The 144,179-nt window shown below is 34.3% G+C and overlaps 4 protein-coding genes across 6 annotated transcripts in view; 2 read left to right on the top strand and 2 right to left on the bottom strand.

Moving 5' to 3' along the window:
- The window catches only part of AK3 (adenylate kinase 3), a 26,458-nt gene extending 5,129 nt beyond the window's left edge, over positions 1 to 21,329 (top strand). Inside the window, exons 2-5 of one of the 2 annotated variants that reach the window (XM_074282844.1) lie at positions 9,153 to 9,272; positions 13,362 to 13,534; positions 16,952 to 17,070; positions 19,967 to 21,329. In XM_074282844.1, the coding sequence (XP_074138945.1) occupies positions 9,153 to 9,272; positions 13,362 to 13,534; positions 16,952 to 17,070; positions 19,967 to 20,087 (533 nt within the window). In that variant the 3' untranslated portion in view covers positions 20,088 to 21,329. Of the gene's footprint in view, positions 1 to 9,152; positions 9,273 to 13,361; positions 13,535 to 16,951; positions 17,071 to 19,446; positions 19,523 to 19,966 lie in introns of those variants that run through there. The other variant, XM_074282845.1, reaches the window with a different exon arrangement.
- Positions 21,330 to 28,567: 7,238 nt separating this feature from the next.
- CDC37L1 (cell division cycle 37 like 1, HSP90 cochaperone) lies at positions 28,568 to 60,226 on the bottom strand. Its single transcript, XM_074282843.1, has 7 exons — positions 59,898 to 60,226; positions 55,760 to 56,041; positions 51,304 to 51,397; positions 36,042 to 36,157; positions 34,553 to 34,675; positions 29,859 to 30,023; positions 28,568 to 28,870 (listed from the first exon to the last, which is right to left on the bottom strand). Exons 1-7 carry the CDS (start codon positions 60,027 to 60,029, stop codon positions 28,769 to 28,771), a joined length of 1,014 nt encoding a protein of 337 aa, XP_074138944.1. The 5' UTR covers positions 60,030 to 60,226; the 3' UTR covers positions 28,568 to 28,768.
- A 9,782-nt stretch (positions 60,227 to 70,008) lies between these two features.
- On the top strand, positions 70,009 to 143,886 carry SPATA6L (spermatogenesis associated 6 like). 2 transcript variants are annotated; one of them, XM_074282841.1, is made up of 13 exons: positions 70,009 to 70,228; positions 76,959 to 77,096; positions 80,073 to 80,121; positions 86,196 to 86,237; positions 102,496 to 102,620; positions 110,528 to 110,599; positions 112,326 to 112,592; positions 119,351 to 119,456; positions 124,176 to 124,210; positions 130,918 to 131,105; positions 134,285 to 134,330; positions 137,299 to 137,416; positions 143,658 to 143,886. In XM_074282841.1, the coding sequence occupies exons 1-12, from the start codon at positions 70,190 to 70,192 to the stop codon at positions 137,395 to 137,397; spliced, it is 1,206 nt and encodes a 401-aa protein (XP_074138942.1). In that variant the 5' UTR covers positions 70,009 to 70,189; the 3' UTR covers positions 137,398 to 137,416; positions 143,658 to 143,886. The 2 variants fall into 2 exon arrangements, with proteins under 2 accessions (XP_074138942.1, XP_074138941.1); XM_074282840.1 differs by having other exon boundaries at positions 134,285 to 134,378.
- Positions 72,584 to 74,714, bottom strand: PLPP6 (phospholipid phosphatase 6). The gene has a single exon (XM_074282842.1). The coding sequence runs from the start codon at positions 74,624 to 74,626 to the stop codon at positions 73,688 to 73,690; it is 939 nt and encodes a 312-aa protein (XP_074138943.1). The 5' UTR covers positions 74,627 to 74,714; the 3' UTR covers positions 72,584 to 73,687.
- Positions 143,887 to 144,179: the final 293 nt, after the last annotated feature.

The following is a 144,179-nucleotide window of genomic DNA, read 5'->3' as shown; positions in this document are numbered from 1 at the left end:
AGGTAGTCATATTTCTTATAGCAACTCTAGTATCTATCATTCTGACGTCAAATTTAGCTGTTAGAGTTCTAAATTTGTCTTTTCACCTTTTTTATCTTTTTTTTTTTTTTTTTTTTTTTGAGGCTGGGGTTAAGTGACTTGCCCAGGGTCACACAGCTAGAAAGTGTTAAGTGTCTGAGACCAGATTTGAACTCGGGTCCTACTGAATTCAGGGTGGGTGCTCTATCCACTTTGCCACCTAGCTGCCCCTTGATGAGTAATCAAATTTCCACATTTCAAACTGGAGGTCCTTTTAGGCATTTCAAACAATACATCCAAAACAAAACTCATCATCATCCTTCTCTGCCAAGAAATCACTCTTCTAAACTTTCCTTTATCTGTCAAGGGCATCATCATCCTTCTGGTCACCTAAGATCACAAGCTTGGAGCTTTCCTCAATTTCCCTCATACTCCCTATCCAACTGGTTCTCAAGTCTGTAACTATAGTTCTGATCATATCATTAAATGCCAGTGATTTCTTATTGACTCATAGACCCAGTGTTTGGGTCTAGGACACTTTAGGGGTGTTTTAGGGGCCAACAGATATCTGTTTGGTTTATAAAGTCCTTCATAACCTGACTCCATTCTACCTTTCTAGCTTTACCCCCTTTCTTTCCATAGCCAGAAATGAGGTGAATGATAGACTAGGCCTGTATTATTATTATCATTACCATTGTTATTAATATTTATTATAATTGGGAGGGGAAACTAATTATTTTAAAGGAAGATTCCTTCCCTAAGTAGATGTAACTTTTGTATTAAATGTTTTTTTAAAAAATCATTTTTTATTTGAATATTGACTTAATATTGTTCTTTAAACTTTCCCCCCTCTTCTAACTCTGCAAAAAGTTTTCTCCTGTGTCCCACTCCAAAATAACAGTAGCTCTTATCAAAATTATTCTTATATTTATTAGTATTCCTGAGCAAATAAACCATCCTAAGATAACCACCATGTACCAGTTTCACTGTATATCGTCTTAAAATTAATTATGGGAACCAATCCATCGTTGGTTTCTACTTAGACAATGGGCACCTAACTTCCTGAGACCACTAAGTTTGAGAGACCAAATATAGTATGGAAATATTTATCAGTTCATGCAAGTACTACCTGGCTAATTAATACTTATAAATTTTCAAGAATGCGTGAAAGTCAAGGGACCTTGATAAAGACTTCAAAAGTGAATCTTTTTCACTATTTAAGCAGGAGAATTCCAGCCTCAGGCTATATTGCTTCTGAAAATATGCTTTGAGTGTCAGACTAACATACATACTTATATCAGCTTGGAGGAGACTGATACAGGGTCATTAGAAAACTTCCAGGCACAGAGGAGGATGTCTTTGTTCTAGAAGTACCCAGAGGATCTGAAAGCAGCATTCATACTTTAAATATTCATTATTCATCTGAGATTTAGCTGCTTATAATTCATTTCTGAAATCACCTTTCTCCTTTAATAAATCTCATTAGAATTTATGTTAACTGTGTCTTGGGTTTTGGTTTTACCTCTTAGTGCTGTGAGGTAATGTATATCAAAGAACTATTTTTTAAGTGTCCCAATTCTTTTTTTTTTTTTTTTTAATTTTCAATAGTATTTTATTTCCCAAATACATGTAGTTTTCAACATTCATTTCATTTCTGTAAGATTTTGAGTTCTAAATTTTTGTACATCCCTCCCTTATTTTTCCCCTCCTCAAATCAGCAAGTAATCTGATATAGGTTAAATATGTGCAATTCTTTTAAACATATTTCCATATTTATCATGTTGTACAAGAAAAATCAGACCAAAGAGCTAGATGTTGCGGTGGATAGGGCACTGATGCTGAAGTCTGGAAGACCTGAGTCCAAATTTAGCCTCAGACACTTAATATTTCCTATCTGTGTGATCCTGGACAAGTCACTTAATCCCAATTGCCTCAGCAAAAAAAGAAAAAAAAATCAGACCAAAAAGGAAAAAAACAAAAAACATGAGAAAGAAACTAAAAGTGAAAATATGCTTTGATACAGATTTAGTCTCCATAGTTCTCTCTCTAGATACAGATAGCATTTTCTATCACAAATCTATTGGAATTGCCTTGAATCACTGCATTGTAGAGAAGAACCAAGTCTATCATGCTGATCATCATTATTACCGTGTACAGTGCTCTTTTGATTCCTCTCTCTTCTCTCAGCATCAGTTCATATAAGTCTTTCCAGGCTTTTCTTAAACCAGTCTGCTCACCATTCCTTACAGAGCAATAATATTTCATTACATTCATATACCATAACTTATTCAGTCATTTCCCAGTTGATGGGCATCTATTTAATTTTTAGTTCCTTGCCACTACAAAAAGGGCTGTTACAAACATTTTTGCACATAGGGATCCTTTCTGCTCTTTTATAATCTCTTTGGGAGGTAGACCCAGTAAAGACTCTGTTGGATCAAAGGACATGCAAAGTTTGATAACCCTCAAATGCTCTCCAGAATGGTTGGGTTATTTCATAATTTCACTGGCAGTGCATTGGTGTCCCTGTTTTCCAAAATCCTTCCAAAACATACCACTATCTTTTCCTGGCATTTTAAGCCAATCTGAGAGGTGTGAAGTGGTACCTCAAAGTTGTCTTAATTTGCATTTCTCTAATCAATAATGATTTAGAGCATTTTTTCATATGACTAGAAATGGCTTTAATTTCTTCATCTGAAAATTATCTATTAATATCCTTTAACAATTTGTCAATTATATTACAAATTTGGTACAATTCTCTATATATTTTAGAAATGAGATCTTTATCAGAAACTCTGGAAAATTTCCCCCACCCCCCAGCTTTCCACTTTTCTTTTAATCTTGGCTATTTGGTTTTGTTTGTGCAAAACATTTTTAATTTAATGTACTCGAAATTATCCATTTTGCATTTCTTAGTTTTTTTTTGAAGTCATACAAATTATTTTTTTAAATAATAGTTTTTTTATTTTTCAAAATACATGCAAAGATAGTTTTCTGTATTCACCCTTGCAAAACCTTGTGTTCCAAAATTTTGTCTCTTTTCTCCCTTCTTTCCTCCTCCCCTAGACAGCAAGTAATCCAATATAAATTAAACATGTGCAATTCTTCTAAATATTTTCACTTTTATTATGCTGCACAAGAAAAATCAGATCAAAAAGGAGAAAAAAAAAAGAGAAAAAAACAATCAAGCAAACATCTAGTTTTCCTTTGGCCATAAATTCTTTCCTTCACATAAGATAGATAGAATATCCCTTGTTCTCTTAATCTGCAAAGAACTATTTATATCTTTGTTCAGTCATGTCCAACTCATTGTGATTCAGTGGACCATACTGTCCATGGGATTTTCTTTGAAAAGATATCAGAGTGGTTTACTATTACATTCTCCACTGGATTAAAGCAAACAGGTTAAATAACTTGTCTAGGGTAACAGAATTAGTAATTCAGAATCCTGCCTTGAATGCAAGTCTTTCTAACTCCAGACCCACTGCTCTTTCCACTGAGCCATTTAGTTATCTCTGTAGAGAATATTAGCTACTCAATATGGTGGTGGTAGTGGTTGTTGTAGTAAGGAATGGTTGTTCACTTGTGTCTAACTCTTTGTGGCCCTGTGGACCATAGCATGCCAATACTGGCTGTATTTTCTTGGCAAAATAATGAAGTGTTTTGCCATTTTCTTCTCCATTGGATTAAGACAAATAGAGCTTAAGTGACACAGCTAATAAGTTTTGAGACTGAATTTGTATGCAGATCTTCCTGATTCCAAACCCAACATTCTATCTGCTGAGCCACCTTGCTGGCTCTGGAAAGTTGGTAACAGAACCTAATCACTTCAAAGACCCTTGGAATTAGTCCCAAAGACTTGGAATACTTTAGAAATTCCCTTTCCCACATGCTGTGCTGAAGCCAAATTGACCTTTTTTCTTTCTCTCGTATAATATTCTATCTCCCATCTCTGTGCCTTTGTATTTAGCCATGTCCCCTTGCTTCTTCGAACCTCTAGCTTCTTACAAAGTTCAGCTTATGCAGGGCCATCTTCATGAAGCCTTTCCCATGGTTCCCCTAGCTTCTACTGTCTTCTCCTTCCTTTTGATTTATTTTAGTATGTAATTATCTGTACACAGATTGTATTCCAATAGCATATAAGCTCCTTGAGGGTAGGAAATGTTTGATTCTTGTCTTTTCATACTCAGTATTAAGTACATGGTAAGTGCCCCTTTTTTTGTGGTTGTATCTTATTATTTTTTTTATTATAGCTTTTTATTTACAAGATATATGCATGGGTAATTTTTCAGCAATGACAATTGCAAAATCTTTTATTCCAACTTTTCCCCTCCTTCCCCCCCTCCCTTTCCCCCAGATGACAGGTTGACCAATACATGTTAAATATGTTAAAGTATAAGTTAAATACAATATATGTATACATGTCCAACAGTTATTTTGCTGTATAAAAAGAATCGGACTTTGAAATAGTGTACAATTAGCCTGTGAAGGAAATAAAAAATGCAGGTGGACAAAAAATGGAGAGATTGGGAATTCTAACTAGTGGTTCATACTCATTTCCCAGAGTTCTTTCTCTGGGTGTAGGTGGTCCAATTCATTATTGCTCTATTGGAACTGATTTGATTCATCTCATTGTTGAAGAGGGCCAAGTCCATCAGAATTCATCATCATATAGTATTGTTATTGAAGTATATAATGATCTCCTGGTCCTGCTCATTTCAGTCAGCATCAGTTCATGTAAGTCTCTCCAAGCCTTTCTGAAATCATCCTGCTGGTCATTTCTTACAGAACAATAATATTCCAAAATATGAACTCAGTATGAGATAGTGGAATGAATGGTGCTGCTCTTGAATTCAGGAGAAATGAGTTCCAATTCCAGTGAGAATTAGAGTAAGAAGGCTGAAGTTTGAGCCAAGCTTGCGATACAATTTTTGTGATTTTTGTCTCTCTCAGCCTCTGTTTCTTTATTTGTAAAATGAGTATAATAATTCCTGAGTTTTTGATCTTACAAGGGTTTTGAGGAAAGTCTTTTGAAAACCTTAAAAGATAATAAAAATATGAGCTGTTCTAAATGTGAAATTTCTCATAATTGTTTTCAAAATTGGATGTGTGTCTTCTCTTCCTCTCCTAATTCCACAATGTGTATGTTGACTACTGTTTGACATTCCTCTCTGTTTTGCTTATGATTATAATTGTGAAACAAACAAACAACTTCTTATGACTAGTTAAACTTCAATAACAAAATAACAGGTTTGAAAAGCTCTTTAAAAATATTATCTCATTTATCCTGATAAGAACCAAAGGAAGTAGTTACTATTAGCCTCATTTTGCATATGACAAAACTGAAACATAGATTAAGTGCCCAGTTACAAATTCTGATATCTGAATCAAGATTTGAACTCAAGATTTCCCAACTCTTGGTCTAACAGTCCAACCACTTTGCCACCAATCTTCATGATTTTTCCCCCTGAGGCAATTGGGGTTAAGTGGCTTGCCCAGGGTCACACAGCTAGGAAGTATTAAGTGTCTGAGACCAGATTTGAACTCAGGTCCTTCTAACTTTAGGGCTGGTACTCTATCCACTGCACCAACTAGCTGCCCCTAATCTTCATGATTTAAAAAATAAATTTAGTCAAGGTTTATTTGTTAACCTGTAGGTTATCCCCTCACCATAAACTACTCATAAGTTAAAGAAAAAAGGAAAATAACATGTATATATTTCTGTTTCCACCTTCCTTTTCTCTTCCCCCAACTTTATTCTAAAACTATTTCAGATTATAAGTACCAAGTTTCTATATATAGAATTGTTAATCTCAAATTCAAAAGGCTTTGAATTCAAGTTAAAAAATTTATTTTAATTACATGTTTAAGCCCCACTTGAAGAAGCTGTAATTTGATCATTGTGGGCACTTCTTCCACCAATGCCAATTCCAATCTCACTCTGACTTGGTAAAATGTCTTCAAGAGTTGTGGTTGAAAAAGTCTTTATGCTGTAATGAACTTAGTGATATCCCTCCCTATGCTTAGCTACTCAGACACTAGGGACAGTGCTTGGTGTACAGTAAGCATTTAATAATGCTTGTTCATTGTTAGACCAGTTTTTGTTCTTATTTGATAATGAATCTATTAATGGACACATGCTTATAACCTTTCTAGCTTGTTAGGACCTTTTAGAGCTTGAGTGGTGCTGACAAAGCTTTTGAGACTCCAGGGAAGAGAGTTTTCCAGGAGAGGACTCATTTCTATACTTAATCAGGGCTTGGATTCAGTCAAGAAGACCTCTCCCAAGTATAGGATCACAATTTTTTTTTTTTTTGCACCTTCTGCCTCATTCTACCCCAAAACCCCATCACCTTACTCTGGAATCCTTGGGAAAACCTTTTGAATAAAACTAGGGATAGCTAATGTTTAGAGTCTCCCCTAAAAAGCATGAACAAGATTCCTTCTAGAAAAGGTACTCAATGTATGAAGTAGATATTGGGTATGAGGCAGCTATTTATTTCCTTCCACAAAAGATATGCTTAAAAAAGTATACATAATAAATACTTAAGACATAAAACAGTAACCCATCGCACTTATTATGATCTCTCAGGAGAAGACTTTGCAGAGAACTGCTGAACAGATTTTTTTTTTTTTTTTAATCTCTCTCCTGTGCTGTCCACACAACATATAAAAGTCCAGATCCTCTGACAAATCAGTGAATGACATGGGCTTTCTTAATCTTATTAGTTGCAGTGTCTTTCTCTAGGGCAGCTAGGTGGTACAATGGAGTCTGGTCTGGAATCAGGAAGATTTATTTTTTCTGAGTTCAAATCTGCCTCAAAACACTAGCTGTGTGACCCTGGTCAAATCGCTCAACTATGTTTATCTCACATTTCCTCATTTATAAGATGAGCTGGAGAAGTAAACAGCAAATTATTTTTGCCAAGGAAACACTAATTGGGGTCTTAAAATCAAATATAACTTAAACAACCAAACCAAAAAAAAAATAATGGATGTATGCTGAATTTAATTATTGTTGGGAATTGGCAAGGTGAGAGACAGAAGGGGAAAGAAAAGAAGTATGGTCAGAGAGCTGAAAAGTAATCAACCACAAAAATTATTACTAGAAATCTGAACAGTAGCTGGTTGAGTAATAGATAGATTGCTGAATTTGGAGTCATGAAGATGAATTTAAATCTGACTTCAAGATATTTACTATATGTTTGGCCTTGGGCAAGTCATTTAATTTCTGCCTCAGTTTCCCCCTCTGTAAAATGATGAAATTATTGCTTACCTCCTATGATTCTCTTGAGGATAAAATGAGATAATATTTGTAAAATACTTTACAAATCTTAAAGCCATTTAGCTATTATTAGAATAACGCAGATCGCTATATGTATGAAACAAATATAATCAAATTTTAAGGAACTACTGTTCATTGAATAATTGATTTGAAGATTTGTGATCCTTCCTCTATTAAGATTATATATTTTTAAAAAGAATTTTTAGAAGAGTTTTAAGCAAGTTAGCTCCAAACTTTTTAACTCCTTAAAGTTTACAAACTACTATTCAAATGATGGATAGATTGTCTCAGGCAATCAGAGCTTTCCATATTTGTGAATGTGAAGGAAAAGTATAGAAATGAAATTTGGCATGTATTTTTGTTTTTGCTGGATTGTTTACTCAAAGTGTCTCTGAATTAACCCCTTGAAGCTCTAGCTAAAAAGATTCCAGAGAGGTCTCTTTAAACTCATTTTAGGAATTCATCAAAGATCATAGTATTTGGCTGGATGAAAACTTATTGACTTTTGGATACTAGCTCATTTATGCTTTTTTGCTTTTATCAGTTCTCTTCCCACTGACACAGATCATAATTCTGTGCCTTAAGTTTTGTAAATTCCTAGGACCATGTCATGAGAAAAATTCTGAGACAAAGTTCCAAGCATGATCCATTTCTTAGTAAGATTATCAATTTTTTTTTTTAATGAATAAATGGGGGGTAATAGCTTCTCTCAATGACCAAATACCTTGAGTGAGGACTTAAAAAAATATCAAGCAACATAGATGTTTCTTCTTCTGATTGCTATTAATGACATAGTCAGATGTGAGATTATGTCATTTGGATCTCCCCTTCTGAAATCCCACTTAACTACAGCCAAAACATATAATCACAAAACAAAGGTCCCCAGCTATGGGATTAATCTGCAGGCAATGGAAGTTGCTGTTTAAATGAATGTTTAAATTGAGTTTAAATGGATGAAAACTTGACTTTGTATGTTAACCAGATTTCTTTGGAAGTAGGTGATGTATGGGGCCACAAAAGTGGAGTTGATTAAAAAACAAAAACTTGACCTATAGGTAAATTGTGGGTTTGGGGTAAAGTTTACAAGGGGAAAGGAAACACTAAAGAGAATATCAAATCTAGTTTAAGTCTTAGCAAAATAGATTTTAAATCAGTTTTCAGTTTTTCAACTAACAAAGAAATCTTCATCTGGTGTCCAATCTTTATTCTGGTAATACTCCTTTCTTAACTTATCTGGATGACTGACCCATATAGTCTGTTATCCAGTTTTTCTTTGAGATTTCTAGCTTGATAGGACCTTGCTCAGATTTTATAATCTTTAAGGATACCTTCATACTATGTTGAAATTTTGGAAGAAAATGTTAGTGGAGGAAGGGATGATGGCTACTTATTCAATTTGAAATATACTATGCAAAGTTGCTTTTAGTACTTTATGGCTACAAAGTACTTTATCTTATTTCATACATGTAACAATCCTGTGAAGTAGGTAGTAGAAATGTCATTGGCAGTTTTGCAGATAAAGAAACTAAAGCTCAGGCAGATTATGTACTTTGCTTAAGGAATCTCAATAGGAGGATGTGAACTCTGGTTTTCTGATTTCAAATCAAGTGCTCTTTCTACTTTTCCATGATTACCTTGAATTAGAGGACTAGAATATTTTTGTACACATATTAAGTAATAGGAATGGCCACTTAGAAATGAGATTAGGATTTGATTTATTCCATTAAACTGAATTTTTTGTGGAGACTTAGATCCTTTGCCTACCAACTCAAGCCACTTCTGGTTTTGGAGGGCATCAAAGCAAGCTTTGATTAATTTTAATTGACTTTCTGGTTTGTTTCTTCTGCAGAGATTGGTGTGCTTGCCAAGACCTTCATTGATCAGGGGAAACTCATACCAGATGATGTCATGACCCGGCTGGCCCTTCATGAACTGAAAAATCTAGCCCAATATAGCTGGTTGTTGGATGGTAAGTGAACTCAGTGAATTTCAAAGGTGATGGCCAATATCAAGACTTAAAAGAATTAACATTTCTGAGCAGGCTGTTTTTGAGTAGGCTATTTTAGTTTCAATTTTTTTTCCCCTTTTTTCCTTTTTGGGAGATACAGATGAGTTGGGAGGAAGGAGGAAAGGCCAAGAAGAAGCAAATTTGTTTATTTAGAATGGTCCCTACTGATCAGTAGGCATTCTCATAAGATCATAGAATGTTAGAGCTAGAAGGAATATTAAGATTTGTTCTAATCCAAAACTTTTATTTTAGAAATAAGATGAAGGCCCAGAGAAATAAAGGGACTTGCTCAAAATTATAGAATGAATTGGTCCTTGGTTCTTTGCTGCTCTACCTATGGATTCACTCAACATTTAGGTACTTGGAATTTGAAGAGCACTGTGGTAGGCCCTAAGGGATACAGTACCTAGACAAAACATAGTTCGTGCCTTCATGTAACAGAACAAAGCATAAACACAGATGGCTATAACATATAATATTGTATGACGAGTGAATTAGAGATATTAAAAAATGTGTTGTATAGCATAATGAGTACTAGGCAAGATCTAAATAAATAAAAAGGAGATCAAAATGACTTAAAGTAAAAATGGAAGAAGATAAAACTGCCCAAGCAAAGTGGTGTCAATGGAGGAGAACAGTAATTCATAAAAGAAAATATCCAAGAAGAGATCTAGCAATAAAACTCAAGTCTTCAGATGCCTTTAGGCAGATGCACAATGTATAGGTAATAAGCAAAGTAAACTGGAGATCTTATCACAAGGAGCTGAATTTAATTTCATCTACATCACTGAGATATGATGAAATGGAATGTAGTCATATTCCAGTCACTTTATTCAAAAGGAATTTTTAAAAATGTTGTATTAGAATATGATATGTAATGGTATACTACTATATTAATATTATATTTTATACACATACACACACATATATACATATATCTTAAGAAGATAAACTTATGTGATGAAATCTATGATGAGGATCATTAAGGGAATAAGACAAGGTATTATGAAATCCAGCCATATATTTTGCATTAGAAATATATTGTATTGATGGATCATAAGATTTTTCAGTGAAAGATAATTCCAGAAGTCATCTAGTCAATCCGCTCCATTTTATAAGTAAAGAAAAGTAAGGCCTAGAAAATTTAGCCTGTCTGTCTGCCTCTCTCTCAAAAACATATAAATAGAGCCTGGTTTCAAACTGACACACATTCTGCCAAAAGCAGAGCAATGTATTAATTCTTCAAATGCCTCAAGAAAATTATTTCATTTGTCAAAAGTCAGAAGATCATAATGTATTATTCAAAGTCACAGCAATCACATAAATGACTTCTACTGAGGAAGAAAAAAAGGAGCTGGGCAAAGGGGTCTGTGTGGGCACATAGGAGACTCCTTAACAACTTTGATTTAAAAACCAAAATAAATATATAAAAATAGAAGAAAGAGTTTTTTCTGAAGATGAATCTAAGAAAGCAGTATACACCCCAAGTCTTCAGTATTTATCTCTTCCTGTTCCTCACTCTAGAACTTTTAGTTTAATCCTTATCCATAAATCCCTATAACTCTTCATTGTTGCACCCAATCTCATCTGATCCTCAGCCTATTAGATCCCTTGTCCTGGGACATGAAAGCCAGTACCTTGGAAAAGAAGGAAGCTTTGTCTCTCTATCAAAAAAGCAGTTGGAGAAAGGAAGCTGTAGAAAAGAATAGGAATGTAGAGATCTGCTCCCAGCATTTCAGATGGAACACTGAATGAATTTCCTGTGGATATTGTATGTGGTGGTTAAGTTCCATAGCATTATTGCACATACTTCCTGTTTCCTATAACTGTGAGAAAAATGCTTTCTAAATTCCAAAGTTGCAAAAATGGGATTTATTGGCACAGGGTTGTACCAGAGTAATAGGAAAAAAAGGCTGAAATCAGAATCAGACAGGTTCAAAATCTTGCTTGATACTAGATGTAAGATCCTGGGCAAGCCAGTTATTTGATCAACGAAAATTGATTAAGCCCTAATACTGTGCCAGATATTGTGCTAAGCCTTCAAACACAATCTTTGCCTTCATGGAGTACATGTTCTTTCTTTCTTTCTTTCTTTCTTTCTTTCTTTCTTTCTTTCTTTCTTTCTTTCTTTCTTTCTTTCTTTCTTTCTTTCTTTCTTTCTTTCTTTCTTTCTTTCTTTCTTTCTTTCTTTCTTTCTTTTTTATTTATTTTTAAAAATTTTATAATTATAATTTTTTTGACAGTATATATGCATGAGTAATTTTTTTTTAAATAACATTATCCCTTGTATTCATTTTTCCAAATTATCCCCTCCCGCCCTCTACTCCCTCCCTTAGATGACAGGCAAGCCCATACATTTTACATGTGTTTCAATATAACCTAGATACAATATATGTGTGTAAATCCCATTTTCTTTTTGCACGTTAAGTATTAGATTCCGAAGGTATAAGTAACCTGGGTAGATAGACAGTAGTGCTAACAATTTACATTCACTTCCCAGTGTATGGAGTACATATTCTAATGGTATAGACATGCAACCCCTTTCTCCCCCATATTTACAAGATATACATGGACTATAATAGGGTGAACTAAATTTCAGTTTCTTCACCTATAAAATAGATATCTTAACTTTAGTATTTGTCTTATAGGGTTGTTGTGAAGATCAAATGGGATAAAAAAGTATGTAAAGTGCTTTGTAAATCTTGAAGGATTGTGTTAATTCCAGTTACTATTATTTTTGTATTTATATAAAAATAAGTTTTAATGGGCTGGCCTAAGGCCCACTCTGTCAGTCTAAGCTTATTGTCTAAACTTTGTCCACTCATGACTTTTCACCTGAGAAATTTTTATAGAACCCAGGTATGTAGTTATATAAAACAAATATTTACTGATAATAAGAAATTTATTTTAAAATAATTAATAAATAAAATAATTTTATCACTTATTAAAGATGAAAGAAAATGTGCATACTAATTAGATGAACTTCTTTTTACATAAAGAATTAAATCTTCAGGTATATTTGATGCCTTTTATTGCTGCCAAAATTTTTGGGGTCCCTACATTTGCAACCCACAGTTTAAGAAGCTTTAGTCTAGAATACTTTTCATTGAAACTTGAAACATGAATTTTCTCAATGAATGTTTCTCATTGAAACATGAATTTTTGTACTATAATCCATTGGAAAGTTGATTGTCCACAGTATTATAATTTTCTTAATATTAGGTAGATCTCATTTCATTCAGACTCATGGGAAGAAAAGATGTTAGAAGAATATAATTTTTTTTTTTTTTATGGTGGAAAAAGGGCTGCCCTTCTAGTTAGAAAATTCCAAATCCTGCATTTGATAAACTTCATACTTATTAGTTACATGAATTTGAGCAGTTTAATCTCATTTTCCTTCTTATACAGTTTCTATACTAAACCATCCCAGTGATCAATGAGGTTCAAAGTCAGATTGCCTTTGTAGCTGATAATTAAACTGATAATTAAAAGTTGAGGGAGTATATTGAGAAAGTACATTATAATTTTTCAATGCCATTGATCAGGATAATAATAAGTAAACATTTATTATGGTTTTATAAGGCTATACTTATAGAGATAGAAGTGACTTTAGAGGCAATCTGGTGGTCTGCTGGCCCTTCCTCCATTTTAAAGATGAGGGAAGAGCAGCTAGAGGATGAAGTAGATGGGTCACTGAACCTAAAATCAGGAGGATGTGAGTTCAAGTCTGCCCTCAGACACTTATTAGCTGTGTGACCTTACACAAATCATTTAGCCCAGATTGCCCTACCTTCCCCCAAAAAAGGAAAAGAAAAGAAAGAAAGAAAAAGGTGAGGGAAATGAATCTTAGACTTAAATCTTAGTTAAATATGTAACTTATTTAACATCACACAACTACAAAGTTTATGAGGCAGGATTATGGGTCTTAGAAAAATCATCCAAGTATCTGTGACTATCTTAATTGGATTTCAGTTAGAAGGATACTTTTTGGGTGTGATAAATCCAATAATTATTTTTTTTCTCTTCTTTATTTAAATTTTAAAAATAAAGGTTTCCCTAGGACTGTCCCACAAGCTGAAGCTCTAGACAAAGTCTACCAGATAGATACAGTGATTGATCTGAATGTACCCTTTGAAACTATTAAGCAACGGCTCACCTCTCGCTGGATTCATCCAAGTTCTGGCCGAGTTTACAACACTGAATTCAACCCTCCTCGAAAAATTGTGAGTACTTGTCTGTGGTAAAACTCATCTCTGTCTATATAATATTTAATATTTCTGTTTTAAAGACATGTAACCTTCTATTGTCTTTCCTCACACCTATCAGAATGTATTTGATCTCCCGGTTTAGAAGTATTGGGTCTGGTTAGCATTTAGATGAAAGACTTCTAGGACTACTCAGTAAGAGATTTCTTTTTATAATTTTATTTTAATGATGCTTATAATTTTTATTTTTCATAATAGCTTTTTTATTTTTCAAATTACATGCAAAGATAGCTTTCAACATTCACCATTGCAAAACCTTATGTTCCAAATTTTTCTCTCCCTCCCTAATTCTCTCCTGCCCTAGACAGAAAATAATCCTGTACAGGTTAAACATGTTCAATTATTCCAAACCTATTTCTACACTTATCATGCTGCAGAAGAAAAATCAGATCAAAAGGGGAAAAAATGAGAAAAAAAAAAAAAGCAAGCAAACAACAAAGGTGAAAATTTTATGTTGTGATCCACAGTCCCTATCCATAGTCTTCTCTTTTTTTTTTTAGTATAATTTTTAAAAAATATTTATTTATTTATTTATTTATTGACAGTACATATGCATGGTTAATTTTTTTTACTTTATCCCTTGCACTCCCTTCTGTGCCAAATTTTCCTCTCCTTCCCTTCACCCTCTCCCCTAGATGGCAGGCATTCTTATACATGTTAAATATGTTATAGTATGTCCTAGATATAATATATGTGTGCAGAACCAAATTTTTGTTGTTGTTGTTGTTGTTGTTGTTGTACAGGAAGAATTGGATTCAGAAGGTAAAAATAATCTGGGAAGAAAAACAAAAATGCAAACAGTTTACACTCATTTTCCAGTGTTCCTTCTCTAGGTGTAGCTGATTCTGTCCATCATAGTCCTCTCTTTGGATGCAGATAGTTCTCTTCATCATAAGTTATGGAATTATGCCTATCATTTTTAAAGCCATAAATATTTCCCAATATTTCCTACCCTTCCTCCCCAATATAGAATCCTCCCTTGTCATAAAGAAAAACATTTCATCAAAATCAATCTATACAGTGAATAGTTTGTTAGTGTATATGGCATTCAGGACCTACAGTCTGCCATCACCCTACCCAGAGGCAAGTATATTTTATCACCTGTCCTTTGGAACCATTATTGACCTTTAATCTGAGCTCACTTGCTTTGATTGTTTTCATTTACATAATTTCACTCACTATGCCTTTTAAGTCTCTGGTACTTAGTGCTACTTGACCCTATTTTCCCTGGTTTCTTCCCTGGGGCCCACTCTCTGCAAGAAGCCTTTCCCTCTCAGACTGATCTCCTCTCTCTATATATATCCTGTATGTTCCTACTTATTTATTTATTATTTATCTATATTTACTGTATATCGTGTAAATATATTTATTTTATATTATATAATAAAATATATAAGTGTTATATATTTATTATACTTTTGTTTATTGTATTTATTATTTAAATTTATTTCTTATTACTTACACTTATATGTAATGTAAATATATCTTTAGTAAGTTCCTTGGGAACAGGGAATCTTTTTACTTTTCTTTGTACTTCTGGCACTTAGCATAATATCTGGCACATAAGTAGTAAATAAATGCTTGTTGACTGATATTAAGTACTTTAAGAACCAACCGTCTGGGAAAATAGTCAGAAGGAAGAGTTTCTAAGAGCCTGAAATCATAAGATTTCAGTTTTGCTATATAAAGAGATCAACTGATCTATCTATCTATCTATCTATCTATCTATCTATCTAGAATATGTATCTCACATTGCACAAAAGGGCTTACCCACACAGACTGGTTAGAAGACTATAAGACTGCAAAGTGGGATGAAAAGAGTGTAGAACTAGTCTTGTCTCAGTTCCAGCAGGAACTTGCTTTATGGTACTGGATAAGTCAAATTCTCTAAGATCCAGACTTAGGAAAAAACCAATGCAAAGGCCCAGAAGGAGGGAGATATGGCATAGCATGTGTGAGGAAGCAAGTATATTAGGGTAGTAGGAATAGAGCATATAGAGTGGTGAGGAGTCTGCAAAGGGTTAAAGAGGCCAGATTATAAAGAGGTTTAAATGCTAAACAGACCATTTTGTAATTTATCCTGAAGGTAATTGATCCTGAAGGTAATAAGGAGCCACAGGAGTTCTTTGAATGGGATTGGAGATGGATATGGTCAAATCTGTGCTTTAGAAAAATCACATTGGAAACTGAATGAAGGATGGCATAGACTGGGGAGGAAACTTAAGGAAAATAATACAATTATTTGGCTTTATATGGCCCTGAACTGGGATAGTCACTGGATGAATATAAAAAAGAATAACTGTTTTACCTATGTCTATACTTCCAGAAGTTCTCTCTGGGGGCTTAGGAGTTGAATGAATGGTGATTGTATAGTGTTAACAGTGAAAGAGAGAAGTAATATGCTCAGATTCTGGAAGGCAATATTCTGAGACATAACTGAAAGTGCCTCAACATGATATTGAAATGTATAGATTAATTACTTATAGAGTAATGTCCTTTTCAGGATTCACTTTTGCAGTGCCAACAGCAAAAGAGACAGCCCGAGTGGTCACTGAATTCCTTATCCAAGCATTTGCAATTATGGGTATGCCACAAGAAATAAAAACAGATAATGGACCTGCATATAGTTCTAAACATTTTGTGCACTTCTGTGTGCAGTATAAGATATTACACATTACTGGAATACCTTTTAATGCGCAAGGTCAGGTAATAGTAGAGAGAAGAAACAGAGACATTAAGACACTCCTCCAAAAACAAAAGAAAGGGGGAGCCACAGGTAGCCCTAGGGAACTTCTAAATTTAGTTCTCTATACCATTAATTTTCTAATTTTTGACAAAGATGCATTGGCTCTGAGACAAAAAACAATTTTCTGCAATTCTCAAATTCTTGAGAGCATTATGTTATAGTTACATTGGGCTTCCTAATGCTCCAATTCTCTCTTGTTGGTCTTCATTTATTGTTGTGGTTTTAAAGATGTAAATAGCTTCTTATTTTTTTTTCCAATTATGTGTAAAAATAGATTTCAGCATTCATTTTTGTAAGATTTTGAATTCCAAATACTTTCTCCTTTCCTCCTTTATCTCCCTAAGATAGCAAGCAATCTGATACAGGTTATACATATACAATCACTTTTAAACATATTTCCATATTTGTTATGTTGTAAAAGAAAAATCAGAACAAAAGGGAAAAATCATGAGGAAGAAAAAACAAAACAAACAAAAAAAATGAGTATGTATGCCTTGATCCTCATTCAGTCACCATAGTTCTACTTCTGGATGTAGATGGCATTTTCCAGCCTATTGGAATTGTCTTGGATCATGGTTATCTTTTTAAAAAGGCTACAGATTGTTTTCTTTATGTGACTTTTCTTTTAGGGCATTGATGATATTACTGGAGAGCCTCTTATACAGCGTGAAGATGATAAACCAGAAACTGTTACCAAGAGACTAAAGGCTTATGAAGCCCAAACAAAACTTGTCCTGGAGTATTACCGGTAAGTTCTTTTATCTGTCCTTTTTTTCTTTTCTTTTCTTTTCTTTTCTTTTCTTTTTTTTTTTTTTTTTTTTAATTCATGGATGTTCACAATGGGCACATGTATTGAGTTTTCATCTATGAAAAAGTTGGCCCAGAAAACACAAAATATCATTACCATCATTTGGCTCTTGGATTAAAAAAAAATTTAAAGAGAAAACTCCAGTAAACAACTTATTTTTGAATATAGATGCATTTGATGTTCTGAAAATTCACAAAATTTCACAACATTTTGAGAGACTAGAAAATTCTAGAACTTTTCCATCTAATCTCTGTGTTCAGCTTTTGTTTACTTCTTGTAGCATACAGACTTATTTTTAACATTACTTCTCAGTATAATACTGAGAACCAACCTCAGGGACTTTCTATATCCTTTAGATTCTCCTCCATTTTTTTTTTTAAATGGCCTTTAAAGGGGCTAATTAGGCATTTTTATTTTTAAGTTTTATGGATGCCTTTTGTCTGTTCAAAACAACATTGAAACAAATTCTACAAATAACACTAATATTCTAACCTTTTCCTGCTCTACCTTTTGCATTGAATCTTTTCTTCCATGGAAGCAAAGCAAAATTGAGAGCTAAACAAATGGATACATAAGTGCTATATTATACCATAGACAATATCATGTATTTGTAATATCCTTCCTCTTCAGTAAAAGGAAGAAAATGTGCTAGAGGCTATTGAGAGCCAGTCTGGGAGTGGCATAGTCTGTTCTCCAGTCCTCGGAATCAAAACTGTCACATTGAATACTTACTCTCTCTCTCTCTCTCTCTCTCTCTCTCTCTCTCTCTCTCTCTCTCTCTCTCTCCTCTCTCTCTTCTCTGTCTCTCTCTCTCTCTCTCTCTCTCTCTCTCTCTCTCTCTCTCTCTCTCTCTCTATATATATATATATATATATATATATATATTTGGTTCTTCTCTACTCTGTATCAATTCATACAAGTTTTCTCATGTTTCTCTGACTTTGATATTAAATATCCTGCAATAGTACCATTATATTCTTATATCACAATTTATTCAGCCATTCCCTGGTTGATTTATGTCCCCTTTTTTCTAATTCTTTGCTAACACAAAAGGACTACTAGGAAAAATCTGGTATATATAAGTTTTTCCTTTTGACTTTGGTACCCTTGAAGTATGAAGTCTTTACTTCCTGAGCTTTTTGGAAAACAAATTCTACGAAGTAGAAGTAGGAAAGGAATGGATTCTAAGGATAGAGACAATCAGTACAAAGACACGGAGAAAGGTGTCTTATGTGACAAGAAGGCCAATTTGACTGTACTGTAGAGCAGTGGTATTAAATCTAATAAAAATAGATTCCCACAGTTACAGATTGACATAGAAAACCACAAGTTAACATTACCTAAGTTACATTGTATTTTTATTTTGTTAAATATTTGCCAATTCCATTTGAATCTGGGGACTCAGGGGTTTTTCAGGAGTGATGTAACTGCTTTTTGAGTTTGACACTTTTGCCAGAGTGCACGAAGTGGGGCAAAGTTTAATAAGGCTGGAGGGAGTAGATTGATTTCAGTTTGTGAGGGACTATAAAAACTAAACAAAATTGTTGTTAGATTCAACAAGGAACTAGTGGAGTTTGAGTATGGATGTTACATAAAGCCTATACTTTATGAAAAATCACTTCGAAATTCTGGCTTTCTGGAAAGCAATTTAGATATATGGAATTGTACATACCTTTTGACCCAACATAGCCACTTTTTTAATCTCAAGAAGATTAAAGAGAAGGGGGGGAAAACTTTATACAAAAATGTATATAATTATGCAAAAATATTTATAAAAGTACTTTTTGTGGTGACAAAGAACTGGAGAGAAAGTAGATGATGGATGCCCTTTGCTGGAAAATGCCAGACTTAATTTCTGGTATGTGAATTTAGGGCAGCTAGGGGGTGCAATGGATAGAATACGAGGCTAGAATACTAGGCCTGAAGTCAGGAAGACTCATTTTCCTAGGTTCAAATCTGACTTCAGATACTTATTAATTGTGTGATCCTGGGAAAGTCACTTAATTTCTGTTTGCTTCAGTTTCCTCATCTATAAAATAAGCTGGAGAAGGAAATGGCAAATAACTGCCAGTATCTACAAAAAAACAAAACAAAACAAAATCCAAGGTTTCTTCACATGGTGTCAGACACAACTGCAGAGGTGGTACAGTGGATGGAATGTGAGACTTGGAGTCCAGAAGTGCCGAGTTAAATCCAGACTCAGACACTTATTTTCTGGACAAATCACTTTATTTAAGAAGATATCACAAATGCAGAAGATTGCTTGTGCTGTCAGATGTGGTTGATAAATCCATTTGTTTTGCTCTTTGTTACAAGGAAAGAAAAGATTCAATGCAAGAGGAAAATGCAAAATTCAATGGAAGCAGGAAAAGGTTAGAATGTTAGAATTATCTGTACAATTTGTTACAATGTTATCTTTAACAAATTGCTACAATGTTATTTTTAATAGCCAAAGGCATACATAAAACTTTTTAAACTTTTCTCATCTATGAAATGAGGATGATAATAGCAGCTACTTCAGAGAATTATTTTGAGAATCAAATGAAATAGTATTTGTAACATGCTTTGCAAAACTGAAAATCTGGTTGTGAATACTGGTTGCTATTATATTACCATAAAGGAGGAATTAGGCATATATTGTAAAATGAAATTAATATGTTGATTGACTTTGCTTAACTATAGTAATTTATTCTAAGGGAAAGTTCTATTTGGAAGTGATGGGTATACTTAAAAAATAAAGTATTTAGTTAAAAAAAATAAACTGTCATAAAATCAAATTAGAATAGTTGAGCAGGAAAAATCAAAACTGCTTATTTATTATCTTTTTTCTTTTTAGGAAAAAAGGTGTGTTGGAAACTTTCTCCGGAACAGAAACCAACATAATCTGGCCTCAAGTATATGCTTTCCTCCAAACAAAACTGCCAGATATAAGTCAGAAAGAAGCAATGACTCCCTGAAACGTAACAGTTCACTATGGCAGTAGCAGAAAACTGGTTTGCTTTGCCAAGGAGCTTCTCTGAATAATAGGATTTTGATATGTATGAATTCTGCTAAGATCATGATCTACTCTCATTTTTCTGATTTTTCTGGAAACTAAGTGATGTGTCAGTCATGAAGACTTTAGTTTCTTAAATCTTTATTGTAGTGACCTGGTTCTCAACTCCTGGTGGTTTGTGTAATTTTTTTAAAAAATCCTATTTATCTAATCATATTTCATTTTGCAAAATGGCAAAGCCAAAAGTATGACTGGTTGTTTTTAAAACAATATGTCCTTTTCAGTAAGTAAGCAGCTTCTAGAATTTCCCTTTTTTTTTTTTTTTCAGGAAAAGAATCAATGTTTACATAGCATTAACTGAAGTCAAATACATTATCCAGAGGCATTCTTACCCTTTACCCTTTTAGATTAAAACCATGACAAAAATCCTTCTTCTAACTTAAACTCAGAAGTTTCCAGCACTGTGATTTTTTTTTTTTTTTTTTTTTTTATATCTGGAGGTTCTGCCATAGAGAATCACTGGTACAGAATGTCAATTCATCAATTCCTCAAACAACGCACACATGAGACAGTTTTATTTGATTAGCAGAATGTGTTTATTTTTCTGGTGAAGATCCTCTCCTTTAAGAGCAGCTAGGTTGTGCACTCTGTGTGGAATGGAGAAGATTCCAATCCTGTCTCAGACACTTATTAAGCTGTGTGACCCTGGGCAAGTCACTTTAATTCCATTTGTCTCAGTTCCTCATCTGTGAAATGATTTGGAGAAGGAAATGACAAACCACTTCAGTATCTTTGCCAAGGAAACCTCAAAAATGGGGCTACAAAGAGTCGATCATGAATGGAATCACCACAGCAGCAACCAAATCATCCTCTTTTAATTCTGCTTGTTTCAAGAATGATTGTAGAGCATATTGTTGTATGCAAAACTAGGGAACTTGAATATAAATGCTGGCTCCTGGTACCTGCAAGCTGTGTAACCTTGGGAAAGATTACTTAACCACTTAACCTTCAGAGTCCTCATTTCTTAGAAGTGATAAGATTGGACTAGATGACCCAGGGAGCTTTCTTCCCCTTCTAAATCCCTCATAATGCCATCAACTATTGGAAACTCTGTAATTGTCATTAGGAAAACATTTTATCTTTAATTTGTGAAGTACTTTAGCATTTGGAAAGTACCATAGCAAATATAATTTGTGACAGCATACCAGTAAGAGAAATGATCATCTTTATTTTGTGTTCAGTTGTTCAGTCATGTCTGTCTCTTCATGATGTGTGGAACTGGTCAGTTGCAAGACTCCCTTCCCAATCCAATTAACTAATCAGAGACATCATCAGACACAAAGAGAAAACATTTATTTAATCCCTGCAGGGAGCGGCCCAGACACACACCTGGGAACTATCCCATGCTCCCACCATGTGCTCCTGGAACCTGACCTGCTTCTGGCTTGTCCAGGGTTTAAAAGGCAAAGGACTCGAGCCTTCTCATTGGATAGACTAAAAGGATGTAACCATCCTTGACCAATGATCACTAATGCTGGCTGCCTCCCACAGGTCATGTCACTTCCTGCAACTTCCTGCATCTTAGGTTCACAGTTCATTCCTCCAGATAGTAAGTGACCTCTCCAAGATCTCAGTTCTGGAAACAGGGAACATGTGACTCAATACTGAGAAATACTTCATTCAATCAGTCCTATCCAACAATTCCCTGGACCATAGCACACCAAATCCTTCTTTCTATCCTGTCTCCCAAAGCCTGTGCATTCATGTGCATTGTTTCCATGACACTATCTCATCCTCTTTTTGCCTTCAATCTTTCTCAGCATCAGGTTCTCCAGTGAATCCTGTCATCTCATTATATGGCCAGAGCATCTCAGAACATTAGCTTATGTATTTGTCCTTCCAATGAATAATCAAATTTTACAGGATTAGGAAAATGAGGCTCAGGACTTAGCTCACCTCAGATCACAAAACCACATAGCATCACACTGGTTATTTTTTTCTTTTGAAAATATTTGCTTGCACTGATGGATATGATACATAAGAGTTTTGACATAATGGAATTTCCTCAATGAGCAATGAAGGGAGGTAATTTTTATCCCAAATGGAAAGCATTTAGGCATTTATTCTGGTTGAGAAATGTGGACTTTAGAATTTTTCTTCTTTGTTCTCACTTACCTTTTGCTGTCAGTAATCTGTCCTTCTGAATTCCATGTTGACATGTTAAAAAAAATAGGTTATTTCATGGTACTCTTCAAAGCAAGTGTATTTCCCAAAGCAAGCATGGGGCCTTACATGTAATCGGCTTCTAATATGTGGTAATGGTAGTTGTTAGCTTTCTAATTCCAAATTCTTGAGTATCCCTGGGAATCTAGTATCACTGGATTTCCTGAAGAAGTAGTAGGTAGAGATAAGTCCTATAAGGGATGCTATTACATATTTGAAGTATCTGACTTAGTGGAAGCAAGAAGATAGTATAGTTTGGGGAAGAGTAATGACTTTTTAAAATAGCTGAAAAACCGATGATGCTGCCCACTATCTTAATCTTGGGAAAGGAAACACTTCCAGAAAGTGTGGATTGATTTAAAAATGTCTCTGGGCCTCAGTTTCCTCATCACTAAGAGAATATATAGCATTTACCTCTAATGGTTGGTATGAGGATTAAACAAGGTAATGTATGTAGATTGCAATAAGATACATTATGTTAATCATTGTTTTTAGTAGAGGAGTAGAGTAGCAGTAGTAATAGCTAAACTTTCCATTTCATTTTCCTTACAGTAACCCTATGAAAATCTCTAAGTCATATGAATTTTACCTCCACCCCAATATGATGGATGCAGTTGACTTGCTCAGGGTCACACATCTATTGTCAGAGCATTCAAACTCTGATTTTCTGACTACAAGACCTTGCTGCCTCAATTACTGTGGCCAATGGGGAATAGTGGTATGGTATAGATAAAAATTCTGGGCTCAGTGTCAGAAGCATCTGAGTTTAAATCCTGCCTCAGACATTTGTGTAACCTAGGCAAGCCACTTTCCTTCTTTCAAGCCTCAGTTTCCTTATCTGAAAAATGAGGTGTGTTGGACTTAATGACATCTAAGGTCTCTTTTAGCTGGAAATGTGTTTCTATGAATTAAAGCTTAAATAATTAAAGATTATTTTAAATGCTTTATCAAAGGTTGCCAATGTTCTTGAAAACTTGACCTTCCCCCACCCCTTTTCTGAGATTATCTTCTAGGCAGTTAAAATGTAAAAGCAATTTAAAAATCTTTTTTCCTACTTTAGCATTCTCATTCTCATACTGTCAATCTTTTCTCAGACTACTTCCCTTTTTGATATTTTTCTTTTACTTTGTATAAGACTTTCTGTAATGCCTTATGTGAGTATCATAGTATACCCATTTCTAACAAAATAATTTTGGATTTTTTGATAAAAAATAGCATTAGGTTATAAAGCATGCTTTATAATAAAATTGATCAAAAATCAAAACCAATGTTCCTTTCTTCTTGGTACACACAAGACTATGTACTCCAAACTCTATACTTTCAAAATCACAGCCCACACCTGCCGTATCAATTGTTTTGTTCTCCTGTTATTTACAAAAGCCCCATGAATGAAATCTATATTCTTTTCAGTGTTTACTAAATACTTTTATTTATATTATTTCATTTATTTTTCCTTAGAATCAAGTGTAAGAAAAGTGAAGGGTATTATTACTATTTAACAAATGAAGCTGATCTCCCAATATAACATTCTATATGTCTCGAAATGATTTTTTCCCCCCACTTTGTAACATGTATTTACTTGTGTGCTTGTATTCCCCTCTATCCCCTCACTTCAGAGAGGGGAGTTTTTAATTTTTGTTTTTGTACTCTCCCGTGCTTATGGTAGTGCTAGATGCTTAATATTTGTCAAATTAAATTTTGGGATGTTGCCCAAGATTGTGTAGTTAAGAAGATATATTAGATGACAACACTTAAGACTCCTAGAATGTTGGATTGAATCCAACAAAAACCAGTTAAGGTCAAGCAAGGGATTATAAAGTTTCAATTCACTGATCCACACCATTGCTCTAACAGAGAACTCAGAATACTCGAAAGCATCACAGCCACTTTTGGGAAACTTTTGGGAGACGATTGCTTTTCCTTCTGTGCAAATACTTTCCTACTTCTGCTCCTCTCTGATGCAAAGCAGAAAATCAATCCCTTTCCCCTTTAGTCCTTCAAATCCTTGAAGACACCTTTTACATCCACTCTTTGATTTTCATTCATGTTAAACTGCCCCCCCCCCTCTTCATTTAATCAGTTGGCATGGTCTTCAGTCCTCTCATCTTGGTCAAACTTCTTTGGCTACACTTCTTTACGTCCATGCCATTCTTCAAAAATGGGGATACAACTTTCCAGATGTGATCTGATCAAAATAAGATATGTTGGACACTTTCTAATAATTCAACCTAATACTAATTACATCACCTGTTTTGCCTGCCATGTATCTCCTATCCTTTATTCATTCAGGTTATTTTGGGGTTCATTTTTTGTACCAACCAATTAACTTTTTTATTAGCTATTCCTTTTATCTGTCATGTCACACAACAGAGGGGAGATTTGAATACAAGTTTTTTGATTCCAAATGTCCATGTTCTTCAATACTAATATACAGTCTCATGACAGATTGAAACAAAAAAGTTTGAAGTAGTGGCAGTGGTGTTAGCAGCTTCAGGAAGCCTCGACCACTGGAGATCTCTTTCCTAGCACTGAGGAAAGACAATAGCTTTAGCACACTAGAACTTACAGTCACAATGGAGTGGACATTCTCCTCAGTTCCAGGCTAGAAGAGAACTTGTAGTCAGGTCTCTAAAAACAGCTGCACAAATCTCCTGAAGTTGGAGCATTACAACCTCCACTCTGGAAACAGCCCTACTTTAACAGAGTTAAAAGCTGAGTAAGAAAGGGGCTGAGAAAATGAGCAAACAAAGATTCTGATCATAGTAAATTACTATGGTACATAGTAATTACTATGGTGATAAGGAAGCTCGAAACACACTCAGAAGTTAAAGTTTTACATCTAAAGCCTTCAAAAGAAAAAAAAAAAAAAAACCTGGTCTCAGGCCAAGGAAAAGCTCAAAAGGGATTTCTGAAAATCAAAGTAAGAGTGGAAAAATTGGGAAGTGATGGAAAAGGAAATACAAAAAGCTAATGAGGATATCTTAAATAGCAAAATTGGCTCTACTTAAATATGAAGCATTTCAATTAGAATGATGCATGATTTTTCTTTTTGGTAGCCAGATAATTCATTTTTTACATGTCAATTTAGACACCAATCAGAAAAGGGATAATGACTAACTTGAATCAAAACAAGCCATAATTTAGAAGATGGCTTATTAGTCACATTTCCTAGTCTAGGCAAAGCTCCAAATAAAAAGATGACTACTAGTTTGCAGTAGGATGAACATTCACTTCCATATTCCCCATCCATAAAAAAACCTCAAAGACATCACCAAAAGGGTCAAGTTTATATAGATAGTATTATTCCAAGTGCATCTGGCAATAAAAGCTGTGAGAGAATGATAGCTACTTTCATTTTAAAATATTTGGGAATATTAAATATTGATCTAATATTGTCAATTAACTTCAATTAAGACAGGACAATTGAATATTATGATGTTTCATGGGGCTACTAGTAATTGCAACTGTTTGGATTATTTTGCTGAAAACATTTTAAACAGGCATTAACCCAATCTCTCTTACATCCCACTATTTTGCAGATATGCCCATTTATTGCTGTCATTTTAATATAGTGTGAAAACTTAAGTCCCACATTAGAATAATCTCAGTAATATTCTAGTGCATCTCAGGTTCAGGTTTGCACATAGCTATCTTAGCACTTCAATTTTGAATAAAAGGATCCCTAATTTTTAAAATATGAACTAAATAAGAGAATATATTACTGGATATGGATACAGAATCATGTGCAATAAATTGGTCAAGAGATTAGGCTAAATAAATGTACCTCATCACTTTTGTAATAAACTTGTTTGAAAAAAAAAAATTCCTTTCAGAGTTAAAACACTATGACCAAATTTTAGAACTTCAAAAAAAAAGGACTTTATTCAGAAAGAGAGTTCAGGCTATTCAGGCTAAATTAAGCTTGTTCTTAATTTTTCTTTTCTTTTTGCTAGACTATTAAAATCTGGTCACTCAAAAGTTTTTGGATGGCAGTGATGGTGGAACAAAATTGAAAGCAATTTTAAAAATGAAAGTTGGTTAAGATAAGCCTGAGAATTTTAATCCCATATTTCATTTCTGTTTACAATTGATAGCCAAGAGCTGGTTTCTAGGAGATAAAGAATCTCTTTAGTCATTAGCAAGCTGAGGGATGGAAAGAGAACAAAAACTCAGAGAGGCATTTCTTCAAGTCTTGTTTAAATTGGGACTTCAATAACAATTCCAGCCTAAGGAACAAGCCAAACTTCAAAATGTCAAAGTTCTGCAATTTAATTGAGATGGGCAATTCTTCTGTCTTCTGCCTACAAAGACCCAAATCCCTTCATGCCTTTATTCTCAGTGAGTTCCTAGAGCCAGCACTGAATACCAATAAATGTAATACTTACATAAATGGCCTATTTGCATAAGACAGATTTTTTTCTACCACAGATTTTAACTCTAATATTGGGAGGAAAGGGGAATTGAAGTACATGATTCTTAAGTTTGTGATTTCTTAGTTCAGTTGGTAATAACATGGTAGAAATAATGGTAAGAACATGTGTATATCCAGAGAAGTGTGTCAAAGACCATATTTCTCAAAATAACTATGTTCTACTAAAGTCAGGACTGGCATTTTATCCTGATCAAAAGAAAACATTATCGATATTGACACCAATGAAAATAAATATAACTTATTTGGAAGCAAGTATTATAAGAAATAAAACTCAGCAATTTCCTTTGATTGGGCTAGAGTTTAATGAAATTTACCACTGTGACAAATTAACCATATTTGTAAGAAAAAAAAAAACTAGCTTTTATTGAGAAGTTTAAATCACTCAGCTTTATGATGCCTCTTACCCCTTAAAGCACTATGTAAATGTGAGTTATCCTTATTAACAATATGCTCAGGGGATTAAGTTCTCAAAACAGAATAAACAAGTCATTTTTAAAAAATTGAATTATCCTATAACTTGAAGGTACTGTACATGTAGTCTACAGGCCATTTATGGATCTTCCCTTCCCCACCCACCCTCAACCTCTGCTTAACATTTTCAGGTCATCTAGTGGAATGAAGTTAAACATGAGAGAAATTGTTTTTATTCTAAAGAAGAACCTATGTGATTTTTTTTTTTTTTATTTGCAATATTTATAAATGAATAATGTGTATTGTGGCTTGGTGGAGAGAGCACTAGAATTGGATTTGGAAGACCTGGCCTTAAGTACCAGGTTTGGCCCTTTTACTAGCCTTGTGACCTCTGGGAGATAATTCAACTCTATATATAGTTTCTTCATGTGTGAACGGAAGAAAATAACACCTGTACTACCTGCCTCACACAGGGCTGTTGTGAGCAAAGCACTTCGTTAATTTTGAAAGTGCTCTATAGATTTGAGGTTTGTTTTTTGCTTTTAATGAAAGGTGTGATAATCAAGTTAAAATCACCTAGTAAAGAATGCCCTTTATTAAATGTAGCTTTGAATAGATTAAGGTGAATTTCCTAAAATATTAAATTACATCCTGGTATAGTGGAACGAAGAGACTTGAGTTCAAATCCCACCTCTGATCAATTCTTCCTAGTTGTGTGATCACAGTGAGAGAAATTACAAGATCTCTCAGAGCCCTGGTTCCTAAACTTAAGATAAAAATACTTGTACTATCTACCCTCACAGGACTATCATGAGGAAAGTGATTTGTAAACCATAATACCATAGAAAACATGAATTGTTGTTATTACATCCATTTAAAGGCTAGAACTGACATATCTTGGAGATAAAAAATAAAAATTTAATCCCAATAAGATATTTGTTTTAATCGCTTATCATCCAGCTCCGTTAAGTGGACATCAGTTACTGATTTATTGCTTTTAATATGATGAAACACCAGATTTGACATCTAAATTAGCAATATGATACAAGTACATTTTATCTTTGTCTTTGTAGAGGACATGAATGTCTATATAAAAAGAGACTGTAGCAGATGCCTCCTAGAATCAACCAGTTCTTGTAAACATTGTATTTGTGCAGATTTTCATACTTTGATTTTAAAATTGAGAACAATAAGATTAAAGGCAAATTTAGTAGCCAAAAAAAAAAGTAAAAAAAAAAAAAAAAAAGTCCAGTTTCACATCCTGCAACATATGGTGTACCTCTTCTCCCTCCAAGGGGAAAAAAAAAAAAAAAAAAAAAATCCCCTCACTCCAGAGACAAAAACAAAACAAAAACCTAGCAGCATATTTTCAAAAAAAAAAAAAAAAAAAAAAAGAAAAGAAAAAGAAAAAAAAAAGAAAATATAAAATGTTTCAGTTCTCTCTTCCCCCCTCATCAAAAACCAAACAAAAATAAAGTGCAGCACCCATAAAAGTGTCAAGAAAACAGCCAAGTTCTTCCTTTTTTTTTTTCTTTTTTGTAACAAAATAGCACTTGGCCTTAGCAGTCTTAACTGAACTATACAGTGTCCATCATTTTTGGTTCATCATCCTCTTTATGAACCACTGAATTTAAGCTGCAGAGCGCTGTATTTGTACAATACTGAAGATAATCTGGATTCTGGAACAGAGAAATGGAAGAAAAGCACAAAAAGTCAGTTTTATGAAAGTTAATGCAATAAGACCTTCCCAGTTTTACATTGTTTCTTCCAAGAAAAATATGAACACGATGATTTCAACTATTCAACAATTCAGTATCAGGTAATGCATGTGATTTTAGTTCCTCAACTTTCAAAAACCAATGGAAAGAATGTGACAATTTCAGAAATTAAATGCAGTCAGCAAATATATCAAGACATTCTCAAAAGAATTTTTTTTAAATGCAGTAATATTTAAATTTAACAAATTTAATTTACAAATTGAATAACAAATGCCATATTAGTAAATCCTGAAAACAATTTGAATTGTAGAAAAATATTGAATAGATGGAGGAAAAAGAGCCTTCTTTAGCACCTAAATTTTGTCTGTTCAAAGTCAAACCTTAAAGGTAATGTTATTTTGTTTTTACTGAAGGATAATGACCCACAAAAATAAAACCAAGAACATCAATTGAAGGGCTCGTAAAACTCAATTTCAGATTCTAAAAATTATTTTTACAGATGGAAAAATATAAAACATCCCAATTTATCTACAAGCAGCATTTCAGAAAAATCATAATACTCTACTCAAGAAATATGAGGAGGTTTCATTTCATTGATCCTTAAAAAAAAAAATGCCTATTTTCATGCATGATATGTGCTAAATGGTGAATATGCTGTTTTATATTGTAGGCAGAGCAGTATGACAAAGATATCAGGGAGGGGAAAGAAATGGTAAGAAAAGTGGGAGTAGGAATGGCAGTGATTGGGGGAGGGGTGCTTCAGAAAAATGGCACAAAAAGACAGACAATACAATACATAAGGAAATTCAAATATACAACATACCAATATTTAAATATGTAACAAAATTAAAGATTAACTACATTAGTATACTTATTAAGATGGGAACATTTTAAGTCATGACTACTCATTTAGTAACAATGACAGGAATGATTATTTCTCCACACTTACCTGTGGTAAGGATTCTAGTACACCTATAGATCCAACACCAATGTGGGGAACATGATTCTGAACTGACATAGGTTGAAAACTTTGTGATTGAGAATAGAGTCTTACTCTTGACTTGAATGCTTCAAGTTCATTTTTGAAGGCTTCAAAATAACCCTCTTCCTCAGCCTGGAAAACGAAAGAAAAAAAAAAGTCTATTTTAAAATTTCAAGATTTTTTTCAAGTACAGTAAATGGATTCTAAGACTACAAGAGAATTCTTGTTATATATAATATGCTCAGAAAACTTTTATGTTGGAAAGGTTAGGTATCATCCAGTGTCTGGATAGAATTTTTTATAAAAGCATTGATTATCTTCTCCTTTAGGTTCTACTTTGTAGCAGTGCTATCTCTGTACACTCTGTCAGAGTTGTCAGATTATAAAGCTCTTTGAGGGCAGGGCTATTATGTTTCATTTTTGTACCTCCCCAACTCCAAGTAAAGTAGTAACAAATGCACATTTAAATTGTGTTTGCAGGTTCAGAAATATCTTTCTAGTTAGGGAGGCACTTTAAGGATGAAAATACTTGCCAAAAAAAATTAAATAGCAACTAAATTTCAGAGAATTTCAAAGCATGTTTCCTGAGTCTGTCTCTCATGCACATTTTCTATTGCATTCAGTTTGCTGAGAAATTGAAGGCTTAGAGAGACTGAATGAAACCTTGTCTCCTGCAAAGAAGACCTGAAAGCTCAGGAAGACAACTCTTCCTCCTCAATCAAGAGGCTCTGGATATCTGGGAGCACTTATTACTGCAATGGCCTTTCTGGATGATTCGCAGGCTTCCTTGTAGATTTTGAGAGAGCACAAGACTTCAGAGAAAGCTTTTCCATTTCTCTAATGCATGAGGATTGAGAAGTCAAATCTCAAAAGCTGATACTTGGTGGCTTTTCCTCAAGTCTGTTTCCACTCTATCCTGTACCACAAGCAACTGTGAATAGCCCTTCTTGGTGCTGACATCCGGAGATGTTTATTCATTTTTGAATTAAGCCTTTTAGGGTTAAGATGGCACAACATGGTCTATTCAAAAGAATTGTTTCTTTTCAAGCATAAAATACAACTACATTCAACAAGCTACAGAAACAACTAAAACTTGCTATATCTTCCCCAAAGCACTCTATTTTTGCAGGCTTACCTTTTTTAGGACCCTAAAATTCACCCTTCATATGTAAAATTATTTCACTCACAACTCACAACAAATTTTTATATGAGAAAATCCATAACAGAACAAAAATCTTTCCCAGATTTTCCTTTATGTCTTTTATTTTTTCTCTTTAAAAATTTGTACTGAAACTTTTTTCTTCTATTCTTTACAAGGCTAACACTTCATAACAACACCCTTCTTCGTTTCCATTCAAAAGAACTCTCCTTGTATCAAAGATGCACTGTTAACTTTCTTCACATTTTTTATACACCTCTGAATAGGTATATTTTGTCATATTTACTTTACAATCACTCCCCAGAGAAAATTATTTTTTGTATATCTTTCTCATTGTCTTTCAGACCCCAATAGCTTCCATCTGTTCCAAGGTTGATGTATATTTTTTCTTTCAATTCTTCAAAGTTACTTAGAAAATTGAGGAGGGAACATACAAAATCATAGAATTTCAGATCACAATGATCATCTAAAAAATATTCATGTAAAAAAATATATTATATCTCAACCACTACATACTCATTAAGTGATGTTTCAGTCTCTACACAAAGACTCCAATGTAAAGTAGCACTTTCTACTTTTACACAGCACAGAAGCATGATCTGTTTCTTTCATCAAGCTCCGATATGTCTCTCTGTAACTTCCCCTCATTGCTCCAGATTCTGTTCTCTAGAGGCCAAACAACGTGTGTGACCTCTTTTTCACATGAGAGTCCTACAAATACTTGGAAATGGCTATGGCTATCCTGAAGCCTCAGAGTAGAGGAAGAGCATTGGGCTTGGAGTCAGGAAGAATGGGCTTCAGACACTTCCTAACTGTATAACTGGGCAAATCCCTTAGTCTCTCTTCACTTAAATCCCCTAGAGAGATAAGAAACTCCGTGGTCAACAGGGACACGGAATGAGACACAACTGAACAACTTCCTCTTAAATCTTCTATAGACACAATAACATCATTCTTTTGTGATGTACATAGGCTTATACAGTCAGGGCCGAATAGTCCTCTTTATAGGCTCTCCAGACTTTCAGTGTCGTTCCCAAATTGTAGTGTCTAGAACCAATCACAATACTCCACATATCCTCTGAATAAAGCAGATGACAACTCTCACATTCTTATTCTTGGAAACTTGTAAATAACACCAAGATGAAATTAGCTTTCTTGATTGTCATATCCGGTGCTTAGCATTGTGCCTTGGACATGGCAAACAATTAATAAATGTATTTGATTTTTAATTAATATTACATTGTTGATTCAACTGAACTGAAGTGCACAGAAGCCATAATATCCTTTTCAGAAAACCACTGCCCAATTAATTACCTTACCTGGAGCCTTCATTTATGTAAAGACTTTTAAACCCAAGGGTGGAATTTGGGTTTCCTGTTAAATTTCAATGTATTAGATCCAGCCTAATGTTCTAAATAAATTATAAAAATTTAAAAACAAGCCCAGCAAAAACAAAGTATAACAAACTCAATCCTTTTGTTTATATTGAAGAAATCATCTTCAAAACTTGTTAGGATCATTTCTTCATTAGTTTTTTTATTCATTTATTACCTCTACCTAGTTATTTTTTTAATTTATGCAATACACCCTTTTGGGGAGAACCCTGATAGATAAAAAATAATGAAATGAATATTTCAAAATTTGACTTCCTTATCACAACAATTTATTGTTTTGGCTAATCAAGGTTAACTTGATTTTTTTTTTTTTTTTTGGAACTATTTGAAAAGGGACTAAAATATGCATATCTGGTTAGAAACAAACATCCAAAAAAAAAGAGAATACTCTTTGGCATTAAAACTATAAGCCAAATTTGTAAGACAATGTCCCACCCTCTTCCTACAATGAATGCTTGTTCTTTCCTGACCCTGACACTTCTAATGCATAAGTTACTGAACCTCTCTGAATCTTTCTTTTCCTTATCTGCAAAATGGAAACATTATGATTTTTTTTGGGGGGGTGAGGAAAATTTTTTTTGGTAAACCTTAAGGTAATATATGAGTTACTTATCTCTCCATGGCATGACACATCAAGGAATGATATAATTAGGGCACCAGGCCCTAATTATACATTGTTACATTGTGAGGTCCTGCCTTTCTTCCAGGGCAATAATAAAAATCTAGCTTAACTAGAATCAATTTCAAAATAAGGGCATTAATACATGAATGTGGTTGAAGGAGTTGACTTTTGTCTAAGTTAGACAAGTTAACAAGTCTCTAACTTAGACAAAAGTCAACTCCTTCAGCCACATTCATGTATTAAAGCCCTTATTTTGAAGTTAATTCTTTTTTTTTTTTTTTGCTGAGGCAATTGGGATTAAGTGACTTGTCCAGGGTCACACAGCCAGGAAGTAATAAATGTCTGAGGCCAAATTTGAACTCAGGTTCTCCTGATTGAAGTTAATTCTTTACTATTGTGAGTCTTGAACAAAGTTCTAAACCCTTATAGCAGTCTGGAGAAATTTAATTTAACACTAAGTTTGTTGCTTATAGTGAAAATGAAAATATGATCTTTTCCCTAAACCAGTTTACATATCCCTCAAAATCTATTCCTTTTTTGGGTCTATGGGCCCCAACTCCTGCTCTAAATTCTTTCCTCTATGCTCACTTCTTTTGAGGTCAAAGGGACTATATCTGCCCCTACCTGGGTTCAACCCTATCATGCTCTGGATGACCTTCCCTTCCTAGAAATGAATCACAAAGCTCTCTTATATCTAACCCTGCTTCTATTTGTTTAGGGTTAATTACGTGATTAGGAAAAAAAAGTGATCTGTGTCTAACTCATAGTGGACAATTATCCTTGGTTCTGCCTACTTCCTAGTAAACTCTTCTTTAGTTTTCATCTTTGGAAACTGGTTTTGTAGAATCCAATTTTCACAATAATTAAAAAGATTATTTTTTAGTTTACTTTTCTGTAGGATTTTTTGGGGGGTAATATTGTAATGAACCATGAATTTCCGATCACCAATTGCTACTCATTTTGGCTAGTGCCTAAATCCAAAACAATGTGAAGATCAAGACTAGTTAAGATTTGAATCATCCACATGTTTCAACTTGATTTATGCTTCACAGCACAAAATTAGTGAGCTTTGCTTAAATTTTCAAAATAATAAGTACAATATTCTGGTGGTGGGGTATCTAGGTGGCGCAGTGCATAGAGCACTATCCCTGAAGTCAGGAGGACCTGAGTTCAAATTTGATCTCAGACACTTCAACACTTCTTAGCTGTGTGACCTTAGGTAAGTCACAAACTCAATTGCCTCAGGGAAAAAAAAAAAAAAAAAAAAAGATTTTGGTGCTACATTTCTCTTTTCCTGTCCCCTATTGTCTTTCTTTCCAGCCCCCAATAAAAAGGACCCTTTCAATGCCCCTATCATGGAATTTATAGTGATCATAGTAGCAATGTCTTGCCATAGAAACATGGCAGATGGTTCCATTGAAAGCTTTTGACAGGGTTATTGCAGATACAATCTAAAGTTTTCACTTAATTGCTTTTAGCTACTTACTTTGGCTTTCTGAAAAAATAAACGAAAACACCCTCGGGGATCCACATTACAGTTTTTGGCCATTTCCATAATAAACTGCATTACGACGGCTTGATGTGCTACTTGTTCCATTAGAGCCCCTTTCTGAAAAGAAATTGATTGAACTTTTATAAAAAGCTCTAACAAAAATATGGTTAATAGGCATCTACTAAAATGGTATAATGTTTTGTATTCAGAGACATTTCAGTCTGTGCCCTGTTACTGATAATGTATCTAAATTTGCATGACTTTTTTTCAATTTTGCTTAAAATTTTCCATTATTTTCTTCTTAAAAAAATGTTTTTGATTTTTCAAAATAGATGCAAAAATAGTTTTCAACATTCATCTTTGCAAAACCTTGTGTTCCAAAATTTTCTCCCTCCCTTCCTTAAACAGCAAATAATCCAATGTATGTTAAGCATGTGCAATTCTTCTATACATATTTCCACATTTATCATGCTGCATAAGAAAAACCAGATCAAAAAGAAAAAAAAAAAAAAACGAAAGAAAAAAAAACAAGCAAGTCAACAACAACAACAACAACAAAAAACATAGTGAAAATACTATGTTGTGATCCACATTTAGTCCCCAGTCCTCTTTCTGGATGTAGATGGCTCTCTCCATCACAAGTCTATTGGAACTGGGCCTTTATCATTACAATTGTTGAAAAGAGCCAAGTCCATCACAAATGATTATCACATAATCTTGTTGCTATGTATGATGTTCTCTTGGTTCTACTCACTTCACTTAGCATCAATTCATGTAAGCCTCTCTAGGTCTTTTTGAAATCAACCCGATTGTTTTTTATAGAACAATAATATTCCATTACATTCATATACCATAACTCATTCAGTCATTCCCCAATTAATGGGCATCCATTCAGTTTCCAGTTCCTTGTCATTACAAAAAGGGCTGCTGCTACATACATTTTTGGCATGTGTGGATTTTTTCCCCTTTTTTATGATCTTTGGGATATAGACCCAGTGAAGACATTGCTGGATCAAAAGGTACAGGCATAATTATAAAATAAAATAATAATAAAAGGCATAATTCTAAATTGCTCTCCAGAATGACTGGATCAGTTCACAACTCCACCAACAATGTATTAAGTGTCCCAGTTTTCCCATCCCCCTCAATATTTATCATTTAATCTTTTCCTGTCATCTTAACCAATCTCAGATTGGTTATATTTAACAACTATTTGGACTGCATTTTTGTATAAATTAGCTTGAGAGCTTTCAGAGAGATTTTGGAAAGCCATACATTTCTGTTTTTATTTACCAACCAGAATATGAATGAACCAACTCTCCTTTACAATTATGTCTAAATAAAATCTACAAACACATGTGGGATCTTCTAATTTATTGATCACAAGTGTCTCTCTAATAAAGATGCAAAAAACCCAAAACAAAATAGGTTAAACAAACCAAAGTATTTCCAAGGTCCCAGAAGCTCATGGTTTACAAAATACCTTTTCAGCTTCTAGATGAAAACACCATAAGATGAGATACTTAGCAGTTTCTTCACATACAAGGTATGGCTGGTCAGACAAGAACCTCTGACTATCATCCCATCGACTTAGCATACCTAACAGAAAAGAATTAAAATGTAAATGACAAGCATTTTTGGACTCTGGGATGAAATGATGTTTAAAAATAATTTCATTTAAAATGGATACAAAATATAGAAGCATATTACTATAGAAAATAGAAAACTAGAGGCTAAAAAAGCACCTGGTTATTTCCTAATTGCTTATTTTTGTTTGTTTGGTTTGTTAAAGATAATATTTTAAAATAACATTAAAAAACTTTTCAAATAGATGTGTACTGCTGTAGGAATCATTCAAATGATACAATATCATAGCTCATACTCTTTATTAGTTGTGCGACTCTAAAGAAATCAATTAACTGCTTCATGCCTCAGTTACCTCAGTAAAATGAAGGGGTTAGATTTTAGGGCCTTTAAAAGTCCTTTCCAGACCTAAAACTATGATTCTAAGTTGTTTCAACAATATAAAGAGTTAGGTTTTCCTAAATTTCAACTAATAAGCAAAAAGAAATTTAAGCTTCATAGATCTCAGTTTGACACTATGATACAAACATCATTACCTCCATTTTATAGATGGAGAACCTGAGGCTCAGAGACTTAAGTTGAGACCTGAACTCATTCTTCTTACTTATGAAATCCCTTCAAAGAGTTGAAAATAGTTAAAATAGCTCAGGATTAAGGATTCAACTAAACCTTAGTGATATAGTCTTCAGGAAAAAGCAGCAAAAAGTTGTGGAAGCCATACTGGATTTAGAGACAAGAGTCTGAATCTTGGTTATTTAAAGTGTGACCATAGACAAGCCATAACTTTCTGAGTCTCAGTTTTCTTCTTGAAAACAAAAGAGAATTGGGGAGAGAGGAGGAAGGGCTACTCTATTTACTCCCAAAGTTTTTCCTACCCCTATTATATGGTATTATTTAAAATTTCAGAGGAAGAAGAGATTACTTCTCATGGAAGAGTATTAGCAAAAACTTAGTAGAAGTTGAGAGCTGGGCTTAGATAAACAAGTACTAGGAGACTAAATAAGGAAGCAGAATAAAGTTATACAAAAAGCAATACATTTGAGGTCCTAGTCCCAGCTCTGCCATTAAACAGCTATATGACTTTGGATAAGTTATCTATCCTCTGGAGAACTCAGTTTCTTCACCTGTAAAATAAATGGTTGGACTACATGATTTTGAAGGTCCACTGTAGCTCACACATCCTGATTCAAAAATTACATAATAGAAAAAGGAAGGGGAAGATTGGAGAAGTCTACAATTTGAATGAGCTTGATAAACAGTCAAATATAAAAAGGAAATGACATATTCCAGTTCATCCAATAAAATATTAGTGCTAAGAACCAATTCATTCATCCATCTTGTGTCTTTGGCCACGTTTTTAATTCAAAATGTTTCTCTCTCCCTTTCCCTCCACATTTTGATAGTATTTTATTTTCCCAAATGCATATAAAAATGATTTTCAACTCTTTTTTGTAAAATTCTATGCTCCAAATTTTTCTTCTTCCCTTCCTTACCACCTACTCTCAAGACAGCAAACAATTTAATATAAATTACATGCAATTCTTTTAAACATATTTCCTTATTTGTCATGTTGTGCAAGAAAAATCAGAAGAAAAAACCACTATAAAGAAAAAAACGAACGAGCAAACAATAACAACAAAAAATGGGTGAAAATACTATGCTTCAATCCACATTCAGTGTCCATTTTGGATATGGATGGCATTTCCATCACAAATCTAATTAGAATCACCTCATTGCTGAAAAGAATCAAGTCCATCACAATTGATTATTACACAATCTTATTGTTAGTGTGTACAATGTTTTCTTGGTTCTACTCATTTCACTCAGTATCAGTTCATGTTATGTCTCTCCTGGCCTTTTTGAAATCAGCCTGCTGGTACTTTCTTATAGAACAATATTATTCCGTTACTTATTCAGTCATTCCCCAATTGATGGGCATCCACTCAATTTCTAATTCCTTGCCACTACAAAAAGGGCTGCTACAAACATTTTTGTACATATGGGTCCTATTACCTCTTTTATGATCTCTTTGGGATACAGATCCAGTAGAACCAACTACTAGATCAAAGGGTATGTAGTGTTTGATAACTGTTTGGGTATAGTTCCAAGTTGCTCTCCAGAATCGTTGGATCATTTCACAATTCCACCAACAATACAACAGTCCCTGTTTCCCACATCCCCTCCAATATTTATCATGATTTCCCCCTGTTACCTTAGGTAATTTGAGGTGTGAAGAGGCACCTCAGAGATGTCTTAGTTTGCATTTCTCTAACTAATATGATTTAGAGCATTTTTCATATGACTAGAAATGGTTTTAATTTCTTTGTCATAAAATTGTTCTTATCATTGAAAATTGTTTCATATCAACTGGGGATTAGCTAGTATTCTTGTATTCTTATAAATCTGACTCAGTTCTCCATATATTTTAGAAATATTTAAAAATAGTTTCTCTGCTTTTTGCTTCCTTCTAATCTTAGCTACTTTGCTTTTGTTTGTGCGAAATCTTTTTAATTTAATGTAATGATGTCTATTTCAACACAATGTAAATATACTGTTAACACTGAGCCTTTCTAATCTCTATAATTAAAATATCACTGAAATCCACCTGCATTATAAAAAATTGTACTCATTTGAAAATTTAGTTGCTATTTGGTATTTGATTTTGAAGACAGCAAAAGATACAAATTCAGTTTATAGTCCACTCAAAATCCTTGAGGTCCTACACCAAACAGTTAATTCCTTCCCAAAGCAACAAGAGTAAAAAATGAAATGATAAGTAATCAGCTTATATTTTTGTTTTGCTCAGCTCTTTACTATAGAGAAATCATTAAGCAGAGGTCTACTTTGGGCCCCATTCAAGTACCAAGAGACAGTTTCACTGAAATAGCAGTGTTGTTTTATGCTATAATACATTAAAGTACCACACTACATCAACAGATGACAGCCAAAATAAAGAGACACTCCCAAGTCTTATTGAATGTTATACTGAACTTATCAAAATTCAATGGATTATTAATATCACACTAGAAATTACTTCAAAGTAATGAAGGCAAGGTCATGTTTTTAATTTTAAAATATTACTAATGCAACCATAACAAAGAATAATTTATTTATATAATCTCACAAATTATATACAAATAGTTTCTTATACAGCTTCTCTGTACACAAATGGCTACCACCCTAATTTAGGTCTTCCAAGCCTTAACATTTGCTCTAATGCTATGACCTTTAGATTCCTAGAAACTATCAGATACCCAAATAATGTCCTCTAAGGACTCCTTCATCCTTAGGACTTTTAAGGCTTTCCCATGAATTTTAGATGTTCCATTAGTCTTATATTTAGAATATGAGAAAAACTTTTTGAGAGTAGGACTTTTTTTTTTCCTAATGATATTCTCAGAATTTAGTAGAGTGCAGCAATCATTTAATAAATGCATTTTTTTTTCATTCAGTTCCTCTTCACCTATTGCTTGGATTGTTAATTTCTCATAATTGGTATCCTTGCCTCAAAGTGTATCCTCTCTGTATTGCATTTTCCATATAGCTGTCAAAGTAATTTTCCTAAAATGAAAGTCTGATTACATTACTCTCAAATGCACTCCCATCTTTCAGAATGCACTATATTTCCTTCAAAATTCTATTCATGTGACACACACTTCATGAGAGTTTTCTAATCCTCAAGAGACTCTCATTTTTGTCTTTATATCTCTAGGACCTAGCACAGTGAATGTATGAATGAAAAAGCATTTAAATATGAAATTACATATGAAAAATACTGTGCGCTATGATGAAACAAAATATTGCTATGGTGATACAAATTCTAACAATACATAAATAGAATTCTGATGCAGTTTACTAGCAGATAGGTTCAGGATATGGAGGATAGGGAGACAGATGTAATATCTGGTGGGTCTCCATCTCACCAGAAGAAATAGAACTGGTGCCAATCATATCCAATTAGTATGAGCAGTTAAAACAGCCCAGATGGAGCTAAGTGCTGAGAACAGGTTAAGAGGAAGACTAATGTACTTTTAAGTGTCTTTTTATCCCATAGGCTAAAACCAGATCTGAAAGGACAGACTTGGGAGTCAGGAGAGATCTTAACTTAAAGCCTAACTTGTCACTAGCTATGTGACTGGACAAGTCATGTAACCTAATAACCTCCACAGTACCACAGAATTAGGGCTGTCTACATTATTAAGCTAATTTGTCAATCACAATATTCTCTCTTTTCCCGATTATCTATTTGGTTAATAAATTTAATTTTAAAAAATAAATTTGATTTTAAAAAATAGAAATTATTTAACATGTGAAACCAGAATAGAAATGTTTTGTTTCTTTTGTCATAGGAGTAATGTAAAAAAGGTAGCTAGGTTTGTAAAAGCCAATCCCATGTTCAGATAAGTTAACAAATTCTTATTTGTATATATGTCACCTTTGATACAGCTGCACATAAATTTATGGAATAGGGAAAGTTTTCATATGGATCCATAATCCCATCTTTCAAAGTTCAGGGAAGAGAAACATTTAGCCAATTCACCACAAAAACTGACTCACTGAATATACAGGACAGAAACCAAACTGGTAAATTTAAGCCCTGCCAGTCATAGTTATGACCTGGGGTCCAGGGGCTTAATTCAGCTTTGCAGTAAGAATGGCTAACAACTATAGAACTAAAGGTCAGGATCAAGGTTGCCTCTCCACTAGTTGTTGCCCATTGCTCTTAATAGTTTTGTTTCAAGAAAAGGCATCTATGATAGCTGAGCTAGTTCAAATAATTTAATTGGTGATCTCATTAGCTACCATAGATTTACTTATCATCTCTATGCAGAAAAGCCTTAGGTTTGTTTATTCAACCCTAATCTTTCTCTTGACTACTGTCTTTTGTTTTCACAACTGTCTACTGGACTTTTTCAAAGGATAGCCTAGCATTTCATTATGTCCAAAACTGCATTTATCTTCCTGCTCTCTTTTCCTCTCCCCCAAACTTTCCTCTTGTCACGGGTACTACCTTTCCTAATGGTCATCCTCTTTTTTTCCCATCCTCCATACTGAGCCAAAGTCCTATAGATTCTATCTTCACAATATCTCCCCTTCTCTCCTCTGAGAGTGCCATCACCTTGATAGATGCTCTCATCACCTCTAACTAGAATACTCCAACACCATGCTAGATCTTTGCCTCAAGTTACTCCCTATTCCAGTCCATTTTCCATTCAGCTATCAAATTGATCTTCCTAGAATGCAAATTTTATCATGTCTCTTCTATTCACTAAATGCCAGTGGTTTTCTATTACCTTCTGGATCAAATTTAAAACTAAGTTTGCCTTTTAAACCCTTAATAACTTGGCTTCTTGCTATTTTTCCTTTCTTCTTACATTTTACTAACTTCCATATGCTCTATAATACAGTAACTAATCTCCTTGCTTTTCCTCTTACCAGACTCTTCATTTCCTGACAGTGCATTTTCACTGGCTGTCAACCATGTCTGGAATTCTCTCTTTCCTTATCTCAACCTCTTCACTTCTTTCAAGACTCAGTGAAATCCCACTTCTACAAGACCACTTTTTCAGGCATCTTTATTGATGCCTTCCCTAAGATTATCTTCCTTTATTGTGTATCTAAACACATTTGTTTGAGTGTCTCTCCATGTCTCCGTCTTCTCACTCCCCCCAACCTTCCCCAATTGTGAGCTCCTTAAGGATAGGGACAATTTTGTTTTTCTTTGTATTCCCAGCAGTTATCATAGTGCTTGGCACATAGTAAGTAATTAATTAATGTTTGTTGACTTGACTTGAACAAGTGGATTAAAGGCCTATCTTTGATCCCTGACAAAATGATCATTATCAAGTTTGTATCAATGCTCTGAAGCCAGGCTCAGTTTGTAAGTTGTGGGAAAATAACGGTGCTGGATCTTACCTCCCATCAGGTTTAAATGATTTCAATGATCAAATATGGAATGGAGAGAATTACAAACATGGCAAGGGGTTTAAATTTTTGGTACTCACATTTCAATCATTGGTCAAGAGCCAAAGAGCTACTGTTCCGTGCACAGAACACTTCATCTCATCTCTGTCACTTTGTATATGCAAGGATGACATTCATCCTTCATCCTCAACTTGCCTCACAAAATTTTTAGATTCCTTCAAGCTCACCTCAGTTGGTACCTCCTAGGAAAATCATGCTATATTCCCTAATAGAATATAAACATCTTCAGGTCAGGAATTCTTTTGTTTCATCTTTGTGTCCTTAATGCCTAGCACAGTGCCAGTCTTATTAGAGACATTCAGTAAATGCTTGTTGCTAAATATAGAAAACAAGGCCAAGTTTGGTTATTTTTATCTTAATGACAATTTTTTTCTTGGTTAATTAAAAAAGTTAAATGTTAAAATGACTATTGAAAGTATTTAAACTATGAAAGAAAAAAATTCTACCTAACTTGGAATCTATGAATCTTAAAAATGTTTTTGAAAAATATATTTCAACATAATTACTTCCTCTGTAATCTTGTTATTTTATGCAAAATTATTATTCTAGAGTGGTCCATAGATTCCACCAAGCTAGTCAATGACACAAAAAGGAGGAATATAATGAAGGTGTAACAAAATTTCTTGGGTAGGAAAAACAAGTGAAAATTAATTCAACTGAGGTATTCCCAAATTTCTAGAAAGAAGTCTGGATTTGGTATCTTCACATTCTTATCACTTGAAAACTTGAATTAATTAACCTTCCTCTTAAAACCTCTCATTTCTTTTGATAACATCATAGAAAGTCAGACTTTTAATGTTGGAATCATCCTTGACTCTTCCTCCCTTTTCACATAAAAACTGCTGCCAACTCATCTTTGTTAATCCTAAATCCACTAACAATCTCCTAATTAAAACCAGTACTCTTTCTTTTCTCTCTTCTCCTTTCTATACCTGTTTGTATCAGATGACTCCTTTGCCATTTACTTTAATATTTTCTCAGCTCTCTCAATTGTTCAACACTGTACTTTTTATAGGACACGGATTATATTACTTCTTTTTCCTTTGCTACTTCCTCATACTATTTCCTCTCATTAAGGATTGGTATTTTTCAATGTTCTGTCTCGAGTATATTTCCTTCCTATTATACTCTCTTCTTTGGTGACCTCATGGCTTTTATAATAATTTTTTGCACCAACTCTATCTACTCATAATCTCTCCTCACAGCTCTAGTCCTATTATTATTTCCAAATGACAATTCTTTTATTTCCAACTAGATTCCTCATTAATACCTCAAGCTTGACCTGTTCTAATATGAACTAATTATCTTCCTCCTAAAACTTCTCACCAACTACTTAATAGGCCTTTATTTTTGAGAATCATAAGATTGAGAGATGGAAAGACTTCTAGTTAGCATTCCTGCCTAAAGTCTTTCCCACTACAACTTATTTTCTCTTCTGCCATTAAATTAAAGTGCAAGTCTGACCTTGTCACTTTTCTATTCAATAAACTTCCATCTCTTTATTACCTCCAAGATCAAATATAAAACCCTTTGTTTGTAATTAGTACATAGTAGGCACTTAAATGCTTGTTGATTCAATTTTTAGTGCCTCAGGCAGTTCTCAGATTAAAAATTACAGAGCAAGTACCAATCTATATTAGTAAAGGGAATTTCTTCTTTGGGAGTTCCCTATGCCAATGGTATCAAGGGTCCAGTCCAAAAAACTTCTCTGTGTGTGATTTCCTTCTTCCCTTTCTATTTCCAGTTTAAAGTCCCCTCACCAGACTTACATAGGTCCAGAAAAATCTTCTACAAGCTTATTAGAAATACTATATCTCTGGTCCAAAGTCAAATGCCCCTCTCATTTTCTCATAAAATTTCAATAAAATTATTAAATTTATCACTCAAAATTATTATTGATAGTGAGGGATAGTGGATAGATAATGATGGCGGAAGAAATGGATAGACAACTAGCTTGCAAGTCTATTGATCTGAGGTTAAATATTCCTTCTAACACACACTGGCTGTGTGACTTTGAGCAAATCACTTAAACCTCTCTGTGCTATAGGCACTGAGGTTACAATTTGCAAAGAAGAGAAGGTGATTTAGATTAGTAGAGGGAGTTTCCTCATCTGGGTGTTCCTAGTAAAACCACAAGTCCCATTTCCATATATTTTGTTATTTCTATCTTTTGAAAATTTTCATATTGTCTTCTCCTTTTCTCTACTCTATCAAAAAAAAAGGGGGGGGGGAAAGGGAAGGACAGAATTCAATCAACCCATCAATTAGGCTCTTTGTTCCACAATGAAGGAAGGTACATTTTCTGAACACTTCTCTAGAGCCAAATTTGGTTATTATAATCACTTAGTGTTCAGTTTTGTCCTTTCCCTTTATATTGTATATTTTCTATGTGTATGTTTTCTACATTCTAACTATTTCACTTTATAGCTATTTAAATTTTATCAATCATATTAAGTACTTGCCCTTTTAACTCCCGTTTTATTTAGGACCTAAAATTCATTTCTGAACTATAAATAGTACATATTTCTCATTTCTTTATTTTGTTCCTGATTTTTAAAAAAAATAACAAAAACAAATTTAGTCTTTTATGGAGTTAATGAACTTGAAGGAAATAAACAGAGCTCAAGTCTCATCTACTAATATCAGACACAACCGAACTATGGTTAAAGTTCTAATTTCCCAATAAAAATACTTATAATGAATGCTCATAGTGAAAACATTTCAAATTTCTAATTAAGCAAAACATCCATCAACACAGGAGAAACAAAAATAATTCTTAACATACACACCCAAGGTTCACAAGAACATGTAGAGCCACATTTACATCTTTAAGTCTTTTATGATGAAAGCAGCAGGAGCTTTTTCCAGGTTCTTTTCTTGCCTCTAAATTATACAGTAAGTAGCAGCATTGTATTGAAGGAGCATGCAGGCAAGGTATTCCTTGAACATCAATGACTGACTCCGCATTCATTATTAAGTCAAAATCTTGGGGGAAAGATCACTGGCATCTCCCAATTCATAATGAAAATTCTTTGGGTACAAGAACAAAAACAAAAATACAACCTACATTCTTAGGCAAGGATAGTATTGTATCATATAGACAACAAGATTCAATGGATTCATTCTCAGAGTAGGTATTTGTTCACTAGTACACATTTTCAATTACTCATGCCTTTTCATTCTATGTGAATTTTTACTATGTATTCAAGAAATATTTTGGTTTTTAGCATTTTGTGGATACCAATGAAGTATTTAAGCTTTCCATTTGTTATAAATATATACAATGGAAGGAAAATGGCATAGTAGCGACAACAATGGGCTTGTAGTTAGAAGATCTGAATTAAATAAGATCTCAGATGCTTACTATATTATTTAACTTCTGGTTGTCTCAGTTTCTTCAATTGTAAAAATAGGGAGAATATCTCTCTCACAACAACTGAGCTGTTGTGAAAATCAAATGAGAGAATATTTTTAAAGCACACAATGAGCAACTAATAAATGACTGTTTTTTTTTTTTTTCTTGTTTCCTATACTACTACACTTGTACTCATGTCATCTTTTGTCTAAGGCAATTTTGATTCTAATCTACTAACAATCATTTATTGAATAATTACTATGTACACAAGATGCTGGGTATACATGACAATCTATTTTCAAAGATAATCACTCTATCAGGGGAAATATTACACACATACGTAAGTATATAGAGAGTGCAAAATACATACCAGTTAGGAAGGAACAACTCAAGAAAAGCTTTACTTATAATACTGTACCTAAATTGGGTCTTGAAAGACATAAAGAACCATGGGAAAGACAAGAGAATCAGCCACTGCAAATTTATAGAAACAAGAAATGCGGGGTGTGAGTAATAGAGAAAATGAACAATTAGTTAGAACACAAAGTGGAAGGAGTAGAGTGATATATGATAAAGTTGAAAAGTAAACTAAGGGGTAGCTAGATGGTGCAATGGATAAAGCACCTGCCCTGAAGTAAGGAAGACCTGAGTTCAAATCCTATCTCAGATACTTAATACTTCCTAGCTGTGTGATCCTCGGCAATTCACTTTAACTCCAATTGCCTTAAGCAGATTAAGAAGGGTTTAAAATATCAGAGGATATTTTGATCTGATCCTAGGAGAATTAGGGAGCTACTGAATAGGAAAGTGGCTGGGTTAAATCTCTGATTAAGGAAAATTACTGGCAACTCAGCGCAAGATTGAAATAATGAATCTTGAGTTAGAAAGACTAATTAGGAGATTATTGAAACAACTCAATGGTGAAGGCATGTGGAATGGGTTACATGAAAGAAATACCATAGAGAGGGAAATAATTAGCAAATGAATATGTGGGATGAAGGAAAGTAAGGAGTCAAGGACAAAGTGAGGTTAAGAACCCAAAGAGACTGGAAAAATGGTGTTTTGACACCTTTTGACAGAAATAACAAAATTCAGTAGAGGAGTAAGATGAGGAAAATAATGTTTTTTTTTGAATTTAAGATGTCTCCAGGATATCCAGTTTGAAATATCCAATAGGTAGTTGATGACACAGGAATGCAACTCAGGACACAGTCTGGAATTGGGACATCTAGATCTAGGAGTCATCTGCATATAGTAGCTTAGAAGGTTACCAAAAGAAAAGGTGCAGAGAAAGCAGAAAGGATGGCTTTGGATAAAGCCATGCATAATAAAGGATTTTGAAATGGATGATGAACCAGCAAAGAAAAGAAAAATCTGATCAGACATGTAGACAAATCAAAAGATAGTAGTACTGTCAAATTCTAGAAAGGAGAGAAGATCCAGAAAGAGTATTAACAATGTCAGATGTTATGCTTTTTTTTTCCCCCTAAGGCTGGGGTTAATTGACTTGCCCAGGGTCACACAGCTAGGAAGTGTTAAGTGTCTAAGACCAGATTTGAACTTGGGTCCTCCTGAATTCAGGGCTGGTGCTCTATCCACTGTGCCACCTACCTTCCATGCTGATGGGTTTATGCATACTTGTCTTTAATAAGACCCTTCAACCCAGAAACCCGATAGCAATCCCCAATTCCCTTTAGTGCTTTTCATCTCCCTTCCAGAGATGTCAGGGAGGGCGTGATTATCTCCTTTTTAGTGCTTTCATCACCCCTCCTGAGAAGTCACCTCCTTTTTGGGGTTCTCACCTCCCTGAAAAGTGAGGGATGGAGTGACCACCTGTGTTCTAAAACAAAAGAAATCGGGAGATGTAAAGGGCTAGAACTGAGCAAATGCACTTGGATAATGGAGCACATGAGACTAATTGCCAATCGGATGGTTCTCTATTAATTTGTTTGAAGGTTGACCCTCCCCAGCTGTTCTGTGCTGACTTGATTGGTGGGACAAAGAGGGAAGTGACCTGTGTGAGGAGAGTAGTAGGAGGAAATTGAGGCACACTCTCTCTCTCTCTCTCGTGGCAGTTGAGAGAGGAAAGTGTGTGTGTGGAGATTGCTAGATCTAATCCCCTGACCTTGATCGTAAAAGACCAAGAATAAAGACTTTTGGTGATCCTGACTCCGGCTGATTTCTGGGAAGACAGAGTTCCAGGAGATCAAGAAGGCTAAAGATTGAAAAAGGTTATCAGATTAGCAATATCAGATTAGGAAACCTAAGGCACTGATGATGACTTTGGAGAGAGTGGTTTCAGCTGAATGATCCATCAGAAGCCAGATTACAAATAATTGTGGAAGTGAGGAACTCGAAGAAACGAACACTGAAAGTTGTTATTGCTGTTTTTCATAAAGGGAGGAGGGATTTGGTATTATAGCTAGAAGTGATGGTAATGTATAATTAAGACTTTTTTAAGATTGGAAGACTTTGGCATGAAGAACATAGAGAAAGAACCAGTATTGAGGGAGAGGTTAAAGAGTAGGAATGAAAGGGGTAAAACATACTAAAGATGGAAGGGGAAAGAATTGAGGGTACAGACAGAAGAGTTGGTCTTGGAAGGGAAAATATCATCAGAGACTAGGAGAAAGGGGAAGGAAAGAACAATGGGGAAAGGTTTTGAGATAAAGGAAACAGGAAAATAGGAAGACAATGGTCAATGGGCTCAAATTTTCTCAAGTCAAATAAGCAAGGTCTTTAGTAAAAAGAGAAGTGGGAGACTTGAAGAAAGTCTGAGAGTTTCAATAGGGAGTGAGATGGAAAAATCAGTGAAATAAAAAGATCGCCTATTGACAGTATAGTTTTAATTTAGAGTGTGCCAGTCAGCAGAATTGTATGACTTCCTTTACCTCTCTTTTCAGAAGACAAATCTAGTTGAATGATTGGAATAATCCAGGAAAAATAGAGAAGCCATTTTTGGAGGACTGCCATGCTGGACTTGCCATGCTAGACCTGCCATACTACTTGGATATGGAGTCTTTAGTGTCCCATTCCCATCTCCAGTCAGTTTTAAAAATATTCTTCAAGTTTTATAAATAGGTTTATTTTCCCCCTAAGTGTAGATGATGAATTATGTAGTAAATCAGCACCACTCATTTAGAGAACAATTTATAATAAAAATGAAAGAACTGACATGAGTAGGAAAAGTTAATTAAATCTCATTTTAAAATTCCTCAAACTCAGAAAGTTCATATTCCAACTGCTTAAGTAGCCCTTACTTAACTGACTCTTCTCTTTCCCTGTAATTTTCAATCTCTCCCAATTTATTGGCTTCTTCTCTGCTGCTTACAAAAAAGTCTAGACCTCTATCTTCAAGGAAAAAAAAATCCCTTCATTTCTCTAATGCTAATATCTCTCTCCACTATTTAGCAGCAATACTAGTAAAAATCTGTATATGCTCATAGTCTCTATTTCCTTTCCATACTTAAAATTAAGTGCAATGCTTTAATGAAGCATCAATAAGCACAGTCAAACAAAACATTTCACTTCATTCCACAGGTATGGGTTTACTTCCATGGCCAAGAGGAATTCTTCATCAAGCCTTTGAAGTTACAATTGATCACTATATAGATTAGAGATCTGTTAAATGTTGTTTTTCTTTAAATTACTATGGATGTTGTATAGCTGTTTTCCTGGCTCTGTTAACTTTGTTTTTCATTAGCTCATAAAAGTTTTCTCAAGTGTCTTGGAATTTTTCACATTATTATTAACAGTACAGTAGTATTACATTATATCCACTTTCCACAAATTGTATAGCCATTCTACAGTTGGTTAGTACTCGCTTGCTTTTCAGTTCTGTTACTATAAAAATACAGCTACATAGTTTTCTCTTTTAAACTCTCTGAAGCTAAATACTAAATTGTGTCATCATTAATTCACAGCATTTTTATATAGTTCACTGACTTTTTGGATGATTATCATTTCAGAACTGTTGGACTAAATCATTAGTGTTAACAGTTGTCTTTCCATAATTCTGCCAACATTGATCACTTTTGTCTTTTTTCCTATATTTTTCCATCTCATTCACTTCCCAATTTGTTCCAATGTGGACTGGCTTTGCTACTGAGTCGAAACAGTTCTCTCCAATGATATCAAAGGTTTCTGTTATTAAATCAAAAGCCTTTTCTTATTTTTTTCCTAATTTCTGAAGCATGACACTTTTTCTTTTTCTGAGGCTGGGGTTAAGTGACTTGCCCAGGGTCACACAGCTAGGAAGTGTTAAGTGTCTAAGACCAAATTTGAACTCAGGTTCTCCTGAATTCAAGGCTGGTGCTTTATCCACTGCACCACCTAGCTGCCCCAGAAACATGACACTCTTGACCCCTCCTCCCCCTTCCTAGATACTTTCTTCTCAGGATTTTTGGGAAACTGCTTACTTCTTATCTCCTTTGTCTATATGGCCATCCTTTTTCAGGCTCTTTCACTGGATCATCCATATCTTGTCTTCTAACTATAGATATACCTCAAGACTTTGGTCCAAAGCCCTCTTTTTTATCTACTCTCTCAGTAAGTTCAGCAGCCCCCAATGGACTCAAGTATCTCTATGAAGATGATTTCCAAATGTATGTATGTCTCCTGTATCATACCACTAACTATTAAACATTCTACTCAGACATCCCATAGGCATCTCAAACTTACTGCGACCAATACAGGACTTCATTTTCATGGTGGTCCAGTCATAATGAATGTGAGGGACAATATAAGATTAGAACCAGATTATAAAGGGCTTTAATTGTCAAACAAAGGAGTTTGTTATTGTTGTTTTTTTATCCTAGAGGAAATAAACAGGGCATGACATGGTCAGACCTGTGCTTTGGGAATATCACTTTGCCAGTTTTGTGGAAAGGAAAGACTGGTAGCAGGATGCAAATTAGAAGGCTATTGTAGTAATTTCCTGTTTAACTGCTGAACTATTCTTCCTAAAGCACAGGTATAAACATGTCACTGCCTTGATCAATAGACTCCACTGATTTCCTCTTGCCTTAAGAATTAAAAAAAAAAACAAAACAAAAACAAAACAAAACAAAACAAAAAAAAAACCCCACAACTCTATTTGGCATTTCAATCTTAGCACAAATTGTCAATTCAGACAATTTCACACTACTCCACTGCAGCCTTTTAGATATTATCCAAACCAGCCTACTGCTCCTCCCACAACATTTCATCTCCAGTTTTGATGCCTTGCAGGCTGTTTGTTCCCTGGGCCTGGAAAGCACTCCCACCTCACTGCCACCTGCCTCTTCAGAATTGCATTTAAGTACCATCTTTTACATGAAGTCTTTTTGATCACTTCAAGTGGAGAGTGTCCTCCTTCACAGCCAAATGATTTAGTACATATTTCACAGATCTGCCTGGTTACTTAAGTAACAAGAATTTGAAAAAAAGAACTAATATCTAACCAGAAATCATAAGTTAGTGACAAAGAAGGATGAGGAGAAACAGCTCAAAGTGACTGGAAATTAGCAGAAAACTATAAAACTATATGTGATAAAGAAACGATTTTATCTTAAAGGTTAGCACTATAAAAACTTTTTTTGGTTTTGCTTCTATTAACTGGGTGCTTTTGCCAACCACTCTGCTCTTTAACAAATTAAAAAAACAAAAACAAAAACAAAACACCAAAACAATTCTTTGTAACCATAGCCATATAAATATGTCAGAAATGACCAGAGAACTATTGCTTGGTTGGCCATTTACCTTCTTTTGTGCTCCACATATTATATTTCCCTTTTTAGCACATATGATACCAAAAATTACAAAAGAAACTCAAGATACTTACCAAAATGTCTAATCTTTTGCTCATATTTCTGCATAAATGATTTAGATTTATCTTCATCTTCTATTTCTTTACTTTTATCTTGATTAATAAAACTCTGGGGAAAATAAGTTACATAAAGTGAGCAGAATATTTCTCTGTCCCATTCAAACTAGAATATCTGAGTAGGCCATTTTTGATAATCCTTCGAAATTCAATCATCATACATCTTTTTTTTTTGGAGGGAGGGGGAAGAGGAAACTATCAATCCAAGTCCAAGCCTTAACAGATTACCCTTAAACCCAGTATTTTTTCTCTATAGCACTTTAGTTAAAAAACAACAAAACTGTTTACGAAAGAATATTACTGTTCTATAGGTAATGATGCAGGATGCTTTCAGAAAAACAAAAACAAAAACAAAACCCTGGAAAGTCCTCCATGAACTCAAGCAAAGTGAAATGTATGTAGACAAAGTAGTAGCAATGTTCTGGGATGACCAGCTGTGAATGACTTAGCTATTCTTAGTAGTACAATCATCCATGTCTGTTCTGAAGGGCTTATGATGAAAAATCCTATCCCACACCCAGTGAAGGAACCGATTGTGTATGAATACAGAATGAAGCATTCTCTCTCTCTTTTTTAAATTTGCTTTTTCTTGAGGGCTTTTAAACTTTCATTAGGGTGGGAGATGTATGGTTTTTTTCAAAACTTGACTTATGATGGAAATGTTTTACATAACTTCACAAGTGGTTTCTTAATTGTGGGTGGAGATAAGAAAGAACCCAGAAATCAAAAATTTTTGAAAATGTAAAAAATTTTTGTTAACTGGAAAAAAATATTAAAATAAAGCAGAAAAAAACAAATCTGGTGAATAGAAATGTATAGTATTTCAGAGTGAACATACACCCAAAGATAAAATAGCATATGATTATAATTAGATAAATTTCCTAAAGATCCCTGACTTTAGCTAGAGTTAGTTCCAAATAAAAATGATTCCAGAAATCCTGATCAAACTAATGTAAGATAAATAATTACTTCTAAAAATCTCTGATAATTCCTGAATATGAAAAATTTAGTTGAAATTTCTAATAAATTTTATAGGGCAGTTAAAAAAGTTTTGTTCTTAAAACAATTTGAAAGATCTATTAAAGGACAATTTCTTTCAATTAAGTAGACACACACAAAAAGGATATTAAATCAAATACTTATTTAGCTAGGAAAACCAATGAAGAACAATTTTTCAGAACATTCTGTAACCATACTGATACACTGAGATCACCATTGCCCCAAATAAAAATTGCATTCTACTTTTCTGCTAGCTCCTGGAATTAGCAAATATTTAAAACTACATATAAAATATGAGTATTTCTGCTAATTCTTTTCTCAGTAATTTGTCATCCAGATTCCATCTCCAAGACTCATCACCTTATAACAAGCATAAATTTAAACAACAAGTCTATAGAAAAAGGCCCTATTCTATTATAAAACATTCCTAATTAATTTTGGACAAACTAATAAGACTAGCTTTAAAAACAAAGTTTAATAGTACCTAAGGCCTGCCACATCCTAGCTGTGTGAACTTGGAGCAAATCACTTCCCCTCCTGTGGGCATTAGTTTCTTATCCATAAAGGGGGCTGATAGATGGTCTCTAAGGTGCCTTCCAGCTCTAAATCTACATCCTATGATTGTCTCCCTCGACAAAATACTTATGACACCATTAGTTTTCTAAAGTCAAAGAAGCCTTTTCTTTAGGGAATATTTAATAGTTCAAGAAGACAACAAAAAGTTATTCATTCATTTTAGAATATGCATCCTATCATTATTATTTGGCATTCAGTAAGACACATCCCCTTTCCCTTTATCCTGAGATAGGTACCTACTCTAGATTATTTTCTGTTTCTGGTCACTGTCAGTTGAAAAAAATATAATGAAAAGGAAGAATGAAAAGAGTCAGAGAAGGGCAACTAATAATACAGAGATGGAGAACGGTCTAAAAAAAAAAGATTAAAATGATAAAAAGTAAAAAGACAATTTATAGCTTGATCAAGCTTAGGAAAGGATATCAATTTTAAAGTACTATCTTTACATCTTGGATATATAAAGTTCTTTAAAAAAACTAAATCCATTTTCTTTTCTTTCTATCCATTTTCATCATTGGGAAAACAAAAGCAGAAAAAAAAAACCTTTGTAAAATACATGCACAATCAAACAAAACAAATTCCCATATTGGCCATATCCAATTGTCATATTCTGCACCTCGAATCCATATCTTTTTGTCATCAAGTAGCACAGCATGATAAACTATTCCCTTCTCCCTAAATTGATGATCCAGGCCAAAAAGAGACATTTTTTTAAAATTCACTCCTGAATAAATGAATATACAGATTTTGTATGGGTTAAACACTGCTGAGTAAAAGGGATACAAATAGGAAAATCAACATTTCTTTGATCTCAAGGAGCTCATGCACCCTAATTCAGGAAGCGTTATAAAGAGTTCAGTTAAAGGAAGGATGGAAAGGTGCTAAGTCTTAAAGATGAAGCAGTGTATCATTTGGGCAATATAATTCATAATGGGTCACAAAAGGAAACTAGTATATTAGGGCATGTCCCTAACTTTTAACATCAAATGAGAATGCTTATAGCTTCCTGTACAATTCATTATACATTTTATCCCACTCATCTTATAATGTGGTCTATAATGCTCCCCCCTCCTCCCCAAGCAATTGGGGTTAAGTGACTTTGCCCAAAGTCACACAGCTAGGAAGTGTTAAGTGTCTGAGGCCACATTTGAATTTAGGTCCTCCTAACTTCAGGACTGGTGCTCTATCCACTGCACCACCTAGCTGCCTCATGTGGTCTAAGATTATAACTTAATAAGTTCTTAAGGCATTTACTAATGGTGAAAACAGTAATACTTGCTCTAAAGCTAATGTTTCTTATTTTCCAAAAACCCATTCTCTTAAGTATCCTGTATAGTATATAATGCTTTGTATTTAATTAGTTTCTGAAAAATAAACTTTATAGCTCTAGCTCAATCTGCTAACAGAAATATTCATTAGCCATCAGGTAGTTATGTTTTATTACTACTACACAGAGAATAGTAACCTCAACAGTCATCTGGCCTTATTAATTTTTTTGTTGATAAACATTTAGCAAGTGGGTAGAAAATAATAAAAGGCTTCTTATATAACAAAACATCTCTGAGATAATCTGGTTCCCTAGTGTCTCCCCTTCCCTCTCCATTCCTTTACTGCTCTGAGAGTTTCAATATAATGCCAGCTGATATCTGTTATATGCTGAGTTTCTTAAAATCTTATTTGTAGCTTGAAATTATGATTCACTTATATATTATTATGAGAATGTGTTTAGTAATGCTCTTTGATGAAATCCAACAACCATTTCAATAGTTTTATGTGATAAGCAATGTCCAATTTTAGAAATCCTCAATCACAGCAAAACAGGACTGTTAAGGTCACCTAAGTCATAGAATTTAGAGTTCAAAGAAAATTTAATGTAGTTCAACACTCTCATTTAACAAGAATAAATGGACCTGAAGATGTTATTTTAAGTGCCTTGCCCAAGGTCACACAGATAATAAATGTAGACCTGGATCTAAATTCAGATATTGACTTCAAAACCAACTTTTTCATAATGCCTGCTTATCACCTCTCTATCCTTCAACTTTGTCATTTTCCATTAAAATTGTTATCTGTTCCATTATTAATGATATGTAGGGAAAGATATTCAACTACTTTCCTAGACTAAGTTTTCTTTCAGTTTCCAGGGTCAGATTGGAGTTATGACCTTTGCTACTTTACTTATTTTTTCTTCCTTCATCAGTTAAAAAAAAAAAAAAATGGTATGTATGTGTGTGGTGGTTTAGATCAGACTTCCATGTCACTATCTCACTTAAAAGTTCTATGACTCTGGGATTAGAATTTAAGCTTTTTGATTACATGCCTTAATTCATACAGTGAGTCAGTCAATGGCACTGTTAGGAAAAGTATTGCTGCTACAAATTAACTGTGCTAGAAGTTAACTTCTAGCTTATATTTTTTGATATTATTGATTTTTATATTGTCTCAGGTATAATTTTTTCTTAGAGAAAGAATAAAATAAAAATTCATATAGATTATGTGAAATATCCTCAACATGAGTGTTTCTACTAGTAAGTAAAAATTCTTAGTATAACTAAGGATTTATTGTATCTATGCTAGTAAACTAAATGGAACAGACTATTATTTAAAAAAAAATTAACTAGTTATAAATCAGTATTATATAATCAACACTGTAATATAATTATTATCAAAAGTTGGCCACATCAAAAACAGTATGGGGGGTTGGGGGGGAGAAAGAATGAGTAAATAATGAGTACTGCTTTGTTAATACAGATATTCTAGCACTAGGATATTAAATGTCCACAAACACACATAAAATGTATTGATAGCTTTTGCTTTGTTTGTATTCCTCAATATGTACCTTATTAAAAACATCCTTACTAATGGCATCCATGTTCCATAAACACATTCTCTCTCGCTGTACCAGGGCCTCTTCTTTTTGTCTCCACTCTTCTTCCCTTTGCCTCAATTCCGACACTGCTGTTTGTGCTTTGGCATGTTCCTGATCCAGAGACTCAGAGTTATGAAGTGCTAAACTACCAAGTTTCTGTTGAGCTTCAGCTAGATTCCATTTGCATGCTACAGAACTTTTCACAAACTCCTTCTGCTTTTGGCAAGCCAGTTCAATCCCTTGGCTATACATCTGGATGGAGAACAAAACATATTTGTAACAACCAAAGTAAACAAAGCACACATTTATACAGTACAAACAAAATATCACTTTAGATTGTATTTCATAGAGGTTAAACATTTTCAATTTTCATTAAAAGATTACCCCAAATCCCAAACTTTTTTGAAGTTTGCCAGAGAATAACTAAGGAAAGACACCATCAACTACTGTATCTTTATCATATGTATAACTCATTCACCATTTAGTATACATGACCTTATAGCAGTGGTCCTCAAACTTTTTAAACAGGGGGCCAGTTCACTGTCCCCAAGACTATTGTAGGGCTGGATTATAGTAAAAACAAAAGCTCACACTCTATCTCTGCCCCTCAGCCCATTTGCCATAACCTGGCATAAAAGGCCACATCTGGCCCTCGGGCAGTAGTTTGAGAAGTCCTGCCTTATAGTATTGTCTTGTAAACCCAACTACATATAAAACTTTTAGAGGGTAAGGGTTTTTTGTAACCTACACAGCAATACAGTAACTCACACACAGTTCGGTCTCAAATATTTGTTTATTATTTTGTAATAATTAAAGTAACAAAAGCAGAAGTCCATAATTTTTCTCCTCAATAAAATGAAAACAAAATCTTTGGAGTTCTCTTCTATAGAGAATTTCCTAATTCCAAGGAATACTAAGAAGCAATCCCAGTCCTTAGTGACTTAAGTCTTCTCTTACTCTAAATACAATAGCATATTATGTTTGCATTTCTATTTCTCAATTCGGAAAAAGGTACTGCTTTCACTTAGTCCTATTAAAAGAATGCAAAACATAAGCTTTTTTTTTTTTTTAAAGGCATGTCAAAGGACTCATTACAATTGTCTGACCAGTTAAGAAGTTGTTTGTTAATTGTAAATTAGCCAATATGCTCCCTTTACAGCATATTATTTATATTTTAAATACAATCTGCCTTTAAAGGCAAGGGACTCCTCAAGGAAAGCCCCTAGCTTTATAGTTTCTGACAAGCTTGAAAGATAGGACAAATGGATATACTTCTGAATGTAGATGCAGTACTCAACTACTTTGGGATTTTGCAATTGTTCAGCTCATGTTATATTCTAATATGTAATACTTTACATGTACATAAGACTTTACAAGACAAAGCTCCTAAGTATATATAGTACAAATACTATTCCTATTTTAAAGACAGGTTAATGACTTGTCCATAGCCATAGACTAAAGAAATGTCAAGACCAGACTAACATTTTGTACTGGGGAAAAATTTTCTTGAATTTGAGGACTCATACCTTGTCTCCTCAGTGGCAAAAACTATCGGAAATTTAAGACTTTAATGTTTATAAACTGTGATAAACACTTTCTTCATACTGGTTCTAATACAGAAACTTAATTTTAAAGATAGAAAAACAAGCATCTTAAGTGTTTAGTGCCAAAAAAATGACTAAAACTAGCATTAATCAAGCTATCCATTTGCAAACTGAAATCTCACTGATAGAGCCTTTCATCTATATAGAATTCAGCTATGCCCCACAACTTCAAAGTATATAACTCTCCCTCAACCTTTCCCCCCCAAAAAAGAAATCTTTATCTTTCATGTATACATATATAGATTTTCAGATATATAGATTACATTAGCGACTCATAATTAGTGAGGTGCTAATGACTCTTCGATTCTGTCATATTGCTTTCATTTCTCAAATGTGTCGTCTTTGGTTGTTAAACTGATTTTTGACCTATTGGCTAGGGAAATGAATCATTACTGGCTTCCTTGTAAGCACTATACTTTAAAATAAATTTTTTTTATCATATATAAAAAAGAGTTTAGGGAAAATGTTAATTTTCTTTAAAGCAGCTTTAGGAATCCATTCATTTTGCAAGAACTATGGATTTCATTTCATTGAAAATTATGATAACATTTGTCTTTTCTCTATCCTGGAGAACTCTTCTCAAAACACTTCCAGTAAGGACAAAAACAAAATGAAGTAAATTGGGACACTGTAAAGTTCTTCATAAGATAAGATTCAATAACCTTAAAGCAGTGATCCTCAAACTTTTTAAAACAGGGGGCCAGTTCACTGTCCCTCAGACTGCTGGAAGGCCGGACTATAGTAAAAACAAAAGCTCACACTGTCTCCGCCCTCAGCCCATTTGCCATAACCCATGCGGCCGAATAAATGTCCTCAGCTGCCCTGCGGGCAGTAGTTTGAGAACCCCCGCCTTAAAGGGTCTACTTCAGGTAATGACTTGAGAAATGAGACCCTAACATTCCAAACTTGCTGATATTTTTTATGTTTTATATAATTTTGTTTTATTTGATATTTATAACAATTCAATGTGGTAGGTGTTATTAAGGATTCAGCACCCGCTTTTATAAGTGAGGAAGCTGAGACAAGATTGGCTTTGAGCAACATGTTTTCATAGAAGTATAGTAAAAAAATGTTATGAGAATAAAAGGGCCCCAGCCATTTGAATAACGGTGAAATGCAATCTAGTATGAAAATAAAAGCCACGATCACAAAATTGAGTCAGATGTCAAAGATTCCTGAAATTTCATTAGAATTTTGCTCAGGGAATGAGTAGATTGTTACTTCTCTATCTATTAGTATTAGTTTCACCAAATGAACAGAGAACCCCACAAAGAGGTCAAGTTAGTTTATTTAAAATTTACAAAGGACTAAGAAGAAAATAAAGATGGCAATCTGCTAAAAGTTTATATGGCATTATGAAAAAGGCTTGCAAGCCTCAGCTTCTTTCAGACTAGCTCATGGAACTTAGAACTGAAAGGGATGACAGCAATTATCCAGTTCAATCTCCTTTTACAGATTTTTTTTGCAATTTTAATTATTTGTTCCAAATCATTTACACAAATCCAAGTTTTCTAACTTCAAATCCAAAGCTGTTTCTATTAAGAGTGGTAACAAACCGGCATATTAAACCTGAATTGGTTGGTGCACCTCACTGTAGAATCATGCAATCTTTATATCAGAAAACAAAGCTATCAAATTCTCACTTCCCCTCTTCAGAGAAAGTGAAAAGGCGTATCTATCCGTGCCTAGAGGTGGCGAGACTGGCATAAGCAAACCGTGCAGCTGGCAGGGTCATCAGAGATCATTTAGCAGTCAAGGACCTCTAAAATGGCCATGGATTTTATAAAATCTTTTAATTTGGTTGGGGAAAGTTACATCTTAATATAATTGGTTTCTTTTGAAATTCTATGTATTATATTTTATTTCTTTCAAAATATTACCCTGAGTAGGGGTTCACCAGCCACATTTTAGAGTTGAGCAAACTAAGATTCAGATTTAGGTGACTTTCAGTCCAGATTTGAACCCAGGGCGGGGCAAATCTTTGTTCTTTTCATTACAGAGCACTACTTTATTTAAAAAAAAAAAAAAAAAAAAAAAAAAAAGGATGTTTGAAGTTAAGGATCCAAGGTAAAATGCGGGTTAAGAGAAGCAATTCTGCCAATTCTCAATGTTCTTGCAGAAAACATCTACTGCAATTCTTTCGCTGCATACGTGAGGGAGCTGAGTTCAAGGGAAGGGAAGCGACTTGAAGGAATTTAGAAGGGAAAAGGGACTTTCAGGGGTGGCCCGCACAACTGCCCTCCACCTCACGCCTAGCCCCACAATTAGGACGCCTCTCAGCTGATCTAGCTCCTCCATTAGACACCCCCCTCCCGCCCTGCCGGGGGTAGGGGGTGGAATGAGAGAAACCTGATGCGGGTTAGAGTGAGCGGGCGCAGACCGGGACCGAGGGGAACACGACGGGGGGCGGGGCAGGACCGGCCCCGAGGTGGGTGACCCTCCGCCCCCCACAATTCCCGGGGGTCTTGCAGACCCGCTCCCTCCCACCCAAGTTCGCCCTTTACCTGGGGGCTGTCGACAGGCGGCTGCGGGAAGCGGGAGGAGCAGGGAGACACATCCAGCTCCGTCTCCTCGTCAGCCTCCCCACGGTCTCCGGGGAGGTTCCAGGGTCCAGGCGGCGGCCACGGCCGCTCCATAACCCCGCTCCCCCCGGCCCGGCAAACCGCCACCTTCAACGGCCTCCCGGCAGACCGGAACCGGCTGCCCCGCAGCCGCCGCCCCCGGTGGGGGGGCCGTTACCCAGAATCCCTCGGCGCGCGCGGAGACGCCAGCACACGCCGAGCGTCTGCCTGGCCCCAGCCCCGCGGCGGAAGGAGACGATCCGAGTTTTACTGGCGTCACTTCCGGAAGCAGACTTAGGGTGGTGGGGAACGCTGGGGGGAAGAAGAGTCGGGCGAGGGGAAGGGGCGGGCGCGTAGGCGGACCTCGGCTTGGGGAGGGGAAGGAAGTGGCTTGTGGGGAAAGGGTGACTTTTCCTTCAGTTTTGTGGCTAGCGGAGAACGTCTTTGTAACTATTGCTGTGTACGTCTCCTTGTATTTCTGCAGACATTTTCAACTGTATCCTCAGGGACGATTCTTTGTAATCATTTTTATAACTAATACATTTGGGAGAATGCACTTCCCTCACTTTGCAGAGGTGGAACAATGTTAATGTGCAACGTTACGTGTATTATCTTAGGAATATATGTGTTCGTTTTGTTTTGCTGAATTGCTTCCCCTCCCCCCACCCTTTTCAGTCTTTGTTACCAGGAAACATTTATTGCTAAATAAAGAGATGTGTCTGTAATAATCGTGATTATAAATAACAGGTTTCTATAATCCCGTTTCCCACTACCCCTTTGCAAGTAAACGTTCCACTTCTACAAATGAGGAAACGCGCCCAGAAGTTAAACGTTAACGATAATGATTTTCTGCAGTATTAAGATGAAAACAGATAACCTTTGTGCAAGATTTTAAGGCTTTCGAGCTGGGCATTTGACCCACGGCAAGTTTTGTGAAGTAGAGATGGCAGAACGGAACACGGAAAGTGCTCGGGCAGATGGCTGTATCACTTTTTCTAAAAAGTTTCACCTAAAGGTCAACACTTTCTGATGTAGGGAATAGTGCTATCCTAGGCTTTGAGTGCCACCTACTGGGGGAACAAGAGTGAGTGCTTTGGAGAGGCAGGCTTAAGAGCAGGGGTTCTCCAACGACCCGGGCCGCAGAGGACGTTTGTGCGGCCACGGGTTACGGCAAATGGGCTGAGGGCGGATACAGAGTGAGCTTTTGTTTTTACTATAGTCCGGCCCTCCCACTGTCTGAGGGACAGGGAACTGGCCCCTATTTAAAAAGTCTAAGGACCACTGCTTAAGAGAGTTAACTAAAGGAAGAAAGTGAATTGAATAATTAAGTTGTTGATTTGGAAAAAAAAGGTCTTTGCAATAAATTCAATAAACGTATATTAAATATCTATGTGGAAGATACAGTGCTAAGCCTTAGGGATACAAAAAAGGTGGCAAAAATAGTCCTCCAGAAATTTACAATCTAATGAAACAACAAATATCTCGAAGAATCTGAGGATCAAGATATGTAAGGAATTGACATATAAAACCAAGAGCTATTATTCCTCGGTGACTTTTCAAAGACAAGTAGTTCGAAAGAGAATTCTAAACTATTAAAAACCATTGGAAAGATTCTTATTAATAAGAAAAAATGCAAATCAAAATTCCTCATGTCAAGAAAGACAAAAGAAGGAAATAAACGTTGGAGAGACTGTGAAGAGGACACAATATGGGATTGGTGTTTCTCTGAATTGGATGATTTTGGAAAGCATTTTGTAGTTATGCTAAGAAAATGATTAAAATGTTTATATCTTTGACCCATAGAATTCATTGATAGGCATATACCTCAGACAAGTCAAAGGCAGAAAGAAAAATTATGTAACACCAAAAAATTCTTACCACTGTTTGTGGTAGCAAAGAATTGGAAACAATGTACATGCTCATCATTTGGAGGATAGCTAGACAAATTTTGTTAACTTAATAAACTGTTGCTGTGCTGTAAGAAATAATGAGCAAATTAATTCAGAAATATTTGGAAGATATGAAATGATTCAAAATAAAGTAACAGAACTATAAAGATGATACATACTGCCTACAAAAATGTAACTGGAAGACTTAAAAAAAACTAAACTGAATGTTGTATAATTATATATAACTGTATAATAACCAGGGCCATTCTGGAGAAAATTTGAGAGAATGCACTCCCCTCATTTTGCAGATTTGGAACAATGTTAGTATGGAATGTTGTATGTCTTATCATATGAATATATATGTTGGTTTGTTTGCTGAACTGCTTCCCCTCCCCCCACTTTTTCAGTCAGAGTGGGGGAATTATTGCTGAATAGAGATGAAGGGAGGGATATATTCAGAAATAAAGGTGATATAAAACAAAACAAATAAAGATTACGTAAAATAAAGTGAGTGGGACAGTAAGAGAATGAGAATGGTAGAAAAAGAAAGGAGAGATTAGGAAATGAAAAGTATATTTAAAGGGGCAAGAGAGAAGACGAATGTAAGAATCTCACCAATAATTTCTGGAGTGACACTTTTTTTATTAAAGTTTTTATTTACCAGATATATGGATGGGTAATTTTACAGCATTGACAATTGCCAAACCTTTTGTTCCAATTTTTCCCCTCCTTCATCCCCCTCCCCCCCACCCCCACACCCCCCTCATAGCAGGTTGACCAATACATGTTAAATATGTTAAAGTATAAATTAAATACAATATATGTATACATGTCCAAACAGTTGTTTTGCTGTATAAAAAGAATCGGACTTTGAAATAGTGTACAATTAGCCTGTGAAAGAAATCCAAAATGCAGGCAGACAAAAATAGAGGGATTGGGAATTCTATGTAGTGGTTCATAGTCATCTTTCAGAATTCTTTTGCTGGGTGTAACTGGTTCAGCTCACTACTGCTCTATTGGAACTGATTTGGTTCATCTCATTGTTGAAAATGGCCACATCCATCAGAATTGATCATCATATAGTATTGTTGTTGAAGTATATAAAGATCTCCTGGTCCTGCTCATTTCACTCAGCATCAGTTCATGTAAGTCTCTCCAGGACTCTCTGAAATCATCCTGTTGTTCATTTCTTACAGAACAATAATATTCCATGATATTCATATACCATATTTTATTCAACCATTCTCCAATTGATGGACATCCACTGTTTCCAGTTTCTGGCCACTACAAAGAGGGCTGCCACAAACCTTCTTGCACATACAGGTGGAGTGACACTTTAATTACCCATTTCTGCCCCAAATTGAAGTCAAATAGTCACAATCCCAATTTCTGCTAGAATCTTTTTTTTTCCAGAAGCCATGATGTTTAATTATGAGTTATGAAAAAAATATAGTTGTTGCAGGTTTCTTCTATTTTCCTGTATTCAATTAATTTCTTATAAACAGTTTCAGGAACAAAAATAAAGTTCAAAAGTCAAAAGCAAGTTCATAGATCTCTGAGAAATAATTTAGTTATGTTGCCTGGATCACATACACACATACACTGTAGTCAACCTGTTTATAGCCATTCATGTTGTTGATTTCACCTTTGCAACATTTCTTGAATTTACTGCCTTCTCTCCTCTCATATGGTCATAACCTGGTGCAGGTCCTGATCATCCTAAGCCTTGTACTATTACAATAGCCACTTGGTTGGCTGTGCCTTTCTCAAGTCTTTCCCCACTTTAGTCTAGTGATTCTTAAATTTTTGTTTTTAGTGTCTTTATACTATTAAAATTATTGAAGATCAGTCTAAAGAATTTTTGTTTATGTGGATTATATTTGTAGGCATTTGCCACATTAGAAATAAAAAGTAAATTTTAATTTGTAGAATCCCAACAGGTTTCAAAATCGGCCAGGACCCTGTGGACTATACTTTGAGAATTACTGCTCTAGTCCATTATCCATTTGCCATTAAGGTGATTTTCCTAAAGCACAAATCTGACCATGTCATCCCTAATTTTTTTTTAAATTTTTTTTGTCATCCTTATTTTCACATTCCAGGGATTCCCTATCACCTTAAGGACCTTCATAACTTATGTCCTCTTTCCCTTTTCCAGTTTTCTTACTTTTATAGCTCACAACTTAGTCTTTAATTTAGTGTTACTGGCTTTCTTGCTTCATAAAAAAGATCCTTCATTTCTCAGGTCTTGGCATTTTTTCTTGAAGGACTTTTTTTGAAATGCTCTCCTTCCTACTAGCTACCTGGCTTGTCCACCTACTGGCTACCTTCAAAGTTTCCACTAAAAGTCCAACTTCTACAGAGAGGATTTTCCAATCCCTCTTAATTCTAGTACCTTCCCTCTGTTTATTTCCCATGTTTTCTGCTTGTATCTTGTTTGTTTCTTGTCTCCCTCATTGGATTGTGATCTTGAGGATAGGGACTGTCTTTTGCCTTTCTATATATCCTTGCCTCCTAGCTCAGTGCTTGCTACATAGCAGGCATTCAATAAATGCTTATTAATTGACCAGCTGACTCAGTCTTCTTGAGCTGGTCTTCAGGGTGATCTTCATGTTTTTATGGAAATAGGCACTTTATTTACTATATTACATATTAGAGTAATTATATCTGATGTTTATAAAGTGCTGACTTTATAGATTGCAAAGTACTTTTCTAACAAACCAATAAGGTAGTGCATAATTAACTCACCATGAGGATATAGTTTTATACATGTTTCACATGTATGTAAGTAGTTCCGAAATCAGAAGACCAAAATAAATCCTTTTTCTCATAGATAAATTGTTGATTTATATTTTTGGGGGGAGGTTAGTGGTTTATTCATTCATTCATTCATTCATTTATTTTTCTCTTGCTCTTGCCCAAGCTAAAAATGTAACAGCCACTCCTGCTCTCATTCTTGTGCTTATTGGCATGGAAGCCTTGACAGATGAGTTGAAAATAGGAGAAAGTAAAGCATTCAAATTTGGAATAATGTTTAATAAATTCAGAAAGTTATTGATATGCTCATGTATCCGTGTGCTTTATTGTGAATCAAATAACATAATAAAAATATATGAGATAGATGTATAAGATGTATAAGTATAATTCAATGAGAGTAAAAATAAAGAACTGTAAATTATGTTATATTTGTGAATTCAGATTCCAAATAGTTTGGAGATAGCTAAAAAGTATTCCGGGGCAGTTAATAGTACGTTGGATAGAGCAAAGATGCTGGAATCAAGAGAACCTGAGTTTAAATCCACCCTGAAACACTATTTTTGTGACCTTGGGCAAATCACTCAATCCTGTTAGCCTCAGTTTCCTCATCTGTAAAATGAACTGGAAGAGGAAATGCCAAGCCACTTCAGTATCTTTGTCAAAGAAACTCCAAATGAGGTCACAAATGACTGAAAAGCAAAAAGTATTCACCTGAAACTTAATTCCTGTCTTGGGAATAAGTCCTAATACTTATTAAGGATACTTGAGAAGTTTGGTCTTGCTAAATAAATATTCAGATTACTTCTCCCTTTCAGTATATTCTAAGAAAAACAGTAGAAGTCTCCTCCTCCTCCTCCTTTCTTCCTCTACCATTCCTCTCCCTACTCCTGCTATCTATCCTATCATCTTCTTCTCCTTCTCCTCCTCTTCTTTCTCTTCCTCTTCCTCCTCTTCTTCCTCCTCCTCCTCCTAAAAGTAGACTTCTCTTTCCCTTCATACTTTGAAAGACTGGTAAGATACTATGTAACAGTTTTCTTTTTTCATTTCCTCTTGGGCTTAGCAGACATTCTGTAACTACCTTTTCATACTCAATCCTTTTTTTTTTTTTTTTTTTTGAGTTTTCATATTAAGGTAATCTGCCAAGAATTTCCTTTTTAGATTTATTATTTCATAATGGGTAGAAACTAGGTTATTCTAAATATATATATTTTGAAATTTTTTTTTTACAAAAAGTCATTAATCTCATTCTCTTTTCCAGAGTCATTCCAAGCCAGTGGCAAGACATAGATTAAGATGATTGGCCATGGCCTAGGGGCAAATATGGGCTTAATGTAATGAAAAACTTTCTAATAATTGGAACTCTCCAAAAGGATAGTTTTTAGAGTAGGTTACCTCAAGAGGTAGAAGATTTCTTTTCAGTGAGATCTTCCATTCAAAGCTAAACCATATGTTAAATATGATTCTTTTTCAGCTTAAGGCTAGATTAGATACCTTCTGAGTTTCTATTCAATACTGCACTTCTGCTATACTAGTCTACAACAGAAGTTTGATGCTATTTTAACCATCACTATCACATAGAATTAACTTTGTAAAGAAATTAAGATCTTACAAGTGAAACCAGTGGAGTAAGTGAAAAAGAGAGCATCCTTTTTTGTATGGCCCACCAAATGACAGAGTGGTGCTTTATAGTTCCTACAACTCTTGTAGTATTGTTAGTATTCCCTAGAAGTAGCTGGCATATTTTCGTGAATTTATTATGATAGTGTCGATAGTATATTGAAAGATAGAGAGAAGCTATGATATCATTGGTATAAGTTACTTCTGCTTAAGGAAATTCTGTATACCAATATAGATTGGCAATGAGAGCCATGAAGGATCCTACAACTTTTTATCCCATAAACCATTAGGAAACACACACACACACACACACACACACACACACACACACACACACACACACACACACACCCCACACGATCCAAAGCATCAAACATTTGATAATGAAGCTGGGGTGAATTTGTCTTTTTTTTTTTTTTTTTTTTTTAATATGAATTGTCTTTCCTTTTTGTTTCTGTTGTTGTTTCCGTCTCAATATTTCTTTTTAGTACTATTTGAAAAAAAAAGTTATTTGAATTATTCTAGGGAAGGTAGCTATCTTAACTTAAAATGATGATTCTTATGATGGCCAAGATTAAAGTTCTGCCTTTGATATGTAGTGATTGTGTGACTATGGGCAAGTCATTTTGTCAGTATACTAAAGTGACTTTCTGAGACTATAATTTGTAGAGAAGGTACGGATCTGCACTGGCAGAAGATATTTCCTCACCTGATAGTTCCCTAACCTAATGAAATTAGAGATCTGGTCCTTATTCCTATAATATTCACAATTTACTGAACAACAGTTTGAAAATTTTCCCTGTTTTAAAATTAATTCTCTTTTATTAATTTACTAAAACTAAAACTGATAAGTAAACCTTACTCTTTTATGAGGAGAGTCAGGATATGTGAGCAGGAAGCATATATTGCTTATTGTTATTGTCTATAAGGAGGGAGTTTGTTCAGAGCTGCAAAAGGAAACCAAAGGTATTGAGCCATCCAGATGTGGTAAGAAGCCAAATACTTGGGCTGCTTCTGTCTTCACTCACATGATGGTGGTACTACCATGGTGCCTTGATTGCTTTGTAAAACTGGGCAGAAAGCAGAATGGCTCTGTTTCAGCAAGTAAAAGTCAGTGTCCCAGCAATCTTAGTGTAGTTTTAAAAAATTTTAGTAGCTGATCTATATTGGTAGATTTCTTTTTAAGCTTTTAGAAGCTTAAAACTACATTATAGAGGGTTTGATTTTATAGTGTTTCTATTAAAGTAGATAAGCAGATGGAAAGAATAAAAGGATAAAAGATCTTTGTCACTAAAGTTACTTCCATTTGCTTCTCTCTATTGCAGAACTATTCCTAAGTCACTTTTATGAATTCAGGGACCCTGCCTCTTATTCCCTCATCTGGCAAACAGTAACTATCAGACAGATAGCTATCTACATAGCAATGTCTACAATTCTTATCTACAAAAGCAGTGATCTGGGAATCAGGGGGTCTAGCTTGTAATCCTGGCTCTGTTGTTAGTAGTGGGAGGACCATGAACAAATTATTTTACCTTGGTAGGCCTAAATTTCCTTTTCTCTAAAATAAGATGGCTGGGCTAGATGATTTATGACGTTCCCCTCTCCTTTTTTTTAAACTTCATTGGTTCCAAGTTCTTACATTCCCAATGATCCTCCAAACGAACGATTAATAACAGCATTTGTGATTATTCATGTTTCCAATCTATGTGCTTATTACTTATAATATTGTGGGATCTATTTAATATCAGTGACCCTTTCCAGGCAGTATTACTTGCTGTTCTTCCACCTCTCTTTTTACTATACTCATCAACTACAGTGAATGAAAAAAAAAAAAAAAAAGTTATTTACCCACCTTTAAAAACTAGTCCCTGGCTTCTCTCCAGCCGGAATCTCAGAATTGCCTATTTTAGAAATGTAATCATGGAATTGGAGAATATATTAACTATTCTAAGATAAAGAGAAATCTTGCAAGCCAATTTTGTTTACTCTGGACAGTGAAAACTAGTCTAGCAGGCTCTCCCTGAAATGCCTTGGGGAAAAAAAAAAGATTAGGACATATTTTTAATGCTTTTTATTATTATTATTATTTTCCTGAGGCTGGGGTTAAGTGACTTGCCCAGGTTACACAACTAGGAAGTGTTAAGTGTCTGAGATCAGATTTGAACTTGGGTCCTCCTGAATTCAAGACTGGTGCTCTATCCACTGTGCCACCTAGCTTCCCCCATATTTTTAATGCTTTTGCATATAACTTATGTACCTAATATTTAACTGCTTTTGCAATCACCCAACATTATTTGTATCATTCACATAAACAATCTTTCTTGGTCCCTTGGAATAGTAAAAGAACACAGGATTTGTAGCTAGTCAGTTTAAGTCAACAAGCATTTGTTAAGTCTAGGAATATAAAGGAAAAACAAAACAAAACAAAACAAAACAAAACAAAACAACCAGTTGCTGCTCTTAAGGAATTTACAGAAGACCTAGGCTTCCATCAGGGTCTCAGGCAAAGTGGACAGAGTACAGAAAGGATCTGGAATGATGAAGATCTGAGCCTTCTTTTTTTTAAAGGTTTTACAATTTATTTTTATTTTTTTATTTTATTTTGTTTCTCTCCTATTCAGGGAAAAGGCAAGAAAAACAAAACCTATTACAAATATCTATAGTTATGCAAAACAAATGCAAAAGCATTAGACATGTTCCAAATTTTTTTTTTTTTTTTAAGAGAGAAAATTATTCTTCAGTTTGTATTCTGAATCCATCAGTTCTCTATCTGGAGATAGATAGCATATTTCATTTTGTGTTCTTGGTAGGACTGTTTTGGAATGTTGATTAGAGTTAGTTCTTTGAAGATTCATTAGCTTTGTTCTGGTTAAGCTCACTTGGCCATTTCACTTTGCATAAGTTCATACAGGTCTTCTCAGGTTATACTGAAGCCATCTCCACCAGATGGAAATTCTATCACATTCATAAACCACAACTTGTTCAGCCATTCCCCACCTGATGGGTATCTCCTCAATTTCCAATTCTTTGCCACCAGAAAAAAAAAATGCTTTCCTCTCAGCTATGTCATTCCCCAACAAATCCTTGTCTCCAACCCTTCCTTGTAAAAATAAAACAAAAGCAATAAACACATTGGCCATATCTGAAGATCTATGCCTGATTCTTCACTTGTAGTCCATCATCTCTCTCTCAGCCCTCTGAAATTCAGGGAAATACCATTTCCAATAATAGCTTTGAGACTGGGAATTTAACATCGCTGAGCCTCATATTTTACCTCGATAAAGTGGAGATAGTAAAATGGTATGGTCTCGAGACCTCAGGGCACTGTTGTGAAACTCAGATGAAAACATAGGTTAAGTTGTCACTGCCACGGCTACAACTATTCATCACCATCATTACCACTACTACCAGTATCGGCTTGAACAGATCACTTCCCTTTCTTGGGCTTCCGTTTCCCCATATATAAAATCGGATTATATGTTCTCCAAAATTTCATTTCTCCCTGAATCCTATGATCTTCATCCTTCCGTTGTAATAGAAATAGGGTTATTATACAGTTCCTGAGAAGAGGAGAGTAGTGAAGAACTAGAGCAGAAGGGACATAAAGACAAAGCAGCGGGATAGGAACAGAGAGCTCTAAGCGTACATTGAGCATCCCTAAGCATGAAGGGGCTAGTACTCCGAACTCGAACCCGAACTGAACCCAGGCCCCATCCTTCCAGGAGTAGCGCGGGCCAAAGGGCATGCGCACTCACTTGGCGTCTCCAGCCTCCCGTGTTCCAGCAGTGGAAGTTTGGAAGCTTCGGTCTCCGTGGTAACGAGACGCTTTTCCCTTGTGGGAAACAGCGATAGCAGAAGCTCCAGCTCTCACCACCGGAGAGGGGTCGGGGCGGGAGGGTCGGGGAAGAAACCCGCTCCTCTGCCCAGCGAAGCAGGGTCCCTTTCCAACCCTTCCCGCCCCAGCTGGGAAAGATGCCCCTGGAAGTGGTAGTGGAGCTGCACATTCGAGCGGTAAGGGAGAACAACCCGTCTTTGCCCCATTCGGTTCACAACCCTTAATTTCACGATTTAGTCGCTGTTCCCATCCTTTTTAATCCCTGATTTTCATCTAGCTTCAGCCAAGATTCGCGATCATCACTGTGTAGAGTTAGTTCCCGATTTAACAAACCCTTGGTCCCAAACTTATCCCTTATACAGTTAGTTCTTCATTGATATTAAAACCTTTCCCCCCTCTTCTCAAAGATCCCATCTCTTGCTTGGGTTCTATCCTTCCTCTATCCCATTCTTTGGAGACTACTAGTTTCTTCCGCCGTGCCTACGCTCCCGACCTCTTCTATTCACCCATTTAAAATAATCCAGACTCGGTACAATTTCATTATCTTAAAGGAGAAACTCATGTTCGGATAGTGTTTGCATTCTTTATATAAACACTAGAAGACTTGCATAATTAGCAAAATCACCAAGTTGAAAAATTGCCTTTGCAATATAGAACAATTTATTTTCTTTTGACCTAATTCCCTCTAGGTCAGTTGCCCCACCTTGTGAAAATAAATCAAGTATTTAGAAGGTATTGTATTGGATATTCAACAGAGTTGCTGTGCTTTTTTTCTCTAGTCACCTGTTGACTCCTTTTCAATCTTAAGACTCAAACACTTAAAATGTTAGCGCTAAACAACTTTAGCGCTGATATGTACCCTCATTTAGTGGCAAGCTGCTGGAGAGTTCTAGATTTAAATGCTCATCCCTAAGAACAGAGACTTTGAGCAATGCCACAATGACAAGGATCACACACAGCAGAATTGGCAATTGTAGGTCTTAGGTTCATTGATGTAGACCTGAAGGGGCTTTTAAAGTTCTAATCCAACCCTTTGATTTTACAGAAAGTTTGAAAAGGATTTGTTAAAGGTCATAGAGGCAGGAAAGAGCTAAGATATGAACCCAGGTCCTTTGATTCCAAATACAGTAGTTTTTACAGAGTACAACACTATCTGAGGGAGTGATAGAAAGATTTGACCCAGTTTACTATTTGTATATAGGCTCAGAGGAAGTATATATATGCTTTGTCAACTGAGGTCTCAAAATAATCAAAGAATGAAGGCACTCATTTTATAAATAGATAAAAAATAAATCAATCTCCAACTAAATAAAAGTACACTGCATCAAAAATTTAATAGTACTGGTTAGATTTTATTGTGATTCTGAAATGGAATTCCTTCCTTTACCCAAAACAAAAAATCCCACTTATGGTCCATTTTAAAGTACTTGTTCTTCACAGAATCCCAATCAGGAGGAAAATAGGCCTAAGAATCAGTAAACTTAGGTGCCATTTAATTAAATGAATCTCAGTGATATAAACATTCAACAAAATTGTCCTGACAAAGCCTTAGGAGTTAATTTGGAGGCTATGAATAGGATCTCATAACTTTAAACATCTAGCATAACACTGCTGTAATGAAATCTTTAAAAGTAAAATGTAACAAAATAATTTATAACTTCACAGACTGAGGGCAGTTGTATTGACTCTAGGAGTGAAGAGGTAGTCAGTGAAATGAAAATTATTCCATTTATCCCAATAAGTAGTTACAATTTCTGAGGGTCACCTATCCTTAAGAATTTTACTCTTCTGCCCATGCACAATGTTATATTTGCCAGAGTTGATTCCAGATACCCAATACCACATCTTTAAAAGGTTACTGTCGTTTACAGTTTTTCCTATTTATAAATACTGATAACATTCTTAAATTGAATTTTAGATTGACTGACTCCTTGTTTAACTTAAGGGTTTTTTTTTTTTTTTGTTTTGTTTTGTTTTTTTTGTGGCTAGAGCATCATTTAAATATAACCAATCCTCCCCCCCCCCCCATTATATATTGTGCCTGATACAACAATAAGCTCACAGTGATGAATGCTGATGTTTGAGAATGATTGTTTTAACTTCCATCACCCTCAAAATCATTACAGGAAAAAACAACATCCAAATACAACATAAGAAATTACAAAATATATAGTTCCTTTGTTATACATGGGAAAGCTTGCACTGTCACCTTTAAAAGATTGGTCCCATTCCCCACCCTTCAGCAGAGTTTTATCTTTTATTGAGTAGAAATAATGGGCAACAAAGCATTTTATCAAGTGGCTTCACAGTTATTCTCTACTAGTTAAAATGTTTCCTCATAAGCCACTTTCTAATTGATCTCTCTCAACTAGTAGTTTTTCAAAAAATGAACTTTTTTGAAAGAGATTTATTTTTACTGCTTTTTATCACAGTTTGGGGAATGTGACTCATTCAACAATCACCATAAATAAACAGCAAAACTCACAGATCTACTGAAACAGTCTCATTACACCTAATTCACATCTCTCAGGTTTTGTTTTTTTAATATATATTTTTTCTTTTCTATTTAAATTGTGTGCTCCTCCATTTAAATATTCCTGTACTTCATCATGGAGTGGATGGAACCTTGAGTTTTTGAAGGATATGTCAATGAAATGCAAGCTCTGCAAGATAAATCCCACTAAGCTGGAAAGGCTTCCATTGGAACAAGTTATAACCATAGGACAAGCTACCAAGAGATGAATTTTTTTTTTCCATCCACAACAAGTCATGAAACCATATAATACGGTATAAGAGTTTGCAATCTTCATTGGTAGAAGGTGCATTCAATCTGAATAGATTCTTGAAATATTAATGTATATTCTTCTTTTGGAGTTTCAGCCACTGAGCTCCTTTCCATATGCTAACAGGTAATATCAGATAGGAATGGAAAAGATATATATATATACATTTAATGGGAGAGTCCTTTCTTCCCTATGTCCTAATTTCCTGCATTAGCATAGTGTCCTCCTATGTACCAAAAAAAAAAAAAAAAAAAAAGTGTGGGTTCTCTTAAGAGTAAATCTAAATTAAAAAAGATAACTACATATCTGTAGCACCAGACTTTTAAAGATAAAAGTAGTCGAATGTGTAATATATTTTTAAAAGTGTTTGAAACCTACTGTGGGACAACACGGCAAACTACTGAGTTGTTCACTTTAATACATGTTAGTAATGCAAAATATGATTGTAGTTATTTCCTCCCTTTTCTCTTTTTAAAAAGAAGTGCTAGGGAGTATGGATAATATGTGGAATTATATCATCCACTGATGTAAACTTAAAAAAAATGGTAGTCAACAGCAAGAGAAACTAAATTGCTTGGTCCCTTTGCTATTGTCTTGCAGATAACTAGCTCTTAATGAAGATATAGATATGTTTAGTTCTCCCTATATATTTTATTTATCTAATATGGCTGTGCTCACTTTATGGCTGGCACATGCTCCCAGTCTAGCAACTATCAAGATGGCAGGGGTTGTATCTTTCCATTTAGACTCAGAATTCCAAAGGATGTCCAAAGTGTTTACAAGATGGGTGCTGGTGTATCTTTTTATCCGGAAAGCTTCATTGTCTTCTGGTCTCATATACAATCAAATTATTTACTGGTGATTCCACAGAGCAAAAAGCGAAGGGACATTAAAGGGAGATAGCCAAAAATAGTCCACTATACTGTACTGCATGTAACCTAAGAAAAATCCACAGACTACGTCTGTGACATTGTGCCTTCCCAGCATGACCCTGGAAAGGCCCAAGATAAAGGCCCACAGCACTATCAACACCCTCAGCGGAATGGCCAGCACCAGGTGGTGCAAGATGAACCGGGACACCAGGGCAGCTCTAGTGGCGTGGCCGGAGGGGAAGGAGTACTTGTCCACCGAGAATGTGAACAACATGTCCATCTGGTTGTGCGAGGGGCGCCGCCGCCGGACGAGCCCTTTGAGCAGCGCCACAACGCCCAAATCCAAGAGCAGAGCGAACAGCAGGTTGAGCAGGACCTCTCGGCCGGCCCAGCTGTCACTCCGGAAGAGACAGTAAGCGGTGCCGGCCAGCCACAGGACGCCGTGGCCCGAGATCTCGAGCAGCTTCATGAGCGGCCTAGCGCTGCCCCAGGACGACTTCTCCCCGGCGCACACGCCCAGACGCTTGGACATCCATAAGTCAATGGCTAACAAGGAGCGGAGCGCGATGCCCACGAAGGAAGGGTTCAGCTTCATGCAGTCCTCCTCCGGCAAAGGGGGCGGGGGCGGCTGCGGCGTGGCCGCCGCGGCCAATGGGAAAGAGCCGCGACGGTGCACTGGGCTCTCGGAGGCCCGGAGCCGCGCCGCGCTCGGCTCGGGGCCTGGGCTGCGGCTGCCCAGCAGGGATTGGAACTCGAACCTGCCACCGCCGCCGCTACCGCCGCCGCCGCCGCCGCCGCCACCGCTACCGCCGCCGCTGGGGTTCCCATGAGCTGGGCTGCCGGGGTGGCTGCCGCCGCCGCCGGCGCCCGCTGCCGAGCCCGCCGGGCGGCCGTCGATGCTTCTCCGGGGGCTGGACATGACTATAACTGGACACCGCGACCTCGGCAGCAGAGCCCAGACAGCTACGGCGGGGCCGGCGGCTTACCGGAGCCTTAGATGTCTTCCGCTTCCGCGAGGGAGGAGCCGAGGGCGGGGCGGAGCGGAGCGCGCGGAGAGGGAGGGGAGGAGCCTGAAGTGGTGCTGGAGATGCTGCGGGGCCGAGGGAAGGAAGTAGCGCAGTTTGAGGAACCTGTTCAGTGGTTTCAGTCGTGTTCCCCCGCCAGGGCTTCAAACTTCTTCCACTCTCGACCCTTTTTTTGCCTAGGAAGTTTTTATGTGAGCCAGATAAATATGTATGTAAAATAGGTATACAATTCAAACATTTATCTCCACATTCAGTTATGTGACCCCATATTGTAATACCTCAGTTTCCCTGAATTATTATGCTATACCCTGAATAAAATATTTTGACCACTCCTCCCTTTTCCTTACCCCTTTAAGCACCGGTCACTCACATTCCAGAGAATCCTAAAACTCCAGATGGCTTATCTCAGAGGGCTGGGTAGCGCTCACTATCTCTTGCCCCAGATTCTCTGTCTCTTGCTCTAGACCTTCTTGACCCCCAACCTGTCAGAATTCAAAAGTTATGGTCCTTCCTGAAATTATGACTTACCCAGTGTTCTCCCCTTGCCTTTGTTTCCCTTGTAGCTGCAGCCCTATAAAACGTCTATGTTTTATTAATTGCTAATGGTCAGACATCTTTAGGGCAAGAGCCCTCTCTGACGGGTTAAATTCTCCACTATTAAAATATTAAAAAACCTAATCTCTGTCTTGCCTCAGTTTCTCCAGCAGTACAATAAGGGGTCGTGACCCACAGTTTAAGAAGCTGTAATGCCGGATAAACTGAGACAAGATGAGATTAGAGAGTATTTAATATTTTATTTAAAAGGGAGAGATTTATTGGAACCAAATAGATTCATGGTTTGATCCCAGGGCTGAATGAGACTATCATCTCCAAGAATCCAGCAAACAATGTGAGTTCTTAATGACATATATACCCGTGGCTCAGACCCAGGGAGTAGACTGAGGTAGGGGCGGAGTCAGGGTGCTAAGACCAGGAACAAGACTCTGACGGGGGGGAGGGGGGGAGCCACTGGGGATAGGGATGACGTAATGGGGGGACTGGAGATGGGAAAAGGCATCTAGATAAGATGGTATCTGATATTCTGGTAGATTGGGATGGGAAGAGGCATTTTGATATTCTAAAATATAAGATATTTTATCCTTATCAAATATGAAGAAGGAGGGGTGGTTGCAGGATTGACCAGAACAATTAGGTCACAATTCAGGGAAACCGAGTCAGGAAAATTTAGGGAAACTGAGTCAGGATAATAAAAGAGAACTGTGTCACAACAAAGCTTTGTTCTATACCATGATAATTTTATAATTTAGGGAGCCATTCCTCAACTGTTGGACTTTGATATGGATTTTACTTCCCTCCCCCCAAATAAACAATGATGCCATAGATATATTTAAAACAGTTATTTTCTCCCTCCCTTTTTGATATTCTAAGAATATATTTCTAAGTAATAGGATTATTGAATAGCCAGCATAGGGTAATTAAAAATATTTGCTTTGTGCTTATAGATTCTGCCCAAAAATATTGTATCATATTGCAATTCTATTAGTATTATATATTTCTATTTTTCATGACTTAGCTAGCATTATTTTCCCATTTTAAGTTTTATTTTATTTCCCCCCCCCCAATTTAATGGGTCTGATGTAGATTTTATTTGCATTTCTTGAAAAACACAAAAAACTTAAGATCCTCTGGGGAACAGGAGCTATTTTAATTTCTGTCTAGCATCCAGAACTGAGCCTTGCAAATAGGCACTTAATATATATTGGTTGAATTGAATGTGTTAATCATTATTGAAGTTGATAATTTTTTCAATTGAATATTTGTATCAATAGATATAGTGGATATTAAAAGATTTTGATTTAAACATTCACTCTGATATAGTATTCTTACCTTAGCATACTATGAAAACTACTTGCCTTATTTTAGCATCATATCTGTAGACTAGATAATAGGATCATAGAACAAGAGCTAGATCAATCTCCTCCCTTGATAAATAATTTCTAAAGTTCCTTCTAGTTTTCAATACTATAATAATTTTTCTCTCTAATACACACTTTCTGTTTTATATATATACATACATACATACATATATATATATATATATTTGGTCATTTGGTAATCCTTTTTGAGCAAGATATTAGGAAAAATGCATTATCTCTTTGGTAAGTAAAGCTCAGCAAAGAAAGAGGAACTCCTTTGATTTTTATGCTTGTTTTCTTTACTTTTAAGATCACCTGCCCAGGTGTGTTTCTTCCAGAGAAGAAAGGACTTGTACTCAGTGTCTGCATCCTTGATCAATACAGGGAGACAAAATGCTTTCCTGCTCTCTTCCCCATTATGATTCACGAGATTATGAAGTTTGACAAGGTAAAACACTTTTCTCAGCTTGGCATCTCTTTGAGATATTCTAATGGGCTATAGTTCACATAAATCAGTTCTTTTGATTATACCTATATAAACTACATTGATTTACTTATCATTTCAGGGAAGGGAGAGGGGAGAATAGAATTTGGATAGAACTTTTAAACAAAATGTTAAAATTGTTTTGACATCTAATTGGGGAAAAATAAAATATTATAAGAGAAAAAAAGATAATTACTATCCCATGGATGGGGGAGAGGGAGAGAGTCTGGTTTTAAATCCCAAGTAATCTTATTAAGTTATTGCTATGTTACTATTTTCTGTTTCTGAAATTTCTATTATATTTTCTAACTAGAACATATTTTGTTTTTCTGAATACACATTGAAGTGTTACTATTATTTAAATGAATTTTATAAAAACAATTATCTTTAAATGACTTCCCCCCCCCCAGGCATTTGGAGTTTAGTGACTTACCCAGAGTCACACAGAAGTGTTAAGTGTCTGAGGCAAGATTTGAACTCAGGTCCTCCTCACTTCAGGGCTGGTGCTCTATCTACTGTGCCACCTTAAATGACTCTTCTTTAAAGCTAGAAAAATTTTCACATGGATATCATTATAAGGACACCAACAAATCAGTTAGCAGTCATCTTGGTGAAAATTGAGAACCTGATCTGTGAAAGACAAGACATCATTTAGAGAGCCCATGTTTTCATTGATGCAAAATTAAAGTGGGCAAATCTCATGCAATTATTAAATACTATGTAAAGCATTAATGAATTTTAACTAAGAACCTACTGAATTCTAACAGGAGTTGGCAGCTTTTCCAATAAAATTCTATTCCATTGGTTTATCATAGTATGGAGGTGATCCTGACTTCTCAAAGACTAGACCAGTCTTAAGTGCAAGCTTTGGTTTGAGTGGTTTGAATTGTGGGCCTCCTTGCACCAGGACTAGCTCAGACAGGTTAATTTTGAAAAGGCATCTGGTCATCAGGCAGATACTTTTGTGGCCATAGTAATTATTAAAGGATTGTGATCTGTTTCCATAGAAAGAATGCTGAAATCACCAACCTTTGAGGTATTGAAACGTTATTTCACAGAATACATCATTTGATACAATAGCAAAAGAATGCATAGTCTCCTGGAATTAGTTTTAATGGATTTGAATATGTACTCAATCATGACTTTGGTAAAGTCTTTCTTTCTTTCTTTTTCTTTTCTTTCTTTCTTCCTTTCTTCCTTCTTCTTCTTCTTCTTTTCTTTCTTTCTTAAATTCTTAAATGGGTGCCTACTTAATAATATTGTAAATGATAATCAATGGAGCTTTTTTTGCTTTGAGGAAAAAAATACAATTTTCTGCACAGGACAATACTGCACTGGGTTTTGAAATTCTTCCTAGCTATGGATTCATTTGTTACATAATAGTAATTGCTGTCCCAGTTGTGAAAGAAATTTTCTCAAACATTCAAAGGAAGAATGAAATGTAGATGATATATGTATGTAATTACTTTTCAAGTTAACCTTCTCATTCCACAATAGCTAATTTGATAAACTTCTGATAGTTTTTAGCAAAAAAATTTATAGTTCTTTTATAAGAATTCTTCAGATATGAAGAGTTAGTTAGCAGGTGAATTTACAGTATAGTGAATAAGAAATGCCTTTTGAATTTTAATAAAAAATATGTTGATTTTATTTAGAAATTCTGAAAAACTTTACTTTGAAATACAAAAATATTTTAGGAGATGACTTTCAATGCTTTCAGTTTGCTTTTCACAGTTCGATTTCTTTTGATCAACTATTTCATACATTTTTTTCCTAATTCATTTTTCCCCTAAATAACACAGAAGGAACTCTTCTGTAGAATTGTATTTTTTAAGCAAAATTTCTTCATATTTTCTACTTTATGAGAAGGTAAATCTCTGTGTTCATCAAGACATAGTAAAAATGTGATCTTAGGAACATTCATTGAGAAAAATTGGGCTACAGTCATATTTATAAAGAAATAACATGCAATTTCTCAGGTTATTCTTATTTAAAAACCCAGTACTTATATTTTCTTAAACTATTCAAATCATTAGAGCTGAAGTGAATTTGAGGGTTTGAATAATAAGTTATTACTTTAATCTGTACCTTGATCTGCATTTGCAGCAATGTTACAATGGTGGCATTAAATAACAATATTTGATTAGATTCTCTTTCTTAAATGATAAAGTTAAGGAATTAGATCTTTACCAGTCAAATGCCACACCCTTTTTATTGGATAGATTGCTCAGTGTAACCAGGTTATTCCTAAATAATTTTCCAAATGTTTCCTGACATTAATATGTATTTTTTCTTTTCTGGAAGTAGATACTGTATTATGTGGGATCAACTTCAGAGGGTTACTGTGAGGATCAAATGAAATAATGTTTGTACAGTACTCTGTAAATTTTAAATGTCAGTAATTTTTGTTATTGTCATTGCTAACCTGATTTTGTGGCAATAGGAATGCTAGCAGTACATATGAGTAAGACTTTTAAAAAGCTTTCTTTTCTTTTGTTCTTGAGTATTCTGAGTTGTAGGGGGGGGAGGGGGGAACCAATGAGATGAATCCAGAATATTTATTGAATACCTACTGTAAATTGAATTCTTTTTTTAAATACTCTAATGAAACTCCTGATTGGATGCAGCTTTACATTTCTATAGTCTTGAACTGGTTAGTTTTGTCCATCAAAAAGTATGATTAGATTAGATTAAATAGAATTTTTAAAAGTATATACTAGACTCAAATGTCTAGTTCAGCCTTTCTTTACAAATACTATGAATTCTTATAATAAAGTGAAGATTTAAAAAATAGAGACAACTTCAAAACCTAATTGTATTCACAGTGCTTTTTGGATAATAAAATCTACAATTATACAATTACAGCTTTTACTTATTTAAAAATTGCAATCTAATTTTTGTGAGTACTTAACTATGAACACATTTTGCTTTTCTCTCTAGGTATTTATAAATGCACTTGATCCAGCTGCTGTGGCGGAGCTTCTAGAAAGTAGGTACTATTAAAAAATAATCAAGAAAATGTGTGTAAATTCATGAATGTGAAGTTTTGCCAATGTATAAGTAATTACTATCTAAAAGGAGATTTGTCTTATATTTATATTCAAATCTGTGGGTGTAAAATCTGTCTCATTCTTGGGTTTCTTTTACAGAACATTTTGTAAAAGATGAAATATTAATTTACTGGAATAAGAAAATTGTTTATCACATTCTTAGTCTTTTTTTCTTAATTCTTTGTAGGGAGAGTTACTAATTGTTCCCTTTCCTCCTCCTATGTCTAGGGAAGCAGTTTGGAATTTGCAGGCAACCCTCTTGATAGATGCTTTCTCTTTTTGGACAGTGGGTAGCAGGAGAATATAGACATAGGGTGGGAAACAGCATAAGGAGGACTAAAACTTGACCAAGGCGAAGTAAGGTAAAATAATAAACATTGATTGAATAGCCTAGGCCCTAAGTCCTTAGAAGTACTTAGAAGTATTTGTGAGTAAGGTGGAGTTGGGGTCTGGAGTCAGATGAGAAGTATGTAGGAGGGACATACACAGATAATATAGGCTAGAAACAGACTATGGAATGGAACTATAGAGGTGGTTAAGAAACAGAAATTCAGATGATAATGGGTAAGGCAAGACATTATACCAAAGGCCAGACAATCAGTTAGGGAGGCAAGAATCAGGAAGTTTGGAGAAATGTCAGGAGAGAACAAATAAGATTCAGATACTTAGCTACACAGTCCAAGCAAAAGTACCAGAAGCCAAATGACAGGCAAAAGACAGCAAGACCAAGGAGACTAAATCTGAGACAAACTCTTTTCCAGTCAGAAGTTTCTTTTGAATTTCCTGAGGGCTCAGAAAGCATTTCTAGGGCTTAGCCAAGATGAGAGCTGCTAGGAAAAAAAATTGCATTTGATTAGAGGGAAATGTGAGCTGATTCTGATACACCTTATAAATACAATTGAAAATAATGGACCAATATTCACTTATCATTTGTCTTCTAAACATTGCCTAAAAAACCAAGTATATATATTCTGCTCCAGTCCCCTCCCTGTCCCCCAATTATTGTCATCTTTTGTGGTTTTTTGGAAGTCTTTAAACTTGAGGCCGGTAGTCATTAAGTCTTTATATGTTTTGAAAAATAAGATTTTCTTTTGCCCACAAACTTTAGTCATCAAAAGGCATGGCCCTAGTGCTACTCTGGATTAAAGTGAGAAAGGAGGTTAAGTTTGTTCCTGGAAGCAGTAGTTAAAGAAAGATTGGGAAAAATTCTTCCTCTTCTTTCCATTTCCCAAAAGAAAGAGAGGCTGATTGTACATATGGAACTTAGATTCTGCCTGGATTTATGTTGGGCCCACCTCTGAGGTATAAGTTGGGTCAATGACAGTTAAGTAAGTGCTTAATAATTTTTCCTTGAGTTGAATTAAAGAGACCAAATAGTCTCAGCATATTTAGGGATTTTAGAATCTTAAAATCTGAGAGATAGAAGAGACCTCAATTGATGCCTAATTATGTATCTGAAAAGTTTTTGTCCAACTACACATGAAGATTTTCAGTAATGGAAACCTTATAGTCTATTCAAGATTGGAAAAGTCTTTAAAGATCTTTTTAAAGGGATAACTAGGTGGTAAAGTGGATAGAGCATTGGTCCTGAAGTCAGAAAGACCCGAGTTCAAATGTGACCTCAGACACATAATACTTACTAGCTATGTGACCCTAGGCAAGTCATTTAACCCCAATTGCCTCACCAGAAAAAAATGAATGAGAATAATTTGTTCCAGTCTCCATGAAAGTGGCTTAAGTATATGTTGTGAAGCTCTTAGAGCTTAGTCAGACATGGAAGATTCCAAGGTCATCTACTGCATCCTAACCCATCATAAGTCATCTTGATCTTGATCTTGCTACTGGACTTTGATGGCTCTAGAAGACAGTGATGCTCTCTGCTTCACTTAAATCTATTTCATGCATCAGTTAAGACATTGTCCTGTGATGTCATTGATTCTTTTAAAAAATGAAGGATAAACTACCACTACAACAATTATCCAATTCTTTCATTTTGAATTCTGGAGCTTATTTCTGCCAACCTATCTTACCAGTTTTATTTCACATCATTTCTCTTTGTATATTCTAAGGTCCAGTGAAACTAAAGCTTCCTTGTGCTGTTCCTTCCCAGAAATCAGCATGGCATACTAAATTTGGAGAATTAGACTCAGAGTCACTGGATCTGAGTTTAAATTTTAGCCTTTCTATTTACTACCTTGAACAACCTTGAACAAGTCAACTTAAACTCTTGAGGCTTCAATTTCTTCCTTTGTAAAATAAAGAATTTGGGCTAGATGACCTAGCTCTAGACCTATAATCAAAACTTTATGTATTTTTCAGACGCTATCCCATAATCTTGGAACTTAAGCCTTTGTATCTTCAGATGGTGTAATTTTTTTTTCAAGGTATGCTTCAAGCCAATTCCAGCATCAAGCTTCTCCTTAGTCTATCAGCTGGCATACTTAGTTTTATAAAATTGATATTTCTCTATTATATGATAAGTTCTTTGAAGGCAGGGAGAAGTGGTGATGAAGAGGAGGTAGTTCCAGTTGTTTTTTTCTTCAGTACATACATCTCTAAGATATGTACTTGAAAAGTACATTGCACAAAGTAATCATCTAATAAATGTGGGTTTTTTTGGGGGGGGGGAATTGAAGTAGGTTGTTAATTGATTTGCCAAAGATCAGGTAGCTAGTTAGTGGCAGAGAGGACTAAAATTCAGCTTTCTGGGTTCTGAATTTTAATTCTGCACATGTCTATTTCTTATTTGTTACATCAATATCTTGAGTTGGAAAAATCCCTTTAAAAGTACTGCCACGTAACACATGTAAAATATATGGGATTACCTGCCATCAGGGGGAGGGAGTGGAGGGAGGGAGGGGATAATTTGGAAAAATGAATAAATAAATAAATAAATAAATAAATAAATAAATAAATAAATAAAAGTACTGCCACAAAAAATTTGTTGAAAACTATTTAGGTGGCAAATCAACAAATACATGTAGAGTAGTTTGCTTTGGGCTAGGTGCCCAAGAAGATACAGAGAAAAGACAGGCTCTTTTCCCTTAAGAAGTTTACAATTTTATTAGGGGAGATAACCAACCTCTAACCTATGGAAGGCCATAGACAAACAGAGTAGGCTAGAGACAGGAGAGTCAGGGATCAAAGAGAAGTTTAATTAATTTCAAAGTGAGGAAAAGTCTTGCAAGTGGAAGTCCTCCTGAGGAGGCTTAACATGTTGAGACAAAGCCAGTGCTTATATACATGAAAATCCACAAGTGACATAATATGACATAATCATGATATAATCTCCTGATTTATCCAACTCACATCTGTGGCTCCAAGAAGCCCAATGTGCAATTGTTACACCCTGATAAAACTGTGGGAACAGTCTCTAAGTTGATTGTGTCACAGTGGGATACTGAACCAGAATTAGCATGGAGGAGACAGGAATGGAGTACTTGGTTTCCTTCACTTGGCAACCACATGAAACAGGGACTGGGAATGTTGAGATGTGATAGATGATTCTCAGGTCCCTGGGAAATAGGAGGAGCTTCAATAAATCTAAGTGATTATTGATTAATATAAAAATCAATTCCTCAGTGAACACCTGATGCTGGTCAAAACAATACAATTTGCCAGAGGGTGAACTTATCCAGAGTGCAAAGAATTGCTGTTATTCCAAGCTCTGGACATAGTCTGCTTGCTGGACCTTACCTCAAGCACTCTGTAAACAGGATGTCTCCAAAATATTTTGACAATAGTTATGCTCTTAAACTCATTGGATTTAGAGTTCAAGAGACCTTGGAGATTACTTTGTGAAACAGATTTTTTTAACCTAGATTACTTGAACTTAAAAAACAAACAACCCACCCTGCATTTTAACATAAATGGTTTACTGTAGATAGTATAAATTTTATTTATTATTATTTTGAGAAGGGATCAATAGTCTTTAGAAAACTTCCAAAGGGGGCCATGACATGTAAAATACATTAAAAACTCTTCATGCTAGTAATAATAATAGTAGCTAGCACTTTAAACATATTATCTCACTTGATCTTCACAATAACCCTTTGAGGCAAGTGCTATTATTATCTTCATCTTACAGATGAGGAAAAGGAGGTACTGAATGGTTGAATGACTAGTAAGTGAATAAGGCAACATTTAAATTCAAATCCTTCCAAGTCTAACACTCTCCACTGTACAACTCAGCCCCCTCCAATCCCATCATTTTATATATAAGGAAACTGAGACCCAGAGAGGTGAGGACTTGTCCAAGGCTGCCAGTTGGTTTAAGTATTAGGAACAAAGCCTAGATTCAAACCAAGGTCCTGTGGCTATAAATGCAGTACATTTAACATTTCAACTGGCTACCTCTTATAGCATAAGTGCCAAATGGGGCATCTGGACAGAAATGGCTGAGTTCTGATGAGGAAGAACATGCTTCCCTTGCATAGAGACAGGGCCTTATGGTAAAGGTGGCTTTGAACCTTGAAGGAAAAGTAGCTTAATCTTGCCCTTCAACTATCTTTCTCATCTTTTGTTAATATTGAACATTATTGCAAGAGTATGGTAGAGAGTCTAGAGCTTGAATTCAGAGCTTAACTTTAAACTGTGGTTCTACTACTAATTACTTGTGAGCTCTTGGACAAGTTACTTAAATTTTGTGGGCCTCAGTTTCCTCATCTGTAAAACAAGAATATTGGACTAGACCATGGCTTCTTAACTTTATGTCTGTGAACTTTATTTTAAAAATATTTTGAAAAGTACATTTCATTACACTAGATTTCCTCGTAATCCTATGATATTTGCAAAATTTATTCTGAGAAGGATCTTTACTAGAATGTCAGAGGGGTCCAGGATACAAAAACTTCTAAGAATTCCTAGATTAGATCTTTCTATTCCCTTCTAAGACTAAATATATGATTAAATGATTTAAAATGTGTATTTAAACAAAGTGCTTTTATTAACTTATAATGGGACAGTTTTTCTTTATCTGTTCATTTTTAGAAGTACTTTTCTAAGTCTTCACCAAAAGTCCATTGTTTGCAAATATGATTCTAATTTTATATTTAGTTGACATATTTGGATAAATAACAATACTTTTAGAGAGCCAGAATCATCCTGTAGTAATGAGAAAAAACAAACCAAACCCAAAGTGTTGTGTATTGAAATTTTGAGAAGTATTCAGTTCAACAAACATTTAATTAAATATCTGCTCTGTGCAAAGCCAACAGAGGGCTTAAAGTCAGGAAAATCTGTATTTAATTCTGCTTCTGACACATAGTGAGTTGAAATGCTCTCTAAGGGCCATTTTTAACTAATTCTATGAAAGTAGAATATAAGTAGTATATAAGTAATATGAAATAACATAGGAATATCATAAAGGGCCCTAAATACTAGGCTAAGTTTGTAGTTAACCTGAAAGGTAAAGGAGTTTGTTTTTCAAGCAGGGGTGGTTAGATATCTTTATCTTAGAATTATTATTTTGGTGTTTTTATGAAGAATGGATTGGGGACAAGAGATATTACAAACAAGGAAACTCATAAGATATTTTAATAATCTAAAGGGAGATGAAATCTGCTGGTGTCAATGGGGGCTAAGGGAAGGTAGGGAGGTATAGTGTTGAGCTGCAAATGAGAGAGATGTAAAGGAAAAGAATATTTAAATGCCATATAGTTACAGTTTTAAGAAGTGAAGTTTTCTTGTATTATATCAATGAGTACTTTTATTCTTGAATGACTAGTCCACCATACTCTAATTTTGTTAATTTTTGTCCCTTGATTTATTGGGTTCTACAAGTCCCTGAATTTACAAAGGGTGCCAGTATTTCAAAACAATATTTAGTGCAATAAGGTGGGGTATTTTTTGAGAGGGGGGAAAGGGAGGAGGAATCTTTTTTGTTTTGTTATAATTTTAAACATTTAAAGTATGATAAATTATGTCAGAGTTGAACTTACTAGTTACTGAAAAGTCCCAGTTCTGTCTGTGATTGCAACTTTCTAAATTATGATGTTATTTTTTTTTCTTACAGCTTATATAATCAGGTTTGAACTGATACAACTAATACCGCCAGGTAACGTGATAAATATTTTTCTAGCTATGCTTATTTTGTCTTTAAAAAATATTTTACTTGATATAATTTGGAATCATTGTTTTAAAATTAGGTATAGTGATAATGTATGTATATCCATATTCATTTTTTTTTTTACAACTCTGCAAAATTATTCTAATCCTTTTTAGTCTTATAATTATGGAACTGATTTAATGTTTAGTTATAATGTTTGGTTATTTGTATTTTAATCAAATTTTTATCTGCCTACATTAGCCTGGCTTAATGTCTTGCTGGTCTTCCTCAGATTATATGCTTGAATATTGTTTGATTTTTATATTTCTGATGCCCTAGCACACAGAAAGTACTGAATTAAAGTTTGTTTTATTGAATTCCCAAGCTGTAATCATACTCTTATTTGTATTCCCATGCATGGGTTTGCTTGCATGTGCTTACCTTGAAAAGAAACAAATAATTCAATAACCAAAGCCTACCTTTTTGGTCAGACACTTAGAATGGTAGACTTTTTGAATTAGAAGGGACCTTAGAAGTCACCTTTTCCAACTCTCTGATTTTATAGATGAGTAAATGGAAGCCAAAATTGAAGTGACTGGTCCAAGGTGTCACAGCAAAGAAAGTGGCAGAGCCAGAATGAGAGACCAGATTTCTCGACTCTAGATTGGAGTCCACAACCACTATGCCTATTCACTTAGATTTCTTTTCATTGAGAAGTGATAAAGTTCAATTAGTCAATCAGTCAACAAGAAGGCATTTATTAAGTATCTATTGTTTGCCAGAAACTGAACTAGATGATGGTTGCACAAAGACAGTTTCTGCCCTTTTTTTTCCCCTTAAATAATAATTATAGTTATTGTAACATTCATTTAAAATTTTTTTTGAGTTTCATCCTCTCTCCCACCCATTGAAAAGGCAAGCAATGTATCAGTTACACATGAAGTCCTGCAAAACTTATTTCCATATTAGCAGTGCTGTGAAAAAAAAAGTCAAAAATAAAGTGAAAAAAGTATATTTCAGTCTACACCCAGATTCATTTCTTTGGAGGTAGATATTTTTCATCATGAGCCCTTTGAAACTATCTTAGCTCAATTCATTGAACAAAATAGCCAAGTCAAATACAATTGATCACCATTCAAAATTGGTGTTACTATGTGCAATATTTTCTTGGCTTTGCTTACTTTACTTTGCATTAGTTCACATAAGTCTTCTGAAAATGTTTTACTTATCATTTTTATAGCATAATAGTTGTAGTATTACTGGGTTAAATATGGAGTTTTATATGGGCATATTTCCAAATTTTTCTCTAGAATAGTAGGATCAATTTACAACTCCACCAATAATGCTAATGTTAATGTACCTACCTATTTTTCTAAATCCCTTTCAGTATTTGTTATTTTCTTTTTCTGTTTTAGCCATTTTGATAGGTATGATATGGCACCTCAGAGTTGTTTTAACTTGTATCTATCTAATCTATAGTTATTTAGATTATTTTTTGTATGACTATTGATACCTTTGATTTCTTCTTCTGAAAACTGCCTGTTCATATCCTTTGTACTATTTGTCAATTGGGGGAATGACTTTACTTTTTAACATTTTTACTCAATTCCCTATATATTTTGAGAAATGAGGCCTTGATCAGAAAAACTTGTAAAAATTTCCCCCAGTTTCCTGTTTTTCTTCTAATCTTGGATGTATTGGTTTCATTTATGTAAAATCTTTTAAATTTAATGAAATCAAAATTATCTAGTTTAAAATCTGGTATTAAAATCTGGTACTACTCATTTGTATTCTTTCAATTCCACTCTCCTACTGGTTTCCTTGATATTCTCAACCCTTTCTTCTTCCAGATGAATTTTGTTAATTTTTTTCTAGTTCTACAAAATAATTCCTTTATAGTTTGATTTGCCTAGTACTGAATAAGTGTATTACTTTTATATAGAATTGTCATTTTTATTATATTGACTCAGTCTTGTAAGCAAAAAGTAATTTCTCCTGTTTAGATATAACTTTTTGTGAAAAGTGTTTTGTAATTATTTTTATATCTCGCTTGGATTTGACTTTCAAGCACACATACACACATATTTTATATCCTGCAACTTTGCTAGAGTTGTTGTTTTGACTAGTTTTTAGTTGATTCTCTAGGGTTCTCTAAGTATACTATCATATTGTCTTGATGATTTTGTTCTCTTGTTTCCTAATTTGATTCTTTTCAATTTCTTTTTCTTGTCGCATTGCCAATAACTAGAATTTCTAAAACAATACTGAATAATAGTGGTGATAATGAACATTCTTGTTTCACCCCTAATCTTATTGAGAAAGTTTTTACTTTATCCCACTTCAGTTAGTTTTAGATTGGTTTTAGATAGATATTACTTAACATTGGAAGAAAGGCTTCATTTATTCTGATGCTTCCTAGTGTATTTAATAGGAATTAGCTGTGCTGTGAAAAAAAAGGCAAAAATAAAGTGAAAAAAGTATACTTCAGTCTGCACCCAGATTTCATTTTTTTGGAGGTAGATATTTTTCATCATGAGCCCTTCAAAACTATCTTTGCTTAGGGTATTGTATTTTTATCAAAAGCTTTCCCTGCATTTATTGATATAATCCAATGATTTTAAAAATTATTTTTGTTCCTAATATTGAAATATTCTTGGATTCTTGGTATAAATTCCACCTGGTCATAGTATAATTATATTTATGATATATTGCTGAATTTACTTGCTGCTAATTTATTTTATTTTTTGTTTCAATTAGGGAAACTAGTCTATAATTTTCTTTCTCTGTGTTTGATCTTCCTGATTTAAGTATTAAGACCATATTTGTATCACAGAAGGAATTTGGTAGGACTCCTTTATCTGTTTTTTCAAATAGTTTTTATAGTGCCATGATTAATTGTTCTTTAATTGTTTGATAGAATTTGTTTGTGAATCCATCTGGTTCTAAGGATTTTTTCTTAGGGAGTTCATTTATGGCTTTTTCATTTTTTTCTAAGATAGGGTTATTTAAGTATTCTATTTTTTATGTTAATGTAGGCAATTTATTTTTTTTTATAAATATTTATCTCATCTATTATACATAGATTATAATTTTTGCATACAATTGCACAAAATAGCTACTATTAATTACTTTAATTTCATCATCTTTTGTGGCACATTTTAAAAGTACCTTTTAATTTTTAATACCAGTAATTTAGTTTTCTTCTTTCTTTTAAAAAATTGAATTAACCAAAAGTTTATGTATTTCATTGTTTTCACAAAATGAGCACCTAGTTTTGTTTGTTTAAATTTTTGGTTTCTATTTGTTAATTCAATATTTTAAACTTTTAATTTTTATTATTTTATTCATTGATTTTTCAGGATTTCCATTTTTGGTGTTAAATTGAGAATTTTTTGTTATTTTTCTAATTTTTTCTTTAGTTGTATGCACAGTTTGCTGATCTTCTGTTTTCTCTCTTTTGTTTTTGTAAGCATTTAGAGATATAAGATTTCCCCTAAATACTACTAGTCTTTATCTTTTATGCAATTTACATTCTATTGGAATGGGAAAGTCAAAATATACATTTATATCCAGGCAGAATATATCCAAAGTAAATTTAAGGAATTATTTTATTGTTTTTTATTTTTCAGCAGAGATAGAGGAACTATTACCTAGAGAATCACATATTCTTATGAACATATCTATATCTATACATATATATACATACATACATACACACACGGCACATAATGTTATATAAATGTATATCTATCTGTCTGTCTGTCTATCTGGTAGAAAAGTGACAAAGTAGATAGAGCTTCAGGTCCAGATTCAGAAAGATATGAGTTCAAATCCTCCTTCAGATATTTACTAGCTATGTGACCTTTGACAAATCACTTGCCTGTGTTTGCCTCAGTTTCCTCATCTGTAAAATGGGGGTCACAATAGCATCAACTTCCCCGAGTTGTGAGGATCGAATGAAATAACTATTGTAAAGCATTTAGCATGTCTGGCACATAGTAATTACTGCATAAATGTTACATATTTATACTTGAGATGAATCTTAAAGATGTGAGCTCAAAAGGGCCAATGAAGCAACTATTAAGTCCTTTTTTCCCCTTCTTTTAAAAAACTTTGCTAGGTATTCCTTTTCTTTACTTTTAGCTGACTTAAAAGGAAGGAATTCTTTTCAATTCTTGTCTTGCCCCAGGCAGCTAAATTCTGGTCAAAGAATCCAGGCAGCTACATTCTGGTAAAAGAATCCATATGGGGTTAATACAAATCCCCTTGAAACTTTTATTAGCTTCCCTGACACAGGGAAAGGAAGGGAATGCAATTGATGGAAGCATGGAAGAACGTGTTAACTTTGCTTTCTATTTCTGCTACTAAAGGAAAGGTTCCTGGTTCTCTTAAACAGATAAGCACCATTCTACTCCTCACCCTCCAAACTTAAATGTAAGACCTTAAAATAATAAAACAAAATAATGGGAAAAAAGTGATTACAAATGATTTATACATACTATGGTATATTTCTGTTCCTAGCCTTGTTATAAAAGATTCATGTTGTGTACTTTAATATGATATTATCTATGTAGTCTATTGTATTTAATTTAATATATACATAGATATATACTATACACATATACACACACACACACATATATTGCTATTTTTTTTGTCTTCATTTAGAGTACATACTTGGTTTAGTGCATGCATTGTTCTTTTGGATCTGCCTACTCTGTATCATTTCATATGCTTTCCATATTTATATAGAACTTTATATCTTGCAAAGCATTTACAAATATTATTTTATTTTCACAATGACCCTGAGAGGCATCTACAAGGTCAGTGACTTGCCCAAGATCTTATAGCAAGTTTTTAAGGCAAAATTTGAATTAGATCTTTTAGACTTCAGATTCAGCATTCTATCTTAAACTAGTGCCATTTAATTTCCATATTATTTTATTCCTTTGGATGCAATATTATTTATTTGGCTATATTTATATATCACACTTTATTTAATTTTTGAGCATGTAGCTTGTTTTCAACTCTTAGTTATTATAAATGGTATTGCCATGAATATTTTTGTGTAGATAGGTTTTTCTTCTTGTCTAAAATCTCCTTACTTTGTAAACTTAGTGGTAGAATAGTTGAATAGGAATATGGTGTATGGGAAAAAGATGAAGAACTTACATATTAAGTACATATTGATCAGGGACTGCTATCTAAAGCCTTAAAGCCTCAGTTGAGGAAGCATGTGATTTTAGATAAGATTTTGTTCAAAGAAAGACACTGGTGGGAAAGTTATACATCTACTGCATTCCACTGACCAAGTAGGGGAATAAAGACTATGTGACCAATCACACTATATAGAGGGTGGGATTTGGGGGGGGTTCTTTGTCTGAAATGTATAAAGTTGTGAAAACTCTCAATGCAATGAGATTAAATTGTAAGCTTATTTTTAATACATATGCTTTATGAATCATGTTGGGAGAGAAAAATCAGAGGAAAATGGAAAAAAAAAAACCATGGGAGAGATTTTTTAAAAAGCAGAAAAAAGAGGTGAACATATCATGTATTGATTTACATTCAGTCTTTTAGTTCTTTTCTGGATGTAGATGGCATTTCCTGTCCAAAGATTATTGGGTTTGCTTTGAATCACTGAACTACTGAAAAGAGCAAGGCTTTCACAGTTGAACATTCTTGCTATTATTGTGTACAATATATTTCTGATTCTGCTTGTTTCACTCAGCATCAGTTCATATAAATCTTTCTAGGCCTTTCTATAATCAGCTTGTTCCTAATTTTTGTTATAGAATAATAATATTCCATTACCTTCATATATCACAACTTGTTAAGCTATTCTCAATTGATGGGTACCCATTCCTTTTCCAATTCTTTGCTACCACAAAAAAGAGCTGCTACAAATATTTTTGCATATGTGGGTCCTTTTGCCTCCTTTATGATTTCCTTGGGATACAGACCCAGTAATGGTATTGCTTCGTCAAAAGGTATGCACAGTTTTATAGTTCTTTGGGCATAGTTCCACGTTGTTTTCCAGAATGGTTGAATTTATACATTGAACATTAATTTGCACTTCTCTGAAGCTTCCACACATAGTTCCTAATTCTGCCATCTGGAGCCAAGAAGAAACCCTCCATTTCTGTTGTATATGTGTGTGTGTATATATATATGCATATATATATTCATATCCCTCTCTCTTCAGATATAGATGACACCTATCTTGTCTTTTTCTCTAGTCTTCTCCCTACTATCTTATCTCTTTCAGAAAAAATAGTACTAATGTCTTCAATATATGTATGGCATAATTTCAAGCCCCCTTTCCACTATGCTTCCTTTTAAGACTGTTCACCTATTAAGACTTAAAATGTGGCATACAGAAGTGGACACAGTACACTGTGTATGAGCTTAGTGTATTAGAACTATCAAATTCTAGTCCTGGGCATCCTATCTCATTATATAAGGATATTTTGGAATTTTTTTTTTGCCTTATTCCATCAGTTTATATTGAGCTCAAAGTCTACTGAAAACCCTTCCATGGTTTGGGAAAACTGATTTTTAAAATTTTTTATCTCTCTTTTCACTTGTGATGAGACAACTATTTTATTTTTGATTGATTAAAAATTTAATCTTTTGACTTGTCTGGAATTTTTCTGTTTCTTTTTGATTTGCTGTATTTTATATGAAGTATGGTTCAATTATTTCCCTATCATTGTCTCGTTGATTCTAATGTTTTTATTAAATAGCATATTCATCTCCCATTATGACATTTACGTTAACTTTGTTAAATTTAAAGTCCTTACAGTAATTTAAATCTATTTTATTAAATATCCTGTTTTTTTTTTTTTTTTTTTTTTTAATTTTGTTTCTGTGAACCACTTTTCCTCCCATACTTGACCTTTTGGAATAAATTAATTTCCTTACCTTTAAAATGAAGGGGATTAGACTAAATGACTTCTAATGTCCTTTTTAGCTCCAAATTGATGACTTTATGAGTAACCACAATTTGGATTAACATATTATCTTTTTGAGGGTAAAGTCAAAGTTTAAGTTCATAGTTGATAAACAGAATTTTCATATCTTCAAAGGGAAGAAAAAAATAAATGGACACTGGGTGGCAGAATGAGCCTATTATTGAAGTCCGTAATCATATGATTTCAGTTACTTGACAATCTTAGGATGAATTTCCTTGACTTTGGAAGAAAATATGCAAAAAATTCTGACTGTAAGATGTTTTAGAAGGTATCTATAAATTAATAAGCACTTGCCATTATATATTATTTATTTCTCTTGAAAGTCTATCTCCCTTTCCCACCTCACACTCTTCCCCCACTGCTTTTTAAAAAGACATTCAGTGCCCTTGATAAAGTTATTATTGTTCTATAACTTGGACAATTTTCTTTCTTATAATTACCAGAAACTCCTAATGTACAGATAATTTAGTCTTTAATATTGTAAATATTTTAATTTAAATATTTTAAATAATGAGAATATAAGAATTTAATCTTGACATGGTGAAAATTGGGGGTCCAGTAGGAAGAGCACAATGGACTTGGAGGTAAAAGATTGAGTTTACATGCTGGCTGTGCCACTGGTTGACTCTGTGACCTTGCAAAAATAATTTCTGATCTCTGTGCCTCAATTTCCTTGTTTGTGAAATGAAGGAATTGGATTAAATTATTTCTTAGGCTTTATTCCGCTCTAACTCTTATGAAAGTACAGAGAAGTTACAGAATGCTCTTATTTGTTTAATTCTGTTTCATTCAATGTGATTATAAGTTATTGAAAAAAAGCCCCAGTTCCATTTCTTTGGATGTTACTTTTTTTTTTTTTAAACTATAGTCTTTATCAAATACACTTAAGTATCTAACCAACAAATATTTATTAGGTGCCTAATATGTGGTTATATATATACATATATATGTATCTATATATGTGTGTATATATATATATATATCTATCTATCTATCTATATATATATATATATATATATATACATAAAGAATAGTTAAATCCAAGATAGTTGGGGGGGAGTTGTGGGGAACAGGGAAGGCTTTTGTAAAAGGTGTTGGGTGAACTATTTCTTGAAGGAAGGGAAGGATTCTCTATGGCTGCAGTAATTAGGGAATGAATTCCAGGCTTGGGGGACAGACAGTGTAAGGCACAGAAATGAATCTGAAGAACTGAGAGAAGGCCCAGATAGAAGATATGAAGGTAGGAATAATAATAATAACAAATGAAACTCTCCAGCAGTGCTGTGAGTTAAACATATTAAGTGGGAACCTGTGCTAGCATTACTTGGAATCATGCTGCCCAATTGCTATTGCACAGAATATGTTATTTTTCTTGAAATTCTATTTTCTCTTCCCACTTACATCCCTCCCCACTCTCCTTTAAAAAAATTCAGTACCTCTGATAAAGTCCTTACTTGGACAATTACTTTCTCACTACCATCAGATGCTCTCAAGATACACCAGTACAGTTACCTCTTAAACATTGTAAAGTGAAAATTACACTTAAATCAGAAAATTTTACATGTCAACAATAAACTTCAAGCACAATTTTTACTTTATCCCCTAAAAAGGTAGCATATAAATAAATCCAAATTGTGGTTGTTTGTTGGACCATTGATTTGGAGCTGAGAAGGACATCAGAAATCATCTAGTCCAATCCCCTTCATTTTCAAGGTAAAGAAATTTAAGGTTCAGAAAGATTGAGGGATTTGCTCATGGTACACACAGTGAGTGGTTGACCTGGCTTTGAAACCATAGCCAATTCTTTCCACTGCTGCCCATTAACTAAGATGACAGTACAATCTCAGTTATGAAATGAAAATATTTGCAAGGTATGTTGCAAATACAAATTAGAATCATTATTTTATGAACTAGGGGTTGCATAATTTAACTTTCACCTGAATCTCATTATGACAACTATAAAAAAATGTTATGACATTGTGGACACAATATGCCATACAATGGCATGAAGAAACCTGGGTCTTGCCCTGGCTCTGCCACTAATATTAATAGCTGATACTTTTAATGTCTTAATGTTTAAGCAACAATAGCAACAACTACAGTCTTTTCCTTACAATAACCTTGTGAAATAGGTAATACAAATATTATCCTCATTTTATAGATGAGTAAACTGAGATAGAGTGGTAAAGTAACTTACTTGTAATCAAAAAGCTCCTGAATATTGCAACAGAGTTTTGAACTCAAACTTCCTGATTCTAAACTTTGCTATTAGTTCCATTGAACCTTGGTACCTAACAGGGAATTTATTTCTCCCATATTAGCTTCATTTTCCTTTTCTAGAAAATGAAGGTGTTGGACTAGAAAATTTCAAGCATTTTTCCAAAAAGTAACAATTTTAGTAATCATTAAATTAATTTTGACTTTTGACCTTAGTGTTGGCTTTACCTTAGAAAGAACAAATGGTATTGCTTTATTAAAATATACTTTATTTCACTTTGGGGAGCAATAATGAGACCATAGGAAAGGACATAATAGTTGTACTATTTCAGAATTTTAAAATGATCTTCTTACAGAATATTATCACTCTCATTTTAGAGATATGCATATTGAAGCAAAGATAAAATAAGTGACTTTCTCAGAGTGCCATGTTAGAAGCAGGACTTGACATCTCAAGATAGTACTTTTTTAAGGGGAGAGGAGAGGCAATTAGAGTCAAATGACTTACCCAGGATCACACAGCTAATTAGTCTCAGGCCTGATTTGAACTTAGGTCCTCGTCATACCAGTCCTCTATCCATTGAGCCACCTAACTGCTCCCAAACCAGTAGGCTTAATACCATCCTGTCTCATGAAATCTGAAGACTGACATTAAAGTTAAGTCCTCTTGTTGGCACTACCTTATTATCTTAGTCTTGGGCCCTGGTATATCTCTGACATGCAATCCAAAAAAATAATGAGCACAAAAGAAATCATATTTGTCACTGGGTTACTCCTGATTGAAGAGATAACTGGAAGATTGGCATTTGACCCCGGAATTTTATTTTTTAGAAGACCATTCTTAATTTCTAGATTGATCCTGACAGTATTCCAACATTCTGAAGGCAAAATAAAACACAGTTTTGGTGTCAGAAGAACTGGATTTATTTTCTGGCCCTGATTCATTATGTGACCTAAGAAAGGCCAATCACTTCTTTTATTTGAACTTCATCTTCATTATCTGCAAAGTGATGAAATTAGCTGATAAGGTGCTCTTTACCTCTACTTTTTGATGATGTTTCTTTCAAACTTTTTTAGTTCTGGTTTTAAGTTCAATTCCCCGGAGTTTTAGGGGAATTTTAGAAGTTTGACTTTCTCTGAATATATATATATATATACTTTTATTTTTAAATTTTTTAATTAATTTTATAATTATACATTTTTGACAGTATATATGCATGAGTAATTTTTTTATAACATTATCCCTTGTATTCATTTTCCAGATTTTCCCCTCCCTCCCTCTACTCCCTTTCCTAGATGACAGGCAATCTCATACATTTTACAACACATATACTTTTAACAGTAGGTTGTATACTACCCTTATTGCAATCCAAGGTGCTTCTATCCTAATTGCTAAATATTTGACGATTTAAACTTTGAGTTTATCTGGATAATTTTTAAGCTAAGTTCTGAGTTGATGCCTTGTCCAAGATCTTTTAAAATTATTTCTATCACTGTGAAACATTAAAATGTAGTGGTCAACATAAGGACTATAATACTTGGGCTTTATGAGAAGCATGTATTGGTAGGAAAGGATTGTTAACTCATTACAAGGAAGAATACATCTTTTATGTGTTAGAAATACTGAGAGAATGAAAAAAAGAAAAAGAAACAATAGCACAACAATTAGATTAAAACTATCATAAGGTTATTCCAATAAAATTGAAGAGGCTGTGTCTAACAACACAATTAAAAATCATAGATTATGGGGGCAGCTAGGAGTACTGGACTTGGAGTTCAAATACAGTCTCAGACATGTAACTTCCTACCTTATGTGACCCCAAGAAAGTCACTGAATCTTAATTGCCTGAAAAAATCCCTTATGATTATGATTTGAAGGATGAAAATAAAATTGAAATAAAGTTTTTAAAAGTGGACCCAATAAGAGAGTGAGTTACTAAATCAACATTAATTTTCAGTTTGAGTTATTATATGTGTTATATATAGTTAGAAAAATGAAATGGAAAAAATGTTAATTGGATAGGGTTAAATATATTTTTTGAAAGAACGTACTGTGAACTTGAAATTTAAGAATTAAAGAGAAAGATAGGGCCTTATAGTATACATTAGAAGATATGATAAATGTATGACAGTCTTCCAGCATTAGGACTTATGTGTGTGAACTGGATGCCTCCAAGAACACTCTTGATAGCTTAATATCCAGACTGAGAACAAGGACAAACAAGGTTATGTACACAAAATGCCCAGAAACTCTTGAGTTAGACCTTTGGTACATTTGATGTGAAGAATTTATGGAAAAAATGGGAAAGAAATGGATAGGATAAAAAGATGTAGCTAAGTGTGATCTGCATAAATCGAATGCCAACAAGATACATACTTTACATATTAAAATGATGTTTATTACTTTGTATTTATATTTTTATGTGTTTGGGGTTAAGGTTCAAAAGGAACAGGTAATAATGTACCTTTATTAAAGGTAGCAACTAGAGTTAGTTTAGGATTAAATTATTTTAATCCCTGCATATTTTCTTGGGGCCTAAAATATTGATGGTTTACATTCACATAGTTTTTTTTTTGAGGATTAAAAACTCCTTGCAACAAGTGAAGTGACTTGCCCATAATCACACAGTGAGTAAATTAGGATTCAAATTGAGATCTGTTGATTTCAGTGTTCTTTCTATGATGTATTGCCTTTTAGTATAGCAGGTTCTTTAATCCAGTCTTATCTATTCTTATTATCTGGCAGTGTTCAGGAGTGAAGGATTTAATGGGAGAAAAGCAGTAATTTAGTTGAGAGGTTGAATGGTATGGTGGAAACTGTATTATTATATAGTCGTATGACTTCATAAATCAGTTAGTACCCTTGCATTTCAGGTTGTTCTTCTATAGAATAGGGGTAATGATATCTACACTATCCATCATAGAGTTATTGTGAGGAAAACTTTTTAGGAACCTTAAAGTACTTTAAACAAACTGGATCTTTTAATAGACTCAGTGTGTTTTATGACTAATTCTTAAAGCATTAAATTTCTTATTAAACATCATTTAATCTTTTTTTGTTGATTCAAAAGGCACTTCAAGATATTGCAGTGTCTGAGAGAAGTTAAAAATATCTATTATCATTTACTTCTACAATTTCAGCTTGAGAAAGTGATATTTAGTTGATAGAATTCCAGATAAAGTAGTTTTTATTGAATTAAAATACAATCAGGATATCACAACACTTTCTTAAATGGCTACAGCTAAGAAATTTGACATCTTATTTACTTAAAAATATGCCTGTACATATTTATTTTATATATATCTATAATATATATATCTATATAAGCTTTATTGATTTTGTTGTTGACTTAATTTTTACATCACAATATTTTTTTTTTATGCTGAGGCAATTGGGGTTAAGTGACTTGCCCAGGATCACACAGCTACATCATGATAATTTCTGGAAGCACCACTTCCCTGCCATTTCTCTCAACTCAAATTCTCTCTTGTATCAAAGAAAAACAATTGAATGAAAACATCTAATTCTCTGGCCATATCTTACAATGTGTGCAAGATTCAATTATCAATATTTTAAAAAGTATACTCTCTATAAGAAATATGGCTTAATATAGTCAATTCTATATAAGATTATTATACCAGGGCACCTTCAAGATCATTTAGTCATTATACTCATCTTATTAAAGAAGAAACTGAGATCCAGGGAGTTCCAATGAGCTCAAGGTTCCTAGGAAGTAAGTGACTGAAAGAAGATTTAAAGACCAGGTCTTCATTACTTATTATCATTTGATTCTAATTTGAGCTGTATGTGGCTTGGCTGAAGGATCCCAACACTGAGGATACAATTCCTTCCCAGGGAGGCAGACTTCTGCAGTCCTTTGTCTAGATCTGTTCCCCAGAGCCAACCATATATACCCTCCCTTTCTGTACGATGGATGCTGATATCCCCATGGCACCTAATAATGGATAAATAGGTTCTTCCTAGAGAGACTCTCTATGGGGTTATGACTTTTTGCCACTGTATCCAGCCTTCCCCTTTTGGACTTTCTTTTGTGCCAATACCAGTTTTGGCTCTTTACACCCCTTCCCACAACAAAATCACTGCAAAGGAATTCAATTCTGTTTGCTGCCATGCTCTTTCTATAGTATCTTAAAGACCTCATCTCAAGGATGTTATCAAAAAAGTTGGGCCAGTGTTGGAAAAGCACATTAGGATCTTGGATTTGAAAGCTTTTAGAAAAGATCAAAGTGATCTTTTTTTTTATCTAATGATTTATGATACTCTTGAAATATTGAGTGACAAAATTACATTTAATTTTAGTGCTGTGTTAAACCAAGCTGTTAACGACACATTATTTGACAATTTAATTAAATTCAACAGCTATTTTTAAGTATTTCATACGTAAAAGCCCTGTATAGGATGCTCAGGATAAAAAAAATCATAAAATTGTAGACTGGGATGTAGAAGAGTTGATCCAGTCTATTTTATACATGAGGAAATTGAGACACAGTAAGATTGAATGACTTGTATAGGGCATAGCTAGTAAGAGCTTTAGATAAAATTTGAACCCTAGTCTCCCTGATTCCAAGTCCAGAACTCTGTTCAATGATGCCACAGTGAAAAACAACACATTCTCTGATCTCGAGGAATTTGCAGTTGAAAACAGTGGGGTATAGTGTAAATAGAGGTCTTATTTTCAGAAACCCTGAATTTGAATTAAAGCTTTACTGCATGATAGTTGTCTCACCCAGAGCAATTTATCTTTTTCTGAATTTTAGCTTTTTCATTTATAAAATAAAGATTAATTGTATTTTTATATCTGCTATAATGAAGATTTTATTCCACAAAGCTAAAAATATCTATATAAATGTAAGTTATGAAATAATATACACAAGTATGATGCAATTAAAATAATGGGGGGCAAAGAAGAAATACAGACTATATTTGAGAGATCCAATTTCCAATATCTAGGAAAATGTGAGAAGGGAAAATTAGGGGAGACTACAAAGAAGAAGAGGCAGCATCTGAAGCTGGGACTTAAAAGGAGAGGATTTCAAGAAGCAGAAATGAGGAGGGAGTATTTCTCATTCTTGGGCAATAGGGCTTACTACTTTACAGAGATGGGATATGAGAGATTATATGAAACAAAGATGAAAAGCTTAAATTATGAATACATCATTGTGGTTTCTCCCCTCTCTGCTGCTTTGCTTGTTTTACTCTTAGAATAAAATCTAGAGACTCTGGTTCTCCTCATATCCTGAGATATGCTCAGATATTTTTCATCTAAAAAATTCTGTGATGATGTGAATCTTTTGCTTTTCTTTGACCTGGAAGGTCTTTTAATAGACATTCTTCCCAGTGTAGATTGATTCCTTATTCAAGAGAGTTTATAATAATAACTCATCTATATAATGTTTGAAACACTTTTATCACAATAATTCCTGTAATTCTACTTTATGAACTCTCTTCTTTTTTATAGGATAATTAACTTTTTTTCTTAATAGCTTTTTATTTTTTCCCAGATACATGCAAATATATATTTCAGAATTTACCGTTGCAAAACCTTGCATTCCAAATTTTTCTCTCCTACCACCTTCCATAGACAGTAAGCAAATTAATATAGGTTAAACAGTGCAATTCTTCTAATCATATTTTTACATTTATCATGTTGTACAAGAAAAATCAGATCCAAAAGTGAAAGAAGAAAAACATGAGAAAAAACTCAAGCAAACAATAATAAAAAAGGTGAAAATACTATTCTTTGATCCACATTCAATCTTTATAGTTCTCTCTCTGGAGGTGGATGGCTTTTCATCACAAGTCTTATTGGGATTGCCTTAAATCACCTCATTGTTGAAAAGAGCCAAGTCCATCAGAGTTGATCATTACATAATCCTGTTGTTGCTATGTAAAATGTTCTCTTGGTTCTACTCACTTTACATAGCATCAATTCATGTAAGTCTTTCCAAGCTTTTCTGCAATCAGCTTGCTCATCATTTCTTATGAACTCTGTTCTTGAGCCCAAGTAGCCTAATTACTGTTCCCTGAACTTTCATTTCAATTCCTCTTGCCTCTTTGTTGATGTACAGACTGTTATTTCTCAAAATATCTTGCCTCTTAGAATCCTTAGCTTGATTGAAGGCATACTTCACCGTACCATTTCCTTCAAGAAGCCTCTCTTAATTTCCCTCAATGTAATGATTTTTCTCTCCTCAAATTATCATGTGTATATTATTAGTTCCCATATGGAATGTTATTTTCTTGAAAGAAGGGACTGTATTTGGTTTTGTACCAGTGCCTAATACAGTCCTTGCACATAGTAATCTGCATAGTTATTGCTTATTGGATTGGAGTAGATTGGAGCTATATTCTACGAGTATAATTATCCCCCATTTATAGATATAGAAACTAAGTCACAGAATGGTTAAATGACTTGCCTAGGCTAATGCAGTTGGAATTTTGAAACCAGGGGTCTATGTATTGTATGTTCTACACCAAATCATCATGACATAAATATATAAAATTATTTATGTATGTCTATATAAAGTTATATATATATATATATGTCTATATAAAGTTTTATATATATATATATATATATATATATATATATATATATAAAATGTATGTATGTGTGTACATATTAATGCCATTTTGGTCCTCTTCAAGAATAAAGGGCAACAACTGGTTGTGTAGATACACACCCACACATACACTATATTCTTCCTCTGGAGTAGGGGCATCAGGGAGGGTTTAATAATAGAAAGAATTAAATAAGCTAATTTACTCAAAATAATCAGATTTGGGAATTTCCTTTATTTTAAATATGGCATTATAGAAGGTGCTGAAGTCCAAATTCAACACTTAGAATTTGTAAAATAAGACACTTGACTCGTTCTTTGATTGAATCGCTGACTGACTCCTTGATCTGAATTGCCTAGATTCCAACCATTCTGAGAGCTGCCATTCCTCCTACCGCAGTGGACTTTTATGATTCTAGGATAAGAAATGATTTATTTATAGGTTTTTTCAGTCCATGGATCCATTATTTTGTGCCTTTTTTCTTTATTTTTAGAGGGGACATTATTGGCCTACTATGAAGAAAACACTCGAGACTTTTTGTTCCCGGAACGCAGGCTGACTCCTCTCTATCCTGGGGTCGACAGAGAAGTGCTCATGAAGACACCCCTAGGCTTTCCAGTAAGTTATCTGTGCCTGGCCCCTCTCATTGTGCAAGTAAAACTCAGGATCTGTCCATTTGCATCTCAGTTCTGAGAGCACTTGGCTGCAGTACCTTAGCAGTCCACTGCTCCTATGGAGCAGAACCCATTTCTTTTTAGTGGTATAACTTAGCACCTGGTTAACTCAGTGAATATTATGTACTTAGGACATCAAACAGCATCCACATTCACTGCTGAAGTGAGACCTGAAACTCTTCTCTATCTAGACTGAGCCACATTTCCCTTGGAATGGGTATAAAGGATTTTTTTTTTATTATTATTGTTACTTTAAAATTTTCCCTCTGTGGATTTAAAAAAGAGCATGGGAAGAGTCTGAAGCCATCAGCAGAAAGCAATTGATTTAACACAAAGATTACTTCCTATTTGGTTGTATTTTTAGCTTTTCAAAGTGCTTTTCATGTCTAGGATCTTATTTCAACTTCACAGTAACTTTCTCATGTAGGAAGGAGAGGTATTTAATAGTAGCCCATTTTGTAGGTAGGAAAAACTAAGAAGAATCTTCTTCTTTAAGAAGCTTTCCCTGATTTGCCCAGCTAAAAATAATCTTAGGTTTTTCTCAAAAACTTTTATTTAGATCTCTTTTGCCCTTATCTTACTCTCCTTTTTATTGTGCTTGTATTATACTTTTTTAAAATTACAGTTTATATATGATATGTGTATATATGAGCCTGTAAGCTCATGGAGGGCAAGGACCATATAATTTTTCATCTTTATGTCCCTAATATTTTGCACAGGACCTTTCATATGGAAAGTGCTTCATAAATATTTGTTGAATTGAATGGAATTGAAAATTCAAGAAATGATATTTTAGTACCTTAGCTTGGCACATCAGATTTTTTAAAAAGAAGTTTATATTTTATATAATATAATTTATTATATTTAAAGCTTTTTATTTTCAAAACCTATGCACAGTCTTTAATATTCACACTTGCAAAATCTTGTGTTCCAAATTTTTCTCCTTTCCTTCCTCCCAGCCCCTCCCTTAGATGGAAAGTAATCCAATATATGTTAAACATGTGCAATTCTTCTCTATATATTTCCACAATTATCATGCTGTACAAGAAAAATCAGATCAAAAAGGAAAAAAAAGAAAACAAAATGCATGCAAACAATAAAAAAAGTGAAAATACTATGTTTTGATCCACTCTCAGTCCCCATAGTCCTTTCTTTGGGTGGCACATCAAATCTTCAGGCAAAATGTAAAGGTTTGGATGTTATATGAACCGCATCTAGAATATGATTTTTATCTGTTGTTATGATGGTTCTATAATCATTGTGATTCCTTTTTCAATTTCTTATAGTTAATATCTTTTACACTACTTGTTCTATTAAAAGACTTCTACATTGCCTCATCCTAGTGTGGTAGGGACCCTAAGCCAAAGAGAGTCAGTGAAAAACAAATTTTGTCAGGCTCTACCAAGTTGGAAAAACTTCAATGTCATTCCAGTAATAGATCATGCCCCACTATGCCAGAACCATACCAATTAAATATTGAGAGGAGGCTCATTACCTCCTCTAGGTTTTTCCTCATCTAGGTGATAATTTCTTTCATCATTTCAACTATGAAAACAAAAATATGAAATGTTCTGCAATTCTGTATGGCTCCTTTCTACTTCCACAATAATGGGTGTTAAGTGGTGGGAAAGTAGGTAGAGGACCATACTATATGTTAATTTAAGCATTGATGCTTTAACAGTTTCATCTTTGTTTAATGAATAACAAGCAAGTTAATATCATAATGGAGAAACTGAACTAAATAATTTTTAACCTTTTCACTATAAATTAAACCAGATGACATAAAAAGGCACAGCAAAATAAAAATGGATTATAGTTTATCCTCAAAAAGTTGGTAAAGAGTTGGTAGAATTTGTTTTCTTGCATGTGCAAAAACAAGTTATTTCTCCTTGCAATAGTCCTGATAAATATAAATAAAAAAACCCACCATAAAATTGATTGAAGCTTTTCATTCTAATATCTGTGACAGAGGACAAAGAAGATAAATTCTACAAAGAAGTTGGCAATATTTTACAAAACAAGTTGGCACATATGATGTTGACTTCATTGTAAAGGCAGGGAAAGGAAAGAGTAACAAAAACTATGTTGGGAAATACAGTTTAGAATTTAAAAAAAGAGAGAAAAAAATCTAGAATACTTGGAAACTATTAACATATCATAAAGACCTTCAGAGAAGCTGGAAAATACTAGATAGTATGAGGATCAAACATCATAAGTGAAATTCTCTTTTAATAGAAATTGATTAGCTTCTAATAGTCATTTCCAAATTAATTATCTGGGTGCAACTGGACAAATTAATTTTAAAGGCAAACTTCAAAGTCAAAATCAAATTAGAAGATGAAGTGTCTCAGAAAAAAACAGTATCCAATTGTAGCAGCTTTAATTTGGTCTATTTGAGCAAGCTACTAATTTTGAGAAGTTGGAAAAGGATGAAGGTCAGAAACCTAAGTCAATAACCATTTATGGTAGCACCGTAGATAGAGTGCTCAGTTTAGAGTCAGGAAAACTCATCTTCCTCAGTTCAAATCTGTTCTCTGACACTTACTAGTTGTGTGACTCTAGGCAAGTCACTTAACCTTGTTTGTATTTTCCTCATCTATAAAATGAGTTGGCAGCCAGTATATTTGTCAAAAAAAAAAAAAACAAACCCAAATGGAATCACAAAGAGTTGTTTAAAATTGAAAAAGTGAATGAAAAGCAACAGCAAAATCCTTTTTATATCACTACTACTTAGAGAAATTTGACAGATGTACAGAAATTGGCACAAAAAGAGGCCCAAATGACCCAGAAATCATTAGATCTAGCTAACATTTGAGTACTTTGTCAAGCGAATAAACATAGTAGCCTAGGGAAACATTATTTAGTAATACAAGCTCATTTGCAAAATATTATGAAGGAGGATGGTAAAAGATAATCTTACAAAATATTGAAGAAGAAATGAACTTGAAAGTTTTGTGAGAAGTTTAATTAATTCAAATGATTCCAAGAACATTTATAGATAGAAATGGAAGAATGACAACAAATAAGCACAACATAAATCAGGTTTTCCGGGGTTTCTGAAATAATCTCTTACTGTCATTTATTACAAAAGGGATGCCACATTACCTAAAAAGCAATATGACAAAAAAGAAAAATGATACTTCTACAGATGAAGTTGTTGAGTTTGACCAAATATATGGAAGAAATTTGTGTTGGAAGAAACACAATTTTGAACATAATCTGGCATCTATTTTGAAGATGTCTTAAAGAGAGAAAGATAGAAAAAAGTAAATCAGAACCTAAAAAATCTCTCCCCAAAAGCATCAGAGAAAATATTATCAGCAACTATTGAATCATCTTACCTGTCTTCTTTCTTCTTCAAGCAATCAGATATAGATTTTACACATAAAATCATGATAAACATATTTCTACATTTGTCATATTGTGAAAGAAGATTCAGAACTAAAGGGGAAAACCATGAGAGACAAAAAGCAACAAAAAAGTAAAAAAAAAAAAAGTGAAAAAAAAAAAAAGAAAAAGAAAAGTGAAATGTTCAATATGCATTCAAACTCCATGGTTCTTTCTCTGGATGTGGATTGAATTTTTACATTGTGATATTTTGGAATTGTCTTGGATCATTGTATTGCTGAAAAGAGTTAAGTATTTCATAGTTGATTACCACATAATGCTGCTATTACAATGTTCTCCTGATTCTCTGTTCACTCAGCATCAATTCATGTAAGTCTTTCCAAGTTTTTCTGAAATCTTCCTGGTCATCAGCTAATACATTTTCATTTTTGTTTTTGTTTTTTTGTTTTTTTGAGGCTGGGGTTAAGTGACTTGCTCAGGGTCACACAGCTAGGAAGCGTTAAGTGTCTGAGATCAGATCTGAACTCGGGTCCTCCTGAATTCAGGGCTGGTGCTGTATCCACTGCGCCACCTAGCTGCCCCCACATTTTCATAGTTACACAAATAATTGAAAGGTGCAGAGTACACAAGATTCTACTTTTTTTTTTTTTAATCTGATAATCACAAAACAACAATAAAACATTTGACTTGATAGAGTAAGACTCTTACTTAAAAAGACTCCTACCCAAAAATATCTCCCATTATTAAGTGAAGTTTTTAAAAGATCTTTTGATATCACTGAAGAGATAACATTGGTTAGTGATCCTCTTATTATCTGTGTCAAATGAGACATTAATATAAAGCTATGAAGGTTCCTCCAGAAGTGCTCATCACTATCTTAAAAGATAATCTATGTAAAGTTCAAATGGAAGAGGGACTTCTTCTAGAGAATGATGTCTTCCAGATGGTTTCATTTGCCAACAATATGGTGCTGATTGAATCTGCAGTATCCCAGGGCCTCTTCAGAGAGACCATTCACTGAAGTATATCCACTCAAAAGAAATTAATCTAATAGTTCACAAAAGAAAAACCTAATAGATAAAGAATGGGTATTTCCTAAGTTGTAACATACAGTTGAAAAGGAATTCCATAGAGTTTGTCAGAGATATTGCAGATGTATATACATAATGAATTTTTAAAAAAATAGTTCTAGATCCTAGACTATGCTTTATATTTCCTAAGTCAGGCTGCACTCAATCAGCAAAAATACATATTTAATTTTCAAAATTAGTTTTAAGGATTGTTTTTTCAAAGTTTTTAATTACTGATTTAATTCTTTAGCTTTTTTCATTGCACATTGTCTTTTGCATTGAGTAGCTTGCATAGTAGAGGGGGAGAATGATGCATGAGAAGTCAGAAGAAATGTGAATTTGAATCCTGGCTTTTATACTTGCTAGCTCTATCACCTAACCTTTCTAAGTCTCAATTTCCTCATCTGTAAAATGAGTATAATACTATTTTTAGAAGTTACCTGGCAGGGAGGTTGTGAAGAAAGTGTTTTTTGGTAAACCTCAAAATGGCAGAATGACATGGGTTTGTTACTTTAACACTTAATAGATAACTCAGAACTCTGTAAGGTTCAAGTCCCTCATTATTTTAATCTGCATTACTTTACAATGAGGATAAAGAGACTCATGATTTTACACACAGATCTGTATCCTTACTGCTGATGTTAGGAAAGCCCATTATAAATCTAGAGTATGAAGCCATTCATTTTATTTGTGGTTTTTTTTTTCCTCCCTCTATACTCTAGTGGCTTAAAGCACATATAAGTGTGATCTATTTATTCTATTGAATTAAATATCTATTAGGACTTTGCTATGAGAAAGACACTATTATTTCAGTGATATATCATCACAGTTGGTTTCAGCTGTTATGATCATAGAATTTAGAACTAAAAGGGGCTTCAGTGATCATCTTGAAATACTTTGACTTATCTAATTGTTTTGGCTAACTCATTAGTAAAACTTGCCAACTTCATTATGTAAAAATTTCCCACTTTATTTATCTTCCCAGAGTTCTTTCTTCTTCTGAAAATTTATAGTACAATATGCTACATTCCAATTGTGATGGTATTTGTTAGCCTGGTCTTGATTTTTAGAATTATTTTGATATTAGGGCACATCACTTTAGTTTGTGGCCTTTTCTCATTACTATTTAAATAATAAGAGCAAGCTTTGTTGAGTTCTACTGTATAGTAGTTGTGGAGGTAGAACTGGCAAGATTTGGGAAATGATTTTTTTATTCCTACTCATAGGTAGAACTCTGTATAGCTTATGATCACTCAGGATACAAGAATAAGAATCCTTCTTGTGACAATACCATAGGAGTCAACCTAAAGGGAAAAAAGCAAGGGTTTGAGGACACTGGAAATACAGAATTTCTTTTGATACATGGTCTTGTTTGATAATATCCTGGTTAAGGAATGGCTTCAAGTTTCTACTTTGCAATAAATTATTGTAGTAATCTAAGAATGGTGGTGAATCAGATACCAGCATCAGTGGAGTCGATGGTGCTAGTTTATATGGCCTTTGTATGCCTATAGCAGGAAGCAGTGGTTGATGAGAACATGATTTTAGCTATATCACTTGAATGATTTCCTTTTGGTGCATGCTTATGTTTCTGATCCCTTTGTGTCTCTTTATTATGATGGCTGGCTCTCTTGACTATATTTTCATGAAAGGTATGGCTGTAGCAAAATGTGCATGTTTTTGTTTATTTCTTCTTCCAGGGTTCCAGGGCATTTCCTTGTTGGTGGTAGCAATAAATTTGCGGCCCTGAGGCAGACACCATAAAGAGGGGCTAAAGGTGATAACTGGATCTAGCTTTGGAAGATGAAAACAGGGAAGATTAGCTGGTACTGTAACCCCATGAAAGTAATGGAGAGGCCTTAAGATAGAGGGAAATGATGTCAAGGTGTACCTGGAAGGAATACCTACATGAACTACTGTAATGTCATAAACAGCACATATATTGATATAGATCATTTATGTTGATATGGATCAACATATGTATAAGGCATAATTCAGTATTCAGAAGATATTTTTTTTTTAGGCTGAGTTTTTCTTCCTTTCTTCCCCCCTTCCCCCCTTCTCCCCTTTCTTCCCCCTTCCTTCCTTTCTTCTCCCCTTCTCCCCTTCCTTCTCCCTTTTTCCCTTCCTTTCTTCCTTCCCCCTTCCCCCCTTCCCTCCTTCCTTCTCCCCTTTCCTCCTTCCTTCCTTCCTTCTCCCCTTTCTCCTTCCTTCCTTCCTTCCCCCCTTCCCCTCTTCCTTCCCCTCTTCCTTCCCCCCTTCCCTCTTCCTTCCCCCTTCCTCCCTTCCCCTCTTCCTTCCCCCCTTCCCCCCTTTCTTTCTTCCTTCCTTCCCCCTTCCTTCCTTCCTTCCTTCCTTTCACTTTTTTTTAAAGGAGATGAATCTCTTTTAGTTACACTGCAACAGGGTTTTTTGACAAGCATATTGTCCAATCCATTAAATAATTTGTTGTCATCTCCTCTAGTCCTATATTGTTAAGAAACACCTGTGAATATTATAAAGATATATTTATATGTGTATGCATATATGTACAGATAGATAGGCAGACACTTTCTTTAAAAGATAGTGAGCATGGGTAAATCTTCCTGCTTGAACTCACAGGTATTTCCACTTGGTAGAAGAGCTGCTTTTAGTACTCATATACAAATCCATCCTATTCTCTCAGACATAATCTTTGAGTCACTGTAATAACTGGCAAGTTGTTGGCTGTTCTGTATAGAAACAAAAGCATATCAGGCATTAGAGAAGGAAAATATGTTACTTCATTTACATTGCCCCAGGAGATCAGTAAAGAACTATTGAAGTATGATAAAATATAATATTAGTTACATTTATTATATCTAGTATGTCCTGCGTGTACAACATTGAAAGGAACAGGAAGGGATTCAAAGCTGAGATAAGTTGCATTTTCCAACTTCAAGGAATTTATAATCCAATAAGAGGAAGACATTCACACAGCAAATAGCTATGGTAAATAATATTACAGGATGATACATTAGAGATATACACACACACACACACACAAAACCCATCCCTCCCCCAAGATTCTTGGTGAGGTTTGAAAACAAAGGTTATTACTAACAGGAAGAGGGGGAATAAGGGAAGATTTTGTGGGGGTAGTGACATTTGAGTTATACTTTAAAGGATGAGTAGGAGTTCACTAAGGGAGAAATTTCAGGCAAAGGGACAACATGAACAAAGGCAGATGTAGGAAAGTGCAAGCCATATCCAGAGAATAGAGTTAGATTGATGCTCCAGTTAGGTTAGAGTGTAGAAAATATATTTTGAGTCTACATGTTTGGTTTTAGATAATAATAATGGAATTCATGGATTACAACAATGAGACAGAATTTTACCATTTTAGGATAAGAGAAAGTGGGTATAGAACACATCTTTCTAGTGGTTTCATTTGCTCCTTTTATATATATTTTAGGGCATCTCTCCAAAAATAGAATTTTCTACGAGGACAGCCATCAAAGAGCTCACTCCATTAAAAAGATTTTTTGTAAGTATCATTAAGAAAATCAGCACAACAAAAATGCTGTATCTTTGTTTAACTTGGAATTAAATTTTAGAGTATTTTAGTTGTTTCAATTTTGAATTGACAAAATGTTCCCATGAAGTTTAGATATTTATTCAAACTGTTTGTCCAACTTGAATATCAAAACAATAGTGAGGCTTCCTTTAGAAGCATTTTGTATTTTTAATTTAGCTTGCTTGGTTAGAACAAGATGTCAATGAGGTCAAAGTTATTTGATCCTACTTGTGCTTCATTCCTGTCCATAAGTACTGATAAGATGGCTTGTAAATCTTTACCACTGGTTAGAAGCAAACTGTATGAAGAGTGGGTGGAGGAACACAGATTTATTAAATTCCTGGACAAATAAATTAGTTTATACTAGCTGATCATCCAAGTGGTTCCATCAGTAGGAACTGATCATCCATGCATGTACAAGCAACTAATTAATACCTTTGAGATATTAATTAAACCTCAGGGAATTATAATTATAAAATTATTATAAATCTTAGGGGAAAATATACATGTAATTATATCTAAATATAATAATTTGAAAATATAAATGACTTGTTTCATTAACTAGTTTTATTGGTCAAAAAGATTTAGAAAATTGAGATAGATTTTACTTTATTCAGGCAATACCATTAAAATAAAAAGTGCCAAAAATAGATCAAGAAGCAAAACACATCTATATTTTGGTCATGGGAAACATATTTAATGTAAAACTGTATTGCTAAAAAGTGAAGAAGAGGTGGTTCTAAACCATATTATTTACCTACAATTGAAAGATGGAGTAGTGGCAGAAATAATATATGATCAAATAGTATTCAAATCATAAAACATTAAGAGATAGGCAAGGGTGTCACATAATGATGAAAGGAAAATGAGTATAATCTGCAGACATGTCACTTTGAATGTACCAAACAATTTGACAATTAAGTTAATAAAAATAAATAAATAAAAGAAGAAATTGACAAAACTTTAATAGTAATAAGAGACTATATTGGTTCATATTTGAATTATGACAAATTATGACAAAAAGATTAAAAATAAAGGACTCACAGGTCTAATTTGCTAATTTAGTAAAATAAAATTAAAAATACTAGGAGAGAACTAAATGGAAGAAGTGGGTAATAAATACAAAAACTGGTGAATAATAGGTTATAGAAAATTCCTACATGAATTAAAAAAAAAAGTATGCAGACTATCTTGTCAGACCATAATGAAATAGAATTAGAACCATAGATATTTTAAAATCAAATGAAAACTGAAAAACAAGAACTAGGTTCAAAAATACTCTCTTAGAAGTTCTTAGAATAATAGATTTAGTGCATTATGAGATTTTAAGGGTCATCTAATCCAACCCTTTCCCTTTCCCCATTTTATTTTTTATTATTTAAAAATATTTTATATTATTTTCAGTTCCAGATACTTTCCTAATACCTAACCACTACTATGTGCATTGAGAAAGCAAGAAAAATAAAACCCTTTACAAATATGAAATAATTTATAAATGAATAAAATTAAAGATTAGAGTGAGGTCATATAGGTAGTAAGAGGAAATAACCAGGATTCAAACTTGACTTGAAATGAATGAATAAGCAGAAAAGGTAGACTACTCTCAATTCCTTCACTTATATTTAGGTTGCGGGTTTCAGTCTTATTTTCTCTTTATCTTCTTTTACATTATTGTTATTATTATTATTTTTTACAGGAAGAAAGATTGCGACTAATGAGGCCTGCATCTGCTTCTTATTGTCAACGAGTGTATAGTCCTCATTTTCAGGATTTAAGAACCCGGATGAAGGAGAATACCTGTGAGAAGCTTAGCAAAAGCTTGAGGTCTCGTTCTCCATCACCACACACGATCAGGCGACTTTGCCAGGAGGAGCGTCCAGCGCACCCAACCTCTGCATCTCAGGCTGCATATCGGGGTTTCAGGTCCTCAGTAGAAACCAAGCCTCCATTTGTAGTTAGACATGTAAGGCTTAATATCACTTTCATACACTTTTGGAATAGGGTGGGAACCATGAGGGAGGTAGGTGAGAGAAAGAGAAACTGACAGAAATAAATAAATAGATAAACAGGGACTGTATAGTATATCTATGTCTTTATGCAAACATCTGAATGTTTGGAACTATGGAGGTAAATGTTTAGATGTATCCTTGAATTTTTTTCTTTTCTATCACATAGTAAGCACAATTGACTTGCACTGAGGGTTTTTTCCTATTTATAGAATGGGGACAGGTCTGATATTGTAATTTGTCAGCAGAAAGGCTCTTACTTTTTTCAGTTGCAAGTCACAAAAGTGGTTGCAGTCTGCCATGGTGGAGGGGATCGGTAAGCTGAATAGGGTTATTTCTGTGTCTCTTGTGCTACTCAGGAGCAGGCATAGCCTTTAATGCCGAGAGGAATCGGAGCATTTATTTTTCTATAGATCAAGTGATCTGTTGGAGGTTATGCAAGTTGTAAGTAATAGAAGCTTTATGATCTACTCTTGATACCTTTTCTGGAAAATGATAAGGTCATTCCTAGAGAGCATTCAATGTCCTCAGCGATATATTTCCAATTTGATTAAATAAACATTTATTAAGCAAAATTATGTTAATGAAAGAGGCTTCATGAGATGATCGACAGCCAGCTTTTAAGCTTTTAAGTTAGGAAGACTTGGACAAGTCAGAGATCTAATATTTCCTGGTTGTGGGATCCCAGGCAAGTCCTTTAACCTTAACATTCTAAAACTGCAAATTTTATATGAGTTACTGATCTGTATCTGTGGGGGCAATTTCTTCACCAAGACTTTCCCATATCAATGAAGTCCATAAGTTCAAACAACATACAAGACTGTTAGACTTTGAGGATTCAAAGAGTAGGGGAAATGACATTTCTTCTCCTAAGGAGATGATATACTTTGTTTTAAAAGTTTTATTGTTGCCTGTTGCTTTTAAAACATAGTAACTTTACATAATCACCCTACTTCCTTCCTTCCTTCCTTCCTTCCTTCCTTCCTTCCTTCCTTCCTTCCTTCCTTCCTTCCTTCCTTCCTTCCTTCCTTCCTTCCTTCCTTCCTTCCTTCCTTCCTCCCTCCCTCCCTCCCTCCCTCCCTCCCTCCCTCCCTCCCTCCTTCCTTCCTTCCTTCCTTCCTTCCTTCCTTCCTTCCTTCCTTCCTTCCTTCCTTCCTTCCTTCCTTCTTTCCTTCCTTCCTTCCTTCCTTCCTTCCTTCCTTCCTTCCTTCCTTCCTTATAATAAATAAAAATAGGTGAAACCAAGTCATTTGGCTAAGTTCTCCCTGCTGATTTCTCTCCCTCCTTCCCCACTCCTAGACCCCACCATCTCTCTATAGGATGGACAATCTCTTCAATTATCAAGTCACAGAGCTTACAGGTCACACTTTTAGACTCCTATATACACCAGATTGGTGAATATAAATAGTTGGGAGTTTTCATTCTGTGGGCCATGAATGAAAAATAGCAACAAACAAGGAAAACCTCAGTGATAGCAAACTACCATAATGACCCTAAGGCCCTGCAAAATTCTGAAGTACCTTGTGCTTTAACAGTGTATTATTATGTTAAATATAGTTGGCATTAAGTGTGGCTCTTACTTCCTTAGTTAAGTAATAATGGCCAAGTCTTGTGAAAACTCTGAATCTCAGTTTTCTTATCTGTAAAATGGATGATAATAGACTATATAGTAAGACTACTATTAATAAATGACACATATGATATTTCAGATTTTCAAGCCAAGTTAAATATACGATCTCATTTAAAATCTTGGGTTTTTTTGTTTGGTTATTTTTAGTAGTGTTCAATTCTTCATCTGAATTGTTAATAACTCTATTATGCCATTTATAGATTAGGAAACAGAATCTTAGCTCATGGTCAAGCAGCTACCAACTATCAGGGTCTTCCCCTGATACATGAGTTCAGGCCTTCTGATTTAAAATCTAGTGCTTTTTCTGCTATGCCATACTGCTTAAGAAAAAGCATTTTTAAAAATTTAAATGTCATGTAAGTGTGAATTGTTATTATTATGTGCATCTTATTTTGTTCTGATTGAGTTTATATGTGGTAATCCTGTGTTATCCAGAGTATTAAGGAGGCCTTCAAGCAACCTTGCAGTAAGTAAGCAGAAATAGACTGTTCATGGACTAGAAGGGAATGTTTTAATTTGAAATGGAAACTTTGCTGGTTTTGAAGGGAACTCCCTTCAAATAGTTGCTCAGGGGCAATTGCTAAACTGAGTCCTGAAAGTAAGGAAATAATTAATTTAGCATAATCATAACACCTTGAATCCATTTCTTCTTGGCTTCAGAATGATTTCAGTTTGCCAAAAAGTACTGGACTAATTTAATTACTCAAATTCTTTCAGATTAGTTTTATAGATTTTTTTTTTATTAAAAGAAACTGAGAAATAACTTGTGTCTTTAATTTTTTTACATCATCATAATTGTCCCTAATATTTCTCCTCTATCCCTCCCAGAAAGCCATTCCAAAAAACAGTATTTTTTAAAAGACCAAAAAAAAAAAAGAAAAAAAAAAAGAAAAAGAAAAAAATCAGCAATATGTTGAGCAAGACATTTAAAGTGTCTGAAAATATGTGCAATGTGCCACAAATGTGAAGCTCCTACTTCTGTAGAAAGGGAGGGCAAAAGGGTCTTCTTATATCCTTTTTTTGAACTTATACTTGTTTTTTTGTAAATATGCAACATTCATTTTTGCTTTTTTATGTGTGTGTTCTTTACGTTGACATTATTGTTGTTTTGTAATTCTTGTTTTCTTGGCTCTGCTTACTTCATTCTACACCACTTCATGTAGATCTTTTCCATGTTTCTCTTCAATTATCATATTTATTTCTTAAAGCATAGTAATATCACAATACTGCCATATTCCAAAAATGTTGCTATGTTGTTTCATTGCTTTCATTTTAAAATATTCTCTGTTATTTTTATGATTTGTTTATTGACACACTAGGATTCAATTATTTCTTTCTTTAAATATCCTTTATTGATTATAGCCTTGTGATCAATAAAAGATGTGTTTAGTATTTCTGCTTTTAAGATTTGTTTTATGAAATTTTTATGCCTTAGTATATGATCAATTTTTGATAAGATGCTTTCTACCTCTAATATATATGTATATATGTGCATTTGTAATATTATATATAACATTTATATATGAATATATAAAAATAAAATGAACATATATATGAATAACACACATATATATGAATATATGTATGTAACATTTATATATGATTGTATTTATTCCTTTTCATTCCTATGCATTAATCATCAGAGATCCTTTCTATCTAACTTTTCTAAAATTCTTTTCAAGTCCTTAACTCCTTTCTTTTATGTATTTTTGTTAGATTTGTCTTGGTCTGAAAAGGACACACGAAATTCCCAACTACAGAATAAATATTATACTTGGGATTATACCTACCAAAATATATAGAAACTATATGAATACAATTACAAAATTTATAATTATTAATATAGATAGAAATAAAGAAATTTTATGGCCAAGCTAATACAATGCAAATGATAATGTTTTAGATACACATATATGCACACATGTATAAAGGAACATTTGTATATATGTATATATGTATAATGTGTATATACTATATACATATAGACAGGTGACTCAGTGGATAGAGTACATTTGACTTCAGATGTTTACTAGCATATGTGATCCTGGACAAGTCAATCCTATTTGCTTCAATTTTCTTATCTGTAAAATGACTTGGAGAAAGAAATGCCTGTCCCCAAATCTGTAGAAAATGTCTTTTCCATTTGGACCTTAAAAGAGGATATCCTCCCAGAAAATGTCAAAAACCTTTGGCAGGCATATATCTCTCTGTTTTATGGCTTGCTTGATATTAATAATCAGTGGGTTGTTGAATAAAATTATTTCTATAATTGCTTTTTAAGAAGAAACCATTTCTGATTTTTGACATATACATGAGTGACTTTTTGGACCAGAACCCTTAAAATCACATTTAGCTCTAATAAGTTAATTTTTTTAAAATTTCACTCAGCAAACAGTAAACACAATGGAATTTTATATTTTTATGCCTTTTAGGCATTTGTATGATTATAGAAGTGTGGCCTACTAAAAGTTGTTTTACAAAAATCTATCTAATTACCTCTCATATTTTCTCCAAGATCATATATTTCCTTATGTGTATAGATGATTCCTATAAAAAGTATCCTTAGGAATCAGTAGTAATTAATGTCCTCCTTGATTACTCTTTTTTACAATGATAATGCCACCTGTGATCTCCTATTTTGGGGGGGGATATATCTCCAATTGATTTTTGTACTAGTATCTAGTCATTCCCTAATCATCTGGTATAGGGTCAATTTCATTTCTGGAGATATTGTTCTGTATCATGTCCAGCACTTTCCATCTTGAATCTGGAAAAAAATATTCATAATATTAATCAGTATTTAGTATAGCTTATACAAACCTTTGCTGCTTTTATTTCCTCTAAAACTGAGCCATATTTTCCAAAATATTTTTATGGATTTTCCTTTATGCCCTATATTTTGAAGTTATGAGTTTTCCAGATATGTGCTGACTTGTTTTAGAGGATCTTATCAAAATATTTTCACTTTAAATTTATGCTATCTATTTTTATGTATGCACTCATCTTTATCTTCATTAGAATGTCATTTATTGAGGGTAAGGATTCTTTCATTCTTTGAACTGAGGGTACAACCTCAGTGTCTAGCACGTAATAGGTACTTATGATTACATGTAGTTTGATTTATTCATATAACTTTTCTTCCTCTTCATCCTTGGCAATATATGTTGGCATAGATTGATTATTTGATCCATAAACATTAAATGTTTGCTGGGCACTGAAATTGCAATTTTTTTTTCGTGATAATCTTTTTTGTTTATACTTATCATGAACATTGTGAGAGAAGATGACCAAGTAAGACAATCCAGTAAATATAATGCAAATAATACAAATGTAGTAATCTTCCCTTGGTACTCTCTTGCCTCTAATATCAAATACAGTATTCTTTGTTCAAAGCCTTTTATAGCTGTCATATCCTACTTTGCTAATATTTTTACAACTTACTCCTTACCACATACTGTTCGATTCAGTGATGTAGGTCCCTTTGTTACTCCTCAAACAAAGCATTCCATCTCTTAGGTCCAATCATTTTCTCTGATTGCCCCATATCTAAAATGCTCTCCTTTCTCATTTTTGTCCTTGTGCAGGGGACCTTTCCTAATGTCTCTTAATTCTAGTATCTTCTCTCTCCTATTTCCTCCTTACATTATATATTGTTTGATTGTACATATGTATTTACTCTTTGTCTCCCTTCTTAGATTGTAAACTCTTTGAAGTCAGGAATTGTCTTTTGCCTCTCTTTGTATTCTCATTGTTTAGTACATAGCTCAGTATGTGGTAGATATTTGATAAATTCTTATCTTCCTGATTGAAGCATCTCATGAAATTTGATTTTTTAAAATTGCCCTTGGGTAATTGAAAAAGATGAACTCTTTTGTTTGTTTCTCTAAGAACTTGAGTCATCTTTCTATTTAGTTACAACTTCTTTTTTTTTTTTTTTTTTTTTCCTATCATCATAATATCACTGTAACTGTAGCTTAGTTCTAATAGTTTGTCAGGTTTGTCACTCATGATATAAAGCTTTCATTAGTTAGAATAATGTAATTACTTTTAGATGTATAAAAGCAATATGACTTTTAGTATCCTGTGACCCCCTTTCTGCCATATCATCATCAATATTACAAAAGTAGAAAGTAGCAATATAGGACTAAGGACTATTTTGCATTTGTCTCATGGACTACTGTGGTCATCACCTAATACCCAACCTATTGATAGTGACCCTTTCATACTATCTAGGTTCATTTTTGGACAAGACACTCAACCTTTCACTAGAAATATACTTGAAATGTTCCTAGTATGGATTAAACTTTCATAGTTTTTACTCCTCTGGCATAACTTTTATTAATCCAGGGTTGTCTCCACTCTGTTGTAAGTTATCACTGTAGGAATACATTATATATTCTTAATATACTAAAAATATTTAAATTGCTTTGCAACCTTTCCCTCTTTAGCTTACAGAACTCCAGGTTGAGAGAAAGGCAATAAAGGAAACAGGCAAAAAGTTTAAATAAGTTCTAGTGGTGTAAGGGGTTGGGGCTAACTAACTGTACAGATATTGTGGTAATATTTCTGCCTTTCTGGGCTGAAAAGTAAGTAGAAAAGGCTTAAGGCTTAGTTTTGTGTAGAAGGTAAAAGAATGCTGTGTATAACAAAAACATGGGCCTAAAAAGGACTCAGTTTGACTTCCTTTGGAAGAAAAATAATTATTGTTAGAGTAATATTGATACTTGCTTATCTATGACTTGCTTCCCACTCCCTTGTATATAGTTTTTCCACTATTCCTTGAAGAATGCTGTAGGTCTTTCCTAAGAATTTTACCAGTTGTTATTGTGAAGATAACATTTGTAAGTACAAGAAAAAGTTGCCTGGGAAATTGTTTCCAAAGTTTCTACTTAATTCATTTCTTTTCTCATGTGCATTTTCATATAAATGAACAAGGGAAAAGAGGAAGCCTTAATTTTCAAGTTGGTAAAAGTATGTCAGCCTTATCTTTGAAGAACAAGATTATTTAGTCTATTCTCTACTGCAGAAATCATCAAATTTTCATGGAAAACTAAATGTTGTTTTATGTTATTGCTTTACTTTTAGGTAGACAGCTCAAAACCATTTGGTGAGCAAATCCCTTTAAAACAACACACTCAAAAGTCCAGGAAAAAAGTCAACTTTACAAGCTATGATTATCCACTTAAAAGAGGTACTTCAGTTTCTTCTCTTTTCCTCCTATAATTTGTCTAATGGAATTTATATTTCATACTGCTATATAGTCTTTCATACTGTGATGGCCCAGGTTACTTTATAAATTATGGGCTCAATTATCACTCAGGGGAGCTTTATGGAGTTCATCGACAAAGGATTCCCCTAGATAAATGACAAATAATAATTCATATTTCTATAAGGTTTATGTATGATTCCATATAGGATAAGTATGTCCCTATGAGTTGTTTAACTAGGGCTTATAGAAGGCATTAATAGTTTATCTGAGGTCTGGGACTGTTCCTAAGGAAAGAAAAGTGGACAGTTGGGGACAAGGAAAGGAAGAGAAAAGAGAAAAGGCAAGCCCTAGAATACCACAGTTCTGGGTGTACTTTTGCCCAGTCTACCAAAAATAGAATGATATCAGTCTGTTCCCTAAATACTTTAGTCTAGGGGTAAAATACAAGAGATTCAATAAGAAACTTTACTGGTTGCTCTCAATGGGAAAGGGTTAATTCAACTTAGCCCCTGTAGGCTTGGCTTCTCACCAAACTCTAGTTACACAAAAACCTATCATAAATGGTGAATAACAAATAAATTTATTTATCCAAAAAGATAGCAAACATAAATTGGAGGAGAAATACAAATATTCCAGAAAACCTGCATAAAATGAGCTTGTAAAATGGGAGCAATATATTTCAGTTCATCCAAACAATAGGCCCTGATTTCACCCCAAAGGAAATTCCCAGAAGTTTCTACGGAGACAACCTGGAAATCAGGGATATTTAGAGTGATCAGCCTCCCCAACATAACTGCAGATTCCAAAATCTGTTTCTTTTTCTGTATATATTTGGAGATGGTCCCCAAGGAAATCTGCAATCATCCACATTTCCTTTTAAAGAAAGAATGCATTTCTCCCTTTTCTTAAATTCTTACACTTATTCTTCCTCTCATGCAGACATAACTGGACATACTGCATCCTCTTTTCTCCACCAATTTGTGGTGTAGTAATAGTCTGTAGCCGGCATGATTTCTAATATAGTTCCCCCTTTCTTCATCGAGGTTACATTCCTTTAGAACTTTAAATTATACAAAAACTGCTACTTATTACCTGTGTGATTCACCTTACTCCTTTGAGCCTCAGTTTACTCATATATAAAATGTTGAGGTTGTATTAGATTATCTCCAATGTCCCTTATTGCTTCTAATTTGTGACCCAATAGCTTGATAAGGAGCAACATTGTTCTTTATAGTTTAGAAATAAAGAAACATGACAAAGGAAGATTAAGTCACTCTTCTAGATTCATATAATATATTTCAGAAGCAAGATTTTCTGATTCCAAGATCAGGGCTTTAGTGAAATCCAATGAGACATGACTATTTTGAGAGCTTTCCCAGCTGGGGAAGGAGCATATACAGAGGAATTCTGTGGACTTGTAATTACATTTACATCCTATCTGGGCTAAAGAATAACAATATAAATAAATTTTTTTAAAAAATCACTGTTGTCTTTGATAAAACATTGACTTTCTAAATCTACCAAATCAGTAGATTCCAAGTTTATTTGAATAGGTAACTGGTGGGGAGAAGTTTGCAAGGCTACTTTTCAGGGAAGGGTGCACAGAGATGAGTCCTCATTTAGCGTTGGTAGGATAAAAGATCTCTGAAGATCTTTTAGTTAATATGTTATAGCACATGCAGAGTCAAAAATCCAGAGAAATTGAGTGTTATGTGAAAACCATGCAAGAAACCTATGGTATTAGAGCTGCATAAGGAGGATACCAAGGTTCCAAACTCTTAATTTCAATTCTCTGGTCCATTTCTGACACTTATTTCCAGTATTATCTTGGACATTTAGCATCCTGGACACATTTGTTTCTCTTTAAAGTGTGTGTGTGGGTTGGATCCAAAGATTTAGAAACCCCTAGATCTGTGATCCTATGTTGCTTTGATATCTTGTCATAACATAAAAACAATCTGAAAGACAGCTAGGTGGAAGAGTAGGTTGTGCCTGGCCTGGAATCAGGAATATCTGAGTTCAAATTCAGCCACAGACACTTGGCTGCATGCAAATAATTTAATTTCTATTTGCCTCAGTTTCTTCATCTGTAAAATCAGGAAAATAATAGTACTTACCTCCAGGGCCATCATGAATTTATGCTTTGATATATGAATGTTATCTGTTATTGAAAGGTAAACAAAAGGAAAGCAAACTTGTTATATTACAAGTTTTTGTAATGGCCCTAGCAGTAAGCTAAAAGAGGCTTATTATAACTAGGTTTGCAGCAGATGATAATCCTTTAGTCAGTTTTCTTATCTGTAAAATGGGGATAACATAGCACCTGGTTATTGTGAGGATGAAATGAGGTAATATATTTAAGTCACCATGAAAACTTTAAAATGCTATTTAAAACAAGAAGTTTTTATTTTACATAGATACAAACACACACACACACACACACACACACACACACACACATACACACACATAGAGAAACACAATAAACTAGTTTGGGGAGGATACCAGCAGCTGGGTGAGGTGGAGGCAAGCAGAAGGTTATGCAAGATTCAGTTAGGGATTCTTAGGAGTGCAGGTGAAGAGAGCGTCCATTTCCAGCATGGGAAAAGGCCAAAATGAAGGCACAGAGGTAAAAGATGGAGAGTTTTGTGTGAACAACAGCAAGATCATCAGTTTGATTGTCCATAGAGTGAAGGAAGTGTATAATGATATGGAAAGATAGATTGGGGCCAGAATGTAATATCTTTAAATACCAGGGAAATTGCTGTTTTGGATGAGAGGCAATGGGGGAGTCCGTGGAGTTTATTGAGTACTGGAATGGCATAGCCAGACCCTCATTTAAGGAAAATCATTTTGGCAATTGTGTGGATGCTTTAATAGTCTAGGTAAGAGACTGAATTAAAGTTATATGAATGGTGACAAGGAATTGGATATAAGTGAGTTTTTGGAAGTATTGATTTGTCTCATGGTTGAATTATCTCACAAAAATATAAGTTATACTGCTGCTGTCATTAAGTCAGGAAAATTTTTGTTCAAATTTGGCTTCTATTACACACTGGCTGTGTGACTCTGGGTCACTTCTCATCATTCCAGGAAACTCTTTAAGGCTGTGTATTATAAACTAATGGATAATCTCCTTTGGTAGAGGGAGCTTCCTCAACAGAAGTTCCCTACACCAATGAAATCACAGGCTTGGATACCCCATCTTTTCTGTTCCCCTTCTCCAAATGTTATTATTGTATATATGTAGAGAGGTAATATGAAAGATTATGAATGAACAAACAAGACATTTATTTAACATTTACTATTTGCAAAGTCATGTGCTAAACACTGGGAATTCAAAGAGAAAATGTAAACAAGCCTTTACTTTCCAGAGGTCACAATCTAATATAGGAGATGATACCCATGAAGGTTTCAATTGTAAGATGAAAAGGTCCTTAAGGGACAGCAGCAAAACAAATAGCATATCTATTCTTTTGTGTCATTTCCACTGATTAAAAATCATTTTGGATTTTGAATTTTTGACATCACCAGGGCTTTGGTGGTAAGTTTCTTTCCTGGGTCTTTAATAAATATGAGTATAGCATCTTATAGGAGCACTTGCAAGGTTGCCCCTCTATGGGAGTAGTTTCTCAGGATGAGGGCCACAAGCAACATTCCAGCAGGGCTGAAAATACTGTTTTTCCCATAGCTTTTGGATTCAGGGACCTGAGATGTTTCTATTGGGGTCTGAGGGAATATGGTGATCAAGATAGTTATGATCTGATTTGTCTGGCACCATTTGTCTCTCCCTCAGGGTACTTTGCTTTTTTAACTAGTTAGACTTGCCTGTCCTATAGGTGGCAGTAACACCATCATTTTTAGGGCTCTTGTTTCCATGTGCCCATGGTCAGTAGTTGGTCAATTGTTTAATCTTATTCTGAAGAGGCTGTGAAGCAGTGTGATAATTGCTCTAGCTTTGTAGATCTGGGCAGATCACTTAACCTCTCAATATATCTCAGAAAACTCCCTAGGATTTAACTTACATTATCATAGATGGATTGAAATTTGTGTTGATAAAGGGAATTCTTGAACTGGGAATTTCAAACAGCAATGAAATTGAAGATATGAACTGCAGACAGTACTCTACATTTTTCAAAGCATTTTTATCCTATCATTTGACCCTAATCAAGCAACATATCATTGGTAGGAAACTACATATCTATTTATCTATTTATCTATGAACATCTTTCTAGGAAGTGACAGGGTTCGAAGGAACAATCAACAATAAGTATTTATTATGTACCAGGAATTATATACCAGGTAAGACAAGATAAATAGTGTTTGGGAAATGCTGACAAGTTTGTTTCATCTTTCTGTCTTCTTGCAACAGTATAATTATTTTTTCCTCTTGTCTGGACTAAATTAGATCATTTAAGGGGTTTTACAAAGCTTAAACATTGTAACCACTGTATGTTGTCCTAAGGATGATAGTTACTGCTAGCGTTTAAATATCTGTGTCTTAAGGAAGACTTAATCTATAGTTAGGAGCTAAGGTGGTAGGCTCTAAAAATGATAAGTGAAATCACAAGTGAGCAAAAAAAAATGTGATAATTGGTTACATTGAATATTTTTCCTCCATGCTCCATTTAAGAACCTAGCAGAAGATTTAAAAGTAATTGGAAATAATAAGTCATTGAAATTCTATTTCTCTTTTTTCAGCTTCTTCTCTTGACAGTATTGCAGCTGACATGAAGGTAAATAAAAAGCTTTGTGGATACCTTTTCTTTTTACATCATATTGACTTCCAAATATTGGAATACTTCTGCTTACCTCCCTTCTCTCTCATAATTTCCATTTTCCAGTAAACTTTACCTTGTAATAAAGATTTTTTAAAAACAGGAAAAGCAGCACATCTATCACATTTGATAACATATGCAACATTGCATGATCATGAAGATAATTTTAAAAGTAATATGTTACACATGACATATTTCCAACTCTAATCTTCTGGCAATAGTTAATATTTCTCTAGGCAATAGTGGGAAGGGCTCAGTTTTTCTACAATTCTACACTGTTTGCTTCACCTATTCCAGAAGGAAGGGAGAGTCCTTGCATGAGCCAGCTCTTCCATTGCCCTTCTGGAATCCTCTCTCTTGCCTATAACTCCATACCTGTTATCGCCAATCTCCTTCCCTCACTCCTCCTCCAGCTGTATGTTGATGTCTTTGACTACACTTGAGGCTGATTAATTGATTAGTGAGTCTTTGCTAAAACCTCTGTGTTGTTCTAAGATCTAGCCTCACTCTTTATGTTCCACTAGCATCCTAGCCCACCTCTAGCTCATCCATGGGGATGATGCTAACTTGAACTCTTAATAATTAAAATTTAAAAAAAATTCCATGTCAGTTCCAAACTATTTCCCTCCTTCCCTCTCAACCTTGAAATAGAAAAGACCAATATCACACACACACACACACACACACACACACACACAACTATATAATACAGTTCCATATAGCAGTTCTATTTTCCCTAACAGCTTACCCTTTTCTTTCTTTTTACCCCATCCCTCCTCAGAAGTCTAATTTTCTGGCCCCTTTTTCCTATTCTACATTTCTATATTTAAAAACAGTGCCTTCCTTACCCTATTGCTCTCATATTTGTAAGTCAAGGAGACCTTCATGATCTACTAAAAGTATGTATCCTCTTTAAATCAATGAGAATAAGGTTCCTATACTACCTGCACTCTACACTATTCTCCCCACCATTCTAACATTTTTTTCATTCATATCTCTTTTTGCATGAGATAATTTGCTCCATTTTACCTTTTCCCACCTAATTTTATTTTTTACGTATCATCTCATCATAATAAACTCAACCCCCAAGCCATTTACCTGCATGTACTATTTTGAACCACTCTTAATAAGGATAATTAACATTAAGAGTTACAAATAACCATTTTCCTACATAAGAAGTAAGCAGTTTAACCTTATTAAATCCTTCATAGGGATTAGTCTTTCACATTTACTTTAAGTTTCTCCTGATTCTTGTAATTTTGGGGGTGTTTAGTTATGGTCTTTTTTTTTCTCAAAAATACCAGAAACTGCTTTAGTTCATTAAATAATATTTTTTTTTTTATTTTACAGGATTATACTCAACTTTGTTAGATAGATTATTCTTGGTTGCAAAACAGCTCCTTTGCTTTTCAAAATATCATATTTTACACCCTTCACTCTTAATGCAGATGCTGTCAAATCTTGTGTTATCCTGACTGTAGTTCCACTATATTTATACTATTTCTTTTTAGTTGCTTATAATATTTCCTTCTCAACCTGGGAGCTTTGAAACAACCATAATGTTCCTGTGAATTTTCATTTTGGGATCTATTTCAGGGAATGATCAATGTATCTTGAAAATGTCTATGTCACTCTCCAGTTCTAGAAATTCAGGTCATTTTTTCTCAATAATTCTGGTGTTTAGACTCAACCTTCAGGTAACTTGACAATTTTTATATTACTTTTTCTTTTTTTTTTTAATTAATTTTATAATTATAACTTTTTTTGACAGTACATATGCATAGGTAATTTTTTTTTTTTTTTACAACATTATCCCTTGTACTCCCTTCTGTTCAGAATTTTTCCCCTCCTTCCCTCCACCCCCTCCCCTAGATGGCAGGCATTCCCATGCATATTAAATATCTTATAGGATATGCTTGGTACAGTATATATGTGCAGAACGGAATTTTGTTGTTGTTGTTGTTGCAAAGGAAGAATTGTATTCGGAAGGTAAAAATAATCTGGGAAGAAAAACAAAAACAAAAACAAATGCTCACAGTTTACACTCATTTCCCAGTGTTCCTTTTCTGGGTGTAGATGATTCTGTCCATCATTGATCAAATGGAATTGGATTAGCTCTTCTCTATGTTGAAGATGTCCACTTCCATCAGAATACATCCTCATACAGTATCATTGTTGAAGTGTATAATGATCTCCTAGTTCTGCTCGTTTCACTCAGCATCAGTTGATGTAAGTCTCTCCAAGCCTCTCTGTATTCTTCCTGTTGGTCATTTCTTACAGAACAATAATATTCCATAACATTCATATACCATAATTTACCCAACCATTCTCCAATTGATGGACATCCATTCATTTTCCAGTTTCTAGCCACTACAAAAAGGGCTGCCACAAATATTTTGGCACGTACAGGTCCCTTTCTCTTCTTTAGTATTTCCTTGGGATATAAGCCCAGTAGTAGCACTGCTGGGTCAAAGGGTATGCACAGTTTGATAACTTTTTGGGCATAATTCCAGATTGCTCTCCAGAATGGCTGGATTCTTTCACAACTCCACCAGCAATGTATTAGTGTCCCAGTTTTCCCACATCCCCGCCAACATTCATCATTATTTGTTCCTGTCATCTTAGCCAATCTGACAGGTGTGTAATGGTATCTCAGAGTTGTCTTAATTTGCATTTTTCTGATCAATAGTGATTTGGAACACTCTTTCATATGAGTGGAAATAGTTTTAATTACATCATCTGAAAATTGTCTGTTCATATCCTTTGACCATTTTTCAATTGGAGAATGGCTTGATTTCTTATAAATTAAAGTCAATTATCTGTATATTTTGGAGATGAGGCCTTTATCAGAACCTTTAACTGTAAAAATGTTTTCCCATTTGTTACTTCCCTTCTAATCTTGTTTGCATTAGTTTTGTTTGTGCAGAAACTTTTTAATTTGATGTAATCAAAATTTTCTATCTTGTGATCAATAATGATCTCTAGTTCTCCTTTGGACACAAATTCCTTCCTCCTCCACAAGTCTGAGAGGTAAACTATCCTATGTTCCTCTAATTTATTTATGATCTCATTCTTTATGCCTAAATCTTGGACCCATTTTGATCTTATCTTGGTATTAAATGTGGGTCCATGCCTATATTACTTTTTCTTGATATATTTTCAAAATCAATTGTTTTTCTAATGAGATGTTACATATTCTCTTCTACTTTTTCATTTTAAAAATATTTTTATTGTTTTTTGATATCTTATGAAGTCATTATTCTAATTCTAAATTTTAAAGAGTTATTTTCTTTGGTAAGTTTTTGGATCTCTTTTTCCAATTGGTTAACTTTTTTTTTAGTATGATTTAAAAATTTTAAAACTTAAATAAAAATAGGAAAAGAAAAGATTGTCTTGTACATAGCATAATCTAACTGGAGATTAAAAATATAAAACAATAAATTTTTCATTTTCAGAAAGCTTATATACATACATGTCCCAAGTTATGTTTATTTTTGGTGCTCCATCTTGGCACTGAGGTGTTATTTTGTTTTATTTTGGGGAAATCTAGAAAGCTTGGAATTTTCTGATCTACCCTATCATCTTCCCAGAATTCTTCTTTTTTGAATAATTTTTAATAATTTCCCTCTTATATTAATCATTTCTATTTACAATTTCCCCTCAATCTCTCTTATTTGTTTATATATGTGTGTGTATATATATATATTTTTTTTTTAATTTTTAATTTTTTTTTGCTGAGGCAATTTGAGTTAAGTGACTTGTCTAGGGTCACACAGCTAGGAAGTGTTAAGTGTCTGAGACCAGATTTGAATTCAGTTCCTCCTGAATTCAGGACTGGTGCTCTATCTACTGTGCCATCTAGTTGCCCCTGTTTATAATTTTTTTAAAAGTCTCCCAAGAACTCTTTTTGGGCTTGTGGTCATTTGGCATTTTTCTTTGAAGTGCTACCAAAAGCTGTTTTGTTTTCTTCAAGAGAGTTTGAATCCTAATCTTTTCGATCATCATGTAGCTTCTATGGTCAGGTTCTTTCTCTATTAAAAAAAAAAAAAATTAATGCCCTATTTTTTGCCTGTTACCTTTATGTTAAAGTCAGATTCTGTTCTTGGGATGTGGGGGAGAATGTCTTTTACATCAGGTTTTTTCATATCTTTTTTTTCTGAACTCTTATCTAGGGGCCTTTGATCTTTTGATTCTTTCAATGTTCTATAATCTAAAGACAGGTATGGTCACTACTCCTTTCATGTATAGGGTACTTCTCTCTGTTCGAGCCTCAACCAGGGTCTTCAGCACTGCAGCCTAGAAAATTCTCTTGCTACCTATAGTCCCTCAGATCCCAGCCTTATATCCTGGAACCAAAGTCAGGAATCTGTCTTCATTGCTGTCCCCAGAGTTTGTTGTTTGTTGACTTAGCTATATTCGTTTGGAGGTATCTTAACTTAAGTTGACCAAACCATGACACCAGGAGGTCAGATTTTTCCTACTTTCATTCCAAATTTTCTTAAACTGGATTATTATTTTAGCCATTCTGAAATTTATTTTGAGGCATTTAAAAAAAGTTATTTGTGGGAGAATTTGAGAGAGCTAGGTAGTTTTCTGCCTTATTCTGCCATCTTCCCACAATTTTCCCCTTGATTAACATACTCTCAGTCTCATACAATATCCATAGCAGAGATTTTGAACTACTCAGCTGTCATTGTACAAGCCCCATTCTGTACCCGCCATGTTCCTAATCCCATGCCTGGTTCTTAATCCCATATCTCCATCTCTCTATAACATCCGACTTTGAAACTACTCTTATTGTACTCCCTGGAATATATGCCTGCACTATAAGTAAGAAACAATATTGTTTCAAACACTTTCCTCTCTAACTTTATCTTACACTCACTCAGACTTGGCTCCCTCCTGATGACATAGTTTGTATGGCAACCCTCTTTAGCACTGGTTACATTTTCACTCACCCTCAGAGGAGAATTGAGAATACTGTTTGCTCTGTATTGTCATGTCTGGATTCCTTTCTACCACTAGCATTCAATAATCTTGCTTCCTTTGAAGTTCAGGTAATCCATATTTGTCACTCAGTCAACATTCTGGTCGTTATCTACCAATCTAGAGGACATTCTCCTTTTTTTCAGTGGATTTAGAGGTTTGCTTATAGTCTCTTTCGTTTTTCCCAATTCCTTTCCTCATCTGCGGGGACTGCAACATACTGATACTCTTTCAAACACCATATCTTTTCACAATTCTTTCTCAACTATACATTTAGTTTGGTCATCCCCCACAATTATTCTATTTTCATTCTTGTGAACTATGAAATTGCTCTATCTGATCATCTATTGCCATTCTACATTTCTTTTTGCCTTGCAACCCCTAATTCAGTTCTTCATCTTCATTGGTATTTCCAATCCCTCTATCTCTTTTCCCCAGGCTCTCATCCCATACTGATTATATTCTTTTCCCTTCTGGATATTGACCTCTTAGTGAATTAATTCAACTTTACACTGTCTTCTTTCTAGTTCTTTGCTTCCTTTTCCTTCTGGATATTAACTTCTTAGTGAATTAGTTCAACTTTACACTGTCCTCTCTAGTTCTTTGCCACATTATTCTATTACTTCTCTTGCCTTGCCAAAACATCACTGTAGTTATCAGACAATAATTATTTATTAAGTACTTACTAATGATTCTTTAGTTGCCAAATTCAATGACCTTTTCTCTCCTCATCTTTCTGGATCTCTCTGTAGCCTTTGATACTATTGACCATCCTCCTCTTGAGATTTTTTTTCCTCTAGGTTTTCATAATTCTGCTCTGTCTTGGTGCTTTTCTCCTCCTCCTTGTCTGATTGCTTCTCCATAGTCACTTTTGCTGGATTTTCATCTAGGTTATGCCTACTAATCATGGGTGTCCTTCACAACTCTATTCTGGGTCCTTCTTCTCTTTTCCTTCTAGATTTTTACACTTGAATATCCCATAAGCTATTATGGATTCAGTTATCATCTCCATGTAGGTGATTCTCAGATTTGGAATGATCTGATTCTCAGATCTATTTATCCAGCTAAATCATTTTATCTCTTCATCCTTGTATCTTCAATTGCCCAATGTACCCCTTGAACTAGATGAAGTGCTGGGGAGACAAAGGCAAAAATATGGTCCCTGCCCTTAAGGAATTCAGATTTCAATATATTATAGCAGCACAATCTATGTATATTTATACATCTGAAAAATCCTCGATGTTTGAAGTTTGTTCCTAGAAATGGATTGGATGTTCTAATCAAATGTGAAGAGTTTTCAACATGGAAAGCTGACTACCAGTTAATGGATGATTTTGACCATAGATACCTATGAAGACCTTTTGTTAGTCATAATAAGAGTGGAGATTCTCATTGGCAGAGGGAACTCCAACACTGATGAATTCACAGACTTCTGGAAGTATTGAAAGAAAATTGGATTTTTCCTTTCACCCAAGATTTTGCTCTATGATCATAGACACAGATACTGTTTATTTGCATTTTGACTTTGAGAGAGCTTAATATTATATTTCCAGCTCTCCTTACCCTCTTTTTATTTTCAGAAGATGATTGTATACTCATTTTTTTCTTTTTCCTGATTTTCTTTTTTTCACTCACTTAATTAAAAAAAAAGAATTAAGTAACAACATATTGTCTTCCAGATTTTAAGGGATCGAGAAGAATGGAATGCTAGGAGGCGTGAATTGTTATCTCCGTATTCAGATAGGTCTGGAAATATCTTGTCTGGTCATAGTAATCAAGGGGATTCCAATTTTGAGAAGAAAAATTCATTTTCTCACTATCACCACCGACCACCTAGTCCACATCTGAATTATTATCTTCAACACAGGTTTGCATTGTAGAATAATTATAGTCCTATTGCTTGAGAATATATCAGTAGGAGATGATCAGGAGGAGATCAGACACAGTTTACTTCTTTAAAATGTTTTGCTTATAACTATTTGGGAGGGTGAGATAATTGCTTCTGTGAGAGGCTACCAGGAAATGGACCTTTTAATTTAATACTATATAGTATTTTTATTGTTTATATTGTTTATTATAGGATATATCATTTTGATATATGAATTTGAGATACCAATAGGAAGTATCAGAATTAGATATAGAGATGAGGCTTGTGATTTTATTTGTATATGACACTCCTGGATAGAGGAGTTTCCTCTCTCAAAACAGTTGGGTGCCTTGTATTAGAGAATTATCTAGCAATCACTGAGGCTAATTGATTTGTTTAGGGTCCCATAGCTAGATGTATCACATGTGGAACTTGAATCCAGATCTTCATGCATCGCCTTTATATAGTAATTTTATGTATTTTAAAAATATATATTTTATATAATGGTTTTCATCTGTCATTGTCAAAATTTTGAATATGTTATAGAAGGCTGGAAATTGGTAATATTTTTTCCCCTGAGACAAGTGGGGTTAAGTGACTTGCCCAGGGTCACACAGCTGGGAAGTGTTAAGTGTCTGAGATCAGATTTGAACTCAGGTCCTAGACTTCAGGGCTGGTGCTCTATCCACTGAGCTACCTAGCTTTCTTGAAATTGGTAATATTTGAACTCCTTTTTCAAGGGATGCTGCCATCTAATAAATAGGACATAGAAAGATAAGTAGGTTTTTTTAAAAAGAAAGACTAATGTTTTGTCATAGGATTCTTAATTTTCTTTTCTGGGCACTACCATTGATAAAGAAGGGAGGAAACATTCCACATGTTCAAAAGACTATGATATTCACAAAAGACCTATTAAGTAGATATTATCGGAACCTAGATGACACACGTTCTAAAAATACGTATTAAGTCTGGGACAGATAAGAAAATATATGTACTACTATTGAAGAAAAATACAAGAAATTTTTCAGAAATAATAGAATCTATTGATTTTGGATTGAAATAGTTTTGTAGAAATGATTCATTTAAACATAAAATGTACAGTGACAAAACTAACTTTTGATTATTCACTCTAATTTAGAGAAAACTCATCACAAATAATACCATGTAATGGGTTATTCATGTTTAGTTTTAGAATATATGTAAGAAAAATGACAACAAAGTATGCTGTCTTAACAAATAATAACAAAGTAAAATGTCTTGCTTATAGCTATGTAGTGACTAACCAGGGATTCAGGTCTAGATCCTATAGTGCTAAATTGTCATTTAATTATATCAAAATTGCTATAAGTAATATTTTATATATAAAAAGCTATAATTAAAAAATTGCTATAAGTATTTAGAGAAGGGAGAGATTACTTCTGGCCAGAGTAGTATGGAAAGCCTTAATGGAGTTAGGCATTTCAAGATGTAGGTAAGATTTTGCTAAGTGGAAAGGGACAGAAGGCAAAAAGACAATGATTTGGACAAAGTTGCAAAAGTGGGTGTACAGGAAACAGCAAATAGATGTCAGAATCTATGGTTAATATCAGTAAATAAGAGTTAATACTGGATATGTGGGTTTCAGCCAAATTTAATGTGTCATTATTGATTTAATTTGTATTTTTCTTACTCTTAGTTGAATCCAAATTTCATTTGGCAGATAATAATGAGCTGTTAAAGGTTTTATGCCTTGGTAAGATTCATTTGGCAGCCATGTAATGAATGAATACAATCAAATAGAAGGGAGACTAGGTAGGAAGCTATTGTTTGAGAAAGGGGAGGTGATAACAAAAATGTGCTTTTCACAAGTGAATTATTTAAAATTTTAGTGTTTTTTGCCTTCTATTGAACAGAGGGAAGGGTATGGAAACAAGACATGGTATGAAGCTACAACTGATTAAAACTGATTGCTATTAATTAGAAAGAGGTTTCAAACTGTATGTGTCTGGGAGAATGATGATGGAGGTGGGTTTAGTTTAAATATTTCTTAGTTTAAGTGGGGAAAATTATGAGTTCAGTTTTGAGTAGGTTAAGTTTGAGGTACCAGTAGGAATTTCATATGAAACTGTTTTGTAGTTAGAGATATGGTACTGGAGTTCAGGAGTGAGATTAGGAATGGATATATGAATTTGAAACTCATCTACATAGACTGGATAACTGACTCCGGATTATCAGGGATAAAGTACAGAGAGAGTATAATATTTGGACTAGCTTTCAGGAGTACCTTGGGATCAGCCTGAGTCCTTGATCTTAGTGGAGGAGTGAATGAGGCAGGAGGGCCATGTAGGCTGGTCAAAGATGGAGTCTAGAATCTGGCATCTTCCCTTGTGTCTGTATCTGAGAGCTGTGGCTGAAAGAGTGTTCTGTCTCTGCTGCTCCTTTAAATACCTCAGTATGATTATATCACTACACTGTACTGAACATGTGCCAGCTGTAGAACATTACATCATTACAACCCATTGAGCATGCACAACCATTACATCACTATACTAAGTACTAAGTATATACTTAACTATAAGTACCTTGCTGATCTATATTAAAGTACACTTTTTCAGAGTTCTGCCTTCTACAAGAGAGGAATGAAAGGAACCCAGGAATAAAGCTTGAGAGGATTGGAGATAGATGTTGATATGACAAAGGAAATAGAGAGGTAATAGGAAAGAATAGGAGGAAAACAGTGTGTGTCATAGGAGTCAAGGGAGAGAGAATATCTTGTGAAGGAGCAGCTTAATAGGTGTACTTAAGGATGCAGTCTGTGAACAAAGCTCCAAGGGATCAAAACTGCAGTTTTGGTTTTATCAGAGTCATGCCCTAACTCAATGACCTAACATTAACGTAGGAACTTAATAAGTTGCTTAAATATTTTCAGGGTTTAAATCCTTTAGATATTCTAAGAGAATATTAATTGTGATTTTCATTACATGGAAAATAATTTCCTTTTTAAAAATGCTCTATATATACATGGTCATGCTTTAGAATTTGGGGTTCCCCTCTTCTTCCTCAGTTTTATTTATTGGCTGAATTAAAATGTCTACAATTCTAGTTATGACTGGGTTAAGTTTGCTAAATGTCTTTGCAAGAGAATGTGGAGCTCTTAGACATAAGAGATATGGAATTTGACAATTTAATCTTTTTGACAGGTTGTGCTGCAGCCCTCACTTAACTTGGGAGAAGATTCATGAAAGGGTACGGGATCTTCTGACCTCTCGAAAAGCCCGACAACGACTCTACCTGGTCAGTTAAAACTAGATAGTTGTTGGCAAAAGAACAATGGGCTTTTCTGAGATAACTGACTCTCTTCTGTGATCACAGGTCCCTGTGTTTATTTCATTTTTGCCTTTTTTATTGATTTTAAAAAATCAGTCTTTTCTTGTTATGACTTTTTTTTTAATAATGCCAGATCATTTTCTAGAGCAGTTGGATTAATTCATAGCTTCACTTAAAATATCTACTGTGTATTTTTCTTCCTATTATTGATCATTTCTGTCTTTTATTATATTTGCCCATTTGATGCATATAAAGAAAACTTCAAAATTGATTTAATTTGTGTTTTTCTTATTCTTAGTTGTTTGGACATGTTTCATGTGGTTGTTGGTCCTGTGCATTTTTTTCTCCTGAAATTACTCATTGTGACTGTGAACAGATCAATTTGGCTTATTCATTCATAAAATGAGAGGGTTGGACTTAATGGATTCTGAGGTTTCCTCTAGTGCTAAGTCTATATCTTGTGAAATACTGTTAATATCCTTTGACCAAATCTATCAGTTATTGAGTCTTATATAGTCTTTTATTTTTGTGTCTCTTAAACCTATATTTATGATCCATTACCTCAAAGTCTTTTCTTTAAGATTGATTTAGGATTGTAATTTGTCTATTTGGTCATAGCTCATTTGCTCTTCACTTAAGAACCAAAGACTACAGTGTGAGGTAGAACAAATTTCTGTTTACTATTTACAAAGAGATAAAACTAGGGAAAGAAGCAATGAGAGAGAGAAGTCTCAGAGTTGGATTCATAGAGACATCTTTTGCCACTTGACTTATTAATAAGGTGACATTTGTGACAGAAACTCCTGATATTCTGCCTTTTGCTGAGCCAGTAAGTATTCAAGTGAGCTTTCACAATCTCAAATGCAAACAATTAATTTATGATGGCAATTAGTAGTGCCTCAACATAAACATAATGACATAGTTTAATTTTTCCTCTGATTTTTATCCTTGTTGAGTCACCCTAAGAGTGACTCAAATGTACATTTTAAATGAATTTGGTCTTTTGCTGGATCCATGATGTCATTGGTGCAGATACTCCTTACACTCATATAGAATGCATTCCTTCCTATCTTCTCATCTTCTGCAATTGTTTTCCATATTTTTTCCTAAAAATTCTTCACAATAATTTTGATACAGTGGAATTCTATTTCTATTTTTCTTTTCACTTTCTTAGGTGTAGTTTGGGTCAATGAATCACTCAGATTATTTAGCTATTATTTTTTATTTTGCTTCATGACTTGGCTGCTACCTTTTCTGGTTAGGCATGTTCTTGATACATTTTTCTTGTTCTTGATACATTTGTTTTTGATGATTTTTCATGTACAATTCATTGCTCGTAATGGGGCTTCTTAAGCCCAGTGTGTCTTTCCCATTGCTTTTTAGATTGTTTGTCATTGTGATTTTTCTCAGATCATGGTGTTCTCTGATACAAAGCCATATGGTATCATTGAGAGTATACTGATTTGAAAAAAGCAGGCCTTTGTGGTTGTGCACAATTTGGAGTAATTGAAGCACAATATAGTTTTCCAAGTGCAACGCAACCTATTTCATACTTATGGACAAATTTAATGGGCTGCCTGTCATAGTCTGGACAATATGCATTTTTTATCTATTTTGTTTTTCTAATTTGGATATTTGGACCAATCTGGTTTGCTATATTGGTCATTTCACTAAGAAAGTTTTCTAATGTTCTGGAGTTCAATGTAATTATTATAATGTCATTTATGGTAGAGAAAATTTGGAGAACTATTGTGACATAGGCAAATACCTGACATGAACATGCATCTTTCTGTTTCTTAATGTCAATAACAAGCAAATCATTGAAGTTATTTTTATAATTGAATGTCATAAAAGAATTTGACATGTATTTTATGATTATATATACATGAGGAGACATTAAGGCTGTATATTGTTCTACTATGAGAAATATATTAAAAACCCAACTAGCAACAAACAGTGGTTTTGATTTTATTTACACATACCATACATATAGTTAATGAAATATTTTAAAGCACTGTATACAAAATGGAAAAATCTATTCTTATTATTAGGGATATTAGAATTCTGATTCCTCCAATATTAATTTTTTATATATGTACTTGTATTCTACTATTTCATATCATAATTTTCATTTTTTCATCTTTCTTTGCTCAGAAGACTTTATTATATTCATATTATCTTGAGCCTCAGATCCAAGAGAAAGCACTCAGTTTCATGCCTACTTTCTCTAATCTGCTCACTGTGTATCATGTTCCTTTCTTCCTTCCTAGTTATAGGTTTCTATTACTTGTCTCTTTAGTGTTGAATTAATATGCGATTAGGCATGTATGGGCTGGAAGTCCAGTTGGTAGCTTCCTTTCTCTCACAAATACTTCAATTTCTTAGTGACTGATTGCTGTATTCTAGAATTAGATGATTGTATTGGCCTGGAGTAATAACAACTTGCATCTATGCAAATGCTTTAAAGTTCATAAATCCTTTCTCTCTTACTATCTCTGTGAAGTAGTCAGTATAAATATTATTTCTCCCGACTTATTCTTGTAGTTGAAGAAACTGAGGCTTAAATAAGTTAGAAAACTTGACTAAAGTTAATTAAGGTGAGAGATAAGATTTGAACCCAGATCTTTACTGACTCTAAGTCTAATATATTGACTACTATATTGCAGTGGAAGGGACCTTAAAACCATTTAGTTTTATAGATAAGAAAACCGACACAGTAATCCATATAGAACAGATGACGAAAGAGACATCTTATCCCATACCTACGACAGTGCATTATTTAATTTCTTACGATTCTTATTTTTATTTTGTTTTCTTTTAGCCAGTTTTATTGGTAATATTTGTGTGAAGGATTGATGGTGCTAGCTACTTCTGTATTTTTTTGTAGGGAGTAACCGACTCTGAAGTTGATGAAATCCTTGGAAGAAGGACCCCCTATTTGAGGAGCTCTCAACTACATGAATCTTTGGGGAGCAAATATTTCTAAGTAATTGCCACTTGTATGAGTAAGTAGCTTAAGCAATTATTTATATATTTCAATTTGTTGATGTAATGTTGGTTGCCTTTTATCAAAGAAAAATTTATACATTTATAAAACCTATTTGTAGGGAGAAACTAGAGGGGAAATAGGATGATGACCTTTTTTCCTGTGGTATGATTCTTATAATTCACAGCCCAACAAGCTTTCTTCTTTGTCTTTCAACATTGACATTTTAAAAGTATTTATTCTTTCAACTTTGGGTCAATGCCTTTTTGATCTCTACTTTGCTATTTAATTGAAACCAGGGATTTAAGTTAATGAAATATCATTGCAAAGAAATTCAGTTCAATTTCATTTGGTTCAATGAGAGAACAAATATTTATTAAGCACCTATAATGCACAAAATAATATGTTGCATTTTTTTTGGGGGGGGGGAGATACAAGAGTGACTAAGGGACAGTCTCTATCCCCAAGAAGCTTTCTGTCTAGTAAGAGAATTGAGATAAATATATACATTATAATAATAAAGGCTACAATATGATTAAAGTCTCAGTGGATATTAAACAGTGGCCTGAGACATTCAAGGAATAAGGGATTTCTTTTACTTGGTAGTAAGACAAAGGAATAAGGAAAGGCACTGTAGTAGATGTGAAGCTGGATTATGACCCTGTGCTTTTTCAAATTTATCAAAAACTTAAATGAGGACAGAAATAGCATTCATATTTGTAGATAACCCAAATTGGGAGAGATAGCTAACATATTGGAAGGTCAGGGTCCAAAAGAAAATGCTCAAATTGTGGAACAAATCTAACTTACTGAACCTTAATTGGAATAAATATAAAGCAGTCTACTTTGATTTAAGGAATCAACTGCAAATGTATAGGATGGGGAAATGAAGCTAAACAATAGTTTGTGAGATTTTAGTGGATTACTAGATTCATTTAAGTCAATAATATGGTTTGGCTGTCCCAAACTTGTAACACCCTGGTACAGTCTTAGGCTGCATTAGAGTGAAATGGCCAGAATAAATCACATGCTAGTCTTGCTTTACACAAAGCTGATGCTTTGGGTAGTACATTTTAAGATGAACAAAAGTTCATCAAGAGAAATGCACCCAGATCATGAAAAGACTAGAGACCATACCGCATGAAAAATATGCTACAAAAGAATCTATTGAACTAACTGGAGATTTTTACAAGGAAAAGAAAAGACTTCTCAGGAACTCCATAGCTAGCTGCCTTCAAGTATTTGAAGGGATGTTATATGCAAGAAGGATTTGGCATGTTTTTGATCCCAGAGGGCAGAAATAGGAACAATGGATAGAAATTACAGAGAGGTAGAATTAGACTTTTTGTAAGTAAAACTTTCTAACAATTAAAATTGTCTAAAAATAAAATTGTTTGCCGGGGCTCTTAATACAGTGCCTGGCACTTAGCAACCTCTTAACAAATGCTTATCGACTGGCTTTCCACACCTCGAAGATTTAAATTTGTGCACAAAAGTTGAATTTTAAAAGTATAGATGGATTAGAAAGCAGTTATTTTGAAAAATATTTTTGAGAGGGTTGTGGATTGCAAGTTCATTATGAGTCTGAAATATGATGTGACAGACAAAAAATCTAATGAACTTGAACTGCATTAATAGAGGCATAGCTCTTAGAAACAGGGAATTGAGAGTTCCATTGCACTCTGTCATTGTCAAATTTTGTATTAAGTAGTGCATTCAGTTCTAGATGACTCAGCTTAAGAAAGATGTTGATAAACTCGAGAACATGAAGAGCAACCAAGATGGTGAAAAGCCTTCTATTAAAATCATATAATAATCAGTTGAAGGAATTGGGCAAGATTATCTTGAATAAAAGAAGCAGGGAGCCAGGGAAATTGTCAAGTGTTTGAAGGACTGTCATCTGATGGAGGGATTAGACATACTCCACCCAGGAACAATGGGTGGAAGCTTCAAAAAGGCAAATGTAGATAGGAAGCTTAGGAAAAACTTCCTATTAGAGTTGTCTAAAAATTGAATATGTTGCCATAGGGGTGGTGGGTTCACCTGCCCAAGATGTTAAAATGAGATTTCCTTTGGTGATCTGAGATGCCTTTAAATTATCAATTTTTGTGATTCTGTTAATTATGAATTCACAATAGTGATAAAAATGCAGCCCAATTTCAGCAATTATATTGGTACCCTCCATGTTGAACCAGCTAGCTACTACTTATTAGCTGCCACAGCAGCTGGCCTTGGTGCTGGCCTTGGTGCTATTTGCTTCTTAATCATTGCTAATGATACTTCAAATTCTATAAGGCCAAAGTTACTGTTCCATTGGTTGTTCTATTCTTGTAGTCTTTTAAACAAGATGAGAGTCCCATTTCCATCTTTGTTTTATGTTTGAGCCAGCAATTCTCAACTAACTGATTCCTCATGTATTATCATTGGCTTGATTTCTCTTCTTCATCTTCCACTATCCAGATAAAATCTATAATTACCAGGCAGCAGACCAACCACAAAGCTCAGGGGTTCTTTTTATGAATTAGAGTATCAGGCTTGTTTCATTTAGCATGTTCAAGCAGCTTACCTATCCTAACAGCTTTCCCATTATTATCTTAGATCTCTATAAAGAGCAATTTTAATCTTTTATAGTATGAATTTTGGTCTCCTAGCAATGCATCTTCTATTTATAATATAGTCAATATAGAACAATGTCCTCCATAGTATTTTCCTTTAATATATTATTTCTCTAGAACCAACTAAAGGTCCATGTGGGTTTGCTTACTTATGGCAATAGTGGCCTTATCATCATTGCATTTTATTTGGGTTCTTATAATGGATCTGGCTCTCTTTTAAACAGCACAGTTCATTTTCTCAGTTTCAAATTGCCAATGAGAAATTCATCACATTAGAAATTTTATTCATATGCTTTCTGTGGGCATTGGGAATTCAGAAATACAATACACAGTACTCATTCTAGGAGTTTATGATCAAGTAGGTAAATTCATAGTTAACTTTAACTGTAAGTTACAATTTGATAGGTCCATAGAAGGGGACCAGAGTAATATCAGAGATAGCAAGGGACAGGTTCTTATGGCATGGAGAGATTATTCCATGCATAAGGGCAGGAAGTCCAAAGGCACAAAAGTAGGAAATGCAGGACAAAATTAGAACTTGGGCAAGTAATCTAATTTTTTTTTTGGGAGTACAAGATGCAAGAGGAATAATATTGGAAAAGAAGGCTGTAGTCATGCTTTTAAAGGTCTTCAGGACCTGCGTAAGGAGTTTATAGTGTATTTTTTTTTTTTTTTTTTTTTTTTTTTTTTGGTGAACAATGAATAGCTCCTGAAGGTTTTGAGCAGAGGATAGATGTCATCAGATAGGAATTTTAGGAATATTAATTTGACAATGATACAAAGGTTGTATTGGAGAAGGAAGATGGAGACAAGAAAAGAAGACCACCAATTAGAAAAATACACTAATACTCCCAAGAAAGAGGTAAGAAAGTACTAGAACCAGATGCCTTTTTGTAGAAGGTGGTACAGAGGATAGAGAGCTTGGCTTAGAGATTAACTCTAGCTTCAGAAGCCTGGATGAATCACTTAATTTCTGTCTGCCTCAATTTCTTAAACCGAAAAATAGGGTCCTGAAGGGCAGGGATTGTTTTACAGATTACATGGACTATGTCAAAGCAATTTCAAGCTAAAATTATCCTTGACCCAGCTAATTCTGTAATTTTTTTTCAGTTTTCCCTTCACTATCCTTATCTTCCACCTCTTATGTTTGGCTCAGATAACTACCTGAAACATTTGACAGAGAAGTAGGGCAAGCAAGACCACTAAAAAATATCACAATTTGTAACTCAGAAAGGTGAGGGTCACAGTAAATCACTCTCCTTAACAACTTAGAAAGTCATGCACACAAAAATTGCTGAATCTAGAATTCAAAGATCACTCCTATCCCAGCTCTAACATTTATTCTCAGTGTGACCTTGTCATATCCATCAACATCTCTAGTCTTCATTTTTCTCATCTGTAAAATGATGAGATGACCCCTACGGTCAAGTAAAGTCAACAAATATTAATAATCACCCTCTATACTAGGGATACAAAAAAAGCAAAAGCAATCTCTGCCCTCATTCACAAGCTCACATTCCAATAAGGGAGACAACATGCAAATGACTAAGTACAATCAAGAAATGTATAAGATAAATTGGAGATCATCTTGGAGGAAAAGCATTAGCATTAAGGGGAATCTAGAATGCATTCCTTTAAAAGGTAGGGTTTCAGGTGAGACTTGAAGGAATTCAGGGAAGCCAGGAGATAGAAATGAGTGACAGCATTCCAGGTATGGAGAACAGCCAGTGTCAATCTATGACCTATAAAGGCCACAATAAATCATTGCAGATTAGGGCTGAGAAAGATGAGGACTGGAGACTGAATATAAATCAACACATGCTTTATTCACTTCCCCCCCCCTTTTTCTTCTGTTTTTTTTCTCTCACAATTTTCTCACAATTTTTCTCTTTTGTCCCAATTTTTCTCTCTCAACATAATTTATAAAGAAATGTGTATAAAAATATATGTACATGTATAACCAGAAAAATTAAAACAATATACGTAGAAAGATGAGGACCACTAGCAGCCATCATACATCATACCTTTGAAAACATTATGCCAGATTGTTAGAATCATAGAACATTCTAACTAGAGCGATCTTAAAATAATCTAATCAATCCCTTTTTTCACAAATGAAGAAATAGAAGCCCAAGAATAATAATTAAATTAAATTAATACAATAATAATATAATAATAAAAATTAATAAAAATATTATAAAATAATAATTAATTAAAATAATTAAATGAAGAATAAATAAAATAAATAGCTAGTAAGATAATCTGTTAATCAAAGCATAAAATCTGGTGGTGTTCCGTTAATGGTTATCTGTTGGGAATGTGAAATAGATAATGTATTACCTTATTACCTTATTCTGATCTGACCCTGAATATCTAGCCCTAATGTCATTCATGCTTCAAGGCACAGATAATTTCCTCAGTTGCCAAAGATGGCACATGGCATCCATCAGTTTGGTATATAGAGACAGTAAGATAGTTCTGCAGTTTTCCTGATTAGAATGTTCCACTTGAAAGATTAAAGGACAAATGCTGGGTTACTAAATCTTTGGTTTCAAAAATAACTATCCAGGGATTTATTGGGTAGTTTTATAGAACATAGCTTATAATTACCAAGTTAAGTAACTGGGACTTGCCAAATTACACCATAGCCTGCTGTTACAATTCATAAAGTTGGCACATAATGCTCTGTGCTTGGTGTATATGATGGGGGGAAGATGGTTGGAGAGGAAGAGTTTGCCACATGGCACTTTGTTGTACTTTTAGAGAAAGTTAGGTAAAATAAGATTACATTAAAATCCCATCTCTAAAATAATTGGTTTTCCAATAATTAATAAACAGTCCCATAAACATATCAAGAGCTTAATAAATATTTGGTGAATCAAATTAAGTTGGAGTCTTCAGCCAATTTGAGGAGCTATTGGTAGGGAGGTAGAAGTGAGCATTCCATGAGAAGGTGAGATGAGAATGTATAGATCCATTGCTTGCTTTGCTTCTAAAAAATACAAGGCATGGGAAAGGACTACATAGAACTACATGCAAGTATTCTTTTTCTTATTGCTGACACATGGCTGTTATGTATATACAGACAGGAAAGTCTTTGCTTAGACACAGCATTTCTCAGGCAAATTGTTTTAGATTGAGGGAGATAATCTGGGAAAAGGGGACCAGAAGGTAACTCTTACATATAACATAATTAATTCAGTTTAATTAAATTCCACATTTTTCTCCTAAGAAAATATCTTTTCTCCTCAAGTCCCATTGTAACATGGAAGTGAACTTGGGTTCTTAAAGGATATGCTCACAGAGTGCTAAATCTCTTAGATCCTATCTAGCTAGAAAGGCTTGAGTTAGGATTTATCAGTGGTGGGGCTGTCCATGGCCTGAGGGGCCTAGTGATTGTGTGCTTATCAACTAAGGATTAATCTAGCTAAGTGAACCAGAGGACTTTGGGGAAGGTTTTTTTTAAAGGGGGGAAACATGACTATACCTTCAACATGGGTAGGTAGCATGTTTGACATTTGTAGAGGGAATGATCCCACCTATGACCTTGTGGATCTCTGAAGCATTGAAGTAAGAAAGTAAATATGCTGTGCTCTGAGTGATTTTTATGTTGTTGTTGTTTTTTTTTTTTTTTTTCTCTCACAGGACTCTGTGTATTATGGTGTTCCTAATTGCACAGTGCAAAATGAATAAGAGCAATAGGGGGATTTGAAGAACTCATTTAAAGTAACAGTACATGCAGTCATTTAGAGCTGAACAGCCTTTTATGTTATCTCTAACATCTTGTTCTATCTGTTTTCCTTTGAATGATATCCTGTACTGTGTATTTTTACCAGGTAAGAGTTATTAATTAAAATGGAGTTTGGGGCTTACATTTTCAGTGTCAATTTAGAATTTTTTTTTGTGAGGAGAAGTGAAATAAGTGATAGGGCAGACCTTGACATTGATAAAAAGCAACTTTTCTGTAACTTTGTCAGAATAGTTAAGATTTCTGTACAGATGTACCTCTCTTTAGGTAACAGATGTGTATCTTTCAAATGTCAATCAAATTTTTACAAGTTGAATTATATTTTAAACATAAAAGAACTGTTTGTTCCTCCAGAGCAATTATCATGTAGTGAATTCTATCTTTAATGCTGAGGCAGTATGTGTAGTGGAGTGGAAAGA

This window comes from Sminthopsis crassicaudata, chromosome 1, assembly GCF_048593235.1.
Source record: "Sminthopsis crassicaudata isolate SCR6 chromosome 1, ASM4859323v1, whole genome shotgun sequence".
NCBI classification, from domain to species: Eukaryota; Metazoa; Chordata; class Mammalia; order Dasyuromorphia; family Dasyuridae; genus Sminthopsis; species Sminthopsis crassicaudata.
Note: the sequence above shows the minus strand (reverse complement) of the source record. Positions and strands in the feature narration are given on the sequence as shown.

Excerpts from the sequence above, each read along its gene's own strand:
- PLPP6 (XM_074282842.1), bottom strand. The coding sequence starts at position 74,626 with ATGTCCAGCCCCCGGAGAAGCATCGACGGCCGCCCGGCGGGCTCGGCA.
- CDC37L1 (XM_074282843.1), bottom strand. The coding sequence starts at position 60,029 with ATGGAGCGGCCGTGGCCGCCGCCTGGACCCTGGAACCTCCCCGGAGAC. Across the intron at positions 56,042-59,897 it reads CGCCTGTCGACAGCCCCCAG|ATGTATAGCCAAGGGATTGA; the intron begins GTAAAGGGCGAA and ends TTCTCCATCCAG. Across the intron at positions 36,158-51,303 it reads GCAAAAGATTAGACATTTTG|GTATGCTAAGTCGATGGGAT; the intron begins GTAAGTATCTTG and ends CTTTTCTGTTAG.
- SPATA6L (XM_074282840.1), top strand. The coding sequence starts at position 70,190 with ATGCCCCTGGAAGTGGTAGTGGAGCTGCACATTCGAGCG. Across the intron at positions 77,097-80,072 it reads AGATTATGAAGTTTGACAAG|GTATTTATAAATGCACTTGA; the intron begins GTAAAACACTTT and ends TTTTCTCTCTAG. Across the intron at positions 86,238-102,495 it reads GATACAACTAATACCGCCAG|AGGGGACATTATTGGCCTAC; the intron begins GTAACGTGATAA and ends CTTTATTTTTAG.